Source organism: Pongo pygmaeus, chromosome 19, assembly GCF_028885625.2.
Source record: "Pongo pygmaeus isolate AG05252 chromosome 19, NHGRI_mPonPyg2-v2.0_pri, whole genome shotgun sequence".
In the NCBI taxonomy this organism is placed as follows: domain Eukaryota; kingdom Metazoa; phylum Chordata; class Mammalia; order Primates; family Hominidae; genus Pongo; species Pongo pygmaeus.
In genome coordinates, this window is record NC_072392.2 from 93,212,778 (window position 1) to 93,347,683 (window position 134,906).

The 134,906-nt window shown below is 50.8% G+C and overlaps 5 protein-coding genes, 1 long non-coding RNA gene and 3 other non-coding genes across 28 annotated transcripts; 7 read left to right on the forward strand and 2 right to left on the reverse strand.

Moving 5' to 3' along the window:
- Positions 1–13,839: 13,839 nt before the first annotated feature.
- Positions 13,840–31,897, forward strand: CDR2L (cerebellar degeneration related protein 2 like). The gene is made up of 5 exons (XM_054456324.2): positions 13,840–14,348; positions 25,637–25,749; positions 27,480–27,628; positions 28,202–28,366; positions 29,306–31,897. The coding sequence occupies exons 1-5, from the start codon at positions 14,270–14,272 to the stop codon at positions 30,195–30,197; spliced, it is 1,398 nt and encodes a 465-aa protein (XP_054312299.2). The 5' UTR covers positions 13,840–14,269; the 3' UTR covers positions 30,198–31,897.
- A 5,852-nt stretch (positions 31,898–37,749) lies between these two features.
- Positions 37,750–49,204, forward strand: MRPL58 (mitochondrial ribosomal protein L58). Its single transcript, XM_054456325.2, has 6 exons — positions 37,750–38,932; positions 43,166–43,202; positions 47,647–47,706; positions 48,256–48,338; positions 48,431–48,600; positions 48,864–49,204. The coding sequence occupies exons 1-6, from the start codon at positions 38,747–38,749 to the stop codon at positions 48,946–48,948; spliced, it is 621 nt and encodes a 206-aa protein (XP_054312300.2). The 5' UTR covers positions 37,750–38,746; the 3' UTR covers positions 48,949–49,204.
- An 11,581-nt stretch (positions 49,205–60,785) lies between these two features.
- LOC129016709 (uncharacterized) lies at positions 60,786–63,553 on the forward strand. Its single transcript, XR_008494938.2, has 3 exons — positions 60,786–61,005; positions 61,944–62,028; positions 62,449–63,553. It is a non-coding gene; the product is annotated as an uncharacterized LOC129016709 (long non-coding RNA).
- On the forward strand, positions 61,817–61,889 carry TRNAR-CCU (transfer RNA arginine (anticodon CCU)). Its single transcript has one exon. It is a non-coding gene; the product is annotated as a tRNA-Arg (tRNA).
- On the reverse strand, positions 62,341–62,413 carry TRNAR-CCU (transfer RNA arginine (anticodon CCU)). The gene has a single exon. It is a non-coding gene; the product is annotated as a tRNA-Arg (tRNA).
- TRNAR-UCG (transfer RNA arginine (anticodon UCG)) lies at positions 63,023–63,095 on the forward strand. The gene has a single exon. It is a non-coding gene; the product is annotated as a tRNA-Arg (tRNA).
- Positions 63,554–67,093: 3,540 nt separating the features above from the next.
- ATP5PD (ATP synthase peripheral stalk subunit d) lies at positions 67,094–73,854 on the reverse strand. Its single transcript, XM_054456327.2, has 6 exons — positions 73,725–73,854; positions 70,744–70,875; positions 70,398–70,494; positions 68,327–68,398; positions 67,443–67,505; positions 67,094–67,297 (listed from the first exon to the last, which is right to left on the reverse strand). The coding sequence occupies exons 2-6, from the start codon at positions 70,863–70,865 to the stop codon at positions 67,166–67,168; spliced, it is 486 nt and encodes a 161-aa protein (XP_054312302.1). The 5' UTR covers positions 70,866–70,875; positions 73,725–73,854; the 3' UTR covers positions 67,094–67,165.
- On the forward strand, positions 73,851–92,272 carry KCTD2 (potassium channel tetramerization domain containing 2). Of its 2 annotated transcripts, XM_063655943.1 has the most exons (7): positions 73,851–74,099; positions 74,219–74,389; positions 76,034–76,142; positions 79,822–79,913; positions 86,425–86,520; positions 88,513–88,638; positions 89,407–92,272. In XM_063655943.1, exons 1-7 carry the CDS (start codon positions 73,851–73,853, stop codon positions 89,434–89,436), a joined length of 873 nt encoding a protein of 290 aa, XP_063512013.1. In that variant the 3' UTR covers positions 89,437–92,272. The 2 variants fall into 2 exon arrangements, with proteins under 2 accessions (XP_063512013.1, XP_054312301.1); XM_054456326.2 differs by having other exon boundaries at positions 73,968–74,389.
- A 21,670-nt stretch (positions 92,273–113,942) lies between these two features.
- On the forward strand, positions 113,943–132,330 carry SLC16A5 (solute carrier family 16 member 5). Of its 19 annotated transcripts, XM_063655956.1 has the most exons (7): positions 113,988–114,311; positions 115,417–115,565; positions 119,851–120,097; positions 124,308–124,451; positions 126,244–127,053; positions 130,194–130,404; positions 131,168–132,330. In XM_063655956.1, the coding sequence occupies exons 3-7, from the start codon at positions 119,899–119,901 to the stop codon at positions 131,175–131,177; spliced, it is 1,374 nt and encodes a 457-aa protein (XP_063512026.1). In that variant the 5' UTR covers positions 113,988–114,311; positions 115,417–115,565; positions 119,851–119,898; the 3' UTR covers positions 131,178–132,330. The 19 variants fall into 19 exon arrangements, with proteins under 19 accessions (XP_063512018.1, XP_063512022.1, XP_063512020.1 ...); XM_063655948.1 differs by having other exon boundaries at positions 113,943–114,311; positions 115,380–115,565; positions 130,194–132,330; XM_063655952.1 differs by having other exon boundaries at positions 113,943–114,311; positions 130,194–132,330.
- Positions 132,331–134,906: the final 2,576 nt, after the last annotated feature.

A 134,906-nucleotide genomic window follows, 5' to 3' on the forward strand; every position in this document is an offset into this window, starting at 1 on the left:
CCCTCCCGCCTGGGCCTCCCAAAGTGTTGGGATTACAAGCAGGAGCCACCGTGCTCAGCCTTCAAAAAGAAGAAAAAATAATAAAGGCAAGTGAAGGTATGAAGAAGGAGAAGGAGGAGAAGAAAAGAATTGAGAACTCTTGCTAACCAGCCACTCCAGGTAAAATTTTGACCCCTTTGGTCTTGCCCATCACTCAGAGCCATTTCTGTGATTTGCAACCAGGAACTCCAAGTGACATGGAAATATTACTGGATTTAATTGAGTCCACCCTCACCTAGCCTCAGGGGGTCTTCTACCACTCAGATGGGCATTCTCCTCCATAGATTATCTTTTTTTTTTTTTTTTTTTTTTTTTCGAGATGGAGTCTCGCTCTGTCACCCAGCCTGGAGTGCAATGGCGCAACCTCGGCTCACTGCAACCTCCACCACCCAGGTTCAAGCAATTCTCCTGCCTCAGCTTCCCAAGTGGCTGGGACTACAGGCACATGCCACCACGCCCGGCTAATTTTTTTGTATTTTTAGTAGAGACGGAGTTTCACCATGTTAGCCAGGATGGTCTCGATCTCCTGACCTTGTGATCCACCCCGCTCAGCCTCCCAAAGTGCTGGGATTACAGGCGTGAGCCACCACGCCCGGCCCTTAGATCATCTTAATGCCAGGAAATCTTACAAGGTCTCTGTGCATTCACCCCACCATGGCATGGAAAAATACATAACACCGTCCTGAGGAACTTGACCACTAACATACCTAAGTGGAAAAATACCCATTCATCCCTGACCATTGTTTACATTCTCTAAGTTAAGCTTAACATCCTCCCTAGTTCCACCAGTAATCATGTTTTTAAAATGCTGTCAGTTGTTTTCCAGTGATGCATATTGACATCTGTAGTGACTGGGCATTTGCTTTTAAATCTACTGCAGCAAAGAAAAACAATTCATTCCACCATTCTGTTTACTTTTGTGTGTGTGTGAAAACTTTTATAGTAAACATTTTAAGAAATAAGTCTGGATGTATGAAGAAAGAATATTCTCGGCCAGGCGCGGTGGCTCACGCCTGTAATCCCAGCACTTCGGGAGGCCGAGGCGGGTGGATCACGAGGTCAGGAGATCAAGACCATCCTGGCTAACACGGTGAAACCCCGTCTCTACTAAAAAATAAAAAATAAAAAAAAATTAGCTGGGCATGGTGGTGGGTGCCTGTAGTCCCAGCTACTCGGGGAGGCTGAGGCAGGAGAACGGCATGAACCCAGGAGGCAGAGTTTGCAGTGAGCTGAGATCGCACCACTGGGCCCCAGCCTGGGCGACAGAGTGAGACTCTGTCTCCAAAAAAAAAAAAAAAAAAAATATATATATATATATATATATATATATTTACTAAATAAAATAAAACAGAGCTTTAAAAAAAATTTTTTTAATTACGTATCCCTAAATCAATTTGAGGGTTCCCTGGTAGGTTCTTCGCTGTGATGTCTCCATATAGAAACCATGTCCTGTTCTCCTTTATGCCCACCATAAAAGGAAGACTCGCAGGTCTGTGGCTGTCATGGCCCTCCCTGGCACCCTTTTCCTGAGTTCAACCATCAATCGTCCAACAAACATTTACTGAGGCCAGGCGCAGTGGCTCACGTCTGTAATCCCAGCATTTTGGGAGGCTGAGGCAGGTGGATCACCTGAGGTCCCGAGTTTGAGACCAGCCTGGCCAACATGGTGAAACCCTGTCTCTACTAAAAATACAAAAGGTTAGCTGGGCATGGTGGTGGGCACCTGTAATCCTAGCTACTTGGGAGGCTGAGGCAGGAGAATCACTTGAACCCGGGAGGTGGAGGTTACAGCGATCCAAGATCACACCATTGCATTCCAGCCTGGGCAACAAGAGCAAAGCTCCATCTCAAAAAAAAAAAAAAAAAAAAATTTACTGAGCATCTGCTAGTACCAGGTACCATTCAAGGGGCTAGTGCCTCAGCTATAAAGGCAAGTTTCTACTGTGGAGAGAGGGAGACACTGAGGGCAACAATACAGGCCATAGAGACTCACGGGCTTGAGAGAGGAAGTCTGTCTAGGGCCCTGGTGGAAACAGAGAAGGAAAGACTCGACAGAATTGAGGAAGCCAGGCTGAGGGTGGAGGATGACAGAGGGTATCAGCCAAGGTCTCAATAGAAACACATGGAACAATGGAACATTCATACGGAGTAACCAAAGAGAGTTCATCAAGGGGCAATTTACAAAAAGAAGGGACGACAGAAAGGTCCATGGAGCACTCTGGGGCTGGAAGCAGTGGGGAAATTTGCCTTGACAGGGTCAGGGATGCAATGGTTGTCAGAACCCGGAGAAAGGCTGCTGCAGAAGAGGCCCAGCAGGAGATGAGGCCTCCCAGGGTCTGGAAGGGACGGAGCTGTGGAATACCCCACCATTACTCCGCTGCCCTCAAAATTCCTGCTGGCGCTGCCCATCAGATAAACCCACAGAAAACAAGAGAGCAAGGGACCCCACAGAAGCTCACCTGCCGGGGCATGGAGCAGAGTGTAAAAGATGGAAAGAGGTCTGAAGGGCAAAGAAAAAATTTCCAGGCCAGGCACAGTGGCTCCCAAAATCCCAGGACTTTGGGAGGCTGAGGCCGCCGAATCACTAGAGGTCAGGAGTTCGAGACCAACCTAGCCAACATGGTGAAAGCCTATCTCTACTAAAAATACAAAAAAAAAAGATTAGCTGGGCATGGTGGCATGTGCCTGCAGTCTATGCTACTTGGGAGGCTGAAGCAGGAGAATCACTTAAACCCAGGAGGAGGAGGTTGCAGTGAGATGAGATCATGCCACTACAATCCAGCCTGGGAGACAGAGCGAGACTCTGTCTGAAAAAAAAAAAAAAGAAAAAAAATTTCCAGAATCCGGTTATTAGGGGGAGCAAGCAGAAAGAAGGCCCAGAAGTGAAGAGAGCCTGGCTCATCCGGAGAACAGAAACACCTGGTTGAGCCGGGCATGGTGGCACGCACCTATAATCCCAGCTACTCAGAGGCTGCAGTGAGAGGATCGTTTGAGCCCAGGAATTCAAGGCCAGCCTGGGCAATATAGTGAGATCTTGTCTCTACGAAAAATAAAATAAAATAATTAACCAGGCAAGGTGGCATGCACCTGCAGGCCCAGCTACTCAGGAGGCTGAGGTCGGGGATGGTTTGAGTCCAGGTGTTCAAGGCTGCGGGGATCCATGATCATGCTACTACGCTCTAGCCTGGGCCACAGAGTGAGACCCTGTCTCTAAATAAATACATAAATAAATAAGACCAGGTACAGTGGCTCATGCCTGTAATCCCAGAATTTTGGGAGGCCGAGGTGAGAGGATTGCTTGAGGCCAGGAGGTTGAGACCAGCCAGGGCAACATAGTGAGACCCTGTCTCTATTATAATATTTTTATTTTATTTATTTATTTATTTTTTTATTTTGAGACAGAGTCTCTCTCTGTCGCCCAGGCTGGAGTGCAGTGGCGTGATCTTGGCCCACTGCAACCTCCGCCTCCCAGGTTCAAGTGATTCTCCAGCCTCAACCTCCTGAGTAGGTGGGATTACAGACACGCGCCACCACACCAGGCTAATTTTTGTATTTTTAGTAGAGATGGGGTTTCACCTTGTTGGCCAGGCTGGTCTCCAACTCCTGACCTCAGGTGGTCCACCCACCTTGGCCTCCCAAAGAGGTGGGATTATAGGCATGAGCCACCACCCCCGGCCTCTATTATATTTTTTTTTTTTTTTTTTTTTTGTGAGACAGAGTCTCTCTCTGTCACCCAGGCTGGAGTGCAGTGGCGCTGTCCCGGCTCACTGCAAGCTCTGCCTCCCGAGTTCACGCCATTCTTCTGCCTCAGCCTCTGGAGTAGCTGGGACTACAGGCGCCCGCCACCACGCCCGGCTAAGTTTTTGTATTTTGTTTAGTAGAAACGGGGTTTCACCATGTTAGCCAGGATGGTCTCGATCTCCTGACCTCGTGATCCACCTGCCTCGGCCTCCCAAAGTGCTGAGATTACAGGCGTAAGCCACCGCGCCCGGCCTATTATAATATTTTTAAAAATCAAAAAAAGAGAGAGGAGGGAGGGAGGAAGACAGACACCTGATTTGAGTGAAATGTAGAGACAAGAGATATGCTTGAAGTGGACCAGGAGCAGACCATAAAGGGCTGCATACATCCTGATAAGAGGCATTAATCTTATTCCATGAGCAACAAAGAGCCTGAGAAGCAGGGGAGCGATATCATGAGATGTCATTAGATCTTAATGAAGCCATCCTGGCTGCAGCAGGAGAGAGAAATGACCTGAACATGGGGAATCCAGCTGGGAGGTGAGAGCTGATGAGGGCTGAACCAAAGCAGTCACAGATAGATGGAGAGGAAGCAAGCAGGTGGTATTGACGAGGTGGAGTCTTGGAACTTGGTTTTCTATCTCATATGTGTTCTAGGTACCATTGCTGCATAACAACCTTTCCACCAAACCTGGTGTAAAACTATAACCATTTTATTATGTTCACAAATTCCATGGGTCAGGAATTCAGACAGGACTCAGCTGCGGTGGCTGGTCTGTGCTTCACAATGTCTGTGGTCTCAGCTGCGAGGAACAGAATGGCTGGTGCTGGGGTTAACTTGGAACAGCTCGGGGGCTGAAATCACCAGGTGGCTTTACTAATACATCTGATGCCTGAGCTGGCAGGACCCAAAGGCTGGGTTCAGCTGGGGCTGAAGACAGACACACCAACGTGTGACCTCTCCATGTGGCTTGGGCCTCTCTCAGCAAGGACACTGGGCTCTGTGAGGGAACACCCAAAAGATGCATATGAAAATAGGAGGGGGACACAGTGGCTCATACCTGTGATCCCAGCACTTTAGAAGGCCAAGTCCGGAGGATCGCTTGAGCCCAGGAGTTTCAGACCAGACCGGGCAACATAACAAGACTCCATTTCTATAAAAAAAATAAGAAAAAAATACTATCCAGGTGTGGTGGCAAGTACCTGTAGTCTCAGCTACTCAGAAAGCTGAGGCAGGAGGATCACTTGAGCCTGAGAGGTTGAGAATGCAATGAGCTATGATCTCACCACTGCACTCAGCCTGGGTGACAAAGCGAGACCCTGTCTCAAGAAAAAAAAAAGACAGAGAGAGAAAGAAAAAGAAAGAGGGTGTTCAAGAGAACAAGGGGGAAGTTGCATATCTGTTCAGCATCCAGTCTGGGAGGGAAGTAACATAGAAAGTCACTTTCACCACACTCTATTGGTAAAAATAGTCACAAGGTCACCAGATTCCAAGGGAGAGGACCTCTATCCCACCTCTCCATGGAAGGAGTGTCAGAGAATTTGGTACCATATTTTATTTTATTTTTATTTTATTTATTTTTTGAGATGGAGTTCTGCTCTTGTCACCCAAGCTGGAGCGCAGCGGCGCAATCTCAGCTCACTGCAACCTCCGCCTCCTGGGTTCAAGTGATTCTCCTGCTTCAGCCTCCCGAATAGCTCGGACTACAGGTGTGCACCGCCACACCCCGCTAATTTTTGTATTTTTAGCAAAGACGGGGTTTCGCCATGTTGGCCAGGCTGGTCTCGAACTACTGACCTCAAGTGATCTGCCGCATGCCTCGGCCTCCCAAAGTTCTGGTATTACAGGCATGAGCCACCACGCCTGGCCCCATGTCACCCTTGATGCCTCTCTTCCTGCTACCACCCCCCCACCAACCCCAACCAATTCATCACCAAGTCCTATGGTGTTATCCATCAAACGTATATATTGTATCTTCCTACGGCCCTTCATCTCCCCCGCCCTCACCTTTGCCAGGGTCCCATCACCTCCCACCTGTAGCAGCCTCCACTCATCCCCTCTCCCACCTACTCTCTGCAGAACAGCCCAAGTAATTTGAACATGCAGCTCACAACACTCCCCCATGAAGACTCCTCTGAGCACTGCGTCAGGAGCAACCTCCAAGGCCCCGCAAGGTCTGAGCCTGCTTCTCCTCCCTTCAGTCCCTGGGTTCCACCCACGTGGGTCTTCCTTCATTTTTCTCAACCACTCTAAGTCTTTCTGCCCAGGATCTTTGTATAAGTTGTTCCTTCTGCCTGGGACATCCCTCTTCCCACTCTTCATGTGACTGTCCCCTTTCCGTCCTCCAGGGTCTTATCTTAAAAGTCTCTTTCCAGCAGGGCGCAGTGGCCCACACCTGTAATCCCAGCACTTTGGGAGCCCGAAGGGGGTGGGGGTTGGATCACGAGGTCAGGAGTTCAAGACCAGCCTGGCCAAGATGGTGAAACCCATATCAACTAAAAATACAAAAATTAGCCGGTCGCAGTGGCAGGTGCCTGTAATCCCAGCTACTGGGGTTGGGGCAAGATCATTCAGCTACTTAGGAGGCTGAGGCAGGAGAATCACTTGAACCTGGGATGCGGAGGTTGCAGTGAGCCAAGATCGTGCCACAGCACTCCAGCCTTGGTGACAGAGTGAGACTCTGCCTCAAAAAAAAAAAAAAAAGCCTCTTTCCCTGAGAGATTTCCCAGCTCCACCATTGTTACTTCAGTCCCCCGTGTTCTTAACACTATTGTAAATATTTTTGCTTTTTTTTTTTTCAGATAGAGTCTCACTCTGTCACCCAGGCTGGAGTCCAGTGGCACCATCTCAGCTCACTGCAAGCTTTGCCTCCCGGGTTCACACCATTCTCCTGCCTCAGCCTCCCGAGTAGCTGGGACTACAGGCGCCCGCCACCACGCCCGGCTAATTTTTTGTATTTTTAGTAGAGACGGGGTTTCACGGTGTTAGCCAGGATGGTCTGGATCTCCTGACCTTGTGACCCGCCCACCTCGGCCTCCCAAAGTGCTGGGATTACAGGCGTGAGCCACCGCGCCCGGCCTATTTTTGTCTTTTTAATTGTTTGATGTCTGTCTCTTCTACTGAAATTCAAGCTTCCTGTGAGCAAGGACTGAGTCCCTCTTGTTCTCTGTATCCTCAGCACTCAGCACCGTGTCTAACACATCATAAATATTTATTGGATAAATGAATACAGTAACTCCTGGGCTTCCAGCTTGGGTGATTACAGGACAAGGAGCCAGCTGATTGCCCACTTTAGTCAATAGGAATGACACATTTTGGCCAAATGTTTCTCAGATTCATCTTTTTTTTTTTTTTTTTTGAGATGGAGTCTGTCGCCCAGGCTGGAGTGCAATGGCACAATCTCGGCTCACTGCAACCTCCACTTCCCGGGTTCAAGCGATTCTCCTGCCTCAACCTCCCAGGTAGGTGGGATTACAAGCGCTCGCCACCATGCCCAGCTAATTTTTGTATTTTTACTAGAGATGGGATTTCACCATGTTGGCCCGGCTGATCTCGAACTTCTGACCTTGTGATCCACCCTCCTCAGCCTCTCCAAGTGCTGGGAATACAGGCGTGAGCCACCGCGCCTGGCACATTCATCTTTGAGTAGTTTTAGGAGTTTTTCAGGCAGGGCAGGTGGATCTGACCTGGGGCAAAGGGATAAGGAACGCTGTGAATTGTGGAGTTAGGGGGTCATTTGGAAGAAGGACGAAGAAGGAAGGCCAAGAAAAATGGCTTAGAACATTTCTTCATTCATTGGGAGACCTGCCATGTGCCAGCCAGAGTCCCTGCCCTCAAGGAGTTCTCAGTTTGCCGGGAAGCAGAAAGGTCCCACGCAGAGGGCCTCCATGCTGTGACGCGGCTGTGCTAGAGGCGGGGGAGCCCAGGCAGCCCTCAGCGGGCAAATGCACCTGGGGCTTCTCCCCAGGTCTCTTCTCCCAAGGCTGAGCCTTGACTGCAGGCTGTACCTGCCTCCCCAGCCCTCTTCTCCCAAGGTTGAGCCTTGACTGCAGGCTCTACCTGCCTCCCCAGCCAGAAAGGTAAAGTCCCTGCACTGGCATCCCCAGCCTGCCTTAGGAGCCTGGCCAGAGACGGGGTAGTGAGCAGCAAGGACTAGTTCCTCCAGGTGAAAACCGATAATAAGACCCTAATAGTCACAGACTAGCGCTCGGCAGACCCCAGCGCTGATCTAAGGCCTGGGCGTGCATGAACTCATCGTACCCTCCCAACCAGCCCAGGAGGTATCAGAGGAGTAAGGTTGGATATCATCAGCACAAGTCTCCTAAAGGTCACCCCACTGATGACAGGCCTGGAGGGTTCACACTGCAGAGATTTGAGGTAGACATATGGAGGCACTTCCCGACCACAAGAACCGAGAGAATCTGAAATCATGTACCCTTCAGAGCACACGATTGTCTGGAACAAACTCAGACGGTGCATGGGGGAGAGGGGGATGGGCAGCAGATGACCTCACTCACTCCAATGTCCTGAGCGCCTTACCCCGCCAGGCGCTGACCTCAGACTGGTGGAGGGGACAGATGGGGCGAGATCATTCAGTACAGTGTGCGCCCAGCGCTGGAGCGAACGTGTCCGGGGACAGGGAGGGAGGCGCCGCTTGCAGGGGTGTGGGGACTCGAGGAAGGTTTCCAGGTGTCGCCCCATCCTTTAACCTCAACCCGAGATGCGCAGCGCGCGAGGTCGGTCAACGCCCTTCGCCTCCCGCAACGCCGCTGTGCGGTTGGGGGCGGTGCGGTCCCTCCGCCGCCAGCGCAGCCCACGCGCCGTCACTTCCTGTGGGCTGGGCCGAGCCGGGCTGCGCGCGGAGGTGGGAGATGCAGGCTGGGGGTGAGCAGCAGCGACAGTGCCATCGGCTGTCGCATCGGCGTCCCCAGCCCCGCCCCGCGCCTAAGCGGCGCTCGCTGGGAGGGCCTGGCCATCTTCGTGCGGTGGCCGGGAGCTCCCGGGGTCCCCTGCCTGTGCCCCGTTCCCCCATCCAGGACCTGGGCTGGAGGTGCTAGGGAGCTCTGGGAGCCTGGGGTGCACGCAGGGAAGTGCTCTCGGCCGCCGGCGTCACAAGACTCCATGGCTTCACAGTGCCCAAGGCTTGGGGGGCATCGAGCCCACTGGGGGCTCTTTGCCATCAGCGCCGCGTTTTAATGCCCTCGGCAAGGAACACCACGAAATAGGTTTCCTGACACTCAGGTGAGGTGCCAGGTCCTGGGTTACCAAGGTCAGGTCAGGTAGTCTGTACTTGCCACCCCTGGGTCGGCTCTCTACCATGCTTGACCACATCACAGGAAAAGGCTTGAAATGGATCCGGGGCTTGTTGACCTGTAGCTCATGGAGGCTGAAGAATTTCCTCCTTGAAGGCAGACCTGATTTTCCTCCTCATGGAAGAGTTTAGGCCAGCCATAGGATGTTTTTCTTCTAATTATTTTATTTTATATGTTATGTTATGTTATGTTATGTTATGTTATGTTATGTTATGTTATGTTATGTTATTTTTGAGACAGAGTCTCACTCTGTTGTCCAGGCTGGAGTGCAGTGGGGCCATCTCAGCTCACTGCAACCTCTGCCTCCCAGGTTCAGATGATTCTCCTGCCTCAGCCTCCTATGTAGGTGGGATTACAGGCGAGCACTACCATGCCCGTCTAATTTTTGTATTTTTGGTAGAGATGGGGTTTCGCCATGTTGGCCAGGCTGGTCTAGAACTCCTGAGCTCAAGTGATCCACCCGCCTCAGCCTCCCAAAGTGCTGGGATTACAGGCGTGACCCACTGTGCCTGGTTTCTTCTTCTTTAGTAAATAGACTGTTTTATCAAAGTATAATATATCTTCAGAATAGTGTACACATCTTAAGTGTACAGGTGGGTGAATTTTCACAAAGTGAACACACCTGTGTAAGCAGCACCCAGCTCAGGAGATAGAATTCTCCCGAATGGGAGTTAGTGTTTAATGGTACAGAGTTTCAGTTTTACAAGATGAAAATAGCTATGGAGATGGATAGTGGTGATAGTTGTATGTTATAAATGTATTGAATACCACTAAACTGTACACTCAAAAATGTTAAATGGTAAATCTTATGTGTATTTCACCACAATTAAAAAAAAAAAATCAGCTGGGTGTGGTGGCACAAGCCTGCAGTCCCAGCCATTTAGGAGGCTAAAGCAGGAGGATCACTTGAGCCCAAGACTTTGAGGTTACAGTGAACTATGATTATGACACTGCACCCCAGCCTGGGACCCCATCTCAAAAATAAGTTTAAAAAATTTTAGAAAAAGATTCCCAGCTGCTTAGAATTCTCTACATGCCTTCCCAAAGCCAAACACTATCTTGATTCATTTTGCCAGTTTTTAACTTTATTATTATTTATATTTTATAGAGACAGAGGGTGGCAGTGATGCCCAGGCTCGTCTCGAACTCCTGGCCTCTAGTGATCCTCTTGCCTCACCCTTCCGAGTAGCTGGGATTGCAGACACATGAACTTTATTTTTTATTTTATTTTTTTTTTTGAGACAGAGTCTCTCACTCTGTCGCCCAGACTGGAGTGCAGTGGTGCAATCTCGGCTCACTGCAAGCTCCACCTACCGGGTTCACGCCATTCGCCTGCCTCAGCCTCCTGAGTAGCTGGGACTACAGTTGCCTGCCACCACGCCCGGTTAATTTATTTTTTATTTTTTTAGTAGAGACGGGGTTTCACCGTGCTAGCCAGGATGGTCTCGATCTCCTGACCTCGTGATCTGCCTGCCTTGGCCTCCCAAAGTGCTGGGATTACAGGCGTGAGCCACCGCGCCCGGCCATGAACTTTATATAAAATGGAATCATGCAGTGCTATGATAGAATCATAACCACCAAAGATATCCACATCCTAACCCCCAGAATATCTGAATACGTTACCTTGCCCAACATAAGAGACTTTGCAGATGTGATTTAGTTAAGGACATTGAGACAGGGAGGTTATCCTGGATTATTCAGTGTGCCCAGTTTAATCAGAAGAGTCCTTTATGAGAGGAAGGTGGAAAAGGTAAGAGTGATGGGATGTGAAAAAGACTCCACCTTCTGTTGCTAATTTTGAAGATGGACAAAGAGGCCATGAGCCAAGGACTATGGGGTGGCCTCTAGAAGGTGCAAAAGACAAGGAAACAGATACTCCCCTGGAACCTCCAGAAGGAACACAGCTTCTACCAGTGCTTTGACTTTAGCCAGTGATCCTTGTCAGACTTCTATAGAATTATAAAATAATAAATTTGTGTTGTTTCAAGCCATTAAATTTGGGGTCATTTGTTACAGAAGCAATAAGAGACAAATACAGGTATTTTCTCTTTTGTGTCTGGTATCTTTCACTCAACTTTTTTTTTTTTTTTAACCCAAGTCTATGACAGTAGATCATTGTATTTGTACTATATAACATTCCGTTACATGAACATGCCACATATTCTTCATCAACTGTTGATGGACATTTGTGTTGTTTCCAGTGTGGGCCCCTATGAATACTGTGGCTATGAACATTCTTGTACATGTCTTTGGGATAAGGTATGTACATATTTCTCTTGCACATATATAGGAATAGAATTGCTGGGTTATAGGGTATGCATGTATAGTGGCTGCTGTGATACATCCCCAAGTCTTTCAGAAAGAAAGGACCTATTCCCTTAGCTGCTGGGAGGACCCCTGGCTGGCAATCCCAGCTGCCAGGCCTCTGTGCAAACTGGTCTAAGCTGAAAAGAACTTATTTGGCCAAGGTCACACATGCCTCTTAGGAACAACCTGCATCATTCAATGACTGGTTGATATGTAAGGGTGGGGGATATAAAGGCCCCCTCCCCCACTGATACTTGGAATTGCTTTGAAGGGTCACCTCAGATTGAAAGATCTTCAGGGATCAGAGGAGGCTTTTGCAGAGGCTACAGCCCGACCCAGCTTCTCCCCCACCACCCCTGCTTCCCTCCCTTTCCTGCAGGTGTTGATCGTGAGCGCACTCCCTAGTCAACATCATTTTTTTTCCCTCTAATCCAATATGATTGATATCCCTAATCAACTTCCTGCATGCTAATCTCCATCTCAGGATCAGCTGCCCGGGAACACAACCTACAACAGCTTACATTATTCAGCTTTCATGGTTATCAGGCGGTCTTTTTTTTTCTTTTTTCCAAGACGGAGTCTTGCTCTATCACCCAGGCTGGGTGCAGTGGCGCAATCTCAGCTCACTGCAACTTCTGCCTCCCAGGTTCAAGCAATTCTCCTGCCTCAACCTCCCGAGTAGGTAGGACTACAGGCATGTGCCACCATGCCCAGCTAATTTTGTATTTTTAGTAGAGACGGGGTTTCACCATGTTTCCCAGGCTGGTCTTGAACTCCTGACCTCAAGCGATCCACCCACCTTGGCCTCCCAAAATGTTGGGATTACAGGCATGAGCCACCATGCCCGGGCAGTTTTCTAAAGTGGTTGTCGTCCTATGTATTCCCTCCAGCAGGGTGAGAGAATTCCAGTTGCTCAACATTCTTGCCAACACTAGGTATTTTTTGTCTTTTTTTTTTTTTTTTTTTTTTTTGAGATAGGGTCTTGCTCTGTCACCCAGGCTGGAGTGCAGTGGCGTGACCACAGCTCCCTGCAGCCTCAACCTCCTAGACTCAAGCAATTCTCCCACTTCAGCTTCCCAAAGCATCTGGGACTACAGGCGTGTGTCACCATGCCCACCTAATTTTTATTTTTAAATTTTTTTTGTAGAGATAGGATCTTGATATGTTGCCCGGGCTGGTCTTGAACTCCAGGCTCAAGTGATCCTCCCAACCTCGGCCTCCCCAAAGTGCTGGGATTATAGGCATGAACCACCACGCCTGGCTTGTCTTTTTTTTTTTTTTTTCTAAAGCCACTCTGGTGATTGGGTAGTGATACCTCATTGTGGTTTTCATTTGCATTTTTCTGATGGCTAAAGAAGTTCAGTACCTTGTTGCATATTTATTCAGTTATTTGTGTATCCTTTTTTGTGAATTGCCTGGTCAAATCTTTTACCCACTTTTCTACTGGGTTGCATGCCTTTTTCTTATGACTATGCAGATGTTGTTTCTATATTCTGGATACAAGTCATTCGTTGGATATATCACAACATTATTCAGAGATTCTCAACGGCACCAGCACATTAGGGTCCCAATAAAAATGAGTTACATGAACGCTTGGGTCCGAAAACTCCTCTAAGGAAAGAATGCTTGGACAGATGCAAGTGTGTATAGTTTTAATGGGTATAATTGGATACAGGATATGGGTCCCAAGGAAAGGAAAACAGAACCTTGAATGCAGGCAACACACCCTCAAACTTTGCCACTTTCAACCTGTGGTTTCTAGCCACAGGCACTTAAACACGCAGTTCCCAAAGGCAACTGTAAATTAGTATTCATTCATTCAAAGAATGTCGATGGAAGGTATCAATGACCAGCATGTTGTTTGTTTTTTGTTTGTTTGTTTGTTTTTTGAGGCAGAGTCTCCCTCTGTCGCACAGGCTGGAGTGCAGTGGCGCTATCTTGGCTCACTGCAACCTCTGCCTCCAGGGTTCAAGCGATTCTCCTGCCTCAGCCTCCCGAGTAGGCATGGGCCACCATGCCCGGCTAATTTTTGTATTTTTAATGGAGACGGGGTTTCGCCATGTTGGCCAGGCTGGTCTCGAAAACCCTAACCTCAGGCGATCTGCCCGCCTTGGCCTCCCAAGGTGCTGGGATTACAGGAGTCAGGCAGCGCGCCCGACTGGTGAGCAGCCTGTTCTAGGAGGTGAAGTAGCCAGCTGTGAGAGACAATACTCTTGCTTCCAGATCTAGGAGAGACGACAACTTCTAAAATAACATAATTTTAGACATGAGACATAAACTGAATAGGTCGTGGGGGGAAGTAGGACGAAAGGGTTGATCGAGCAATTCCCAGACCAAGACACCAGGAGGGTCCCGCCCTCGGCCCCGCCTCCTGCTTTGCATACACCTCCTGATTGGTCGGCGGCGGCCGGCCCCACCCCGCGGAGCCGGGCTCCGCAAGCTGCAGGCGGGCTCCGCCAAGATGCAGCGGCGGCTCCGGGTGTCGCCGGGCGGGCCAGGGGCAGCGCGGACCCAAGCCGGGCAGGGGGCGCCCGCCACGGCACCCGCGCGCTCCTAGCGCCCCAGACCCGCCTGCGGGCCCGGATCCTCCTTGCCACTGTCCCACCCGCCGTCCCCGCCCCTCCACCCTTTGTGTCGCCGCCGCCCGGCGCCCCCGGCTCTGCGGGACCCCGGCCGGGCCGGACCCTGGCAAAGCGCCAGGCCCCGCGTGGGCTCCCGGCGAGCGGCTGATGGCGAGGGGGCGCGGCGCGGGCTCTGTAGCCCGTGTTCCCGACGCTGGAGGCCTGGCCCGCCTCCGCCGCATTGTCCCGGGCCGCGCGCCCCGGCCCTGAGCTGCGCCGCCGCAGCACCCGCCCGCCGCCCGCGGGGCCATGCGGAGAGCCGCCGGGATGGAGGACTTCTCCGCGGAAGAAGAGGAGTCCTGGTACGACCAGCAGGACCTGGAGCAGGGTGAGCGCGGGGGCGACGGGAGTAGGAAGGCGGGGAGCGCCCGGTGACCCCTGTCCGCTTCTCCATTGTTGGGCGCTATCACCCCGGGAGGGGCTGGGCTGGACCGGGCGCGCCAGACTCGGAGGAGCGACGCGTCTGGAGAACCGGGACGTGGAGAGAGGGGGCGCTGCCGGAGAAGACGCGGACCGGACGGGTGGAGACCTGCAAAAGTGGGGGGCGGGGGGCGGTCTTCCTATTTTCCCAGACGACAGGGCATCGTCATCCAGCTCGCCCACCCCGTCCTGGAGGCAGCAACTGCTCGGCCGCCCCTGGTATTGTTACGGGGCCTGAGCGCTGGCTAGGAGTCTTCTGAGGCCGGGAGGCGGCTCCTTCGTCATGTTTTGCTGAGAGGGTGGCGTGTGTGTAGAGGGAAGTTATCTCACGCCAAATCCAGCAGCACCCGTCCCTGCCAGGATTTATGAGCTCTAAGACTCCTAGAAAGTTTCCCTAACTCGCTTCCTACTCAGGGAGAAGTGGTACCGGGTTTTTGCTGGTGAAGAAGCAGAAAGTCGAGTCTCCCATCTGCCTTCGAGAGTCAGGAGTCGCTTAGCCCTCCCCTGCCCGGTCCCCTTGCAAATGGCTCATGGTTTGGAGGGGGTCAGGTTCGGGAATCCCGGCCAATGTGCCAGACGAGAGACTGAATAAAGAGAGATACACCTCCGCTGCCCCCAGTTGCCATCTGATGGCAGAAAGGGCGACTGGAAGGGGGTTAGAAGCTGGTGATGAGGTGGCCGAAGTGACATCACTGGGAGTGGGGGATGGGGCTGTTGGGACAGGAAGGAGGAGGAGGCCTGCTGGAGTGGAGTCAGTTCTATCCTCTCCTCCCCTAAGATGCCTCCTTGGATGGTGAGAGCTGGAAGGGGCGAGGAAACATGTCCAGGGAGAAGTGACCTTCCCATGGCCTCCAGCAAGCTGGGGGGTGTGGACACAAGTCTGCTGCAGTTTGTGCCATCGTGGCCTGCTTTGGTGTGCCCACACCCTGGTCTCCATCCACAAGGCTCCAGAGGGCTGGCTTTGCCCTGATGTGCAGCAGCTACCCGGATCCTGAAGCCCCTGACCTACTTCCCCACATGGCCAAGATTAGCTGGCAGATGAGGCTCTGTCCTTGGGCTGAGGACAAGGGTTAATCATAGCCTCAGGGGGACCAGGGTGGGACTGGGGATGCTGGACTAGGCCCTGCCATGGTCTGTGCCCTGGACTCTAGCCTCAGCCTCGTTGCCTGGAATGAGATACAGCTCCCCTCAAACACACATACACACACACACACACACACACACACACACACATCCACACATTGTGACAACCCCCTCTCCCATCCTGAGCAGTAAATTTTTCCATGAACACCTATTAGGCTCCCCTTAAGTACCAGACACCATCCTGGGAGCTGGGAATAGTCACAGCCATGACCCTGAAGGTATACCCTGGCAGGTGAAGGAGGCAGGCTTGTAACTAAGTGTAGGTGGCACAGTATTTTTTTTCTTTTTTCTTTTTATTTATTTATTTATTTATTTATTTATTTATTTAGAGACAGAGTCTCCCTCTGTCACCCAGGTTGGAGTGTAATGGTGCGATCTCAGTTCATTGCAACCTCCATCTCCCGAGTTCAAGTGATTCTCCTGCCTCAGCCTCCTGAGTAGCTGAGACCACACCCGGCTAATTTTTGTATTTTTAGTAGAGACAAGAGTTTCACCATGTTGGCCAGGCTGGTCTCAAACTCCTGACCTCAAATGATCCACCCGCCTTGGCCTCCCAAAGTGCTGGGATTACAGGCGTGAGCCACCGCGCCCAGCTGGTGGCACAGTATTATGGGCAGTGGAGGGGGCTTCCTGGAAGAGCCAGGCTTAGAAAGAAATATTGGAAACTGAGTTCTTGAGAAGATGGTTTTCAGGGAGGCCGATGCTAATATTGTTGCTGTGTCACTTAATTCCTGCACCCCTAATGAAGGCTTTGGCACTGTTCCTGGCCCAGAAATGGGAAAGGAGCCAGGGCGTAGAGGTAGGAGATGCGCAGCGATGTGCAGCTTCTTGAGAGAGAGAAGGATCTGAGACTCCAGCTGCGCTGGGTGGCCGTGCCCTGGGCTGCCGGGAGGGATGGGCCCTGCAGGCCTCTGCTTCTCTGGCCCTGCTGGTCTGCAGCTGTCGGCCTGGCCTGGCAGCTCCAATGGTAGCCAAAGGCCAGGAACCAGGAGGGAAAGCAGAAATGAGACAGAATAAACTGGAGCTTCCCGCCAAAAGCTGGATGTCTGCTTACTGTGGGCCAGGTACTGTGCTGAGCCTGAGGACATAGTCTCTGCCCTCAGAGGACTCCACATTACGTTAGAGAAGACAGAAATAGGACCAAACTCACAATGGCGTCAGAGTGAGGGGTTGTGCAGCTGTAGGCCCAGCAACGGGGACAGCAGAGACTTAGAAAGGTTTATGCCAAGGCCCTTTTGAGCTGGAGGCTCCCCAGGAGATGGAGGGAAGAAGGCATTCCAGGGGGAAGAGACGCTTGTACCAAGTCATGGAGCGACATGAGATGGCTGGAAAGTAGGGAGGGAGGGGCTGAAGGAAACATCAGACATGGGTCCTGTGGGGCATTCCCGTGGGCCCAGCCTGCTCTGTGCCCCAGGGGCCAGGCATGGAGAGCTGGATGGTGGGACGGAGCAGGGGCCAAAGGCCAGCCATATTGGGTGTCGGAGGCCTGTTGCATCTCCCAACCCACAATTCTCTTCCACCCAGCTGCTCCCTGGTTGCCTGTGAGTGGCCCAGAAATGGTTTTCTCAGCCAGCCACCTGGTCTCCCCTCCCGTATGTTTCCTCCTGCCCCAAGGGCAGGCCCTGATTCCACTTTCCAGAAGCTTGACTGTAGAGATCCTGTTTGACTTTGATGCTCTGTCCTGGTGGAAAGCAGCCGTGGGACAAGTGAGGTCCTAGATTCTCGCTGTGTTCCCTCTGCCCACTGCCACGAGCATTTATAAAAATAGAAAAAGCCAGCTGGGCACAGCAGCTCACACCTGTAATCCCAGCACTTTGGGAGGCTGAGGCAGGCAGATCACCTGAGGTTGGGAGTTCGAGACCAGTCTGACCAACATGGAGAAACCCCGTCTCTACTAAAAATACAAAATTAGCCAGGCGTGGTGGCACATGCCTGTAGTCCCAGCTACTCAGGAGGCTGAACCAGGAGAATCTCTTGAACCCAGGAGGCAGAGGTTGCAGTGAGCTGAGATAGCACCATTGCACTCCAGCCTGGGCAACAAGAGCAAAACTCTGTCTTAAAAAAAAAAAAACGCTGAAAAAGAGCCGGGCGTGGTGGCTCACGCCTGTAATCCCAGCACTTTGGGAGGCCGAGGTGAGTGGATCACGAGGTCAGGAGATCAAGACCATCCTGGCTAACACAGTGAAACCCCATCTCTACTAAAAATGCAAAAAATTAGCCGGGCGCGGTGGCCGGCGCCTGCAGTCGCAGTTACTCGGGAGACTGAGGCAGGAGAATGGTGTGAACCCGGGAGGCGGAGCTTGCAGTGAGCCAAGATCGCGCCACTGCACTCCAGCCTGGGCGACAGAGCGAGACTCTGTCTCAAAAAAAGAAAAAAAGAAAGAAAGAAAAAGCCATTAATTATTAAGCACTGGCACTCCCTCTTTCGGCCCACCTTCCTCCTCCACCTTGGACCAGGCATGGCAGGCCCTGTGAGTTCCTCTTTCCAGGCTGAGAGGCAGCTGCTGAGTCACAGATTTGAAGTCCTTGGTACCCGTGCTGTCCCCGCCTGCCTAGCTGACCTTGAGTCCTCAGCCTCAGGAGAGCTCTGACCTGGCAATGGGAGGGAGGTCCTGCCTCCACCCTGGTTACCCCAAAGCTGACCTGACCCTGATTCTGTGGACCCAGAGTGGCTGATAGTCGTGCCCTGGAGCTGAGAACAGGACCCCACAGCCCTGCCAGGTGGTACTTGTGTCCACAACCTGGAGCCCCCACCCTTACCTTTGTCCTCCCTGAAAATGTCCCCTCTCCCTTTGCGGCATCTCTGCTCTGGAATCTGTGGTGCCCGAGCCAGTGAGGGACAGTGGGATTTCTAAGTTTCTTTTCAAAGACAGGTCCTGGGCTCCCCAGACATTCCTTCTCAGGCCTCTGGGGCATTGCTTCACGTAAAACCACTAAAACCTCCTGAAGGAGACCCCAGAAAACCCTGGGGTCCAAGCAGGGGAGGTGCCAACCCAGACTTAATGTTTTTTTTTTTTTCTTTTGACCTGCACAGTTCAAACCCATAGCCCAGACTTAGTACCTTCCCCAGCTTGGTCCGGTGTGTCCCATTCATCCAGCTGTGACAGGTTGTTACTCCACTTTCACTTCCTGCCTAGCCAGCTTCCCCATTCTCCCGTTCCCAGGCCTCTCTCCTCTGAGCCTGGAGCTGTCACCAGCCCTCTGCTAGCTGGTGTCCTCTCCCTAGCACTTGGCTCCACTCAGTTCCCTGCTCTGCAACTTCTAGACTATTACCTGATCCCTCCTGGCAGCTTTGACCAGCTTAGCTTGCACTGTGATCCAGTTTCCCTAAAATGATCTGAGACCTGCCTCTCTGCCCCCAAAGAGCTTCTATTGTGTTTCTCTTTCTACCTGTCCCTGAATCACTAGGTGGCCCAAGTCGATTCACTGCCTTCAAAGGGCAACCTTTGATGTCTCTGGTGTATAGGGTGATATACCACCCTGGCCTGCCAGCATTAGAAATCTACACACAGCCCAGACACTAACCTGGAAGTGGGGGGTATGATGTTCCACTGCACTTGGCCTTTCTTCACTCACCTCTAATGCAGTGGCTTTGCACTCTAGTTAAGCTGCAGGGGCTCCATGAAGGCCACTTGCATGGAGCATGTCCTCCGACACCCACGGCAGGAGGTAGAATCAGTAGCAATGGCCTCTTTGCAGACCATGTAACAGTTTCCAAGGGGGGAAACACTTAGGAGGGTAGCCTTCTGACCTCTTTCATGTATATCTGAACTACTGGATACTGTTCAGGATGAGCTAAATTTGAGTCCCACTATGGAAAACAGGAAGATAGCATGGCTGTCTCATCACAAACTGAAGGTGATCTTGCCCGGCTCCTGAGTCCTGAGTTACTGCCATGCACACAACATAGCACAGGGCTGTAGTTCAATCTTTTTTTTTTTTTTTTTTTTTGAGACAGAGTCTCATTCCATCGCCCAGGCTGGAGTTCAGTGGCACAATCTCGGCTCACTGCAACCTCCGCCTCCTGGGTTCAGGCAATTCTCCCGCCTCAGCCTTCTGAGTAGCTGAGATTACAGGTGTACGCCAGCATGCCCAGCTAATTAATTTTTTTGTAGAGACGGGTCTCACTATGTTGCCCAGTTCAATGATCTTTACATCAAACTTTACAATTTGTAGATACCTCCAGACTTTTGCCCAACTGACAGTTAATAAATTCATACAGCATATATCCTCATTCCCTTACTAGGTTTATGTTACGTAACTAATTTTTCTTGGCATCCTCATCAGAAAGTTAATTGCTCAAGGCTAAAGGTTCTTATCTATGATTTACATGATTTGGTTTCTTTGTTGTTGTTGTTGTTGTTTTCAATGGCTGAGGTAGATGTTTGGGAAAGCTGCCTTTGGTTTTCCAGGCTAAGTTACTGCAGCCTTGCTCTAGGATAGCAGCTTTGCACTCCTTCTCCAGATGACACAGGGCCCTCCTTTGGCTAAAACCCAGCCCTGGAGGCTCCACTGTGGCTGTTTCAAAACCTCACCTCTGTGCACAGGAGCGGACTCCAGATTGGTTCCTGTGAGGCAGTTCAGCCTTTATGTCCAGGACGGGTGGCTGGTCTGGCCCCTCTGCCTCTCACAAGGCAATGTCAGTTCTGCCCCCAGCTTGGCTGAAGGCCCAAGGCTCTGCCCTCAGCTGCCCACGAAGAGTCACTCCTTGCCCGGGCTCATCCCATAGGAAAACTTCCACCCCAGGTCTAGGTTTCTTTTCAAAGACATCCCTTGGGCTCCCCAGCTATTCCTTCTCAGGCCTCTGTCCAATGCATAGCAAGGGCTCAGCCGAAACAACCGTATCTAGGAAACTTTCCGTCCGGGAGTATAGAGCCCATCCGTCCTCCAGAGACCCTAGAACTATCACTATGTCTAAAAAGGGAAAGCAGTAGAGAACTGGATCCCTGAACCACATCATATTGGCCCCAGTAGAGTTGCCTTTATGCATCTTGATCTGATTTACATCGTCAGCCTAGATTGAGAGCTGTTTTAAGAAGCAGCCTCATAAAATGAAACAGACCAGTGCTTTCCTGGACAGTCTTTTGACAGAATGCCTCAAGAAGGCCTACCTTTTGTGCCAGGAATTCTATTTCTAGGAATTCTGTATCTACTCCTACCTTTTGTTCCAGGTACCTAGGCCTACCCTTTGTTCAAGGAATTCTGTGTCCTAAGGAATTGGGCGGTGATTTGCACAAAACGTTTTGTACAACAAAGTTAATTAGTTTCATTCTTTTTTTTTTTTTTTCAGAGATAAGGTCTTGCTTTGTCTCACTGGAATGCAGTATTGCAATCATAGATTACTCTAATCTGAAACTTCTGGACTCAAGCAATCCTCCCACATCAACTTCTCTAGTAGCTGCAACCACAGACAGGCACCACCATGCCCAGCTAATTTTACAATTTTTTTGTAGAGATAGGGTCTCGGGTAGGGCGCGATCTCAACACTTTGGGAGGCCGAAGCGGGCGGATCACAAGGTCAAGAGATGGAGACCATCCTGGCCAACATGGTGAAACCCCGTCTCTACTAAAAATACAAAAATTAGCTGGGCGTGGTAGCACGCGCCTGTAGTCCCAGCTACTCAGGAGGCTGAGACAGGAGAATTGCTTGAACTTGGGAGGCAGAGGTTGCAGTGAGCCAAGATTGCACCACTGCACTCCAGCCTGGCGACACAGTGAGACTCAGTCTCAAAAAAAAAAAAAAAAAAAAAAAGAGATGGGGTCTCACTGTGTTTCCCAGACTAGTCTCTAACTTTTGGCCTCAAGCTGTCCTCTCACCTCAGCCTTCCAAAGCACTGGGATTACAGGCTTGAACCACTGTGCCCAGTCTACACTTTTTTTTTTTTTCTTTTTGACAGACAATGTCTCACTCTGTCACCCAAGCTGGAGTCCAGTGGCACAATCACAGCTCACCAAGTAGCTGGGACTACAGGTGTATGCCACCACACCCCACTAATGTTCTTATTTTTTGTAAAGACAGGGTCTCATTATATTGCCCAGGCTGGTCTTGAACTCCTTTACTAAAGCAATCTTCCCACCTTGGCCTCCCAAAGTGCTAGGATTACAAGCGTGAGCCACCATACCTGGCCTGGCCTCTAATTTTTAAATCACCAGTTTGTTGTTGTTGTTTGTTTGTTTGTTTTATTTTTTTGAGACGGTCTCTCTCTGTCACCCAGGCTGGAGTGCAGTGGCACAATCTCGGCTCACTGCAACCTGCTTCCCAGGTTCAAGTGATCCTCCTGCCTCAACTTCCCAAGTAGCTGGGACCACAGGTACACGCCACCACACCTGGCTAATTTTTGTTTTTAGTAGAGATAGGGTTTTACCATGTTAGCCAGGCTGGTCTCAAACTCCTGACTTCAAGTGATCCACCCTCCTCGGTCTCCCAAAGTGCTGGGATTATAGGCATGAGCCACCGCACCCGGCCTAAATCACCAGTTTTTAACCTTTCTGTACTGTTTGATTTTTTTACACCAATCATGCCTTATGAAAAACATTAAAGCTATTTTAAAAAGAAAACAGCCTTGTGAAACTCAGCCTGAGCCTGCTCTAATGACCTCTTTGAGGACCTGCTCTCTCCCACCCTTCTCCGTCTCTGGATTAAGCTGCCTAAATCTTTTTTTTTTTAACAGATTTATTGAGATTTAATTAACCCACAATACAATTCACTCATTTAAAGTGTGCAATTCAACGGTTCTTATTATATTCACAAAGTTATGCAATCATCACCACAATCAATTTTAGAATATTTTTATCACCCTGCCTCTTTTTAGAAACAAAAAACAGGCCAGGCACAGTGGCTCACACCTGTAATTCCAGCACTTTGGGAAGCCGAGGTGGGTGGATTGTTTGAGGTCAGGAGTTTGAGACCAGCCTGACCAACATGGTGAAACCCCATCTCTATTAAAAATATAAAAATTAGCTGGATGTGGTTGTAGGCGACTGTAATCCCAGCTACTTGGGAGGCTGAGGCAGGAAAATGGCTTGAACCCGGGAGGCGGAGGTTGCAGTGAGCCAAGATTGCCCCACTGCTCTCCAGCCTGGGAGACAAAGCGAGACTCCATCTCAAAAAAAAAAAAAAATAATAATAATAATAAATATATTTAATATACATATGTGTGTTGTTAGGAGGATTGTATTCACTCCAAATGTCTCGGTATCATCACACAACTCAGACCAACGAAGAGAATTTTTAGGGATTTTAGTACCTGCCGTTTCCTTCTAACTCCTTCTCTCTACCCACCCATCCCCCACGAAATCCCCCTAAAAACAGACGGATTCCCTCCTAGCCCATCTGATGGGTCCTCATTTCCCTTGGACTGGGGTCAGGGAGGGAAGGTTCCAGTCCTACAGGGTACAAGCACCAGGGCTGCTGGGGGAAGAGGATGGTTCTGCTGCTCAGGGAAAGAAGGTTTGAGAGCGGGGCACATGTCACTAGGGTCAAATGGTACCCAACCAGGAGCCCGATACCTGAATTCTCCCCCAAGAATGGACATAAACCAGCTGAGTGACCATGGGCAAGTCACTCTGCTGTCCTGCTCATTATCCATAAAATCAAGAAGTTGGGCCAAAAAGTTCTGAATCCTCTTCCAGTTTTTTTTTGTTTGTTTTTGTTTTTGTTTTGAGACGGAGGCTGGAGTGCAGTGGCGCGATCTCGGCTCACTGCAAGCTCCGCCTCCCGGGTTCACGCCATTCTCCTGCCTCAGCCTCCCAAGTAGCTGGGATTACAGGTTTGCGCCACCACACCCAGCTAATTTTTATATTTTTAGTAGAGATAGAATTTCACCATGTTGGCCTGACTGGTCTCGAACTCCTGACCTCAAGTGATCTTCCCACTTTGGCCTCCCAAAGTGCTGGGATTACAGGCGTGAGCCACCGCACCCAGCCTCCTATCCACCCTTCAAAGTCCAACTCGAAAGCTGCCCATTTGCCTGAGCCTCCCAGGGAGAGCCTTGCCCATCACCTCACAGCACCTTGCCCCTATGTCCGTCCATGCTCTTATCACTCACTTAATCTTCCAAAAAGACAAATTATGCACTGATTCTGTGCTAGATACTGTCCTAGGTCCTGGGGATATTCATGAGCAAAACAGATAAAAATCCCTGTCCTGCCAGGTGCGGTGGCTCACGCCTGTAATACCAGCATTTTGAGAGGCCAAGGTAGGAGGGTCGCTTGAGGCCAGGAGTTCGATACTAGCCTGAGCAATATAACAAGAGCCTGTCTCTACAAAAAAATTTTAAGAATTTTAGCCCAGGTGTGGTGGCTTATGCCTGTAATCCTAGCACTTTGGGAGGTCTGAGATCAGGAGTTCAAGACCAGCCTGGCCAACATGGTGAGACCCCGTCTCTACTAAAAATACAAAAAATTAGCCGGGCGTGGTAGTGGGTGCCTGTAATCCCGGCATAAAAAAGATTTTAGAAGTTAAAAAAAAAAAAAAAAAGGGTTGGGCACGGTGGCTCACGCCTGTAATCCCAGCACTTTGAGAGGCCGAGGCGGGCGGATCACAAGGTCAGGAGATCGAGACCATCCTGGCTAACACAGTGAAACCCCGTCTCTACTAAAAATAAAAAAAATTAGCCAGGCATGGTGGCGGGCGCCTGTAGTGCCAGCTACTCGGGAGGCTGAGGCAGGAGAATGGTTAGCGTGAACCTGGGAGGCGGAGGTTGCAGTGAGCCAATATCGCGCCATTGCACTCCAGCCTGAGCAAAAAGAGCAAAACTCCATCTCAAAAAAAAAAAAATTGTACTACTCCTGTAGTCCCAGCAACCGGTATTATAGTCCCACGCCTATTCACAGGCGTGATCATATACACTGTAGCCTTGAGTTCCTGGGCTCAAGGGATCCTATCCCAGGCAGCCGTATTGCACCACCTTTTTTTTTTTTTTTTAATAGAGATGAGGTCTCACTGTGTTGCCCTGGGAGGCTGAGGGAGGAAGATCGCTTGAGCCCAGGAGCTCAAGGCTGCAGCACATAGGATCACACCTGTGAATACTCACTGCACCCCAGCCTGGGCCCCATCCCTTAAAAGAAAAAAAACTGCCCCATGAGCTCACAGTTAGTTGGGGGAGTGAAAAAGATAAAGGAGTAACTTGCTTGGGAAATTAGATGGTGCTAAGTGCTAAGGAGAAAGATGAAGCGGGGGGAGAGACTGCAGGACAGGGAACAGTGTGACTTTGAATCAAGTGATTGGGGAAAGATCTAGAGAAGGTGACAGGCACAGACTTGAAGAAGAAGAGGGAGCAAGTCCTGGAAGTATCAGGAAAGAACATTCCATGTGTGAGGCTGGCTTCTGGGTTGTCCACACCACTCTCTGCTGTGTTGACTTCCTGTTGTCTTCATCAAAGCTTTTTTCCGTGGTATTCTAAAATTAGGCCAGCAGTGGGGGCTGGGAGGGCATCTGTGTTAGTCCCTTCCTGGCTGTGACCCGCTACACTCACTGTCAGTATTAAGGCCCAGAAGCCTGTTGATAAGCTACCCTGTCTCACCACGCGCTGGTGTGGAAACAGGGCCCAGCCAGCACGCCTCAAGGTAGATGGAATCCCCACTGGTCAGAGAAGAAGCCATGCGGACACTCCAGCTTGGCCTGGGTCACAGCACTGACTCCTCACCCGCTAGTCTGGCTGTTAAGAGGAGAAGGTGCACTGCCTTCCAGCCTGGGAGGAGGACAGCATTTTGTATTTGTTCCACTGATGCAGCTTAGAACCACACCCCTGAGAATCGTGGCAAACCTTTCACAACCTGGAAAATGTTGAAAGCAACCATTCCTATTTTTGTTTGTTTTTTATTAAATCTTGCACACACACACACACACACACACACACACCAAAAAAAAAAAAAAAAAGAACATTCAAGGCAGAAATAACAGTGCAAAGGCTTAGCTCCTGGCTTACCTCTCCTCCCAGGCCTGGAGGCTCCCAGTGTCTTGGTTACATTGGGGTTACCTAGAGTAGATGCTCAGAACATGAATGGGCATCCTCTGCCTTTGTTCTTATGCTCGTATTTCTCCTATCCTAGACTTGCACCTAGCTGCAGAGTTGGGGAAGACTCTGCTGGAGAGGAACAAGGAGCTGGAGGGGTCCCTGCAGCAGATGTACTCCACCAATGAGGAACAGGTGCAGGAGATCGAGGTGAGGGCCCTGCATGTGCTTGCCCACACCCCTCGAGGGCCCCTTGGCCTGTGTGTGCCTTTATGCAACTTAGAATAAGGTGCCAGCTTATCGGACACAGCCTTAGCCCAATAGCCTGGTACAGTTGACAACTGTGCTATGCTGTACAAGGATAGCACATCTATCTCAGGCAGCCCTATTGCACAACCAGATTTGTTTGTTTGTTTTAAATAGACACCAAGTCTCACCATGTTGCCCAGGCTGGTCTGTAACTCCTGAGCTCAAGTGATCCTCCCACCTCAGCCTCCTAAAGTGCTAGGATTACAGGCATGAGCCACCATGCCCAGCCTGAACCACCATTTTTAAGCCCCACTCAGCTGAAGACAAATACATCAAAGCAAACTTGTCCTTAGAAGGGGAGAAGGGGCCGGTGGCTCATGCTTGTAATCCCAGCACTTTGGGAGGCCAAGGTGGCCGAAATACTTGAGCCCAGGCAACATGGCGAAACCTTGTCTCTACAAAAAATACAAAAATTAGCTGGCTATGGTGGCATAAGCCTGTGGTCCCAGCTACTCAAGAGGATGAGGTGAGAGGATTGCTTGAGCCTGGAGGTTGAGGCTGCAGTGAGCCGTGATTGTGCCACTGCACTCCAGCCTAGGCAACAGAGCGAGACCCTGTCTTAAAAATAAATAAATAAAATAAAAAAGATTTATTTTTTTTTTGAAATGTAGTCTCACTCTGTCGCCCAGGCTGGAGTGCAGTGGCGCGATCTGGGTTCACTGCAAGCTCTGCCTCCCGGGTTTACGCCATTCTCCTGCCTCAGCCTCCTGAGTAGCTGGGACTACAGGCGCCCGCCACCACGCCCGGCTAATTTTTTTTGTATTTTTAATAGAGACAGGGTTTCACTGTGTTAGCCAGGATGGTGTCTATCTCCTGACCTCGTGACCTGCCCGCCTCAGCCTCCCAAAGTGCTGAGATTACAGGCGTGAGCCATTGCACCAGGCATAAAAAAGATTTTAGAAGTTAAAAAAAAAAAAAAAAAGGGCCGGGCACGGTGGCTCACACCTGTAATCCTAGCACTTTGGGAGGCCAAGGTGGGCGGATCACGAGGTCAGGAGATCGAGACCATCCTGGCTAACATGGTGAAACCCCATCTCTACTAAAAATGCAAAAAATTAGCCAGGCGTGGTGGTGGGCGCCTGTAGTCCCAGCTACTCAGGAGGCTGAGGCAGGAGAATGGTTGGCATGAACCCAAGAGGTGGAGCTTGCAGTGAGCCGATGTCGCGCCACTGCACTCCAGCCTGGGCGAGAGAGCGAGACTCCGTCTCAAAAAAAATTAATTAATTAATTATTTTAAAAAAAAGAGTCTGGCGTGCTGGTGCACGCCTATAATCCCAGCCCTTTGGGAGGCAGAGGTAGAAAGATCACTTGAGGTCAGGAGTTCAAGACCAACCTGGCCAATATAGTGAAACCCTGTCTCTACTAAAAATGCCAAAATTAGCCAGGCGTGGTGGCGGGCACCTATAGTTCCAGCTACTCAGGAGGCTGAAGCATGAAAATCACTTGAACCCGGGAGGCAGAGGTTGCAGTAAGCTGAAATCATGCCACTGCACTTCAGCCCGGGCAACACAGTGAGACTCTGTCTCAAAAGAAAAGAAAAAAGACAAAAAAAGAAGTAGGAGGAGGGTCTAGGCAGAGACATTCACCCCTACCCAATTCTAAAAAGTTACTCAATGTCCTTCTACCCCCAGTACCTAACCAAGCAGCTGGACATGCTGCGGCACGTGAACGAGCAGCACGCCAAAGTCTATGAGCAGCTGGACCTGACAGCCCGGGACCTGGAGCTGACCAACCACAGGCTGGTGCTGGAGAGTAAGGCCGCCCAGCAGAAGATCCATGGGTGAGGGCCCAGCTGAGGGCTGGGGGGGCGGGCGAGGGAGAGCCCCAGGGCTGAGTGTACACAGGGGCCCATGGACTGATGGGTGTGACTTGTGCGCGTCTCCCTAGGAACCGGGGATGGGAGTGAACTTGTCCTTCTCAATTTTGTGTGGTTTAACATTCAGGCTGCAACCTTGCTTTAAGCACCAACTATGCACCAGGCTCTTCTTTAGACACTAGGGATGCAACGATGGGGAAACAAAGACATTGTCCTGCCCTATAAGACCTCACAGCCTGGAAGAGAAGGCAGGCATGTAAATATTTTATGGCAGTGCAGGACAATAAGTGATAGAAGAGTGACAAGGAACTGAGGTGGCACAGAGGAGAAGTGATCAGCTCGCCTGAGGTACAAAAGAAGGGTGGGTCCTTGGGCATGCATAGAATTCCCCATCCTACCTCAGGACCAGACAGCGGCTCAAGGGTACCTGTCTGCCTCCTACCCAACGTCCCTCCATCTTCAGGGAGCCAGGGCTGCCCTGAGGCAAACTGGCCCCATCCCCTTAAAGTCCCTGTGTGTCCACCGCCCCACCCCCAGGCTGACAGAGACCATTGAGCGCCTCCAGGCTCAGGTGGAGGAGCTGCAGGCTCAGGTGGAGCAACTGAGAGGCCTGGAACAGCTGCGAGTGCTCCGGGAGAAGCGGGAACGCAGGCGTACCATCCACACCTTCCCCTGCCTCAAGGAGCTGTGCACCAGTCCCCGGTAGGTGAGAGCGCTGCTTGGTGTCTCTGGGATCACCAGCCACGGGAGGAAGGAGAGGCAGCAGGCAGCAGGGTGCGGTTGGTGCATCATCCAGGCCATCAGAGAGACTGGTCCTGTTGCTAATGACAGTCATAGCAGCTGGCGTTTACTGAGCCCTGGCTGTGTGCTGCCACTATGCTGATATAATTCTTATTGCAACACTTTTGGGGGTGTTTTATTATGCCTGCTCTCCAGATGATAAAATTGAAGCTCAGAGGTTGTGTGTCTCATCCAAGGTCACCTGTTTAGTAAGAGGCTCAGCCAGCATGCTAACCCAGGAGGGGTAACCCACTGTGCTTTTCAGTTCCCATTAAATCTAAGACCAGACAACCACTTAATAATGGAAAAATACATGTGTCATATGTAGTGGGTGTTTCAATAAGGGTCCTGGCAGGAAACAGTCTCTTACACAGAGTAATGGAGAAGTTAAATGAAGAAGAGGTGTGGGCAGGGGGTAGGGAAACCACAGGGACACTATAGTGCCCCAGGGTTGCAGCAGAGAGGAGCTGCCACCAGCCCTAGGCCTCAAAGAGCAAGGGGGAAGGGAGGTTACCGGCACCTAGAAGGTATGGAGAAGGCTGCCTGGTCACCATTAACCAGGGAGAGCCCAAAGAAGACACACCCCACGGCCTCTGCTCCTCCCTCGGACCTCTAGCCAGTGCCTCCCATGGGCCAAGCTCAGGAGAGAATCAGGCAACCTGGCAGAGGTGGGCCGTGGTGGTCAGCCTCCGGGGGCAGAGAGCAGGGGGAGAAGCGGGGAGGAGGGTGGACAGCCAACGGAGAGGGGCAAACAATTTCAGCCCAGAGAACAAGAGAGATGTAAGCGCCCTGGCTGGGCTTACACGTGACCACTGCCCTCTCCTCCGCCCCCACCCCGCTGCGACTTCCACTCCCCGCCAGGTGCAAGGATGCTTTCCGCCTACATAGTTCCTCCCTGGAGCTGGGCCCGCGGCCCCTGGAGCAGGAGAACGAGCGGCTGCAGACCCTGGTGGGGGCGCTGCGCTCCCAGGTGAGCCAGGAGCGGCAGCGCAAGGAGCGGGCGGAGCGCGAGTACACCGCGGTGCTGCAGGAGTACTCGGAGCTGGAGCGCCAGCTGTGCGAGATGGAGGCCTGTCGCCTGCGTGTGCAGGAGCTGGAGGCCGAGTTGCTGGAGCTGCAGCAGATGAAGCAGGCCAAGACCTACCTACTGGGCCCGGACGACCACCTGGCCGAGGCCCTGCTCGCACCCCTCACGCAAGCCCCTGAGGCCGACGATCCCCAGCCCGGCCGCGGGGACGACTCGGGCGCCCAGGACGGCGTCTCCTCACCTGCCGCCTCTCCAGGCCACGTGGTGCGCAAGAGCTGCAGCGACACTGCGCTCAACGCCATCATGGCCAAAGACCCAGCCAGCCGGCACGCGGGCAACCTCACACTGCACGCCAACAGCGTGCGCAAGCGGGGCATGTCTATCCTGCGGGAGGTGGACGAGCAGTACCACGCGCTGCTCGAGAAGTACGAGGAGCTGCTGAGCAAGTGCCGGCAGCACGGGGCTGGAGTGCGGCACGCCGGCGTGCAGACCTCGCGCCCCATCTCCCGGGACAGCTCGTGGAGGGACCTGCGCGGGGGTGAGGAGGGCCAGGGGGAGGCCAAGGCAGGTGAGAAGAGCCTGAGCCAGCACGTGGAGGCCGTGGACAAGCGGCTGGAGCAGAGCCAGCCCGAGTACAAGGCGCTCTTCAAAGAGATCTTCTCCAGGATCCAGAAGACCAAGGCTGACATCAATGCCACCAAAGTCAAGACGCACAGCAGCAAGTGACCCTTGCCCGGCCTGCAGCCTCCCCCAGGGTGGAGGCCGTGGGGTTCCTCAGGCCTGGGCGGTGCAGCTTCCAGAGAGCAAGCGCCCTTTAGCCGCCTGCCACCACAGCACGCGGCCTCCTGATCCGGAAGCACGCAGCATGTTCCCTGCTGAGCGGAGGCAGCCCACCTGTCCTGCCTCCCAGGAGCCCTTGGCCACCTCGCGCCAGCCCAAAGGCGCAGCTCAGAGTTCAAAGCCAAATGTCCCCACTACCCCAGGGATTCCCCCAGCTCCCCCAGCCCCCAGCTTCACCCTCAGACTGGTGACCAGGCTTCTGAAAGCCATTCTGGATCAGTTGGCTTTTTTTTTTTTGGTTAAGTTTGTTTTTTCTAAGAGATTTGCAATGCAAGGTCTCCTTGACCCCTTGCCACAACTGGAAACACTTGAAAGGGGACCCCAGGGCCAGCTGTTTCAGGGGTTTCCTGGACCACCCACTGCTTCTCCCCAGCCCTGATGCGCTGACATTCGCTTAGCACCAGCTGTCCCACCCCCAGGGTCCTGACCAGGTCAGAGATGTCCCCTGCCATGCAGAGCGGGAAGCCTCAGCTGGGCCTGCAGTGTCCCTGCGCCAGCCCTGCCAAGGACAGGTTTCTCCCTGGATACTCTTGGCCCACCACAGATCTGTAGCCAGTCAGAGGAGGAGGAGAAGGAGCCCCTCAGCAGAGTGGTGCAGTTTCGCTCAGAGCCGGCCTCCTCGGCTTCCAACCCCGGAAATCCCTGCTGGGCCTTAAGCTTTCCAGGGGCCGGGGCAGTGGGGAGCCCCCATCCCTTCACACCACCACCAACTAACCAAGCTTGGCCTCTGACTCCCCTCTCTGTGCTTGCCCCCATCTCAGGGACCATGATGTCTCAGTCACTCCACGCTCCCCACAGGCCAACCCTGGCACAGGTCATGTTTGCAGCCCCCAGAATGTTCTGGACATGTACCACCAGCCGGTGGTCCCAATGTCCACCCCTGCCTCCCCTTCACTGGGGACTGGGGTTTTCACCCCATGCTGCATCGTGTTGAATTGGGATGGGGCTGAGGAACATGCTCCCTCCCTCCCTTCCATAAAATGCCTGCTCTTCACCTCCCACCTTTGTGGGGGGCTTTTAGGACCCAGCTGGGTCAGGGGTTTTGCTTCAAGATGTCAGAAAGTCAAGGTTCAGCTAAGAGACACCCAGGTCCCCAGCTTGCCCTGAGCAGCCCTTCAGGGCTTCTGGTTCCTTCTGCCGCCTTTCCTGAGACCCTAGAAACCAGAGGAGCCATACAGTCAGTGGAAGGCAGGGGCCCTGGCCTCTGCACCGGGAGCCCAGTGGGAACCTTCATGCCTTATTTATTTATAATGGGTTTTTCTTACCAAGCATCCCTGACCTCCTGGAGACACCACCTGCTTTCCGGGCGGCACTGTGATGGGAGCTGGTGGCAACTGAGTCCTTCTGTACATGCAACTGGGAAACTTTTGTCCTTTGAGGCTAGGCAGCTCCCTGCCCTCCGTGTGTCTCTGTTATCTGGGGGAGAGGAGTGTGGAAGGGTGGGGGGAAGAGCTCCAGCCTGTTTGATCCCCAGCTCTGTAGTGGCAGACCAGCGTCACCTTTGAAGTATACGTGAGAGAAATATATTTACAAATGCTTTATTCTCTTCTTTAATAAAAAATGCACCAGTATTCTAAAAGCAGAAATGGCCCGTCTCTGTGCATCTCACACACCTGCCTCACATCACGCCCAGCCATGGGAGAGGGTAGCATCCTGGGTCCCACTTCCCTGAGACTGAACAGCTCCAAATAGCAGGCTCTGGCAGAAGTTTCTATATTTCTTGAGGGCCAGCTAGGGATACATGGTGAACAAGCCAGCAGGGCCCCTCTTCCCTTGGAGTTTATATTCTGGTGTGGGGAGATCCACTCAAAATAAACAAAAAAAGATATAGCATGATGGAAAAATCGGGGCAAGAGGGTAGTGCTACCTCAGCTAGAGCACGTGGGCTCAACAGGGTGAACCAAGTTAAAAAAAAATCGGCATGGCACAGTGGCTCATGCCTGTAATCCCAGCCCTTTGGGAGGCCAAAGTGGATCGCTAGAGCCCAGAAGTTTGAGACCAGCCTGGGCAACATAGCAAGACCCCCTCTCTACAAAACATTTTTTGAAAATTAGCAGAGCATGGTGGTGTGCATTTGTAGTCCCAGCTACTCAGGAGGCTGAGGTGGGAGGATCACGAGCCAGGAGGTCAAAGCTGAAGTGAACTATGATCATACCACTGCACTCCAGCCTGGGCAATAGAGCGAGACCCTGTCCCAAAAAAAAAATCATATCTAGATATATAAATACAGCACATGAAGAGATATACAGTGTTACTAAAATTCCTGGGGGAGCAACTGGGAGAAAATGTCTAAATAGGCTCTTTGAGGTAGGAAGGGGAAGCGATCATGGAAAAAAAAGATTGAGAAATGCTAAGCGAGGGTGGTCGGGGCACCTCTGGAGAGGTGATGATGAAGCTAAAACCAGAAGGCTGGGGAGGAACCAACGGGAAAATCAGTGGAGGCATAGGGAGCAGCTGGGGCAGTGGGGGGCAGCCGGGACAGAAGGTGAAAGCCAGGCTCCCAAGAGCCCGGAAGGTTCGGGGGACCTCAGGCCTCCTAAGTGCAATGAGATGCCACGGCAGGATGTCCAGGGCCAGACTGATGCCCTGAAGGACCATGAGGGATGGGGAAGCTGACCTGCCCTTGGTGAGCCACCCAATAGACACAGGACAGTCACAGGAATGACAAGAGGGCCATCTCCTGGTGTTTTTCAAGCTGATAAACCCCACATCTCTCTTCCATATACACGAAAAACCTCACCACTCCCATTCCTCCTCAGATATCTGTCTCCTCCCCATGTTATACAGAGGACGGTACATAGAGGGGTTCATCTTCTGGAGGGGTCCCCATCACCAAGATTACACCAGCCTCCCTCTTGTTCTGGAAGTGCCGTCAATCTGTTGGGTTTTCTGTTTTCCTCAATGCAAAATGATAGGCTGGGCGAGTTGGCTCACGCCTGTAATCCCAGCACTGGGGGGCTAAGGTGGGCAGATCATGTGACATCAACAGTTCGAGACCAGCCTGGCCAACATGGTAAAACCCCATCTCTACTAAAAATACAAAAATCCTAGCTACTTAGGAGGTTGAGGTGGGAGGATCACTTGAACCGGGAAAAGGAGGTTGCAGTGAGCCGAGATCGCACCACTGCCCTCCAACCTGGGTGACAGAGCAAGACTCCATCAAAAAAAAAAAAGCAAAATGATAGTGCTTTTTCAAACTTCCCTTGCTCCACCCAGCCGTCTCCAGATTTAGTAATGTCCATCCTGAACTTAAGAATTGCTGTCCAAGAAAAAATTAGCCGGGCACGGCGGTGGGCACCTTTAGTCCCAGCTACTCGGGAGGCTGAAGCAGGAGAATGGTGTGAACCTGGGAGGTGGAGCTTGCAGTGAGCCTAGATCGCGCCACTGCACTCCAGTCTGGGCAACAGAGCGAGACTCCGTCTCAAAAAAAAAAAAGCAAAAAAAAAAAAAGAATTGCTGTCCAAGCTCAGATATTGGAAGCCTAGAAACAGGACTGTGGATCCTGATCAAAGGGGGCACCTCTAGGGTATCTTCCTTCGCCTCACACTGCCAACGCCACCACTCCTTCTCGCCCCAGCAGCCTGGGTGGACCTTTCCAATGAGGGACTTCCAAAATCAGAGAGGAAAATGCTCCTGAATCTTTGAGGGGTTTCTTGCTAGCTTCACTCTCCCGTCTCCAGACAAAAAAAGGCAGCTCTGTGGACTCCAATTCCACCAGCCCACACGACCTGAGTCTGTGGAAGAACTTCCAAAGTCTTCTCAGCGAGGTAGACTCAGGGGCCAGCTGGAGCTGGGGGAGAAATGCAGGCTTCCCCCTAAAACTCCTTCCCCCAATGTCCTGATGGGGAACAACTTCCCTTGAACTCAGGAGGGGAGGAAAGTGTGGTGTGGGGCTGGGCACGGTGGCTCATGCCTGTAATCCCAGCACTTTGGGAGGCGGAGGCAGGAGGATCACTTGAGCCCAGGAGTTGGAGACCAGCCTGGCCAACATGGCGAAACCCCATCTCTACTAAAAACACAAAAATTAGCCAGGCATGATGGTGCGCACCTGTAATCCCAGCTACTCCGGAGGCTGAGGTACAAGAGTTGCTTGAACTCAGGAGGCTGAGGTTACAGTGAGCCTAGACCACACCACTGCACTCCAGCCTGGTGACAGAGTGAGACTCAGTCTCAAAAAAAAAAAAAAAAAAAAAGTGTGGTGTGGCAAGCCCAGGGCTGGGCCCCAAACTGCTGTGCTTAGTATATCAACTGAACAGCATGGGGGGTTCACAAGGGCAGCATGCAAGTGGCTGTTGGGTTTTCCCATCCTGTTGTCACCTGTCATCACCAGGATGGGGAGCAGGTGGTGGTGACCACATGGAGCAGTCACACCTGAGAGACGAAGGAAGCCGTGGCGTGAATCCAGCCATCCTTCTCTCCCTCAGCCCTTTTTTTTTTTTTAAGACAGGGTCTTGCTCTGTTGCCCAGGTTGGAGTGCAGTGGCACAACTGTAGCTTACTCGGCCTCCAGCTCCTGGGCTGAAGTGATCCTCTCCCTTCAGCCTCTCCAGTAGCTGGGACTATGCTGGCTAATTTTTTTTTTTTAATTTTTTGTAGAGACCAGGTCTTGCCATATTGTCCAGGCTGGTCTTGAACTCCTGGGCTCAAATGATCCTCCCACCTTGGCCTCCCAAAGTGCTGGGATTACAGGAGTGAGCCACCATGCCTGGCCTCCCTCAGCTTTCTAAACTGCCCTCTGGATGCATTTCTTTCCCTTCTTCCCTCCTGATCACCACTTTGTCCTTGCTCTGTGGACAGATACTCCCTGCTGCCTCCCCAGGGGCTCCTCCCCACCCCCCGGCCCCCGCCCTGTTCTTTCCTCCCCTGAACTGGCACCCTTCTCCTCTCCCAGGGCCAAACCCACCGCCCCACTTGGGGAGGGGAGCTAGCCAAACAGACCTGCCTCTGCCCTCCCTGGGGATCCTGAGCTGAGAGCTGGGGGGTGGCCTCAGTTTTGGGGGACCAGGCAGATAAGGGTAGCAATGAAGGAAGTACCTTCCAGGGAGAGGGGGGCAGCTCTGTGCTGCCCATCCCCTCAGGGAAGAAGGAAAGAAGGTTGGAATACGGTTCATCGAACTGGATTTCCCACTCCAGGGCTACAGAGGAAAAAAGACAATAGTAATCAGGTGTCTGAAAGAAAAGTTTCCCCTAAGGAACCTGCATGCACATAGCATCCCTTAGTAGCAGCTAATTTTTCTTGCCTGCTGACTTCATGCCAAGCACTGTGTTAAGTGTTTTATATGTGTTTACTATCCTCAGGAACTTTATGAGATGACTAGAAAATCTCCATTTTACTGATGAGGATACAAAAACTTAGAGGTCAGGTTAGTAATTCAAGGTCACATAGAAATATTCAAACTTGGCTGGGCATAGTGGCTCACGCTTATTATCCCAGCATTTTGGGAGGCCAAGGTAAGTGGATTGCTTGAGCCCAGGAGTTCAAGACCAGCCTAGGCTGGTAGAGACAAGAAATCTTGTCTCTACAAAAAATACACAAATTAGCCAGCACATGCCAGTAATCCCAGCTACTTCGGAGGCTGAGGTGGGAGGATAGTTTGAGCCGAGGAGGCCGAGGCTGCAGTGAGCCATGATCATAGCAGCACTCCAGCCTGAGTGACAGAGCGAGACCTTGTCTCAAAAAATAATAATAATACAATTTAAAAATAAAGTAGTAGTCACAGTTACCAGCAGTTAAGACATGGACACATTTTATATTTTTTTAATAAAAAAATAAATATTTAAACTTAGTCCTGACCATGCCTCATTGCACCATGAGTCCACCATGCCTCATTGCACATTCCCTATCTACACATAACGATGAGTTTTGTTTTGTTTTGTTTTGTTTTTTTGACGGAGTCCTGCTCTGTCACCCAGGCTGGAGTGCAGTGGCGCAATCTCAGCTCACTGCAACCTCCGCTTCCTGGGTTCAAGCGATTCTCCAGCCTCAGTCTCCCAAGTAGCTGGGATTACAGGTGTGTGCCACCATGCCCAGCTAATTTTTGCATTTTTTTAGTAGACACGAGGTTTTGCCTTGTTAGCCAGGCTGGCTTGAACCCCTGACCTCAGGTGATCCACCCACTCTGGCCTCCCAGAGTGCTGAGATTACAGGTGAGAGCCACCACACCTGGTCAATGATGAGTTTTAAGAGGCCATCTGGCCGGGCATGGTGGCTCATGCCTGTAATCCCAGCACTTTGGGAGGCCGAGTGAGCCAGGCGGATCACGAGGTCAGGAGCTCGAGACCAGCCTGGCCAGCATGGTGAAATCCCATCTCTACTAAAAATACAAAAATTAGTCAGGCATGGTGGTGCGCGCCTGTAGTCCCAGCTACTTGGGATGCTGAAGCAGGAGAATTGCTTGAACCCAGGAGGCAGAGGTTGCAGTGAGCTGAGATCGTGCCACTGCACTCCAGCCTCGGCAACAGAGCGAGACTCAATCTCAAAAAAAAAAAAAAAGGAGGCCTCCTGACCGAGGGCAGTACAGAGAAGAAGAAAGGGGAATCATGTGGACTCCCTACATAGGAATAGTACCCCAACTCATAGGCCCTATAGAAGGGCTGGTGTCTGCAAGCTCCTCAGCTGCCAGGAATGACCTCTTTCCTCTCTTCTCCCGTGAATGCCCCTCCCTGAAGCACATCTCAGCCTACAGAAAACCAAGGAGGAGGAAGGGAAGACTGGCCTCAGCCTTTAGTGCCCATGTTTTTGGGAGAACAGGTGGCCCCTTTCTGGCCTTTCTCCCAGGGCCCCCATTCTGGATAGTTCATGGCAGCAGCAGGTAAGAGGAGCTTGCCAGCTGCTCCTCTCTCCACCCCAGGGCAGCTTGTCTCATTCGCTCCTCTACCCACCTCCTCTCCCAGAATCCAGGCCACCAGATGGCCCGAGCAGGCTGTGTTTATTTGGGGCCATGGAAACCTGCAGCTTCCTTTTCCTATTGCCTTGGGTCAGGTGCAGAGCTGGAGCCCAGCCTCAGAGCAATGATGTCATGGAAAGGTTCTGACTTTATTACTCATAACCCCTTAGCCCCCGACCTGAGTGAATGCCTGGTTTTGCCCCCCTGAGCAGCTTATTCCAGTTGCCATGGAGATGCCTCTATTCCCTTTGAGGTCTTGGGACTAACTCAGACAGGGCGGGACCCAGGAGACTCTCCTCCCAACCTAGAGCCCGAGATATGTCAATTGTCACCCCTTTCTAGTCTGAGCTTATAAAGCCAGTGCTTGGAGAGTGGTTTATTCCTTCTTAAAGATTTGCTGTAGCCATAATGCTGAGATGGTAAAACCTTGGTTTGATGGCAATCTCCTTGTTTCAATCAGCCAGCATCCCCGGGGGCACATTTTTCTAGATAATTATGCTTGTTCCTAAAAATAGAACTCTTCATTAAGAAACAATCGCTAGCATTACTAATAATTATGAACATTTATTTAGCTTTGTTTCCATTTACCACATTGCCTCTCAACACAGTAACTTAACTAAGGTTTAGCTGTTTTCAAACACTGCTTGCTCTACTTTGAACCTTTTTCGGAATTGGAACTTGTCTGTAGTTCATCCCTTACCAGCGCTATGAAAGGGTTCTAGTTAGCCGGCAGTTCTCTGAATTCTCTCCCTACCTCCCCAGGGACCCCCTCTCTCCTGGCTGGAAGAAAGCATCATCTTGCTCCATAAAGCTGAAGGGCGGGGGACGATGTTCCAGGTTTTGCAAACATTTCTTTCGGTGACCTGCCTCCTCCTCCCATCTGGTATTTGTCCTGCAGAGCTGCTGGGTATAAGCCAGTACACACACGTGCTCAGCGGGGAATTTTCTCATAGGCTGCCTTGTAAAAAGAGCCTGGCGTTCCTAAAACTCAGCTCTACCAGAACCCAACTTTCAAAAATACATTCCTACAGAATTCATTTTATCAGTACTCATGGGGTGCCCACGATGTGCCATGTTCTGGGTGCTGGGGATACAGCAGTGAGCCGGTGCCCTCCTGGAGCTCACACTCCGGCTAGGAGACAGCAATTAGACAATTAGGACTGAGTGATTTTTGTAAAGGAAGAGAAAAAAGATAAATTAGGGCAGAATAAAGGGGCTGGGAAGCGCGGGGCGGGAGATGCCCCAGGCTGGCCGGGCAGGCCTCGCTGATGTTTGAATTGGGCAGTGGGCGGTCCAGGCGGAGGGCACGGACTCTGAAAGGAGAGAAGTGGTGTTTCTGGGGGACACAAGATCGGGGCACTCTTCCGGTAGCAGCTCGCTGTCTGGCCACCGTCTTCCCCAGCCAACCAGGCCTCCCGGGCCGGGACTCCAGCTTGCTGCCTCCCCTCGGCGGGCCCTAGAAACTGCGCGGAACCAAAGCTTGACGACGGCTCGAGTTTGCGGACCGCGAGGAGGAAGCGCCCGCCGGAAGCAGTCGCAAGACCTGAGCATGGCGGCCACCAGGTGCCTGCGCTGGGGCCTGAGCCGAGCCGGAGTCTGGCTGCTCCCACCCCCCGCACGGTGCCCACGCCGGGCGCTGCACAAGCAGAAAGACGGCACTCAGTTCAAGAGCAGCTACAGCCTGGACAAGCTGTACCCCGAATCTCAGGGCTCGGACACCGCCTGGAGGGTCCCGGTGAGCCAGAAAGGACTGGACGGAAAGGCCGTTTTGTCAGGCTATTGGGTCACGTTAGGAACCCCGGGCCCCATTGGCGGGATGTGGAGCTACGTCGGGGGGGCTACGTGACGGTCGCCGCGGGAGGGGGCTGGCTGTTCGCGCTAACCTGGCCGGGAGTGGGGTGCTCTCTGTAGCGCGAGATGTGCAGGAGCCGGGAAGGCCGGCTAGGTATGCTTCTTTCGAGGCTGCCAGCTTTTCCACGTTCGTGTCCTTGGCCCTCAAGACCAAATTCCAGTCCCAAGGGGAAATATGGGCATTCTGGCCCTCCAAGGCGGACAATAAAGGCAAGAGGCTGCCAAGTTGTTTGCTACCCTTTGGGACGTTACACTGTCCATTGCTTCTAGTAACCCCAGGACGCGCGAATAAAACAGCTTCTCGATCGTTCCTTCAGGATGCATTTATTTAGCCCGCTATGTGCAGGCATTGAATCAAGCCCCGGAGCAAGAGAGATAAGACCCACCCAAACCCATTGAGCTTCCACTTACAGGACTGGAAAAGAATATCCATTCATTTGTTCGTTAATTCACTCACTCACTCAACAAAAGCTGTGCTAGGCTAGGGGATGGAGTAGCAAACAAAATTGAAATTCTAAAGCTTGTGGAGCTTATGTTCTAGTGGAGGGAGACAGGCAATAAGTAAATGACTAATATAGAATGTGTGAGGTAGTACTTTGCAGAAAATAAAGCCAAGAAGGAAGAAGTAGTGCCAGAGGTAGGGAGTAGGGTTGCAATTTTAAGTAGGATTGTCTAGGAACGCCGTCAATGAGGTGACATTTGAATAACCACCTGGAAGAAGCCAGACAGCAAGTCATGAGAATAGGGGGCAGATGAGCATCCTAGGCAGAGGGAAGAGAAAGTGCAATAACCTGAAGGCAGTAGCAATCACCAGGTGTGGCTCAGCAGGGGAGTCAGGAGAGAAAGCCAAAGAGAGGGATGGCTGGGGAAAGGCCTGTTTCTAGGACTTACTGGCCTCCAGCCTTTCCTCTGAACGCAAGGGAGACCTATTGGAGAGCTTGAAGCAGGAGAATGGAATTATGTTAGTTTTACAAGGATCACTCAGAGATCCTTATAGAGAACGGATAGAGGATGCCAAGATCAGGGAGACAAGTAAGGAAATTGCAATATAGGACAAGAGATGATAAGCAGGGTGGAAGCAGTAGGAGTCATGAGAATTGGTCAGATCCTAGACATATTTTGGAAAGAAAGCCTGCAGGATTTGCTGATTGGATGTGAGAAGTGAGAATAAAAGAGGAATTGAAGTCTGGGGCCTTTTTTTTTTTTTTTTTTTTTTTTTTGAGTCTCACTCTGTCGCCCAGGCTGGAGTGCAGTGACGCGATCTCTGCTCACTGCAAGCTCCGCCTCCCGGGTTCGTGCTATTCTCCTGCCTCAGCCTCCTGAGTAGCTGGGACTACAGGCGCCTACCACCACAACCGGCTAATTTTTTTTTTTTTTTTAACTAGAGACGGGGTTTCACCATATTAGCCAGGATGGTCTTGATCTCCTGACCTTGTGATCTGCCCGCCTCGGCCTCCCAAAGTGCTGGGATTACGGGTATGAGCAACCGTGCCAGGCCTTTTTTTTTTTTTTTTTTTTGAGACAGGGTCTTACTCTGTCATCCAGGCTGGAGTGCGGTGGCGTGATCTCAGCTCACTGCAACCTCCGCCTCCTGGGTTCAAGTGATTCTTGTGCCTCAGCCTCCCGAGTGACTGGTATTACAGGTGTGCACCACCATGCCCGGCTCATATTTTTGCATTTTTAGTAGAGACAGGGTTTTCACCATGTTGGGCAGGCCAGTCTCAAACTCCTGACCTCAAATGATCTGCTCACCTCAGCCTCCCAAAGTGCTGGGATTACAGGCGTGAGCCACCATGCCTAGCCAGGTCTGGGGCCTTGAGCAATGAAAGGACTGAGTTGCTGTTAACTGAGATGAGAGAGTGGCAATAGCATTCATTTGTTTGTTCATTCATTCAATAAAATGTTTATTGTATACCTACTGTGTCAGGCACTACTTGAGTCTAGCATATACAGCCATGATAAACAAAATAGGATCTCTCTCCTTCGTGGAGCTTAATTCTAGTGGAAGGAGCAGACAGTAAACAAATAGGGAAAATATCAGGTAGTGAGAAGTAATGTAATGAATAGGCCAGGGTGCTGCAACAGAGTGCTGAGGCTACCTCAGATTATTAGTAAGGGAAGTCCTGTGAGGAGGCTTAAGGTTTGAGTCCATTAGACATCTGAGAAGAGACGCTGAGTAGCAGTTGGGTATATGGGTGTGGAGCTGAGGAGAAAGGTTTGAGTTTGAGCCAGAAAGTTGGGTGTCAAAAACAGGCTATTTTCTGGCCAGGCGCAGTGACTCATGCCTGTAATCCCAGCACTTTCAGAGGCCAAGGGTAGATCACTTGAGGTCAGGAGTTCAAGACCAGCCTGGCCAATGTGGTAAAACCCCGTCTCTACTAAAAATACAAAAATTAGTCGGGCGTGGTGGCACACACGTGTAGTCCCAGCTACTCAGGAGGCTGAGGCAGGAGAATCGCTTGAACCCAGGAGGCAGAGGTTGCAGTGAGCCAACATTGCACCACTGCACTCCAACCTGGGCAACAGAGTGAGACTCTGTCTCAAAACAAAAACAAAAAACAGGCTTTTTTCATCAGCATAGATGAAGTATTCTAGGGAAGGAAAGAGGAGAGAGAGAGAACTATTTCAAGGGCATGTCAGTGTTTAAAAGTTGCAAAGAGCTAGCAAAGGAGAGTGAGAAGAGTCCTAGGAAGGTAAGAGGAAAATTACAGAAGGAACATGCTTCAGGAAGGAGGGTGTGGCCCATGATCTTCAGTGCTGCAGACAGGTGGAGTAGGATAAGGGTTTTTACCCCCTATAATTCTTTTTCTTTTTCTTTTTTTTTTCCGAGACAGAGTCTCGTTCTGTCACCCGGGCTGGAGTGCAGTGTCCCAAGCAGAGTGCAGTGTCCTGATCTCAGCTCACTACAACCTCCATCTCCTGGGTTCGAGCAATCCTGCCTCAGCCTACCCCAGTAGCTAGGATTACAGGTGTGTGCCACCATGCCTAGTTAATTTTGTGTTTTTAGTAGAAGGGAGGTTTCACCATGTTGGCCAGGCTGGTCTCAAACTCCTGACTTCAAGTGATCCACCCGTCTTGGCCTCCCAAATTGCTGGGATTACAGGGGTGAGCCACTGCACCTGGCCCACTCCCAAATAATTCTAAGATGAAAGAAATGAAGACAGGCTGGGCGTGGTAGCTCACGCCTGTAATCTTAGCACTTTGGGAGGCCAAGGCGGGCGGATCACTTGAGGTCAGGAGCTCGAAACCATCCTGGCCAACATAGTGAAACCCCATCTCTACTAAAAATACAAAAAAAAAAAAAAAAATAGCTGTGCATGGTGGCATGCACCTGTAATCCCAGCTACTCAGGAAGCTGAGGCAGGAGAATCACTTGAACCCAAGAGGTGGAGGTTGCAGTGAGCTGAGATCACACTATTGCACTCCAGCCTGGGCTACAGAGCGAGACTCCATCTCAAAAAGAAATGAAGGTAGTCAGGGGGAGTGCACCTGTGGATACTGATGCTTTGAGCCTGGAGGGCCAGAAAAGCCTCAGAGTGGGTGTGTTTGCACTGGGCCTTGTGGATACAAAGCTTTAAGGCTGAAGGGCATTGCTGCTTGAGGAACAGCAAGAAAGAGAGAGAGACATGGAGGTGAGAAGTCCTGGAGTGAGTAGTTAGTTTGACAGAAACCCTCAGGGTGCAATTACAGTCACTGTCCAAGGTGGACTGCCTTGTGTGGGAGTCTCCTGTGGCCCCGGAAAGAACAGGGTGGCCCACCAGGCTTGTTGCTCCAGGTTGACAGAGGGTGTTGCTTTTGGAGGCTCCCTGATGCATGTGCACTGTGGCTCCCCCTCCCGCTGGAGCCAGGCCTCTGATGGTGCCTGACACTAGCTAAGGCTGGGGCAGGGAAGGCTGGAGACATCAGATCCATTTTCCTAGAGGAGTGTTTCTGAGGTGGTACCTCTGGAGTCTGAGGATGCTTTTTCTGTCATCGTGATACGATTTTGCAGGGGACCTGAAAATACTAACGTATAATGTTTGTGTCGTGGCTTTACACCATTTCTTTGTTGCCTTGAACCAGTTAGGAGTCACCCAGCAGGTAATATTTATTTGACACTGTGTACATGACATTACAGGATGGTGCAAAGCAAGCCGACAGTGACATCCCTCTAGGTAAGTAATTTTGTTTTCTTAAAAATCAGTTGGCTGCGTGGTGGCATGTGCCTGTAATCCCAGTTACTTGGGAGGCTGCGGCAGGAGAATCGCTTGAACCCAGGAGGTGGAGGTTGCAGTGAGCCGAGATCGTGCCATTGCACTCCAGCCTGGGCAACAAGAGCAAAACTATCTGGAAAAAATAAAAAATTAAAAAAAAAAATCATGCCTGTTGGCTGGGCATGGTGGCTCATACCTGTAATCCCAACAATTTGGGAGCCCAAGGTGGGTAGATCACTTGAGGCCAGGAGTTTGAGACCAGCATGACCAACATGGTGAAACCCCATCTCTACTAAGAATATAAAAATTAGGCCAGGCGCAGTGGTTCACGCCTATAATTCCAACACTTTGGGAGGCCAAGGCAGGTGGATCATCTGAGGTCAGGAGTTCAAGACTAGCCTGGCCAACATGGCGAAGCCCCATCTCTACTAAAAATACAAAATTAGCCCGGTGTGGTGGCGAGCGCCTATAATCCCAGCTACTCAGGAAGCTGAGGCAGGAGAATTGCTTGAACCCGGAAGGCAGAGGTTGCAGTGAGCTGAGATCCTGCCATTGCACTCCAGTCTGGGCAATGGAGTGAGACTCTGTCTCAAAAATAAATAAATAAAATTAAAAAAAAATACAAAAATTAGCCGGGTGTGGTGGTGGGCGCCTGTGATCCCAGCTACTTGGGAGGCTGAGGCACAAAGAATCACTTGAGCTTGGGAAGCAGAGGTTGTGGTGAGTTGAGATTGCACCACTGCACTCCAGCCTGGGCGACACAGCGAAACTCTGTCTCAGAGGAAAAAAAAAAAAAAAAATCAGTCATTTCTCTCATCCCTCACACATTCCTTCCAGATCTCTCCAGCCCAATTAAAGTAAAGAGACTATCTCTGGGTGTGGGTGTGCAGAACTAGAATCTTTGCAGCATTATTTAGAATAGCAAATAAATGATAGTGTGACCAGTCGCATCGTACTGTGCCGTGTGCCACGTGAGTGTAGAGCTCTTAACATTCTCATGACGTAGAGCACTCTTTACAATAGATGAATTGAAAGAGGAAGACGCAGGAGAGTTTATAAGCTACTACTTGTGTTTTACATATCTATATCTCTGAAATATCTTTTTTTTTTTTTTTTTTTTTTTGAGACGGAGTCTCTCTCTGTCACCCAGACTGGAGTGCAGTGGCGCGATCTCAGCTCACTGCAAGCTCCGCCTCCCAGGTTCACACCATTCTCCTGCCTCAGCCTCCCGAGTAGCTGGGACTACAGGTTCCCGCCACCATGCCCGGCTAATTTTTTGTATTTTTTAGTAGAGACAGGGTTTCACCATGTTAGCCAGGATGGTCTCGATCTCCTGACCTCATGATCTGCACACCTCAGCCTCCCAAAGTGCTGGGATTACAGGCATGAGCCACCGCGCCCAGCCTGAAATATCTATTTCTGTATATCTGTATCTATATTTATATCCATATCTGTGTAGAGAGATACCTGTATCTGAAAGGAACACCCTGGATACAGTGACTGCCTGGAGGAATAGGGAGATAAGACAAACTTTGTGCCTGGGAGACAAGAGTGAGAGACATTTCCATGTAAATAAACCATTTGCATAACTGTAAAATTTTGTACCTGTCAAGTATAAGCAAGGCCTAACAGTTACAGCCTGCAAAGAAACAATGAGCCTTTTTTAGATTCAGAGAGAGTATGACTTCCATAGGCAGTGCGAGGAAGAACAGCCAAAGGTGCTGGCTCCCTGCGGCCCTTGCTCAAGATGACTCTGAAACAGAGGCCAGATGACCGCAACCCAAGGGACAGGACACGCTATGGCTGAGGAGCCAATACCATGCTGCAGTGAGGCAGTTTTGTAGCTTGAGGCTGTGCCCGCCTGTAGTCTCAGCTACTTGAGAGGCTGAGGCGGAAGGATCCCTTGAGCCCGGGATGTTCGCTTGAGCCTGGGATGTTGAGGCTGCAGTGAGCCGTCATTGTGCCACTGGACTCCAGCCTGGGTGCCAGAGTGAGACCCTGTCTCAAAAAAAAAAAAAAATGAAGCTGTGCCCTAAGGGGTGCATGTGTGTAGGGGAGGAGGCAGAAAGCCTCCTAGCTCATCAGAACTGGAGGCGAAGAGAAGTGTCTCGTGACAGCCTCCTAAGGGGACACAGGCAGGCAAGTGGGCAGTAGCCTGGTAGTAGCTCCTCACCAGCCTCCCACACTCTCAGGGATCCCGAAGCGTTCCATTCCTATGAAGACTTTGGTCAGCTGCAGCTCAAGCTTTGCCCGTGTGCAAGGTTGCCAGCGATCACCATGGCAGAACTGTTCCCCTGCAGTGGCACATGTACTTGTTACCTAGTCAGAAAGTGGATTTAATTTGGTTTTTCCAAAGGAGGAAATCCTCTTAAAAGCAGTCCCAAGATGAGTCACTACTGCTCACTGAGGCCAGCTCTCTGCCACCGTGGTGCCACAGTTCCTTGCCACCCAAATTTCTTGCAGTTTTTGAAATTTTCCCAATATAATGCCTTCCCTACATTCCTCAGACACGACAAGACTGCTTTTCATTAATTATAAAAAGGGAAGGATTAAACCTCATTTTAGAGATTAAAAACAAACAAAAATTAGACCCAGAAAAACAGTGAGACTTTGCCAAGATCATGGTCACTTTGTGATCGAGCCAGTGTTTGAAGCTAGAGCTCCCAGCTCCTCGTATATCCAAGAGATGTTTTAACACTAACTGTGAGCTAGGCCCAGGGAACACCCATGAACACACCATGAATTAGACACAGTCCTGCCCTCTTGGAGCTTATAGTCTGTTGAGATTCCACATCCACCACATCTTGGATGAAACTAACTCTGTGCCTTAGTTTGAACTTTTGAAATAATCCTTGCTTGAAAACAAGCAGCAAAAATTGAGGGCAGCAGATACAGGTGGAATGTACAGGAGTAGAAGCAGACAGCCAAGTCCTGGTTTTACTTTCTTTTTTTTTTTTAGACGGAGTCTCACACTGTTGCCCTGGCTAGAGTGCAATGGCACAATCTTGGCTCACTGCAACCTCCGCCTCCCGGGTTCACGCCATTCTCCTGCCTCAGCCTCCCAAGTAGCTGGGACTACAGGCGCCCGCCACCACGCCCGGCTAATTTTTGGTATTTTTAGTAGAGACAGGGTTTCACCGTGTTAGCCAGGATGGTCTCGATCTCCTGACCTCGTGATCTGCCCGCCTCGGCCTCCCAAAGTGCTGGGATTACAGGCGTGAGCCACCGCGCCCGGCCCTGATTTTACTTTCTTTGCTGTCTGTGTGACTTTGAGAAAGTTACTTGCTCTAATTTCAGTTTTGACATCTGTGAATAATCTCCAGCTTCACTGATCTGAATGTTACATTTATATATATAGTTGGCCCTCTGTATCTGTGAGTTCCACATCCATGGAATCAACCGTGGATCAAAAATATTTGAAAAAAAGTCTGGGCACGGTGGCTCACACCTGTAACCCCAACACTTTGGGAGGATCACTTTAGCCCAGAAGTTTGAGACTAGCCTGGGCAACATAACAAGACCCCATAACTACAAGAAATAAAAAAAAAAAATTCAGCGGGGTAAGGTGGTACATGCCTGTAGTCCTAGCTACTTGGGAGGCTGAGGCAGGAGGATCACTTGAGCTCAGGAGTTTGAGGCTGCAGTGAGCTATGATCGCTGCAGTGAGCTTTGATTGCATCACTGCACTCCATCCTGGGTGACAGAGTGAGACTCTGTCTGTAAAAAAAAAAAAAATTGAAAAAGAACAAAAAAGGATGGTTGCAGCTTATGGAGAATTTTTTTCTTCTCATTATTTCCTAAACAATACAGTATAACAACTATTTACATAGCATTTATACTGTTTATATTGTATTAGGTGTTATAAGTGATCTAGAGATGGTTGTAAGTATGCAGGAGGATGTGTGCAGGTTATTTACAAATATACCATTTTATATCAGGGACTGTGCATTCGCAGATTTTGGTATCCACAGGAGTCCTAGAGCCAATCCCCCACAGCTACTAAGGGATGACTGTATATAAAACTCATTGATTGGGAGGCGGAGGCGGGTGGATCATGAGGTCAGGAGTTTGAGACCAGCCTGACCAACATGGTGAAACCCCGTCTCTACTAAAAATACAAAAATTAGCCGGGTGTGGTGGCACACGCCTATAATCTCAGCTACTCAGGAGGCTGAGTCAGGAGAATTGCTTGAATCTGGGAGGCGGAGGTTGCAGTGAGCCGAGATTGCACCACAGCACTCCAGCCTGGGCGACAGAGCAAGACTCTGTCTCAAAAAAAAAAAAAAAAAAGTCATTGAAAGAGAAAGATATGTAATAGCGATAGCTGTGTTGATAGTTAATTAGCAGTTTGCACATTTGCCATGAGGTAATCAGTTTTGCGTGTGTACTTTCTTCTGTTTTACAGATCGCGTGACAATATCTTATTGTCGGAGTAGTGGTCCTGGGGGGCAGAATGTGAACAAAGGTACGGGGTGCCTTGTTGCTTTCTTTTGCTTTAAAATGTAGCTGAGAGATGGGCTTCAGGAGCTCTGTGTTTGTGTTCATATGAAATAAAGGGATTTTTCAGCAGAAGCTTTAATACTGCCAGCTTATAATAATCCTCTTTATTCTTTTGAATGTGGTCTGATTCTCAGACATTCAGCTGTGGGTTGCTAGGACTAGGATCGGCTTGTGAGTCTAAACAAAGAGAAATCGCAGTGTGAGGTGGCAGCCAGCTCCAAGAACAGGTTTCCTTCGTTCTGATGCAACCTATTCCCTCCATTTTTTTTTTTTTTTTTTAATTCAGTAAAACTGTAAGAGAAGCACTGGGTGCTTAGTCACTGGAAGTCTATTTTTGCCCAAAAATGCCTCACTGTCTTTGCAGGCTTGTTCATAGCCAACTTGGACATAGGCTAGAATGTATATGGTTAGGTGTCTGGCCTCCCTTTGTTTCAGAATGGTCACTGGTCACCCAGGGGTTGATCCTTCCTGGAAGTCTCAGGCACTCATGCTCCCTTCTCCCTTTCATCCACAGTGAATTCCAAGGCGGAAGTCAGGTTCCATTTGGCAACTGCCGACTGGATCGCAGAGCCCGTGCGGCAGAAGATAGCCATCATGGTAACCACCATCCCTTTCTTTCCCTAGAAATCCGTCAGCGGCTTTTAAACCTTTACTCTGTAGGACTCCAGTTTTTCATTTGTTCTCTGCAGCATAAAAACAAGATCAACAGGTTAGGAGAGTTGATCCTCACCTCTGAGAGTAGCCGCTATCAGTTCCGGAATCTGGCAGATTGCCTGCAGAAAATTCGAGACATGATCGCTGAGGCCAGCCAGACACCCAAGGAGCCAACAAAAGAAGATGTTAAACTTCAGAGAATCAGGTACCAGGAAATGCCCTAAGCTGCTATAAACTGATTTGTGTGGACGAGAGTCTACACAGGTAAGGAAGGGGCAGGGGAAAGTCCAAGGCCGGCCTTGGGAGAAACTCTAGGAAGAGGAGAGGATGCTGACCTGGGACCGAGGCCTGCGGGCTAGTGCCTGCTGGTGTAACTGCTCGGCTTCCCCTTCAGCTTCCAACTCCTCTCACCACTTTGAAAAGCACTGATTGGGCATCTGGGCCTAATTGCAGTCTTTTTGTTTTCAGGATAGAAAACATGAATCGGGAAAGGCTGAGACAAAAGAGAATTCATTCTGCTGTAAAGACAAGCAGGAGGGTTGACATGGACTGAAATCACCCTCTGCAGCTGGGAAGGCTCTTCTGGGCATCCGGGCAGCTGCAGCTGGGAGGACTTTCACACCATAAGGAGATTTCTGTTTTTCTTTTTGGCTGTTAATGCTTGTCTATAACATTGGCGCCATCACAAGAATGTTCATTTGGAATGAAGGCTGCAGGCACTGGTTGCAAAAGTCTTTATAGGCAGTCACCATGTTGTCAAACCTTAATAATGCATCTAATGTATTAGCCACAATAAAATTCAAAACTCATTAGGCTTCCCTTCTCATTCAGAATGCTTCAGAAAACAATTCCTACCTTTTCTCTCAGTTAAATCAGCCGCACAGTTATCGACACAGCACTGAGGAACAGGAAAGGGTTCTGGTATCTGCTGTGAAAGAACACACAGGCCAGGCGTGGTGGCTCACGCCTGTAATCTAAACACTGTGGAAGCCAAGGCAGGAGGATCACATGAGGTCAGGAGGTCAAAACCAGCCTGAGCAACATAGCAAGATCTCATCTCTACAAGAACTACAAAAATTAGCCAGGCGTGGTGACACATGTCCATAGTCCCAGCAACTCAGGAGGCTGAGGCAGGAGGATCACTTGAGCCCCCAGGAGTTCAAGGTTGCAGTGAACCATAATCGCACCACTGCACTTCAGCCTGAGCGACAGAGCAAGACCGTGTCTCAAAAAAAAACCACTGGGCGTTGTGGCTCACGCCTGTAATCCCAGCACTTTGGGAGGCTGAGGTGACCAGCCTGGCCAACATGATGAAACCCTGTCTCTACTAAAATAGGTGGGGGCACCTGTAATCCCAGCTACTCGGGGGCCGAGGCAGGAGAATTGCTTGAACCCAGGAGGCAGAGGTTGCAGTGAGCCAAGATCACGCCACTGCACCCCAGCCTGGGTGACAGAGCCAGACTCCGTCTCAAAAACAAAACAAAAAGAAACTACACACACAACCAGGTAGGAGGGCTGAGACAGGTAAGTGGGCATTTGAGCCAGGCTATGGAAAAGGCATGGGACTTTCATCAGTAGAGGGGAGGAGGACATGCCATTTGAAGGGAACAATGAACACAGGAGACAAAAGAAGCTGAGGTGGAGGGGGTGACAAAGAAGGCAAAGGCACTGAATGGTGGATTCATGCCAGGCGGTCCACCATTGCAGTGGGAGGTGAATCTGGAGAGAGACCAGCTTGATGTGGAGAGCCTTGAATTCAAGTTAAGGAGTTTAGGTTCTTTTATTTTTGAGATGGAGTCTCGCTCTGTCACCCAGGCTGGAGTGCAATAGCGTGATCTTGGCTCACTGCAACCTCCTTCGCCCAGGTTAAAGCGATTCTCCTGCCTCACCCTCCCCAGTAGCTGGAGTTACAGGTGCACGCCACCATGCACAGCTAATTTTTGTATTTTTGTAGAGATGGGGTTTCACCATGTTGGCTGGGCTGCTCTTGAACTCCTGACCTCAGGTGATCTGCCCACTTCGGCCTCCCAAAGTGCTGGGATCACAGGCGTGAGCCACTGCGCCCGGCCAAGGGGTTTAGGTTTTAAGAGACGTGGGTAACAGAAAGCTGTTGGGAGAAACGCTGAGTGTTGGGAGAGAAGCTGAGGCAGGGCTTGCATGTCGGCTAGACTTGCTGGCTCCTTGCTTCTAGCACTCCCATTCTCTCAAGCAGCCATATGTTTCTCGTTCACTTGATACACTGTTTCCTTTCAATCCCCACATCCTCACCACCTGTTTCTTTGTTTGAGCACCAATAAATACCATGGGCTCCCAAAGCTGGGGTCTTCACAGCCTCCACACTGGCGATGGCCCCCCTGGTCCTACTTTCTCTCTCAAACTGTCTTTTTCTAATTCCTTTGACTCCGCCGGACTTTGTTGCCCCCACAACCTGGTGTTGGGTCTGATCACCCCAACATTCCTGGCTGCCCAACGTGGGGTGACAAAGACCCTGGTGAAGGAACGCTAGAGCGTGTGAAAGCAGAGGACGCATCGTCAAAGGACACCCAAAGGCGTCTAGAAGCTCAGCAGGAAAGCTGAGCGCCCGGAAGAACCAGGGTAACAATGGGATAAAGTGAAAGCAGACATTCTGCTTATTTAAATTTATTTATTTATTTATTTATTTATTTTGAGACGGAGTCTCGCTCTGTCGCCCAGGCTGGAGTGCAGTGGCGCAATCTCGACTCACTGCAAGCTCCGCCTCCCGGGTTCAGGCCATTCTGCCTCAGCCTCCCGAGTAGCTGGGACTACAGGCGCCCGCAGCCACACCTGGCTAATTTTTTGTATTTTTTTTTTTTTTAGTAGAGACAAGGTTTCACTGTGTTAGCCAGGACGGTCTCGATCTCCTGACCTTATGATCCGCCTGCCTCGGCCTCCGAAAGTGCTGGGATTACAGGCGTGAGCCACCGCGCCCAGCCTTATTTAAATTTCTTAAGGCATTTATTACGAAGAGGGGGAGTGAAAGTTAATACTCAGAATTTGTTATCACTCTTTAGTACAGTAAAGCAATTTTGCCCATGGTTTCCGGAACAAGGGACTATGGAGTTGGATGAATGGGAGAGAATCGGCAGAGATTTAAAAAAGGCGTATAAAGAGGGAGCAGATATTCCAGTTTCTGTTTGGTCATGTGGGCTCTAATAAAGGCAGCTCTTGAGCCATTTCAAACAGATGATGAGGAAGAGGAGGATGAGTGTAAAAAACTAACTTCAGATTCTGAGTGTGAGGAACAGCTACCGGAGGAGATTAAAGAAAGGAAAACTAAAAAAGTATGTTTTACTAGCCCGTCAGCTCCACCTGCTAAATTAAGTGAATGGCCACCTCCTCTCTCTCCTCTTAATGGGTGAGAAGATGAATTAGCTGAAAAACTTACTGCTCCTATAGTTGCAATATTAAAACCTGGAGCAATTGGTGATGCTATATAAAATTCTATTCAAAAAGCTAGAGCTGAGGGAGACCTTGAAGCATGGCAATTTCCTGTTACTATCATCCAGCAGAGAGGACAGAATACAGCTAACTGACCACTTTTCCTTTTAAGTTATAAAGGAATTTAAGCAAGCCATTAGTCAATACGGACCAAACTCTCCTTTTGTGCAAACTCTATTTAAAAATATGGCTCTTGATAATAGATTAATAGCATGTGGCTGGGATATTTTGACAAAATCTGTTCTCACCCTATCTCAGTATGTGCAGTTTAAAACCGGTGAGCTGATGAAGCTCAAACTCAGGCAAGGGAAAACATACAAGCACAGCCACCTGTGCCTGTTTCCTTTGAAGAGTTAATGGGAATTGGCCCTAATTGGGGTCGATTAGAGAATCAAGCAGTAATGGAGGATGTTGCCATTGTTCAGCTGTGCTTTGTGTGCTTACTGGCATAGGAAAGGATAAACGTTACGGGCAAAAAATATCCTTCTGTCAGTTCTGTCTGACAAGGACCTAAAGAACCATATATTGATTTTATTGCTCTGCTCCAAGAGGCTGTGTATAAAGCCATAACTGATAAAATGGCTCAGGATGTTGTAATACAGCTTCTTGCATACGATAATGCTAATGTAGAGTGTCAAACTGCTATTAGACCCCTGAGAGGGACGGCTCATTTAGCTAAATATATTAAGGCTTGCGATGGCATTGGAGGTAACTTACATAAGGCTACTCCTTTAGCTCAGGCTATGGCTGGATTAAGAGTAGGAAAGAATATACCCCATTTTTCAGGCCCTTGCTTTAATTGTGGTCAATTTGGACACCCAAGAAAGGAATGTAGGAAAGGAAATCGAAAGGCAAACATTACTACCATTAGTCAACAGAAAAATCCCGGTATATGTCTCCAGTGTAAGAAAGGCAAACACTGGGCAAGTCAGTGTCATTCTAAATTTAGCAAGGATGGACAACCTCTTTCGGAAAATGGGAAGAGGGGCCCGCCTCGAGCCCCTCAACAAACCGAGGCACAGCTAGTGCCCTTACAAATGTGCAACAATTGTCCCCTGCTTCAGCAGGCAGTGCTGCCGTAGACCTCTACAGCACAATTCCCATCTCCTTATGAGAGGTGAAGCCAGCTGGGCTTCTGGGTCGGGTGGGGACTTGGGGAACTTTTCTGTCTGGCTAAGGATTGTAAACACATCAATCAGCACTCTGTGTCTAGCTAAAGGTTTGTAAACGCACCAATCAGCACTGTGTAAAAACGGACCAATCACCTCTCTGTAAAATGGACCAATCAGCAGGATGTGGGTGGGGCCAAATAAGGGAATAAAAGCTGGCCACCGGAGCCAGCAGCTGGCAACCTGCTGGGGTGCCCTTTCATGCTGTGGAAGCTTTGTTCTTCTGCTCTTCACAATAAATCTTGCTGCTGCTCCCTCTGGGTCTGCACTACCTTTATGAGCTGTAACACTCACGGCCAGGGTCTGCGGCTTTATTCCTGAAGTCAGCAAGACCACGAACCCACCAGGAGGAACAAACAACTTCAGACGTGCCACCTTTAAGAGCTGTAACACTGCGAAGGTCTGTGGCTTCACTCCTGAAGTCAAGCAAGACCACAAGCCCACCAGAAGGAAGAAACTCCAGACACATCTGAACATCTGAAGGAACAAACTCTGGACACACCATCTTTAAGAGCTATAACACTTACCGTGAGGGTCTGTGGCTTCATTCTTGAAGTCAGCAAGACCAAGAACCCACCAGAAGGAACCAGTTCTGGACACACTTACTTCCTGGGGAGCCACCAAAGAAGGTCCCCATGGGAGTTAGGAGACCCTTATCCTCAGGAACAGTCGGTCTATTACTTGGAAGTTCTAGTCTAAATTTAAAAGGTGTGCCGGGCATGGTAGCTCACTCCTGTAATCTCAGCACTTTAGGAGGCTAAGGCAGGCAGATCAGGAGGTCAGGAGATTGAGACCATCCTGGCTAATATGGTGAAACCCTGTCTCTACTAAAAAATAAATAAAAAATAGCCAGGCGTTGTGGTGGGCACCTGTAGTCCCAGCTACTCGGGAGGTTGAGGCAAGAGAATGGCGTGAACCCAGGAGGCGGAGCTTGCAGTGAGCCAAGATTGTGCCACTGCACTCCAGCCTGGGTGACAGAGTGAGACTCCATCTCAAAAAAAAAAAAAAAAAAGGTGTTACTCTACATACGGGAATAATTGACTCTGATTATACTGGAGAAATTCAGTTTGTTATTAGTTCCTTGACTCCATGGTCTGCCTCCACAGGAGAAAGAATTGCTCAGTTGTTGCTGTTACCTTACATAAAACTAGGAAGCAAAACAGTGAAAAGAACAGGAGGCTTTGGTAATACTAATCCAGCAGGAAAAGCTGTATATTGGGTTAATCAAGTGTCTGACAAAAGACCTGTTTGCACAGTAACTATTCAGGGAAAAGATTTTGAAGGACTAGTAGATACTGGAGCTGATGTCTCTATTATTGCTATAAAGCAATGGCCCCCGCACTGGCCTAAACAAAAGGCAACCATTGGTATTGCTGGAGTAGGAGCTGCCTCGGAAGTTTTTCAGAGTTCTTTGATTTTTACCATCTCAAGGGCCTGATGGTCAGGAAGGGACAATTCAGCCTATCATTACACCTATTCCTGTCAATTTATGGGGTAGAGACTTATTGCAATAATGGGATGCTGAAATATCTATTCCTATGGATCAATATAGTATTAATAGTAGACAAGTAATGAAAAACATAGGATATCACCCAGGAAAAGAACTAGGAAAAAATAAAAATGGCCAATCAGAACCTTTAGAAGGGCAAACAGATCGGACCAGATTGGGGTGTCATTTTTAGGAGCAGCCATTGTTGAGCCTCCAATTCCCATTCTTCTTGTTTGGCTAATGGCCAAACCAGTTTGGGTGGAGCAATGGCTGCTGAAACAGGAAAAACGGGAGGTTTTGAAAGAACTGGTGCAGGAACAATTGCAAAAGGGACATATAGAGCCTACTTTCTCCCTTTAGAATTATCCTGTATTTGTCATTAAGAAAAAATCAGGAAAATGGAGAATGTTAACAGATTTAAAAGCTGTTAATGCTGTGATTCAACCCATGGGTGCACTACAATCAGGGCTGACCTCCCCAACAATGATCCCAAAATACTGGCCTCTCATAGTGATAGATCTAAAGGATTGCTTTTTTACCATTCCTTTAGCTGTCCAACATTATGAAAAATTTGCTTTTACTGTTCCTGCCATAAATAATAAAAAAAAAACCCAGCAGATGATCTGGTTGAATGGCTTTTTCTACCTCACAATACAACCAAAACACTCACTCTGTACTTAGATCAAATTGCTGTGCTAGTAGGGCAAGCGAGGCTGCGCACAACAAATCTAATGGGATATGATCCAAATCAGATTATAGTTCCATTAACTAAACAACAAATTCAACAAGCCTGTATTAATTCCCAAGAATGGCAGGTTAATTTGGCCAGTTTTGTTGGCATTCTTGATAATCATTACCCTAAGTCTAAAATCTTCCAGTTTCTGAAATTAACATCCTGGATATTGCCTTCTATTACTCAAAAAGCCCCTGTTGAAGGAGCCATTTCTGTTTTTATTGATGGATCTAGTAATGGAAAAACCTCATTTGCAAGACCTCAACAGCAAGTTTTTCAAACAGACTGCTTCTTTCTGCTCAAAGGGCTGAACTTATGGCTGTGATAATAGTGTTAAAAACTTTTAAACAGCCAGTAAACATTGTTTCTGATTCAGCCTATGTAGTGCAAACCACACAAAATATTGAATGTGCCTTAATTCGAAATGTGACTCATGAATAACTTAATCTTTTATTTCATTCTTTACAGAAAGCAGTGCAATGAAGGCATTCCCCTTTCTATACCACTCATATGAGAGCACATACTAACCTCCCTGGCCCTTTAACTAAACTTAATCAAAGGGCGGATGCATTGGTGTCTGCAGCATTTGCTGATGCACAAACATTTCATTCTTTAACCCATCTTAATGCCTCAGGCCTTAGAAAAAGCTATGGTCTATCATGGAAACAAGCTAAAGAAATTGTGCAACACTGTTCTGTCTGCCAAGTCCTGCATCTGCCAAATCAAGGAACAGGAGTTAACCCTAGAAGTTTATCTCCAAACTCCACCTGGCAGATGGACGTAACACGTATTCCTGCTTTTAGAAAATTGTCCTTTCGGGGCCGGGCGCGGTGGCTCACGCCTGTAATCCCAGAACTTTGGGAGGCCGAGGCGAGCGGATCACGAGGTCAGGAGATCGAGACCATCCTGGCTAACATGGTGAAACCCCGTCTCTACTAAAAATATAAAAAATTAGCCGGGCGTGGTGGCGGGCGCCTGTAATCCCAGCTACTCGGGAGGCTGAGGCAGGAGAATGGCATGAACCCGGGAGGTGGAGGTTGCAGTGAGCCGAGATCGTGCCACTGCACTCCAGCCTGGGCAACAGAGCGAGACTTTGTCTCAAAAAAAAAAAAAAAAAAGAAAGAAAATTGTCCTTTGTTCATGTTTCAGTAGATACCTACTCACATTTTATTTGGGCCACATGTCAAACAGGGGAAGCTACAGCTCATGTTAAAAGACATCTTTTATCTTCCTTTTCAGTTATGGGAATCCCAGAAAAAAATCAAAGTTGGATACGGCCCAGGATACTGTAGTAAAGCCACGGCTACATTTTTTCAACAATGGAATATTACCCATACTACAGGTATTACATATAACTCACAAGGACAAGCATTAGTGGAAAGAGCTAACCGTACTTTAGAAACTCAAATACAAAAGCAAAAGGGAGGGGACCAGGAATATAAGACACCACATATGCAATTGCATTTAGCTTTATTAACGTTAAATTTTTTTAATTTACAAAAAGATCAACCCATGACTGCAGCTGAACAACACCTGACAGGACAAAAGGAAAATAAAAAGGCTGGACAATATATATGGCGGAAGGATGCATATACAAAGAGCTGGGAAAAAGGAAAGATAATTTTATGGGGAAGAGGATTTGCTTGTGTCTCTCCAGGTGACAATCAGGTGCCTGTGTGGGTGCCCACCAAACGTCTGAAGATCTATCATCAACCACAGCATCTAGTGGACCCACCTGTACCATGAAAATTGAAGGTTTAAGGATTGCTTTTATTTATTTATTTTGAGATGGAGTTTCACTCTTGATGCCCAGGCTGGAGTGCAATGGCACAATCTTGGCTCACGGCAACCTCTGCCTCCCGGGTTCAAGCTATTCTACTGCCTCAGCCTCCCAAGTAGCTGGGATTACAGGCATGCACCACCACACCTGGCTAATTTTTTTTTTTTTTTTTTGTATTTTTAGTAGAGATGGGGTTTCTCCATGTTGGTCAGGCTGGTCTCGAACTCCCAACCTCAGGTGATCCTCCCACCTCGGCCTCCCAAAGCGCTGGGATTACAGGCATGAGCTACTGCGCCCGGCCAATGGATTGCTTTTAAGCCTCAATTTGCTTTCTCTGTGCCTTCTGTTAGAAGGGGCCTGCTTCTCATTATCAACAGTAAGTTTTACCCCATGGTAATTAACCAAAGAGGCGGAAGCTGAGTTACAAATGCTTCAGCAATGGCCTGCCTCCCAGCTACAGCCACAAAAGTTTTTGCTTCTGTTTCAGTAGATTTACTAACATGGGAGTGAGAGTATGCTTGTGTTTTTGCAGGAGATGAGCAAACCGTGTAGGTGCCCTTAAGATGTGTATGACCATGTAACAGGAGACTGGAAGGAGCCATGGATCCCAATCATGGACCGGGTTCCCCCAGTATGGGCCATGCTGAGAAACTGCTGGAACACCAGGATTTTACCTATAGATGCTTAACGGACCAATGCTTTCTGACTGAACTCCTCTCTGCCCTGAATACAAGAGACCCTAATAGGTAGGCAGGAATATCATCACCCCTATTCAGCATGAGGAAGTTACAGAAAACGGACCTTCATCCTTCTGCAACCCCTACGATTAACGGTCCTCTTATAAAAGGGAAAGGGGAGAAATGTGGGAAGCATTCAAACCAGAGCGATTCCATTTTGAATAAGGCCTAAGAAAAATGAAGCTGGATCACCAACCAGCAATTAAGAGCTGCACAGCCTGAAATTGCCTTGCTCAATTAATTTAAAAAAGAGGCCACCTTATGCTAGTAACAATGATAGCTGTGGCGGTTTTACAAAAAAGAGAAGGGGGGCACGTTGGGAGAAAAGCTGAGTGTTGGGAGAGACGCTCAGGCAGGGCTTGCATGTCCGCTAGACTTGCTGGCTCCTTGCTTCTAGCGCTTCCATTCTCTCAAGCAGTCATATGTTTCTTATTCACTTGATACACTGTTTCCTTTCAACCCCCACATCCTCACCACCTGTTTCTTTGTTTGAGCACCAGTAAATAGCGTGGGCTCCCAGTGCTCGGGACCTTCATAGCCTCCACACTGGCAATGGCCCCCTGGTCCCACTTTCTCTCTCAAACTATCTTTTTCTCATTCCTTTGACTCCGCCAGACTTTGTCGCCCCCATGACCTAGTGTTGGGTCTGATGATGCCAACAAAACCACTGGGTATCTTGAGTGAGAGAAAGTATTGTGTTAGGTGCTGCATTAGGCAGTGGATTTTAGAGGCACAAAGAGTAAGTTGGAACTGGAAGGAGATTTTTGCCATCCTTTCAGGCTAGCGTTGCAGTAGTAGATTGCTCTGGCATGTATAAATTTCTTAAACTGTTCTATATGATTTTGATCTAGTTTATGTGAGTACATGAGTCTAAACAAGGGGAAAATTCATTTATAAATGACTTACAAACTACAAAAATTTGCTCACTTCAGCAGCATGCATACTAAAACTGGAATGCCAGGCACAATGGCTCATGCCTGTAATCCCAGCACCTTGGGAGGCTGAGGCAGGCAGATCACGTGGTCAGGAGATTGAGACCATCCTGGCTAACACGGTGAAACCCCATCTCTACTAAAAATACAAAAATAAAATTAGCCAGGAGTGGTGGCGGGCACCTGTAGTCCCAGCTACTTGGGAGGCTGAGGTGGGAGAATGGTGTGAACCCAGGATGCAGAGCTTGCAGTGAGCCGAGATCGCACCACTGCACTCCAGCCAGCCTGGGTGACACAGTGATACTCGGTCTCAAAAATAAAATAAAATAAAATTGGAATGATACAGAGAAGATTAGCATGGCTCCTTTAAAGTAAAGACATGGTCCCTGTCCTCAAGGGACTCAAAGCCTAGAAGGGGGCTGAGGCTCATATGCAGGATGTACAAAATTTCCTAGTTCATTCAGTAATTCAGCAAATGCTAAGTGAATGCCAGGCACCCACAGCGTGGGATGGGGAGGAGTCAGAAGTGAACAAAGCAAAATTCTTCCAGAGAATTGACATTTGATCAGGTGATAATAAAAGCTGAGAGGAAAAATTGATTCCTCTTACAGTAGCAGGACCTGAAGCACGATGGATGACGTAAGAAAGGTCTCAGTAGATTGTTGGAGGCAGAGGAGTGACTAGTTCTAGCTGAAGGGTTGGAGAAGATGTGCTTGAGATGGGCCTGAAGGGAGGGGAGGAACTGGCAGGGTAAGAGCATGTCACTTGGAGGCGCCAGTGGTGGCCAACAGCAAAGGCTAGGAAAATGGCAACTCCAAGGCCTGCCTGCGGCTGGACGGGAAACTTGTGATTGAGAGAATGGGCTCTGAAGCAAACTGCTCAGGGTCAACTCCCATCCGTCCACCTCCCCCAGCTGCTATCTAAACTCTCTGAACCTTAGTTTCCCCACCTATAAACTAAGAGCGTCTTTTTGTTTTGTTTGTTTGTTTTTTTGAGACAGAGTCTCACTCTACAACCCAGGCTGGAGTGCAATGGCGCAATCTCGGGTCACTGCAACCTCCGCCTCCTGGGTTCAAGCGATTCTCCTGCCTCAGCCTCCCAAGTAGCTGGGAACTCAGGCGCCCGCCACACCCAGCTAATTTTTGTATTTTTAGTAGAGATGGGGTTTCACTATGTTGGCCAAGCTGATCTCAAAACTCCTGACCTCAAGTGATCAGCCTGCCTCAGCCTCACAGAGTGCTGGGATTACAGGTGTAAGCCACTGCGCTCAGCCTAAACCAGAGGTTATGTTATTAGCGCCTTCCTCATAGGGTTATTGTGGGATTTCAATGAATAAATATGTGGTTAGTGGCACTGAGCTAGTACTTGGGGAATGTCAGCCATGATTTGTAGCCCAGTTTGGCTGGAACCCAGAGGGCGAGGAGCTGTGAAAGATGAGTCTGCCACATTGACTGGGATCCTTAAGAAAGGACTTATAAGTGACAGCTAAGACATTTAGTCTTTCCCCTACGAGGCTGTGGCAGGAAGACTGCTCTGCCCATGACAGAACGAGGAGACTAGGAAAGTGTGCATGGCTGGCAACTGACCCCCTGTGAGCAGTCAGGGACACGTTCTGGAACTAGGGCGGCGGCAGCAGGGATGGGGAGGAAATACCGGATGCTGGAGGGTTATGAGGACAGAAAATTGGCCTGGGTGGTGTGGGAGTGGGGGTGTGACATGGATGATGCTGTGCACTCACACAGGAACGTCATGAAGGGGAGTGGCCTTGGGAGGACAGCTGGATCAGTGTGGTTTTGCCTTCGAGGAGGGGTGCCCAGCGGTGATGCCCAGGAGAGGAAATGGAAACCTGGAGCTGGGAGTGAGGTTGGAGCTGGGAGATCCAAGACTCAGGGAGACAAGAGGACTCCTGGGGACGAATAGGAACAGCTGAGCAAGGCAAGGCTGAGCCCCGGGCGGGCGGGTTGGGGGAACATGCCTGGCTAGAGGATGGCATCAGGAAAGCAGAGAAGGCATCTCTGCAGGTTGGCCCTGGGGCAGAGTGCTGGATCCCAGCAACGGACAAGTTAGTTAACTTAAAGGGGGGGCATCCTCAAGGCAGTAAACTGGAGCCAAGTGGGTTAAATCCTTCTTGCTGCTATTAAGGGGAGGAGACAGATTTCTGCAGACTCTACATTTTGGAGAGAAACAGAAAAGAATGTCCCCAAGTCTCCTTTGCCCTGCGATGCTGGGGCGATTGGCAAGGTCCCAAGAGAAGCACAACGGTAACCGACAACCGACGCTGCCCTCGGCTGAACTGTTAAATCCTTCGGATGTGAGTAGACTTTTATTTAATAATTTTTTTTCTTTTTTTTTTTTGTTCAAATGAGACTGCGTCTCGCTATGTTGCCCAGGCTGGTTTTGAACTCCTGGGCTGAAGCAATCCCCCCACCTCACCCTCCCAAAGTGCTGGGATGCTGGGATTACAGGCGTGAGCCACCGCACCCGGCCTGCAGCCTTTAATAATGGATTTTAAATGTGTGTAACATTTTAAAATGTGCTTATTCTTTGTTAGAATTAGGGTGAAATATCTACTTGGCTGATTTTCCTTTCTATCTACTCTATACTTGTAGTATCTAGTATATATGTATTTCTACTATTACAACTGGAAGGACTTGTTCCCCCTGGTTGTGCATTCCCTCATGATAAGCAAGATTTTCAGTGTTTATGTTTCAATATTCATGATTAATACTTGTCTGTTCTCCTTCACTTCCTACGCTACTTTTTCCTAAAATTCCTGGATTTTTTAATCAGTTCTGTAGAGGCGGACAGCAAGGCTCAGGGCGGTAGGAAGGAAACTCCTCCAAACCTCAGTCTTCATACCCCATGGTCCGGGTGTCCAGGCAACCTCCAAGCGGACCCTCGGGGCTCCATGGAGCGTCCCAGTGCCGGGGGCTGGGGGCTGGTGCTCGCTAAGTAACGGTGGGGGCAGGTCCCCGCGCACCGCGGTATCTTCCCGCCCGCTCACCAAAAGTGCGCGCGGCAGGGACGGACCCACTCCGTGGATCGCGCCTCTCTCAGGCCTTCTCTAGGAAAAGGGGCCACCCGCTTATGAGGGGAAGGGATGGCACAACCACGTGCCACAAGCCCCAGTGGCCTAATGGATAAGGCACTGGCCTCCTAAGCCAGGGATTGTGGGTTCGAGTCCCACCTGGGGTAGAGATGAGAACTCTCGTTACGGGATTTTTTATTTCTTTTCTCTTCCCTTCTCAGGGATGCTGGAATCGACCTTGGTCTCTAGTTCGACTCCCGTGCAACGTGTTGAGGAGGAGCCACCTCCTCCAAGCACCTAAAGCCGGTAAGCTCGGGTCTTGCCAAGCCCTTGAATAAATAGCTTCCGTCCGGGTAGGGCCCCACAATTTCGAAGCTGGGGAAACTCGTAAGAATAAAGTTGCCCAAACGGTTCCCAGGACACCCCAGCTCCACCTGGCGGGGCAGCCCCGGAGAACCAGGGGTAAATGACCACCGCGACTGCAAACAGAGGGTCCTGCAAGAGAAGGCGAGGGGCGCAAACAGGGCAGAGGCAAGCAGGTAGTGGGCAGGTGGTGGTGGATTCTGAAGTCTTTGGCTGCCGGCACCAAAAGTAACCTTGAGAGCACAGCCCTCGCGACACCCCAGGTGGGACTCGAACCCACAATCCCTGGCTTAGGAGGCCAGTGCCTTATCCATTAGGCCACTGGGGCGCGGTAAGACGCTGAACCCACGTGCTCCTTGATAGGTGTCCAACCATACGTGCCCAACACGGCCCTGCTGTGGATCACCGCGCTCCAAGCCTGAGAAGCCATCGGGACGACAGGATGAACCGCTGGCTGGGCGCGGCGTCCCCACCAGGCTACGCAAGAGCTCCATGCGGTGACGACGCGCGGGGACCAGGAGCCTGCGGTGCCCTGTAACCCCGAGAAGAAGTGCTCGGCGAGCGCAGAGCCCGGTGGAGCATAGCTGGGAGGAATGGGGATGGACGAGGGCGGAGGGAAGAACAAACACTCAAACTATGCTGGGATTCGAGCACGGGCTTCTCGCTCAAAAAGAGCCCGACCACAGAGGAACCCTCAATCTTATGATCTGACGTCAGACGCCTCATCCCTTAGGCCACGCGGTCACAATGCCCAGGGAGGCTCAGAGACTAGTCCAGGTGCTGCTCCGCTCGGGGGTGACCAGGCGGGCGGCTGGGGCCAGAGGAAGGGTGAGCGCTTCGCTCAATAGGTGGCCAGGGTGCGAGCAGCGAAGCTGCGCCACGCCGGAGCGTTTAATGGCCATCAAATTGGTCTCTCCAGGAAAGGATTACAGCAGGAGACCGCGTGGCCTAATGGATAAGGCGTCTGACTTCGGATCAGAAGATTGAGGGTTCGAGTCCCTTCGTGGTCGGAACGTTTTAATCCCTGCAACTATAATCTCCGTCTCTTTACTGGTTTTAGACCCAGAAACGCCTCCCAATCCCTCCACGCCGCGGCTCCCGGGATCCGAAGCTGGGTAGCTGCTTCTGTCCAATCAGGGCTTCGCATCCCGGGACGCTTCCGGTTATGGCGTCATTACGCAGCCTGTGGCGTCTCAGTTTAAGAGACATGATCGGGCGCTTTCTGCGGGAACCCCCCAGTTGCCTAATGGATAAGGCATTGGCCTCCTTAAGGCTTGGACTTTGGGTTTCAGTCATATTTGCGGTGGCGTGGCCTAGCTGCTGGGAGCCGTATTTTTGAGATCCATTTTAATAAAAGTAATTTTTTAAAAAAATGTATAACGTAAACAAAAACCAACTGGCACATTTTGTCTTTTTAATAACATTTCCCTTTATTTTGTGCTTGTGTCTATTTCAATTAATTTTCCTTTTCTTCTAGATGAAGCCTGACTACTTTGAAAGGCAAACCCATGTGAGGGTAAGTAGGGCCCCATTTCTTATTGTCTCTGTTGAGCTGGTACCTGGAACGAGTTCAACATCCAAACATTCGCCTCGTAAACGTGCTCTACAAGCTACAAACCCACAAGCAAATGACACGGAGCGGGTTATGTTTGTCTATCGTTATGAAGTTAAACAGCAGACAAAACTCCAGTCTCTGGCCGGGCCCAATGGCTCACGCCTGTAATCCCAGCACTTTGGGAGGCTGAGGCGGGCGGATCACGAGGTCAAAGTTCGAGACCCGCCTAACCAACATGGCGAAACCCCGTCTCTACTAAAAATAAAAAAATACAAAAATTAGCTGGGCAACCGTGGTGGCACACGCCTGTAAACCCAGCTACTCCGGAGGCGAAGGCGGCAGGAGAATCGCTTGAATCTAGGAGGCTGAGGTCGCAGTGAGCCGTGATCGCGCCACTGCACTCCAGCCTGGGCAACAGAGCGAAAGCCCGCCTTAAAACAAACAAACAAACAAAAAACTCCACTCTCTAGCCTCAAGGGCAGTGGGGGTGCTGCCCAACTCTGTGGCCTCAGTCCTGCTAGTGGGCTCTGTCCACACTCAGACGGCACCCACCACCCCACTACCCTGTGCTTGGAGGAAGAGGGTGTCAGGATGCATGTGTGTGCCAGTGTACTTGGACATAGGGGAGAATAAATGCAATTTTTTTTTCTTTCTTCTTTCTTGAGACGGAGTCTCGCTCTGTCACCCAGGCTGGAGTGCAGTAGCGTGATCTCGGCTCACTTCAAGCTCCACCTCCTGGGTTCACGCCATTCTCCTGCCTCATCCTCCCAAAGTGTTGAGATTACAGGCGTGAGCCATTGGGCCTGGCCAGGGACTGGAGTTTTGTCTGCTGTTTAACAGCAGACAAACAAGCTGGAACTACAGGCGCCGGCCACCATACCGGCTAATTTTTGGTATCTTTAGTATAGACGGGGTTTCACCGTGTTAGCCAGGATGGTCTCGATTTCCTGACCTAGTGATCCGCTCACCTCGGCCTCCCAAAGTGTTGTGATTACAGGCGTGAGCCACCGCGCCCTGCCCAATTACCTTTTTAATGTAAAATTAATGCATGTACAACGCAGAAATGCTGAACAATCCAAGAGGGCATAAAAAATAAAAGTACCCCCTTCCCACCCACGTGCCTTTAGCTGAGCCTGTTCCCAGTTGTTTGTTCACTGTTGTTTAGCACAGGGAATCTCCCAAAGGGCTCCCCCTAATGCTGGGGGTGCCCCCTTCACATCCCAACACCTTCACGGGGCTCAGCGGTGCTCTCCTTGAACAGCGCGAGCTCTAACTATGCTCCAAGTAAACTGCATTTTTTCTCAAATCCCTGCGCTTTCACTTGGCTGTCGTCTGCATCCTCAGATCCTCAGCGGGATGGCTGAGTGCCAGTTCAGTGACTGCAGTCTCTCAGGGGAAGGGTGTGGTACTTCTGTTACGCACATTAAAGGCCTTGCACAGCTACCGCTCCTCATCTCTGCCCAGTCTTATTGTTGACTCAAGCAGTTTTGGGGGGAGTAGACTCCGCCCCTCCGCTGCCTTCCATCTTCAACCCGGCCTTACTCCTACCAATCAGGAGCCACGCACCCAGCCTCTCCTCTGCTTACGTTCTTTTAAGACTACACTGATTTCTCGAGGGTTGTCAGGCCTTGTTGCTCTTCTCCAATATACTCCGCCTGCAGAAATGGTCCGGGCACGGTGGCTTACGCCTGTAACCCCAGCACTTTGGGAGGCCAAGGCGGGCAGATCACGAGGTCAGGAGATCGAGACCATCCTGGCTAACACGATGAAACCCCGTCTCTACTAAAAATACAAAAAATTAGCCGGGCGTGGTGGCGGGCGCCTGTAGTCCCAGCTACTCGGGAGGCTGAGGCAGGAGAATAGTGTGAACCCGAGAGGAAAAGGTTGCAATGAACAGAAATCGTGCCACTGCACTCCAGCCTGGGCGACAGAGCAAGATTCCGTCTCAGGAAAACAAAATAATAAAAATAAATGGCAGAAATGTCACGTCTCCCCTGCGTAGACCATGCAGACTTTTCCTACAGGATTTAAGCCACATCAAGTCAGCATTTGCTTACTTTCTTACCTAGAAACTTCCCAGGTTATCTCATTTAATTCTCATTACAATCCTGATATTTGTAAATGAGAAAATTAAAGTCTCAAGACAGTAAACAATCTAAAATCAGCAATTAGGTTGTAGGCATAACAGGTCCTCTGACTTTAAGGACAATTCTACCACCATACTTTTTTTTTTTTTTTTTAATACTTGCGTTCCTCAATGATCTACTACCTAGCTTTAAACCATCTCTATTTCCTGATGTTGCTCAGGTCTGCTAACCATAGTAAATACTGGGGATTTTAAAACTTAATTAAGTTAAAATAATTCTCCATGTTCAGGCTGGACGCGGTGGCCCACGCCTGTAATCCCAGCACTTTGGGAGGCCGAGGCGGGCGGATCACGAGGTCAGGAGATCGAGACCATCTTGGCTAACACGATGAAACCCCGTCTCTACTAAAAATAAAAAAATTAGCCGGGCGTGATGGCAGGCGCCTGTAATCCGAGCTACTCAGGAGGGTAAGGCAGGAGAATGGCGTGAACCCATGAGGTGGAGGTTGCAGTGAGCCGAGATCGTGCCACTGCACTCCAGCCTGGGTGACAGAGTGAGACTCCATCTTAAAAAATAATAATAAAATAATTTTCCATGTTCAAATGCAAAAAGCTGTAAGTTAACTCTGCAACATAAGTTTCCCTTTTTTTTTAGAGGCAGTCTTGCTCTGTCACTCAGGTTGGAGTGCAATGGCACGATCTCGGCTCACTGCAACCTCTGCCTCCCAGGTTCAATCAAGCCTCAAGCTGAGGCCAAGATGCCTCAGCCTCCCAAGTAGCTGGGATTACAGGCGCCCCCCCACCACGCCTGGCTAATTTTTGCATTTTTAGTAGAGATGGGCTTTCCCCATCTTGGCCAGGCTGGTCTCAAACTTGTGACCTCAGGTGATCCACCCACCTGGGCCTCCCGAAATGCTGGGATTACAGGCGTGAGCCACCATGCCCAGCCCAAAGTTTCCTTTTTTAATACCACTTTTGTGCTCAAAAGCTGAAGCACAGAAAAGTAAATCCCTGCTGTTGCACCTAGCCATTTGGACCAGCTGTTCTTGTGATTTACTAATGGACAAGCAGGAGCACTCCCTTGGAACCAGGGGTTTGAAACCAAAGAGGAAGTTGAAGAGAATCAGCAGATAACAGTTATTTACCACATCACAGTGAAATACACTGCCATAGCCCCTAGTGTTATTTGTTGCCATTTCAGCAGTCCTAGGGCCTCAGTAAGTGCCGCCTACATAGCCTGTCAGACAACCAGCCCAACAAACCTGTCTAGGCTCACCTTTCCATTTAAACAAAAACCCTGCTGCCAGTGAGGCCACCTCAGAAGAGAGGCTTAATTATCTCAACCACAGAGAAGAAGACACACCCAGAACTGTATAATTATTATTTTTAATGTCCAGAATGTGTAATACAAAGGCCAGAGCTTCCTCCTGGACTCAATTTTATAAATTCTCAATTGGTTGGTGAGGCCAATAGGGATACTTTTTCTTGTCTAATTTGGTTTCTGGGAAAGCTTCATTCAAGTCCTCAATGGTCATCTGATCAAATGGAATTAAGTTCTTCATCTTCTCCATCTGGAAAGAGGGGGAATGTGTTTAGTTAATGTAAACAGAGACGGGAAGCAGAATATCCAAGGCAGGTTCCTGCCACCAGGTGAAAGATGTGTGGCCATGAAAGAGAGAAACGACATTATAGGCAACAGCTACCCATCATCCTTACCTCTTTCTCATATTCTACAATCCTGGCCTTTGAGAGAGACACCCACTCAGCACAAGATTTCACCTTTAAGAAGAAAGAGAAATTCAGTTCTGAAACCAGGCTGCATTCTACCCCAGCAGCTGCTAAGGTAGGAGTCGTCCCAGCCCACTCTGGCTGTCCTATTGCTCTATAGAGAAACCGTGGTTACCCTGACCACTTGGAGGCGCTCACTCTGAGAGGCAAACCACAGCTTTTCCTAACACTCACAGAGAAGCCCATATGGAAGACCAGCTTAGGATGGCAGCACCCAGCTGCTTCTGCGAGTTCCTCATCCGAAGACCTACAGAATGCCTGTTTTCACAGGGCTCAGCCACTGAATGGTCAGGACACGCCACCTGAGCACCTAGCCAGACTTCTCTTTGGTGGAGCCACTGAGTTCCAAAGTTTGGCCTACAGTGCTTTCAAGCAAATAATTAGGTATTTGAATACTACTTAGATAATTTTTCTAATTCCAACTCCTTGTTTTTAATAGCTTTGTTGAGGTATATCTGAAATATGATAAAATGCACATATTTAAAGAACACTATTTGATAAGTTTTGATATTTGTATCCACCTGTGAAACTAGCAGTCCCCTCTCAACCATCCCCAGGCAGCCACTGTAGACAAACTACATTTTCTAGAGTCTTACAAAGATAGAATCATATGCTATACGCTTCTAGTTGGCTTCTTTCACTCAGCATAATTATTTTGAAATTCGTCCATATTGTTGCATTTATTGACAAGACATTCCTTTATATGGCTGTTAACTCTTTTCCATTTAATTCACTCTACCTTAACTTAGCTATAATAGAGAGCTGTCAAGATCAAGAGAATTTTAGAATAAGCAAGAGCCTCAACTACTTACATCTTCTTTTTCTTCGGCATCCACCTGGGCAGTATATTTATCCTCTGGCACGGGAATCTTCAGGGCATTAAACTACAAACACAAGGACAGTGAGTCGTCGCCAATACACCCAGGAGCTCAAAGGGCTGGAAGCTACGAATCCTTAAAGGTCATACTGAAAGACATTCTGTGTCCCAAGCGGAAACCAATACGCATCTCAGTATTGGAGTAGAAAGAATATTAGACTGGGAACAGGAGCTCAAAGGTCTTCTCAGCCCTATCACTAACTGGGAACCCTGGACAATTCTTTATTATGATGAGCTTCATTTTCTTCATCTGAAAAGGACAGCTGGACTTGATGACCAAAAAAATGGCCTCTTAGCATCTTGAATTGTAAAGAAATTCTGATTTCTCTTCTGCATGGAACCCTAGAGAGCTGACTGGTGGAAGTAGCACTGCATAATGAATGGTCTCCTTAGAAGACTGCTTAGTGTTAGCCGGTCGCGGTGGCTCACGCCTGTAATCCCAGCACTTTGGGAGGCTGAGGCGGGCAGATCACCTAAGGTCGGGAGTTCAAGACCAGCCTGACCAACATGGTGAAACCCCGTCTCTACTAAAAATACAAAAATTAGCTGTGCAAGGTGGCCGGCACCTGTAGTCCCAGCTACATGGGAAGCTGAGGCAAGAGAACTGCTTGAACCTGGGAGGCGGAGATTGCAGTGAGTTGAGGTGGCCCCATTGCACTCCAGCCTGGGTGACAGAGCAAGACTCTGTCTCAAAAAAAAAAGACTGCTTAGTGTTACGGCTCCAGCACTTAACACTACCTGGCACAGAGTAGGCCCTCCATAAGCATCTATGAATGAATAAGCAAATGAACTCTGGATATTGAGATTTGTGTAAATATCAGAGGAGGACAGATGGATGAGAAGTTACAGCTACAAGGGACAGTTAAAAAGAGCAGAGGCTGGCCATGGTGGCTCATACCTGTACTCCCAGCACTTTGGGAGGCCAAGGAGGGTGGATCACCTGAGCTTAGGAGTTCAAGACCAGTCTGGGCAACATGGCGAAACCCTGTCTCTACCAAAAATACAAAAAATTAGCCAGGCATGGTGGTGCTGTGGTCCCAGTTACTCGGGGGGATGAGGTGGGAGGAAGGCTTGAGCCCGGGAGAAAGAGGTTGCAGTGAGCTGAGATGGCGCCACTGCACTCCAACCTGAGTGACAGAGTGAGACTCCAACTCAAAAAAAAAAAAAAAAAAAAGAAGAGCAGAGAGGTGGATTGCCTGAGCCCAGGAGTTTGAGACCAGCCTCCAGCCTGAGCAATATGACAAAAACCTGTCTCTACCAAAAAAAAAAAAAAAAAAAGAAAATTAATCAGGTGTGGTGGTGGCATGCGCCTGTAGTCCCAGCTACTCAGGAGGCTAAGACAGAAGGATGGCTTGAGCTTGGGAGGCAGAGGCTGCAGTAAGCTGAGATCGCCCACTGCACTCCACCCTGGGTGACAGAGCAAAACTCCATCTCAAAAGAAAAAGGACAGGAAAAGAGTAGAAAAAAACGTCAGTTTGTTCCAAAGGGAGACAGGAAGGAAGCTAAAAGGAACCCAGGAGGTGGGCAAACATTTAACTTGAAAGCCCTCTGGCGCATGGTGGTGCATGCCTGTAGTCCCAGCTACTCGGGAGGCTGAGGCAGGTGGATTGCTTGAGCCCAAGAGTTCTGGGCTGTAGTGCGTTATGCCGATCAGGTGTCTTCACCAAGTTCAGCATCAATATGGTGACCTCCCAGGAGCAGGGGACTACCAGGTTGCCTAAGAAGGGGTGAACCGGCCCAGGTCAGAAACAGAGCAGGTCAAAACTGTGCTGATCAGAAAGCTCTCTGGCTCCCAGATTAAGGCTACACTGTACTGCTGAATGAACAGAGCCTAAATTCCTGCACCTATTTACAGTTCAATCGACCACAAGGCCTTTGGCCATACACATCTTTCCTAAGCTTCCTTAGGGATCTGGCTGTCATGCTGTGTATGTAATTATCCCTGTTCCTGCTCTCTACCCACAGGCATGTTACAAGCTCAGTGCTTTAGAGGTGTGAAGTCTCACCTTCTTCTCAAAGTCATCCACCAAGCCGGCCTTGGCCACTTTGGCCTTGTAGTAAGCCCAGTCGATAGCTGGTGGATTCTCAGGTAAAGAAGCCAACCTGCCCACAAGGAAAGGCAAAAGTTAGGATTGTTCATAAGCAGCAGAAAATTCACATGGTAATTTTCCTACCCCTTCTTCCTATGGCCTGGAGGGTCACCACTTTCCTCTCCTAGGATCATCATGAAAATGCAAGGATTTCTTTATATGTTGTCATAAGGGCATCAAGAATTCATATGTAATTCCTTAATACTGTTTTGTTTCTAGATTCAGTGGCAAGTATGGGGTTCCCTCTCAGAAACATACTGACCTGGAGGTGAGGGTCTCATTCCAGGATTTCAGGGAACTAGCAATTGCCTTTTGGTTCTGGGGTATGATCTCTGCAAAAGCTGCCCAGTCAATGGTTTTTAGAGCAAGTTTTCGCCCAGCCATCTTGGGGATCCTGAAAAATAAGTCAAATAAAAACAAGGCTTTTTTATGAGGTGAATTTTCAGTTGGGAAAAATGATAAATAACAAAATAAGAGCTCTTAGAGAGAATCCTTTAAATCTTAGAAACATGCAAGTCTTCATAAGAATCACTTGAACCCAGGAGGTGGAGGCTGCAGTGAGCCGAGATCGCATCACTACACTCCAGCCTGGGAGACACAGCAAGACTCCCAACTCAAAAAAAAAAAAGACAGTGTAACTTTTCAAATTCAAGGTAATTCAAGGTGCTGTAATCCCAGCACTTTGGGAGGCCTAAACGGTTGGATCACCTGAGGTCAGGAGTTCAAGACCAGCATGGCCAACATGGCAAAACCCCATCTCTATTAAAAATACAATAATTAGCCAGCCGTGGTGGCCCGCGCCTGTAATCCCAGCTACTCCAGAGGCTGAGGCACAAGAATCACTTGAACCCAGGAGGCAGAGGTTGTAGTGAGCTGAGATCACATCAGTGCACCCCAGCCTGGGCGACACAGCAAGACTCTGTCTCGAAAAGGAAAGGACAGTGTAGCTTTTCAAATTCAAAGTGTGCAACGTGGCATACAAATACATTCTCTCCCAACTCCTATTTAGCCTTAAAAGCCCAGCTCTCTAGGCTGGGCGCAGTGGCTCATTTCTGTAATCCCAGCACTTTGGGAGGCTGAGGCGGGCAGATCACTGGAGGTCAGGAGTTCAAGACCAGCCTGAGCAATAGGGTGAAACCCTGTCTCTACTAAAAATACAAAAATTAGCCAGGCGTGATGGCATGCACCTGTAGTCCCAGGGACTCAGGAGGCTTAGACAGGACAATCGCTTCAACCTGGGCGGCGGAGGTTGCAGTGAGCTGAGATAGCGCCATTGCACTCCAGCCTGGACGACAGAGTGAGACTCTGTCTCAAAAAAAAAAAAAAAAAAACCCAGCTCTCTTTATCCCCTCCATGTGCCTCTGGAAGTATTACTAAAAATAACACTCTTGTTGCATAAAAGTTAATAAAGAAATTTCCACCCAGATTGTGTTTTATTCACTGATTCTCCAGTAGACAGAAACTGACACATACCTAAGTTTCAACAAGCCTTAAATAGAGCACTCTCTAGGCTAAAATTTACTTATGTGTAAAATGGGCATTATCAGTCCTGCTTGCCCCAGAGGGCTGCTAAGAGTATCACATGAAATTGTGCACATCAACTTGCTCCATAGTTTTACAAACTTAAAAGGGCTATCCCCTTCCAACTAAATTGGTAATACACCTGCACCTTCTTATTCACATCGGATTATACCCTAGCAGCACCAGCACATGTTCTGCACTTTTTTTTTTTTTTGAGATGGAGTTTCACTCTGTCCCCCAGGCTGGAATGCAGTGGCATCATCTTGGCTCACTGCAACCTTCATCTCCCAGGCTCAAGCGATTCTCCTGCCTCAGCCTCCGGAGTAGCTGGGATTACAGGCACCCACCACCACACCCAGCTAATTTTTGTATTTTTAGTAGAGACAGGGTTTCTCCATGTTGGCCAGGCTGGTCTGAAACTCCTGATCTCAGGTGATCCACCCGCCTCGGCCTTGCAAAGTGCTGGAATTACAGGCATGAGCCACTGCGCCCGGCCTGCATTTTAAGAGGTATTCAACACATGTGAAAATGTGAGAAAAATACGGAAAACGACTACAGCCACTTAAAAAAAAGGCAGAATATAGGAAAATAGTCCTCTTTAAGTAAGACCAGGGTCAGATATTAAAAGACTGCAAAGTCAAAGATCTCTATAAGCTTGGAGTGGAATACAAGGGAGGCGGAAGCAATCTTTCTCAAGATCTTCAAGAAAGTTGTCAAACACCTGTCCCGTCCCTCCTTTCTTTCTCAGGACAGCTTGTCTCCTGTTGTGGAGGGGAGGTGTTAAGGCAATTGGCATGTGATTTTAAAGTTACCAGGGAACCAAGCACCCTTACAGACTTTCCCAAACATCAGTGGAAAGTAGAAGTCACAAATAATTTTGTGTGTGTGTGAGTGAGACGGAGTCTCGCACTGTCGCCTGGGCTGGAGTGTAGTGGCGTGGTCTCGGCTCACTGCAACCTCCGCCTCCCGGGTTCAAAGCGATTCTCCTGCCTCAGCCTCCCGAGTAGCTGAGATTACAGGCGCCTTCCACCACGCCCAGCTAATTTTTTGTATTTTTAGTAGAGGCAAGGTTTCACCATATTGGCCAGGCTGGTCTCGAACTCCTGACCTCGCGATTCGCCCACCTTGGCCTCCTAAAGTGCTGGGATTACAGGCGTGAGCCACCGCGCCCGACGAAATTTTTTTTAATTCTTAAAAATCTATTGCTTAATCCCCAGCGCCTAGAACAGATCATGCGCATAAGAGGTGCTCAATGAATCTTTCTTGAATGAGTAACCGAACTCTGCACCTGAGGAGCCCTGAACGCTCTATACGTTCGAATCCTGGAAGCTGCCGGAGGGAGGGGAAGGGCGCAGCTCCGCAGCCAGCTGAGCGTCCCTCGGCAAGTTAACATTGTCTGTGTAACGTTTCCCCAGTCCCCCCACCAAACTATTGAAGTCTGCCGCGCTGGGAGCGGACTGCACGAGACGCGGCTTGTGGCAGCGCCTAAATCAGCGGCGCCCGGGACACAGCCGGGCCCCCGTGACCCCGCGCGCCAAGGAGGGCTGAGGAAGGGATCGCGGGACGAGGAGCGGCAGCTACACAAGGGCCAGTCTGCCAGCGGGGCAAGCCGAGGGCCCGGCGTCCTTGATGGGGGCGTGACAAGGGTCGGCGTGAGGTTTGGAGAGGGCAGAGCAGAGGAGCCCTCCAGGGATCGGATCCAATGCCCCAGTCCCCACTCACCTTCACCGACCCCAGCTGCCCACGGTCCTCCGCAGCAAGTAACGGAAGTGGGTCACCGGAAGATGTTTCCTCAGCCAACCCCAAAGCCAAGGGGGTGGGCCTTGCTTCTCAGATCAGCCAATAGAGATGAGGGCTGGTTCCGGAAGTATCTCCCCGGGGGCGGGCACAGCGCCTCCGCCGCGCGGGTCCCCGGGCGCTGGTTGGGGGCGCTCCCGTCCCTCTCCCCTCTGCCCCACCCCCGCCGATGGGCCGGCCCGGCTCTCCCTGCCGAGAAATGGGCCGGCCCGGCTGCGCGCGGGCAGCAGCGGCGGCGGCGGCGGCCCAAGATGGCGGAACTGCAGCTGGACCCCGCGATGGCGGGGCTGGGAGGGGGCGGCGGGAGCGGGGTGGGCGACGGGAGTGGCCCAGTCCGCGCGCCCCCCAGCCCACGCCCGGCTGGCCCCACGCCCCGCGGGCATGGCCGCCCGGCTGCTGCCGTCGCGCAGCCGCTGGAGCCGGGTCCCGGACCACCCGAGCGGACAGGGGGCGGCGGCGCGGCCCGCTGGGTCAGACTGAACGTGGGAGGCACCTACTTCGTGACCACCAGACAGACCTTAGGCCGGGAGCCCAAGTCATTCCTCTGCCGCCTCTGCTGCCAGGAGGACCCGGAGCTGGACTCAGACAAGGTGTGCCCCGCCCTCGGGCGCGCCCCCGGGCCTTCGGACCCCCTGGTTTCTCCTAGATCGGTCCCCAGAGTCCTGAGACACGCTCCTCACAGGCAGCCCCCTCAGGCCGGGACCCCATCCTCCCCCTGCCTCCCACACTACTCGCAGGGGCCTCAGAGGGACCTCCCACTCCCCTTCTGCCATGCTGAGGCATACTCCGGCTTTTTCCCTGACCCCGCCCTTCGTTCTCCGAGACTCCTTCCCACACTGCGCCCACCTGCACCCACGAGAACGCACTCCACACCCCTTCTCCATATTCTCTGCCCCTGACATCCCACTGAGATCTGCATGAGTTTTCCCTGGCTCCACTTCAGCCCCCCCACTGCCGGTGCCAGATGCATCCAGAACTGGGTCAGGGTGAGCTCAGGCATCCTTGTGGCTTTCTCAGACTCCCTCTCGGACCCCTCTGCCAAGTTGGGCTTCGACAGCTGCAGGAAGTGCTCCTTGTGATATCACACTGCTTTCTTATAGTCCTGGTCGCAGAACTTTTATGTGTTTAGTCACTGGTTTAGGTCCATATTTAGATCAAATGCGTTTTTTTGGAAAGAGGTTACCGTTTGCCGCTGCAAATCTAGGCTAAGACAGAAGGAAAATGAAAATTTTCCCGGGAAAATTTTGGGTAGGATGCGTGGCTGCTAACCAAAGGGTTGAGAGGTGACAAGACACTTAAACCATTTCTAGTTTGAACTGTGTCAATTTCTTTTTAACTTTACGTGTTCACCTTTAAGTTCTCAACTTAAAGGCACTGACCATAACTCACACCATCTTATATCCCATATAGCACTCAGCTGGTCACCTCAAAATAGAGCTGGAATTTGTTGTTACAAATGTTGTAAACATTTGTTGTTTTCGTTTATTCCTCTTCTCTAAGAAATCTCAGATTGATGGAAACCTATCCTGCCCTAACTTTAAAGAGATTTCAAAACCCTTGCTTATAAAGGAATTATTTTTATCTACCCTGTATCCTCCTTGTGGTAATAGAAGCCAATTTCTTCTTGTTCCTTTTACTGTAAAGATGAGTAGGATTAAAGCTGCTCAGAGCCAAGTCCTGGCAGTATCAAGCTTCCTCTGGGCACAGAGCTGGGGTGTGTGAGATTACAGCTGGCAGTGCAAACTCCCACTGATGTTGGCCTTGAGCTCAGGAGCATTGCCAACTACACAGAGGTTTTCTTGGAATTAGGAATGCAGTTCAGAGGCAGTGGAAAAGTCAGAATGCCCATCTCAAGCAAATATTTCAATTACACAGCTATGGCATTTTCTCCCTTTCTTAATAACAAACACCCTACAGAAGAATGTTTGTCACTGTAATTATTGTCCGGGCAAAGATTTCGAATTCCAGCCAGTAAGTAAATGCCTAAATGAGTATGACTGTCTGTAACACCCTACCTAAGATGATATTAATGTACAAGATACATAAAGCTATAGCTTTCTTACCAATAGTTTGTGATAAACAAATGTGTAACAAAATTTGCCATCACTAAAGTCTGTTTTAGCTGATGGAATGAATTGTCTTGGGGCGCTGACAAAGATGGTGAAACCCTGCCCTGCCTTTGTTTAAAATACTCCTCAAAGCTCCACAATGATACCCTTGTGTTTGGTTGGCAGGATGAGACAGGAGCCTATCTGATTGACAGGGACCCCACCTACTTTGGTCCTATCCTAAACTACCTCCGCCATGGGAAACTCATCATCACTAAGGAGTTGGCAGAAGAAGGTAAGAGCACTGTTTGCATTGGGGATTTTCAAAATGCAAGTAGAATCTTTAAAGTTGTTTTACAGATTTCAATTTTGTTTGACATTTTCATCAAGCTCATGTGCAGGTATAGTTTCAGGTTTATGAAACAGAGCAGAAACTACCAGTCTTGTCTGAGGGAGTCATGATTAAGGAAGCCTCCTTAGGCTTTGTTCAGCTTCCTGGGTGAGAAGGAAGATAGGTATCTCAGCTTTGCAGATAACTTCAGGAGTTCTTTCCGAATCTCCAGAATTGTCACAATCCTTTTTTTACATTTATTTGTGTGCTAGCAGTGAGTGTCTGTAGTCTGAAGAAGCAAGACATCTCTGACATTCAGTTATTTATAGTTTTAATTTTGGTTTGAACTCGCAGTTGTACAAAAATAATAAAGGCTTGGCCTCATTTCTTTTAAGACTCTGGCCTCATGCTTCCCTATAAATGTTTGCAGCTGACCTAATTCATTCTCTAGTTCATTGTCAGGTGTATCATCACTTGCTGTATCTTTGTGGTTTGTAGGGCATTGGGACTGTAAGTGGGTCTAGTCCACTTTCTACAAGGCTTGGCGTGGTCCCACTGAAGGCATTCAGTTGTAAAGGGAACTGTCCCTAAATCCAGGGCACCCTGATCTGGGAGCTTTGGCTCTGAGTAAGAAAGCTTGTAATGGCTGTACTAGTTAATGAAGTGACAGCGAAACAACTCTGTTTCAGCCAGTAGAAAGAGGAATTGCTCTCTTTTTTTAAATGTCCCTTTTTAAACAATATTTCAAATGCACAGAGAAGTAGTGGGAATAGTACAGTGAATTCCATGCATCCACTACCCAGCTTCAACAATTACCAACTCATGGGTGATCTTAATCTTATTTCTTTTTCTTTTTTAATTTTTGTGAGTACCTAGTAGGTGTATATATTTATGGGGTACATGAGATTTTTCTTTTTTTTTTTTTTTTCTTTCCTTCGCTCAGGCTGCAGTGCACTGGCACGATCTCGGCTCACTGCAACCTCAGCCTCCTGGGTTCAAGCGATTCTCCTGCCTCAGCCTCCCAAGTAGCTGGGATTACAGGCGTGCGCCATCATGCTTGACTAATTTTTTATATTTTTAGTAGAGACAGGGTTTCACCATGTTGGCCAAGCTGGTCTTGAACTCCTAACCTCAAGTGATCCACCTGCCTCAGCCTCCCAGAGTGCTGGGATTACAGGCCTGAGCCTCTGCACCTGACCTGAGATGTTTGGATACAGGCATGCAGTGTGAAATCAGCACATCATGGCGAATGGGGTATCCATCCCCTCAAGCATCTATCCTTTGTGATACAAACAATTCAATTACCCTCTTTTAGTTAAGTATCTTTTCTAATGCCTTTAATTTAAAAAACTTTATTTTGAAGTAATTTAAACTTAGAGAAAAGAGCAAGAATAACACAGAGAACTCCCTATATCCCAGATTAACCAATTTTCAATGTTATTTTTGTCATATTCGGGATTTGGGGAGATCTTTTTGTTTGTTTTTTAAGAGTCAGAGTCTCACTATCTTATCTTGCCCAGGCTGGTCTCAAACTTCTAGCCTCACATGCTCCTCCTGCCTCAGCCTCCTGAGTAGCTGGGATTATAGGCACGAGCCATCATGCCCAGCTTTTTTTTTTTTTTTTTTTTTTTTTTTGAGACGGAGTCTTGCTCTGTTGCCCAGGCTGGAGTGCAGTGGCGCAATCTCGGCTCACTGCAAGCTCCACCTCCCAGGTTCACGCCATTCTCCTGCCTCAGCCTCCCGAGTAGCTGGGACTATAGGTGCCTGCCACCACACCCAGCTAATTTTTTGTATTTTTAATAGAGACAGGGTTTCACTGTATTAGCCAGGATGTTCTTGATCTCCTGACCTTGTGATCTGCCTGCCTCAGCCTCCCAAAGTATTGGGATGACAGGCGTGAGCCACCACGCCTGGGCTTTTTTTTTTTTTTGGCGACAGAGTCTCCCTCTGTCGCCCAGGCTGGAGTAAAATGGCACGATCACAGCTCACTGCAACATCCACCTCCCGGGTTCAAGCGATTTTCCTGCCTCAGCCTCCTAAGTACCTGGGATTACAGGTGCATGCCACCATGCCTGGCTAATTTTTTTATTTTTAGTAGAAATGGGGTTTCACCATGTTGGTCAGGCTGGTCTTGAACTCCTGACCTCGTGATCCACCCGCCTTGGCCTCCCAAAGTGCTGGGATTACAGGCGTGAGCCACCATGCCCGACATTTTTTTTTTTAAATCATATTTGCATTGTCCTTCATTCTCTCTTCCCCACTCCCTACCCCCATCCTCTTGCCTCTCCCACCACGGTTATTTCTGAACTATTTGAGAGTAGATTGCAGATTTCACCCCTTAATATTTGTATATATTTCCCAAGAACAAGGATATTCTCTTATGTAACCACAGACAGTACAGTTATCAAACCCAGGAAATTTAATACTGATGCTTTTATCTACAGTTTATATTGCAGTTTTGTCAGTTGTCCTAATAATGGCCTCTATAGCAAATTTGTTCCTGTAGGATCACACATCTCATAGTTGCCCAAAGGCCTTTGAGTTCATTTAGCATGCAAGTCTTTAAATGGTTGCCTTTTATATTGTTCAGATGATGAGCATCCTATTAAGTTTGGCCCACATACATTTGTACACACACCTCCACCCCCACCCCCAGTCCTTTTGAGGGCAGATTGGACAAAAATATCAAGTTCAGGAGGTGTCCAGCATGACTAGTTCCAGGAACTAAGTGACATATGGGAAAAGTGTCCTGCAGCTAATGGGCAGGTGCCAGGGAGGGAAAGGAGGGTTGAAATGGAGTGAGCAGAACATACCCTGGTGTTTGACTAATTTATGTTGGAGAAAAGGTCATGGGTTTACCGAAAATAGCAAAGAGATATTTCCTAGCAGAAGGAGAGAGATTGGATTTGCATTTAAATAATGCAGTTTTTAGGCCAGGAGCTGTGGCTTATGCCTGTAATCCCAACACTTGGAAGGCCAAGGTGGGCGGATCACTTGAGGTTAGGAGTTTGAGACCAGCCTGGCCAACATGGCACAACCCCATCTCTGCGAAAAATACAAAAATTGGCCGGGCACGGTGGCTTACGCCTGTAATCCCAGAACTTTGGGAGGCCGAGGCAGATGGATCACCTGAGGTCAGGAGTTCAAGACCAGCCTGACCAACATGATGAAACCCTGTCTCTACTAAAAATACAAAAAATTAGCTGGGCATGGTGGCAAGCACCTGTAATCCCAGCTACTTGGGAGGCTGAGGCAGCAGAATCTCTTGAACCCAGCAGGCGGAGGTTGCAACGAGCCAAGATCATGCCATTGCACTCCAACTTGGGCAACAAGAATGAAACTTTGTCTCGGGCTGGGGGAAAAAAATACAAACATTAGCCGGGTGTGGTGGTGTGTGCCTGTAGTCCCAGCTACTTGGGAGACTGAGGCAAGAGAATCATTTGAACCCAGGAGGCGGAGGTTGCCGTGAGCCAAGATCGCACCACTGGACTCCAGCCTGGGCGACAGAGTAAGACTCCATCTCAAAAAATAAGTAAATAAATAAATAAGCAGTTTTTAGCAAGCATGTAACCTTCAGCCTCTCCTTGGTGTTTTTCTGGCAAAGTCTCCCACCTATCTGACTGCAGTTTTGTCCTTGTTCCAGGTGTGCTGGAGGAAGCGGAGTTTTACAACATCGCGTCCCTTGTGCGGCTGGTTAAGGAAAGGATACGGGACAATGAGAACAGAACTTCACAAGTAATGTATTTGGAACTGTTAAGGAGGGATGTCTCAGGTGGGCTTCTGTTGGTCGGTCTGTGATTTGAAGAGGATGCCTTTACCCTTAGAGCTGGAGGTGTGTGTGGAACACCGTTTGCAGTGCAGGGAATGCACACCCAGCCAAACTGCACAGGAGAAGAGAAGAAACCACAAAGAAAACAGAATAGGCCTATGTCCCAATAGAATGAGAAGATTGTCGCTGCTCACCAGATGGCAGGAGGAGGCGCCCAGGGCACTTTAGGTCCAAAACCTGTTCTCTGCCCGAGTATGTCTCCCTCCTAAAGACCATAGAAGTCTTGGTTCCACCTGTTGGCCACTCTTTTTTTTTTTTTTTTTTTTTTATGAGATGGAGTCTCACTCTGTCGCCCAGGCCGGAGTGCAGTGGTGCAATCTCGGCTCACTGCAACCTCTGCCTCCCAGGTTCAAGCAATTCTCCTGCCTCAGCCTCCCGTGTAGCTGGGACTACAGGTGTGTGCCACCACGCCTGACTAATTTTTGTATTTTTTTAGTAGAGATGGGGTTTCACCATGTTGGTCAGGCTGGTCTCAAACTCCCGACCTCAGGTGATCTGCCCGCCTCAGCCTCCCAAAGTGCTGGGATTACAGGCGTGAGCCACTGCACCCAGCTTGGCCGCTCTTTATGGAGATGAGCCTTTAGCATGTGATGGAGTCACATACGGCTCCTGTGAGCCACTTGAAACCAGTCTCATGGGGTAGGCTTTAGCAGCTGCTTGTGAACCATGCTTTTTTTTGAGACAGAGTCTTACTCTGTCCCCCAGGCTGGCCTCCCAAAGTGCTAGGATTACAGGAGTGAGCCACCGCGCCCAGCCTGAACCGTGCTTCTAAGAACATAATATCAAGCTGCTCTTTATGATGGTGTCTTGATTTTGTCGGGGAGAGGGAGGACAAGGTCTCACTCCCGTTTCCCAGGTTGGAGTGCAGTGGCATGATCACAGCTCACTGCAGCCTTGACTTCCCAGGCTCAGGTGATTTTCCTACCTCAGCCTCCCGAGTAGCTGGGACTACAGTTGCAAGCCACCACACCTGGCTAATTTTTTGTATTTTGGGTAGAAACGAGCCTTATTGGCCAGGCTGGTCTCAAACTCCTGAACTCAAGCAACCCACCCACCTCATCCTCCCAAAGTTCTGGAATTACAGGTGTGAGCTACTGCACCTGGCCTTGATTTTCATATTAACTCAGATACAGTAACAAGAGTGAAAGGGAATTTGCCCACCTAGTTAGAGGAAAGAAAGATGTTAGGGCACATCTATTTCACATCCTGCCATTCGTCGTATGTTTGTCATGTGTTTGAATGGCCATAATAGCTTCTCTTTGGCCCTTGGGATTCTGTAAGTAATTGAAAGTCCTTGCCCTCAAGAAGCTTGAAGTTGGCCGGATGCGGTGGCTTACGCCTATAATCCCAGCACTTTGGGAGGCCGAGACGGGCGGATCATGAGGTCAGGAGACCGAGACCATCCTGGCTAACACGGTGAAACTCCATCTCTACTAAAAATACAAAAAAATTAGCCGGGCATGGTGGTGGGTGCCTGTAGTCCCAGCTACTCGGGAGGCTGAGGCAGGAGAATGGTGTGAACCCAGGAGGCGGAGCTTGTAGTGAGCCAAGATAGCACCACTGCACCACTCCAGCCTGGGCGACAGAGGGAGACTCCATCTCAAAAAAAAAAAAAAAAAAAAAAAAAAAAAGAAGCTTGAAGTATAGCCAGGAAAATAGACCCTCTCTTTCATGCAATTAGACTGTTTTAAGAAACTGCAACTACAGAGTTAACAGTAAGAAGGCAAAGTCGTGCTCCACCATGACTACCTGTCTTGTAGCATAATTGCCTCTTTTTCCATCAGATACTGGTGGCAGATGCTTTAGGTATAATCTATTGCAGCACAGAATTGTCCTGCCATTAAGAAGGCAGGAATATTATTCTTTTTTCTTCTTTTTCTTTCTTTCTTTTTTTTTTTTTGAGACAGTTTTGCTCTGTCACCCAGGCAAGAGTGCAGTGGCATGATCTTGGCTCACTGCAACCTCTGCCTCCCAGGTTCAAGCGATTCTCATGTCTCAGCCACCTGAGTAGCTGTGATTACAGGTGTGTGCCACAACGCCTGGCTAATTTTTATATTTTTAGTAGAGATGGTGTTTTGCCATATTGACCAGGCTGGTCTTGAACTTCAGGCCTCAAGTGATCCACTTGTCTCAGCCTCCCAAAGTGCTGGGATTACAGGCATGAGCCACCACGCCTGGCATAAGTTTACTTTTAAAAGTAAAAAATAATGCCTTGCTCTTTCTGTGTTAGACTTCATATATCAAAGTTTTCTGGCTCTAGGCCAGGTATGGTGGCTCACGCCTGTAATCCCAGCACTCTGGGAGGCTGAGGAGGGCGGATCACTTGAGGTCAGGAGTTCAAGACCAGCCTGACCAACATGGTGAAACCCTATCTACTGGCCGGGTGTGGTGGCTCATGCCTGTAATCCCAGCATTTTGGGAGGGCGAGGCGGGTGGATCACCTGAGGTTGGGAGTTCAAGACCAGCCTGACCAACATGGAGAAACCCCGTCTCTACTAAAAATACAAAAGTAGCCAGGGTGGTAGCACATGCCTGTAATCCCAGCTACTTGGGAGGCTGAGGCAGGAGAATGGCTTGAACCCAGGAGGAGGAGGTTGTGGTGAGCCAAGATCACTCCATTGCACTCCAGCCTGGGCAACAAGAGCGAAACTCCCTCTAAAAAAAAAAAAAGATAGAAACCCTGTCTACTAAAAATACGAAAATTGTCTGAGTGTGGTAGCGGGCGCCTGTAATCCCAGCTACTTGGGAGGCAGGAGAATCGCTTGAACTGAGATAGGAGAGGTTGCAGTGAGCTGAGATGGCACCACTGCACCCCAGCCTGGGCAACAGAGTGAGACTCCATCTCAAAAAAAAAAAAAAAAAATTTTCTGGCTCTAATGGAATATTTGGATGAATTACTGACACTAATGATGAAAAATTAACTCTTTTATCCACTTTATCTCTAGCAGTTTGCAAAAGTGAAGAGAAGGGCTTATTCATTTCGTTTTCTTCCATCTAGCCGACAGCTGAAAGGCTCCTTTTTGATGTTCAAAGGTGGCTTTGTAGTTGGTTTGCAGATTACCACTTGGAATGTGATCCAGTGTCACCAGTCTCTTTGCTATCTTACCTTTACGTGGTATCTTTCACTATTGTAGATATTTAATAGTTTAGACATTTTGGTAATCTAGCCTTATCCTCAATTTCCCACATTCTAAAAAAAATTGTTTACTATTGATTTTGATGGTACCATGAATTATGTAATTTGAAGTGATTCAAGTCATGGTACCTGAACATTCTCCCTTCTTCGTCATTAGCTAATTCCTGGAGAGCATGATAAGATTTCTGTTTGATGACCGCAATTAAATTAATTAGTCTTCTAGATTCTGAAGGCTCGTGGATTTATACCGCTTTGGAAACTTTTTTGTTCTAGGAACGTCAAGACCTTTTTGATGTTAACTATCTTTCCATCTGTCCTTTTTATGTAGTGAAACTGAAAAATGGATTTGATGTTATTCAAAGACACCCTCTTTTGTACTTGTTGTATGTGGCTCTAAGATGAAGTTGGCTGTGTGTGGATTTTCGTTTTGTTTCATTTTGTATTTTTCTTTATTTTTTTGTGTGTGGATTTTCAAACATGTTATCTCCTTGAACTTACTTGTAGCCCCTCACACATGCAGGATTCAAGTTAAGCCCAAGATGTGGGCCTCAACCCTACCTTCGGTTTCATGACCTCTTAGCTCTTAGTGGCTGCCACCACCTAACTACTTTCTTCTTTCTGTTTCTTTTTTTTTTTTGGAGACAGAGTCTCGCTGTGTTGACCAGGCTGGAGTGCAGTGGTGCGATCTCAGCTCACTGCAACCTCTGCCTCCTGGGTTCCAGCGATTCTCCTTCCTCAGCCTCCCGAGTAGCTAGATTACAGGCATACACCACCACGCCCGGCTAATTTTTGTATTTTTAGTAGAGACAGGGTTTCCTCATGTTGGCCACGCTGGCCTCAAACTCCTGATCTTAGGTGAGCCACCCACCTCAGCCTCCCAAAGTGCTGGGATTACAGGCATGAGCAACCATACCCAGACTCCTATTTCTTATAATAGTATTTTTTGTAGGTGGTTGATCTTGGTGCATTTCAGAGCACAAGTGGTTTACTTTGGAAGGGAGAAAAAAGAGGCAGTATAATGGCATCTTAAATACCTGGGATTTTGACAGCTGTGGCCAACATCACAGATCTTTTGTGATACTCTGAATTTTGTACTTTATACATTTGGTTTCCAAAATATGTGGTTAGAACCAATTAAAATCTTCAGAGGATTTGTACTATATGTAATATGGAAGGAAATCTTTGAAATCCTTAGTACTTTGGTTAATGATAGTTATACCTCTTTTTTTTTTTTTTTTTGAGACAGAGTCTTACTCTGTCACCCAGGCTGGGGTGCAATGGTGCGATCTCAGCTCACTGCAACCTCTGCCTCCCGGGTTCAAGCATTCTGCCGCCTCAGCCTCCCAAGTAGCTGGGATTACAGGCACGCACCACCTCACCCAGCTAATTTTTTGTGTTTTTAGTAGAGATGGGGTTTCACCATGTTGGCCAGGCTGGTCTTGAACTCCCAACCTCAGATGATCCGCCCACCTCGGTCTCCCAAAGTGCTGGGATTATAGGCGTGAGTCACTGCACCCGGCGATCATTATACCTCTTTTGGGAGAAAACAGAAGAAAAAATACAGCATTGTTGGCCGGACGCAGTGGCTCACGCCTGTAATCCCAACACTTTGGGAGGCCGAGGTGGGCGGATTGCCTCAGGTCAAGACCAGCCTGGCCAACATGGCGAAATCCTGTCTCCACTAAAAATACAAAAAAATTGGCTGGGCACAGTGGCTCATGCCTGTAATCCCAACACTTTGGGATGCCGAGGTGGGCGGATTGCCTCAGGTCAAGACCAGCCTGGCCAACATGGTGAAATCCTGTCTCCACTAAAAATACAAAAAAATTGGCTGGGCACGGTGGCTCATGCCTGTAATCCCAGCACTTTGGGGGACCAAGGCGGGCGGATCACCTGAGGTCAGGGGTTCGAGACCAGCCTGGCCAACATGGTGAAACCTCGTCTCTACCAAAAATACAAAAATTAACCAAGCATGGTGGTGGGCGCCTGTAATCCCAACTATTCAAGAGGCTGCTGAAGCAGAAGAATCGCTTGAACCCAGAAGGTGGAGATTGCAGTGAGCTGAGATGGCGCCACTGCACTCCAGCCTGGGCGACAGAGCAAGACTCTGTCTCAAAAAAGGAAAAAAAATAAAACAAAAATTAGCTGGGCATAGTGGCACATGCCTGTAATCCCAGCTACTCAGGAGGCTGAGGCAGGAGAATCGCTTGAACCGGGGAGGTGGAGGTTGCAGTGAGCCAAGATCGCCCCACTGCACTCCAGACTGGGCAACAGAGCGAGACTCCATCTCAAAAATAATAATAAGGCCGGGTGCGGTGGCTCATGCCTGTAATCCCAGCACTTTGGGAGGCCAAGGCAGGTGGATCATGAGGTCAGGAGTTGAAGACCAGCCTGGCCAACATGGTGAATCCCGGTCTCTACTAAAAATACAAAAATTAGCCAGGCGTAGTGGCAGGTGCCTGTAATCCCAGCTATTCGGGAGGCTGAGGCAGGAGAATCGCTTGAACCCGGGAGGCAGAGTTGCAGTGAGCTGAGATTGCACCGCTGTACTCCAGCCTGGGTGACAGAGTGAGACTGTGTCTTAAAAAATAATAATAAATAGGCTGGGCGTGGTGGCTCACGCCTGTAATCCCAGCACTTTGGGAGGCCGAGGTGGGTGGATCACGAGGTCAGGAGATTGAGACCATCCTGGCTAACACGGTGAAACCCCGTCTCTACTAAAAAATACAAAAAAATTAGCCGGGCGTGGTGGCAGGCGCCTGTAGTCCCAGCTACTTGGGAGGCTGAGGCAGGAGAATGGCATGAAGCTGGGAGGCGGAGCCTGCAGTGAGCCAAGATTGCGCCACTGCACTCCAGCCTGGGCGACAGAGCAAGACTCCGTCTCAAAAAAATAAATAATAATAATAAAAAATAATAATTTACCTTATTTTTGACTTGGGGAAATGGATTAAATCTAAGTTTGTTGGCATAGTTGCTCAATCATTCATCCCTCTGAAGTTCAGAATTATTTTACCTTTTTTTTCTTTAATTCCTTGGATACGTTTTTATTGAAAAGCCACAGTATGCTGGCTTGTGGTCATTTAAAAAAAAAAAATTTTTAAGAGAAGGGAAAAAAAGAAACGCCACAGTACTATTTGTAAAAGGGGATAGTGGGTGGCTGCCAAGAAAAGATTTCCAAGCAAACTCCTTTTCAGTGTTTATTCATTTGAAGAGCCTCCTTGGGGCAGCTGCAAACTGTGGTATCCTTGGTGCTGTTCTCAGTCTGCGCCTGGTCATTGCAGGGCCCCGTGAAGCACGTGTACAGAGTCCTGCAGTGTCAGGAAGAAGAGCTCACGCAAATGGTGTCCACGATGTCCGACGGCTGGAAATTCGAACAGGTACATGTCTTACAGAGCAGCAATCCCAGGCCCCGTTCAAGGGGTCTGCAGCTCTTCAAACAATCAGTGTGGATGGCCAATTAATAACCATGGGAGATGGGTACAGCCAGGTGGGATCCTATTCCAAAACATGGGCAAAGAGCCATTTGGTGGGCACTGCTGTCCTAGTGGTACGTGAGGAGTTGGGGAAACAGAGGAGCATCATGTCTTAGCTTCACACCCAGAAGCCAACAAGCGGTTTAGGCTTGAAGTGCCTCAAAGCCTTTGGTTTTTGTTCCTTCACAGGGATTGTAGAATGAGTCCCTAAAGGAGACTGGGATTTGACAACAATCCTTCCATTTTTTTTCCCAGGGTCAGAACTTTTTGGTTCTGAATGTCTTATGTAATCCACCACGAAGAGCTCGGTGAACAGCTGTGCTAGGAAGGATCAGGCGCCCTGGGAAGTGTGGTGCGGCCGTTTGTTTACCCCACTTCTCTCCGCCTCGTGCTTACGATTGAGCTATCAAAACAAAGCTATGACAGTTGGAGCTTCACTGTTTTCCTCCATTAGATGGCAGACTTGTTAAATTGTCTGTTGCCTTCAAAACATAGGAAGGCCAGAGCGAATAGAGTAAATATGATTTTAAACGGATTATGCCTACTTATGTGTAGAGTTTTAAGAGGTCAACAGCTGTCTCACCAGACGCTTACCTTCTAAAAGAAAACTCACACTTTGCATTAATGCTGTTATCTCACAGATCAAGTGCAAAGCTGTCTCTGCCTTCAGAGCCGGCGGTGATTATTCCTCACACTTAGCTTCCACCACGGAATCCGCTCTGCCTGTGTCTGTCAGCCTGGTTCTTACTGGGCATGGGTTGTAAAACGTTGCCAAGGGTTTAATGCCCTCCACTCCAGAAGTATTTTTCCTAATATGAGCTCTTAAGCAAAGGATTTTTTTAATGTATTCTTTGTGAAACTAAAATGAATAATTTCTTGTTAATTTTTCATCTTATTACTGTCCTGTGGGAAGACGGAGGGTGTTCTCATTGCCTGCCTTCTGGATGAGGAAGTTAGTTTCAGGCAGGTGGAGGCACCCCCAGACCCGTCCTACCGCAGTCAGCCATGCGGCCCACGTGAGGCCTCGCCTGCTCACTGGGATGCCCTCACCCTCAGCCTGAGCTGCTCCCCTGCGTGTGTGTTTCCTCTTTAGAATTAAATTCTGAATTCTATTATCCAAAAAGGTTAAAAGTACCAGCATGCTGGGCACGGTGGTTCACACCTGTAATCTCGGCACTTTGGGAGGCCATGGTGGGAGGATTGCTTGAGTCCTGGAGTTCAGAGACCAGCCTGGGCAACATAGTGAGACCCCCCTTCTCTATCAAAAATAAAAGAATTAGCCAGGCATGGTGGCACACACCTGTAGTCCCAGCTACTCAGGAGGCTGATGTGGGAGGATCACTTGAGCCCAGGAGGTGGAGGCTACAGTGAGCTGTGATTGCACCACTGCACTCCAGCTTGGGTGACAGAGCTGGACCCTGTCTGGAAGTAAAAAGTACCAGCAGCATATGACTTCCAGTAGCTGATCAGTGATTGGCTTGGTGCTTTCCAGAGCCTCCTGTCTCCAGTCTAGGGCTTCTGCTGATAGAGGAGCCAGCTGTATGTGTGACTGAAGCAAGTGTCCATTTTGTTGGCAGATGCGTTCTGTCTTCCCTTGGTGTGCTCGAGGGGGCGTGGGCATGTTAATCCTGCCGCTGACTGTGAGGGGACTTTAGAGCTTGGGTGAGGGGACAGTGGAGCTCATACTTTTCCTCCTGGGGAGGCCTCACCAGTGATGCCCTGATGAAGGACAGGCCCATTTCTCCCCGGGGGCTTTGGTAGTCACAGAGAACTCATATAAAGAGTTAAACCTTTGAGAACTCAAACAAAAGTTCAGTCGGAAGAGGGGTGATTTGTGTAGCACTTTCGTATGTTAAGGTGGCCATGTGAATGTTCACCGTATTCTTGGTTCATCAGCTCATCAGCATCGGATCTTCCTATAACTACGGCAATGAGGATCAGGCAGAATTCCTCTGTGTTGTCTCCAGAGAACTAAATAATTCTACCAACGGCATCGTCATAGAGCCGAGCGAAAAGGCGAAGGTAAGGAGCCCCTCCCCCGGGCAGTTGCCTCTGGCTTGCTTGTTTGCACCCCCTCCGTGGGCTTTTCCTGAACTCTTGCTCCTCACTTCTTCCCTGGCCCTCTGGAGCCAGTGTTGCATTTTCCCCTCGTTTTGTTCTTTTTGACTGTTGTAATTTAAATTGGGAGTTACGGAGCACTGACAGGTGTTTTTAGTTAGGAAATATGAACCTAAAAAGGGTAGACTTTGTCCATCCTCTGCCAAATCAATGAAAAAGAAAAGCTGGTTGCTACTAATTACTACAGGGTAGGATTTCTGAATTCAGACTTGGAAAGTATTTTGCATTTATTCTTTAAAACTGTTCTTTTTTCACTGCCTCAGGAGAAAAGGGTGTTTTCTTACCTTCGTGACCTTTACCTCCCTTAAGTTCCTGGAAAATTGTTTGGCACTGTTTCTTTTCCCTCCACTGTGCACCCCCCTCACCCCCAACACACACACACACACACACACACACACAGAGCTTCTAAATCGTGGATACCAGGTAAGCTGGAACCACTTCCTTTCAGTTGGCAAAGCTTTGGTCCAACAGCACATAAGCTTTAGACCCAGCTGTGTCCAGCAAGAGAGTGTTTCGCACCAGAAGCACTGCGGGTGAGGCTGCGGCTGCACCCCTGCTTGCTTCCTGGGATGACAGGACCGTCATGCCACTCATCGGGTCCAGTGGAAAGCATCCCCCGACATCTCTGTCTCCCTCAGCAGCCTCAGCCTCTCCCCAATCTCCAACTTTCAGATTCTTCAGGAGAGAGGATCGCGGATGTAAACTAAGACCCCGAAAACTCCAGACCTTCAGGAGAGCAGTCAGCAGAGCCCCTCTGTGAAGTGAAACCTCGCTCCTGTCCAGTGACCGAGCCACTGCAAAGCACAGCTGAGCCTGGCCCCCTGTGAAGAAGTGTTCTGGTCAAAACTAAAGGAACTCGCTCCCCACCTGCAGGACTCCGAAGACAGATGCGACTTCCGGCTGCAGAATACCTTTTCAGAAACCTGCTTTCATTTGCTTAGCCAGTGTTAGATCTTTACAACAGCAGCTGGGCTGGGTTCCCAGTCGGAGCCTTTTGGGGATCTGGGGGATGAGGGCGGAAGGCCTGGCTCCTTGGAAATGGCCTGTACTTTAAGGAAGCTGAAGCAAAGAGGATTGTTCCTGTGCCGTGCCATGGTTTCACCCTATGTGTGCCACATTGGACGTTAGCAGCTGCTTCGGAACACCGTCCCTCCTATGCACCCTCCAAGACCTGCAGCAGATGCAAAGGGTTCTAGCTGCAGTTTGTCGACTTGAGGTTTTAGGTAAAGCATAGAGTTGCCAGAGTACCCCGCATTCCCATGAATAGGGCCTCCAAGGAAAGGGAGGATGGGGTGTCCTTTGTTGTGATTGGAGGTTGGTGATCATTGCTCTGGATTTGGGGCTCCCGGCTGCCACCACATGCAGCTTTGCCTCAGCTTTCTCCAGCAGCCGGGACCCTCTGGAGAGCTTGTTTTCCCTCTAAGAGGAGGTTTGAGACAGGCGGCGTCCTGCACTGAGTCAGACAGACAAGTGGGAGCTGTAGGAACTGTACCTGCGGCCTCTTCTTACTCCCCATTGACCCTGTCTTCCTTCCCTGGCTTTTTCAACTGGACCAAAGATGAAGGCACTTATGGACCCGTTGATGGCTTGGAGTGGGGAAGGCTGTTTCTTTGAAAGTTGCCAAATGTGTTATGTTGTTGTGTCTCAAAGAGAGTTATTTCCATGACTGTCTCTTGGAAATGCCTTGACTGAATGTGCAATATTTGTGTCTCTTGGTTTCTAACCTTGGTGGACCTGCTCCCCTCTGTACTGTCCCCAGTGGTGTGTATGTATGTGCTGGGCAGCCTGGGGACCCCCTGTGTCTCTGACCACCCCTCCCACCCCCGCCATTACTTTCTTTTCTGGAGTGCCATGCTGGCGAGGATCCAGATGCGGCAGCACCCTCTTTCGGGCTGCATCCACAGAGTTTGTGTCCACACTTTCTCTCCAAGTATGTGGGTCTCGCTGAGCAGTCATGGAATGCGGTGGAGCCAGGGGACCCTGTCCGCCCCCAATAACTTTCAGTAGTATGGCAGATGGCACAGAGAAAGGGAAGGGGCTCTGGGGACTGCTCCTTCTATGAAAGCCTCCTCGAGCCACGTGCTTCTGGGCACCTGCAGAAGTGATGTCCTCTGTGCTCCACAGCTCCCCTGCTTGCCAAGGTACGTCTGGGTAGTAGTTTCTGGAAATGACTGCAGACTGTGCCAAATGTCTTTTGAGCTTCTGACCTGACGATGCCCAGATGGCTTAACTTTTCCCTAGGACCCTCACTCTCCTTTTGTTTCTCTGTATCTGTAGCATAGCATAGAACCCAGTATACAGGGGTTTCTGCTGACACATCAACGTCTACACACCTATGCGCCACATTTTACAGCTGTAAAGTGTTAGATGAACTGCCATCCTCAGTAAAAGCAGCCACCCCTTCAAGAGTCACAGGCATCCATCCAGTCATATCTTCCAGAGAAAAAAAAAAGTTAGATGTAGCCAAGGAAAGTAGTGATCACGGGAAGGACTGCTCTGAGCCGGGTAGGATGGAGGACTTTGGAAGAGGCGCTCCTTGGCCAGGTCCAATGAGTAACATCAGACTGACAGAGGAAAAGCAGCTTGGTTTGCAGCCTTGTGCCCAGTCTCATTGAGGCACTTGTCTCTGTCTGCTTTCCTGGGGAATGCCTGATCAGCGTGGGCTGGGGCTCCTAGACCAACCCCAGCTTTCTCACCAGGTTCAGCAAGGAGGCCTCGGGGGCAGACACCAATGTTGAGCACCTTCTGAGGGCGCCGTTTCCTTCATTCCTCTTAGATTCCATAGTTGCCGCCATGAAAAGACTGCTCTTGAGCCCCAAGGCACAGGCACGTGCTCCGGGAAATAGACAGGAGTGGTATTTCTGCCCTCTTGGAGGGCTGGTGTTCACCAAGTTTCCCTCCTCGCTGCAACGCAATGACACCTGTATTGTTCCAGCGCTCCAGGACCCTGGTTTCTTAAGATTTCTGGGAGCGTTGTTCACCCACCCCCTTTAGGAACCAGGCTGGTGTTCTTGCTTGAAAGCCTTGTGCCCTCCGAGTGTCTGGCTGATCACATCAGAGAGGTCTGCGTGGCAGTTTGGGGCTGTCACGTGACCAGTGACCCACACTCTGCTGCCCAGTACTTCCAAGTAGGGAGGGTCCTGCCTTTTTCTCTGCCCTAGGTCTGGGACGCAGGTGATGCCAGCCAGGCCCAGGAGTGCCCAGCATCCCCCAACTGATGACACAGTAGCACTGATTCTGTCTTTTCCTCAGAATCTGGCCTTTTTCCATGGCAATGAGGTGGGGCCCAGCCTCCTCTAAAGTGGCTTTGTTTCTGCACAGTTGTAACTGCTCTTGGGGGTGTCAGTGAGGCTGGGAGCAGGGAGCCACGGGATGCTGAGAGAGGAGGCCCGAGAGGACACCCCACCCTCCAGCGTGGCCTTTGATCCGGACCTTAGGGACGAGGCTGTCACTGGTGGGCATCCTCTGTTCCTCTTTGTGTGTTTGAATAGTCTGAAATGCTGTGAGTTTTTTTTTGTGAATAAAGATATGAAACAAACTTCTGAATCTCAAGAACTCTGGTGTGTTTTCCATTACTGCAGTCTCCCAGTTCCCCCGTCACTTCCTGTCGATGGTTCTCACATGGGTTTCAGGAGATGACTTAACTACCTTTCCTACCAGGACAGCTGACCAAGTCCTTTTCTCCTGCTACTGAAACCACCAAAGGGGGTGTTGGGCCTTCTCCCTCCTCCCTTTCATTTTACTGAATCTGAAAAGACCCAGAGAATGCAGAGAAACAGAAGGTGGGACAGATGGGCTGCCCACCAGAGAGCTGGAAAGAGACAAGGGGAGGAGTGTGAGGTTTTTTTTGTTTTTTTTTTTTTCCGAGATGGAGTCTCGCTCTGTCGCCCAGGTTAGAGTGCAGTGGTGCAATCTCGGCTCACTGCAACCTCTGCCTCCCATGTTCAAGCAATTCTCCCTCGGCTTCCTGAGTAGCTGGGATTACAGGCGCCTGCCTGCGCGCCTGGCTAATTTTTGTATTTTTAGTAGAGACAGTATTTTGCCGTGTTGGCCAGGCTGGTCTCGAACTCCTGACCTCAGGTGATCCTCCCGCCTCGGCCCCCCAAAGTGCTGGGGTTACAGGCATGAGCCACCATCCCCGGCCATGAGATGGTTTTTAAGGGACAAGTCTTTCTGGAAGAGAGTGAGTGACTAGGTATAAGGAAGAGGATGAGTGAGAAACGTTTGGTGACAAGTAACCAACAAACAAGTATTGATCACTTCAGCATCAGGCGGGGCGTGGGATCCTCAGAAGGTGTTAGTCCCTTCCGGACAGCACTTTCAGTAGGGAGACAAAACGGACTCACACAGCTTAGTGAACAGGATGTGTGGGTGCATCCGTCAGGGTCCAATTGAGAGACCACAGCAGTTGTTAACTGGTAGTGGAGAAAGGAAAGGGCAGGAGTGGACACTGAGGCATCACAATGTAGGGATTGCAGGGTGCAGTCCTCACTCCTGGGACCTGAGAACAGTGGGAAGACATTGGGATTATTAAAGTGGAGATTTGGCCGGGTGCAGTGGCTCACACCTGTAATCTCAACACTTTGGGAGGCCGAGGCAGGCGGATCACCTGAGGTCGGGAGTTCGAAACCAGCCTGACTAACGTGGAGAAACCCCATCTCTACTAAAAAATACAAAATTAGCCGGACCAGCTACTCGGGAGGCTGAGGCAGGAGAATCACTTGAACCTGAGAGGTGGAGGTTGTGAGCCGAGATCGCGCCATTGCACTCCAGCCTGGGCAACAAGAGCAAAACTCCGCCTCAAAAAAATAAAAGGGCTGGGCGCAGTGGCTCACGCCTGTAATTCCAGCACTTTGGGAGACCGAGGCGAGCGGATCACGAGGTCAGGAGATCGAGACTATCCTGGCCAACACGGTGAAACCCCATCTCTACTAAAAATATAAAAATTAACTGGGCATGGTGGCGGGTGCCTGTAATCCCAGCTACTCTACTCGGGAGGCTGAGGCAGGAGAATGGCTTGAACCCAGGAGGCAGAGGTTGCAATGAGCAGAGATCACGCCACTGCACTCCAGCCTGGTGACAGAGCAAGACACAGTCTCAAAAAAAAAAAAAAAAAAAGGAGATTCACCTGCACTTTGGGAGGCCAAGCTGGGAGGATTGCTTGAGCCCAGGAGTGTGAGATCAGCCTGGGCATCGTGGTGAGACTCTGTCTCTATGTAAAATTAAATCTAAAAATAAAATAAGCCCAGGTGTGGTGGCTCACACCTGTAATCCCAGCACTTTGGGAGGCCGAGGCAGGCGGATCACTTGAGGTCAGATGTTTGAGACCAGCCTGGCCAACATGGTGAAACCCTGTTTCTACTAAAAATACAAAAATTAGCCAGGCATGGTGGCGCATGCTTGTAATCCCAGCTACTTGGGTGGCTGAGGCACGAGAATTGCTTGAACCCAGGAGGTGGAGGTTGCAGTGGGCCGAGATCACACCACTGCACTCCAGCCTGGGTGACAGAGATTGTGTCTCAAAATAAAATGGAGACTCAAAAGGAGGGGACCGATGGAGAAGGACGTGCTGGCCAGTGGCAGCTGCTGCCTCTCAGAGGGTAGAGAAACCACCAAGAAACCAGCGCCACTCCTGGAATCAGCTATGCCAGCACACAGCAGTGTTCTGTGGTTTGGCTGACAACAGGAAATACATCGTCCCTCCTTTTTCTCTCGTCTTGCAGTCTCCCTCAGCCTGTCCTACCAGGTTGAGCTAGGTGGGGGAAAATGTGGCTCGGAGCAGAGTTCAGAGGGTGGGTTTGGGGCTGAGAGATGACAATGTGGTGACTGGCTCAGTCCACCTCTTTGGTTCCCCTCACATGTACATGCTTCTGCACATACTTGAACTTGCATAGGATGGTGAAAAACGCTGGGTGTGGTGGCTCACGCCTATAATCCCAGCACTTTGGGAGGCCAAGGCAGGTGGATCACCTGAGGTCAGGAGTTTGAGACCAGCCTGGCCAACATGATGAAACCCCGTCTCTACTAAAAATACAAAGAATTAGGCTGGGCGCGGTGGCTCACGCCTGTAATCCCAGCACTTTGGGAGGCCGAGGCGGGTGGATCACGAGGTCAGGAGATCGAGACCATCCTGGCTAACACGGTGAAACCCCGTCTCTAATAAAAATAAAAAAAAATTAGCTGGGCGTGGTGGTTGGCGCCTGTAGTCCCAGCTACTCGGGAGGCTGAGGCAGGGGAATGGCGTGAACCCGGGAGGTGGAGCTTGCAGTGAGCCGAGATCACGCCACTGCACTCCAGCCTGGGCGACAGAGCAAGACTCCGTCTCAAAAAAAAAAAAAAAAAAAAAATTAGCCAGGCGTGGTGGCGGGTGCCTGTAATCCCAGCTACTCTGGAGGCTGAGGCAGGAAAATCACTTTAACTCAGGAAACAGAGGTTGCAGTAAGCCGAGATCACGCCATTGTGCTCCATCCTGGGCAACAAGAGCGAAACTCCGACTCGGAAAAAAAGAAAAAAAAAAAGGATGGTGAGAAAACAACTTCATGCCTCCACGGAACAAGATACAACTACCCTTCTACAAGCAAAAATAATCTCTCCTTCCCTCCAAAATAAACACGAAGTGCCAAGTCATTGTATCCCTGTCTCAGAGACAGTCACTATTTCTGGGCTATGTTAATTGCTCCTAATTGCCAGGCTCACACCTGGAATCCCAGTACTTTAGGAGGCTGAAGTGGGAAGACTGCTTGAGGCCAGGAGTTCAAGACCAGGATGGGCAACATAGGCCCCATCTATACAATTTTTTTTTTTAATTAGCCTGGTGTGGTGGCACGTCCCTGTAGTTCCAGCTACTCAGGAGGCTGAGGTGGGAGGATCACTTGAGCCAAGGATTTCAAAGCTGCAGTGAGCTGTGCTCTCTAGCCTGAGAGACAGAGTGAGACACTGTCTCTTTTTTTTTTTTTTTTTTTTGAGACGGAGTTTCTCTCTTGTTGCCTAGGCTGGAGTGCAATGGCATCATCTAGGCTCACTGCAACCTCCACCTCCCAGGTTCAAGCGATTCTCCTGCCTCAGCCTCCTGAGTAGCTGGGATTACAGGTGTGTGCCACCACACCCAGCTAATTTTTGTATTTTTAGTACAGACAATGTTTTACCATGTTGGCCAGGATGGTTTCATCTCCTGACCTCGTGATCCACCCGGCTCGGCCTCCCAAAGTACTGGGATTACAGGCGTGAGCCACTATGCCCAGCCAGACCCTGTCTCTTAAAAAAAAAAAAAAAAATTGGCCAGGTACCATGGCCCACACCTGTAATCCCAGCACTTTGGGAGGCTGAGGCGAGAGGATTGCTTGAGGCCAGGAGTTCAAGACCATCTTGGGCAACATAGCAAGATCTGTCTCTACAAAAGAAAAAAATTTTTGTTAATTACTCGTAATTGGGTTGGTGTAATACACAACACCTAGTTGGTGACGGGCAGCTCAGGCCACAGGATCACTTGATGTCCCATGAACTAGGTGTTCCATCTCTGCCAGGGCCCAGTAAAATAGTTACTTGCAAAAGAGGACATGGATCTGCCCAAAACCCTGGAGTTCTGCATGGCCACAGTCCAGCTGGGGCTTGCAGAAGGCTCTGATACAGCATCTGTACTGGCAGGAGATAATTTCAGTATCACTGGATCTCCTCAGCCATAAAGCCCAGGTGGCAGCACAGAGCTAAATTTTTAATAAGAGTCATACCACACAGAAAGATTTTCATCAGTAAAGCTTTCCCCTGGAGTAAACTGTTACTCCATGAAGCCAGATTAATTCCTTGATCAGTTTTCTATACAGGGCAATTAAATTGCTTCTAAGTTTTCTATTTTCATTTTAATTTTTACTTAAAAAATACTTTCATTAAGATCATGGTTTTCCTAGAATCTTTCTGAACTTACTCTGATTCAGAGGACTGCCCAATTTTAAAAAAAAAAAGATTGGGCACGGGCGTGGTGGCTCACGCCTGTAATCCCAGCACTTTGGGAAGCCAAGGTGGGCAGATCACCTGAGGTCAGGAGTTCGAGACCAGCCCAGCCAATATGGTGAAACCCCGTCTCTACTAAAATACAAACATGAGCTGGGCATGGTGGCGTGTGCCTGTAATTCCAGCTACTCAGGAGGCAGAGGCAAGAGAATCACTTGAACTCCGGAGGTGGAGGTTGTAGTGAGCCAAGATCACGCCACTTCACTCCAACCTGGGCAACAGAGTGAGACTCTGTCTCAAAAATAAATAAATAAATAAAAATAAAATATTGGCCAGGTGTGGTAGCTCATTCGTGTAATCCCAGCACTTTGGGAGGCCAGGGCAGGTGGATCGTATTCGAGACTGCAGGGAGCTATGATTGTGCCACTGTACTCCAGCCTGGGCAACAGAGCGAGAAACCCTGTCTCAAAAAAAGAAAAAATATATATGCTTGGCCAGGAGCGGTGGCTCATACCTATAGACCCCACCTTCCTTCCTTCCTTCCTTCCTTTCTTTCTTTCTTTTGAGGCTGAGGTAAAAGGATTGCTTGAGCCTGGGAGGTCAAGGCCTTCCTTCTTTCTTTCTCTCTCTTTCTTTCTTTTCTTCTCTCTCTCTCTTTTTTTTTTTGATGGAGTCTTGCTCTGTTGCCCAGGCTGGAGTGCAGTGGCACCATCTTGGCCCATTGCAACCTCCGCCTCCCAGGTTCAAGCAATTCCCCTGCCTCAGCCTCCCAAGGTAGCTGGGATTACAGGCGCCCGCCACCACACCCGGATAATTTTTGTATTTTTAGTAGAGACTGGTTTTTGCCATGTGGGCCAGGCTGGTCTCGAACTCCTGACCTCAGGTGATCCACCTGCCTCGGCTTCCCAAAGTGCTGGGATTACAGGCCTGAGCCACTGTGCCCAGCCGTGTGATGGTATTTTCAACCGTCTGTCTGTCAGCTGTTAGGACACATTCCCAGAAGAATGGAAAGACAGTTTATGTAGAAATACATGTGAAGTGTCATTAGTGGAAAAAAATATTTTTTAAACAAAGTATGTAACCATATTTAGCTGTATAAGAGAAATTTATTTGTGCACACAGTATAAAGTTAATTTTTCTTTTTTTTTTTTTTTTGAGACAGAGTTTCACACTTGCTGCCCAGGCTGGAGTACAATGGCACTATCTCGGCTCACTGCACCCTCCATATCCTGGGTTCAAGTGATTCTCCTGCCTCAGCCTCCCGAGTACCTTGGATACAGGCATGTTGCCACCATGCCTGCCTAATTTTGTATTTTTAGTAGAGACAGGGTTTTACCATGTTGGTCAGGCTGGTCTCGAACTCCTGACCTCATGCGATCCGCCCGCCTTGGCCTCCCAACGTGCTGGGATTACAGGCCTGAGCCACCGCACCCGGCCTAAAGTTAATTTTTTCAAGGATTTAAATACATCTTTTGTAAGGTTTTTAAAATAAAGGCAGATTGAGTCAAGTTTATTGAAACTTTACATGGAGGGAAAGAATATGCTAATTTGACATTTTAGAGAAGTTTAAATGCAAGCGTTTGTTGTCCCAGCTTAGAGATTGGTGGGTGAGGTCTGTGTGTGTCATTTTCATGTTCCAAAACGGTGAGCTTTATCTTATGTTATTTTTGGTGGATGTTGACTTAGTTCATGAATGTTGTCACTTCTAAATGTGGACAGTTGGGCTGGAAGATAACACAGCCTCTTCCAGAGCCTAGTAATCCCTGCCAAGCCCCCATCAGTCATATTTCTAAATGAAGACATTATTTTGTTCACATTTCCTTGGAAGAAAATTAAGCAGCTATTAAAGTCATGGTCACCCGGGTCATGTTGTGACATAAAAAGTACTAGTGAGTTAAATAAGGATTCAGAATTGTATGTATGAAACCTATATCAACATATCAAAACACAAGCGCATCACTTTAGGTTGTGTGAATCTCCCCCTTTCCTCCATTTTCCTTTCTTTTTTTTTTTGAGATGGAGTTTCTCTCTTGTCACTCAGTCTGGAGTGTAATGGCACAATCTCGACTCATTGCAACCTCTGCCTCCTGGGTTCAAGCAATTCTCCTGCCTCAACTTCCCAAGTAGCTGGGATTACAGGCATCTGCCAATTCGCCCAGCTAATTTTTGTATTTTTTGTAGAGACGGGGTTTCACCATGTTAGCCAGGCTAATCTTGAACTCCTGACCTCAGGTGATCTGCCCGCCTCAGCCTCCCAAAGTGCTGGGATTACAGGCGTGAGCACTGGCGCCAGGCGGCCTCCATTTTCAAATTGTGTTTAAGGCTGGGAGCGGTGATTCACACCCGTAATCCCAGCACTTTGGGAGGCCGAGGCAGGCAGATCATTCGAGGCCAGGAGTTCAAGACGAGTCTGGCCAACATGGTGAAACCCCGTCTCTACTAAAATATACCAAAAAAAAAAAAATTAGCCAGACATGGTGGCACACGCTTGTAATCACAGCTACTCAAGTAGCTGAGGCATGAGAATCAAGAATCGCTTGATCTGGGAGGCAGAGGTTGAAGTGAGCCAAGACTGCACCACTGCACTCCAGCCTGGGCAACAGAGTGAGACTCTGTCCCAAAAAAAAACAAATTGTTTTAATATATTGTATTATATATATATATATTTATTTATTTATTTACTTATTTTGAGACAGAGTCTCGCCCTGTTGCCCAGGCTGGAGGGCAGTAATTCAGTCTCAGCTCACTGTAACCTCCACCTCTCAGGTTCAAGCAATCCTCCTGCCTCAGCCTCCCAAGTAGCTGGGATTACAAGCATGCACCACCACGCCCGGCCTCTCTCTCTCTATATATATATATTTTTTTTTGAGATGGAGTCTTGCTCTGTTGCCCAGGCTGGTGTGCAATGGGGCGATCTCGGCTCACTGCAACCTCTGCCTCCCAGGTTCAAGCTATTCTCCTGCCTCAGCCTCCTGAGTAGCTGGGATTACAGGCGCGTGCCACCACACCCAGCTAATTTTTGTATTTTTAGTAGAGACAGGGTTTCACCGTGTTGGCCAGGATGGTCTCGATCTCCTGACCTCAAGTGATCTGCCCCCCTGGGCCTCTCAAAGTGCTGGGATTACAGGCGTGAGCCACCACGCCCGGCTGACACTTTTTTCATTGTAAGATTTTGTAGCCTCAGCTGCTCAGGAGGCTGAGGTGGGAAGATGGCTTAAGTTGGGAATATGGCTTGAGCCAGGGAGGCAGACAGAGGTTGCAGTGAGCTGAGATTGTGCCACTGTGCTCCACCCTGGGGGACAAAGCGAGACACCGCCTAAAAAAAAAAAAAAAAAAAGGCTTTGTCAAGTGAAGGAAGGACTACATTGATTTACAACCTGGCATGAGCTTCTTATGTTGCTAAGAGCCAGCAGTGGTTCATGGACAGCACTTGGAATCGCACTGTTGTGTAATATAACAATGAAAATCCCCGTTGCGGGGATAGGTGGAGACTAAAGGCTTATGTGGGACTTGGGCCTGGCAGCACTGCCCCAGGGCGCCCACATGGCTGTATACCTGCTATGCCCCTCCTGGCCCTGCCGCCTCGCCAGCTCTCCAAGGCCCCTTCCTGTGGCCTGAAACCCTATGATCATCACTGTTAGGAGCAAATAACCTGATTCCTTCGAATAGAGACAGGCTCTCAGGGAGTGGGAGCAGCCCTCCAAGCAGAGGGTTAGGCCATGGGCCATCCAGCACTGGACTCTCATTCTCATTAAGCTGAGCAGATGAATGAATGAGGGGTGTCTCTTCTGGGCTCGGACATGGGCCTGTTTGCAGAAGGGCTTCTCTGAGGCCACCTCTCTGAATCAGGGGCCCCTCCTCCTCTCCCCCAACACCTTACCCCAGGTCGAGGTTCCAAAGGTCCAGGACACTGTGGGGAACCAGATGCTGATCATCGCTGCTGACAGCCAAAAGCACCAGGGCCGGGTGGCCTTTATCTCAGTAAGGTTGGCCCACCCCACCCCAGGCCCAGGCTTCCCCAGTGCCCTGCATCAGGCTGCAGGACCTCCCAGGACTTTCAGTGGATGGCATGGGACCAGGCAGTCAGGGACAGGATGCCTAGGTGGGCTCCGGGCTATGACAGTGGGGGTGCTGGAGTGGAGCTCACGGACGCCTCTCTACACACCCCACAACCTCCAGAAACTGATCCAGACAATGCAAGGTGAGGTGAACACCCACTTCTCGGAGATCATCAGGAGGTCAAACAGCTGCAGATGCAGATCTTGGATTTCGTGGAGAAAGAGGAAGCAGCCGCCCTGGGGATGCTGAGTAGCTCCATCCAGCAGAGCCACAACTGGCTCCTGAAGCTGGAGGGAGACAGCATCTGGCTCCACACCCTGCTCATCAACCAGAGTGACCAGCAATTTCTGCAGGCAAGGTCCCACCCCTCTGCCTCTGGCTCAGGCCCCATCACAGCTTCCACCCTCCCTCTACCCACAAACACATCAGATCTCGGTCAGGCGTGGTGGCTCATGCCTGTAATCCCGGCATTTTGAGAGGCCGAGGCAGGCGGATCACCTGAGGTCAGGAGTTGGAGACCAGCCTGACCAACATGGTGAAATCCCATCTCTACTAAAAATACAAAAATTAGCCAGGCTTGGTGGTAGGCACCTGTAATCCCATCTAGTCGGGAGGCTGAGGCAGGAGAATCGCTTGAACCCGAGAGACGGAGGTTGCAGTGAGCTGAGATCATGCCATTGCACTCCAGCCTGGGCAACAAGAGCGCAACTCCGTCTCAAAACACACACACACACACACACACACACATAGCTGGGCGCAGTGGCTCACGCCTATAATCCCAGCACTTTGGGAGGCCGAGGCGGGCAGATCACCTGAGGTTGGGAGTTTGAGACCACCCTGACCAACATGGAGAAACCCTGTCTCTACTAAAAATACAAAAATTAGCTGGGTGTGGTGGCACATGCCTGTAATCCCAGCTGCTCGGGAGGCTGAGGCAGGAGAATTGCTTAAACCCAGGAGGCGGAGGTTGCGGTGAGCCGGAGATCGCGCCACTGCACTCCAGCCTAGGCAACAAGAGCGAAACTCTGTCTCAAACACACACACACACACACACACACACACAAACACACACTAGATCAGCCTTTAGTGTGCATCACTGTGTTCATTCCCCCGCCTCAGGGAGCCTCCCCATTCCAGGTCTGCTGTCTTGAGCTTGCACAAACACCCTTGGCTTTCTCCACTTCAGAGCTCAGCCTTACCCTAACTTTCCTGCCTTGGCTTTCCTGGAACACATGGGATTCCAGGCATCTAACACAGTCTAAGTTTCTCCAGACTTCCCTGGATCATGGCTGAGAGTGAGACCAGAACAATCTACATAGCCTGGATTGAAATCCCTTTTCCAGCCCAGGAGGTGGAGGTTGCACTGACCCAAGACTGCACCATTGCACTCCAGCCTGGGCAACAAACTAAGACTCTGTCTCAAAAAAAGAAAAAAAAAAAAGAATCGTGAAATCCCTTTTCCTTCCCCAATCCTGGCCTGGCCCTGAAGCCTGGACTGATGCTGCTGTAAGTAGCGGGTGGGGCCAAGCAGCAGCCTTTTCTGGACGGTGCCTGGAGTTGCCCAAACCCTGTGCTTGGGAACTCCAGCTTCCTTTAAGCTGCCATCACACCCTGGGCAGACATCTAGGGCAACTGCTCACCTTGTCCCCCGTGCACAATGGGAAGCATTTGGCACTGGCTTTTACTAAGCAGTTCAAGGCGCAATAAAAATCCTCCCATCATTTTCTGAAAATCCCCTTTGCCTAATGCACCCTAGGCCACAGTGGCCAAGCCCGTGGCAAAGCCCTGACCTCTGATGTCCAAACAGCTAGGAGGAGGGAAAGGAGATGCCCAGGTTTGGAAAGGGGAAGCTTCTGCTCCACCAGCCCATGGTTCTGGAGGCCTCTGGGCCTGTAGCATCAGCCTAGGTCCTGGCTAACAGGTGGTACCTCTGACCCCTCCCTGCATCCAGGGGGATTCCTTCGACTGAAGCAGTTCTCAGCCTGCATGGAACCCCTGATGGGCATCAACTGTGAGGAAACGCAGAGCTTCCCCCAGCTGCCAGAGACCCTGGCTGAGCTCCGGATGCGGCTGCTGGACATGGGCCTCAGCTTCTTCAACCAGCTCTCAAAGTGCTGGGATTACGGGATTACAGGCGTGAGCCACCGTGCCTGGCCTTTTTTTTTTTTGAGACAGAGTCTTGCTCTGTCTCCCAGGCTGGAGTGCAATGGCACCATCTCGGCTCACTGCAACCTCCACCTCCTGGGTACAAGTGATTCTCCTGCCTCAGTCTCCCGAGTAGCTGGGACTACAGGTGCCCGCCACCATGTCTTGCCAATTGTTTTGTATTTTTATTAGAGATGGAGTTTCACCATGTTGGTCAGGCTGGTCTCAAACTCATGACCTCAAGTGACCCGTCCGCCTTGGCCTCCCAAAGTGCTGGGATTACAGGCGTGAGCCACCTCGCTGGGCCCCCACTCAGTCTTGTGTGCCTGAACAAATACAAAGGGAGATGATGTTAGGGTCTGACGGCAGGGGGAGGAGGGCGACCTTGGGCAGCACCCACTTACCCTCCAGGCTGTGTCTGAGCAGCACACTTACCCTCCAGGCTGTGTCTGAGCAGCGGGCTGAGTTTGGGGACAGGGGCGTGGGTGGAAGCATCCCCTGACTTGTATGCAAATGCCCAGCTTCCCCACCTCCACCCGCCAGGTTACTGCAACCTGAACTTTGACCCCACCACAGCCGTCGACGAGCTGTTCCAAAGCTCTAGGAGACCCGCTCGGTGCTGAACCTGGGGATCCTCCTGGAGCCCCTGACAGGGGGCGGCCACTTCCCGGGCTTCAAGCAGTGACCGCAGATGCTGTGCTCCTGCGGCCTGTCCTAGGGCCACCACTAGGACGGGAGGTGGAGGCGTCCAACTCGTGGGTGTGCCTGGGCGTCACCTACCACCGCAGCTCCCCGCTCTGCGGCCGCCCGAGCTGTAGCGTGGTCTACCTGCGGGGCCGTAACCCCTACTCGTGGTGCCTGGAGTGGGACTCGCTCAAGTTCTCGGTGTGGCACCACAACGCGCAGACCGTGCTGCACGGCGCCTACCACCGCACGCTGGGCGTGGCGCTCGACTGCGGCGCCGTTGGCTTGTCCTTCTACGGCCTGGCGGGTGGCGCCAGCCTCTTCTACCGCTTCCTGGCAGCCTTCCTCGAGCCGCTCTACCCCGCGGTCATGGTCAGCAGCGGCGCCTCGGCCACGCTCAAGCGGCGCCCGGAGCCCGCGCCGCCCGTGGCAGCACCCCATAAATAAACCTGGACTTATCTAAGCGCTGGCTGGCGCGCCAGGAGGGTTCCCGGCCCTGCGCCATCCCACCTCCCAAAACGCAGGCCACCCTTTCTCGCCACAGCCACAGGAGGGCTCTAATCCAGCTAGAGCTCCCCCAGGCACGGAGGACAGTCCCGTGGCCTTGTGGGTGGGGGATTCCTGACTGCAGTGCACAGCCCACTCCCAAACCCCATCCCAGCAGCGTCCCCTGGCCTTGGTTCTCCAGGCTGGTCTTGGCCGCTTGGCGCTGGGGCCTGTCCCAAAGGCCTTGTCGTCTGAGAGTGGGCAAGGTTTGGGCCAGGTGGTCAGACTGAGAGGTGGCGCCAGATGGATTGGGGTACGGATGGGCTGTCTGAGTGGCTTCATTGTCGCCTGAGAGGTTAAACTGGAGGAGCCCAGGCCTACCTCAGATCCAAAAATGTTGGGCTGGGGACCCAAGCCCAGGCAGCGGTGGGGCTGCTGCCCAGAGCAGAGCTGCTCACTCAGCTGGTGTTTTACAGCCCAGAGGGAGTGTGACGCTGTCGTGGGTGGGTAAACCTTAAACCCCCTCCACCCTGCTGAATGCTGCTGAAAGCTGCTCCCCCATCCCCAGCCATCACCAACCCACTCAGCTCCCAGAAGGTAGCACTGCTCACAGCAGAGGGGCTACGTCCATATCCAGGCCTCTGCCATCTGACCAGAGGCTGAATCCAGGCCGAGACCCTGCCAGGGGACCCTGGCCAGGCCATGACTGAGAACTCAGCTCCTCTGTCTGGGGAAGCCGAAGATTTGGGTGCACCATGGAGCCACCTCCACATTTCCAGCCTCAACCAGCCACTTGTTCCTGTTGCCTCTCAAGCAAGGGTTCTCAGTGAGGTTAATGATTGGCTCTGAAGAGGAACTGATACAAATCACAGAAGAAAAAAATCCCAAGGGCAACACATTCCAGAACCAGCCCACACGGTGCCCCAGGGGTGTTCCTGAATTCCGTCTCCACCTGGCCTGTTCCGGGAAAAATTAGTGACCCGGTTTTTCCTTCAAGGTGGTCATTTTGGAGCCAGGAGGGCACAGGGGGAGCAGAGTGTTCTCTGAAGGTTGGTGGGGGCGGGGGGGCTCCTCTGAGGAAGCCCTGGCTACAGCCTCGTGATGGCCTTTCTCCCTGGAGCCTTCGCTCAGCTCTGATCCCAATGACTCATTCCCCACAGGCTGCTGCCCCTGTGAAGTAAGGAATGAGCTTGAATTCTTTGCCCCTTATTGAAAGACCTTTTACCCAAAACCCACATCTTGCCTCCCCACCGCACAGTCTTCCTCCTGGCACCAGTGGCCACAGGCTTCTGCAAGGAGGGCTCAGGTCAGGAAATGCTGAAAAGGTGAATGCATGACCCAAGTGGGTAACAGCAGCTGCATACATCTCAGAGTCTTCCCACATCACGGGGCTGGCAAGGACGGGGTCTTCCTTGCCAAGTCCTCCCAGCTCTGAAAGACACTTGGTGGCAGGATGGTGCATGACACCCTCAGGCACACATCCAAATGTCCCGGGGATGATACTTGCTCTCAAACAGCTGTTCCTTATTTGGGGGAGTCCTGGGCCCCCATAGGTCCACAATGGTGTTCCTGAGGGTCCTGAAACTCTTTTCAGTATTTCCACGAGCCAGATGGCAAGCAGGCCCGCGCTTTCAAGGAGGCAGGTTAGCAAACCGAATGTCAGGGTGTCTGGTCTCTGCCTGGCCTGTTCCTGGAGAAATTAGTGACCCAGGTTTCAGCCTGTGCTTCATGGGAGAAAACATCACAGGGGGGCCAGGCGTGGTGGCGCATGCCTCTAATCTCAGCATTTTGGGAAGCTGAAGCAAGAGGATCACTTGAGCCTAGAAGTTCCAGATCAGCCTGGGCAATTAGCTGGGTGTCGTCACACATCTGTGACCAGGCCAGGCTGGTCTTGAACTCCTGACCTCGTGATCCACCCGCCTTGGCCTCCCAAAGTGCTGGGATTACAGGCGTGAGCCACTGCGCCCGGCCGGAAACGTTTTTCAAATAATCCTTGGAGGCAGACTTGTTTACAGCCTGTTTGGATTTAGCCTGAGTGCTAAAGCAGGACCGGAAGAGTGAGTGGGTGGCATTCAGGGACAGTCCCTGCCCTGGGCCCCACAGTGGGGGAAAAGGGAGGGGCAGGGTCCACTGATGTGGGTTATTCATGAGCACTGGCTGAACTTGCTGCCCCCAAAGAGCCCCTCTGTGATTTTTTTTTTTTTTTAAGCAGGCTCTCCCTCTGTCACCCAGGCTGGAGTGCAGTGGCATGATTACAGCTCACTGCAGCCTCAACCTCTTGGGCTCAAGCGATCCTCCCGCCTCAGCCTCCTGAGTAGCTAGGACCACAGGTGCAGGTCACCATGCCAGGCTAATTTTTCATTTGTTGTAAAGATGGGGTATCACTATGTTACCCAGGCTGGTCTGCATTTTCTGACTATAAAAGTAATTTTGCATTTATGTAATGTACTTCCATAGTGCCTACAATGTACCCGCCACCGTTCATAGCAAATAGAATGTTAATAAGTATGAACTTGCCAGGCAAGGTGGTTCATGCCTATAATCCCAGCACTTTGGGAGGCCAAGGTGGGCAGATCACCTGAGGTCAGGAGTTCGAGACCACCCTGGCCAACATGGTGAAACCATATCCCTACTAAAAATACAAAAATTACCCGGACGTGGTGGCATGCGCCTGTAATCCCAGCTACTCGGGAGGCTGAGATAGGAGAATCGCTTGAACCCGGGAGGTGGAGGTTGCAGTGAACTGAGATCACACCACTGCACTCCAGCCTGGGGACAGAGGGAGACTCCAGCTCAAAAAAAAAAAAAAAAAGTAGGAACTCATTCAATTCTCATAACCTTACGAATATGTATCATTAATTATCCCCATTTGTATGGATGAGGAAACTGAGAGATGAGAGGAGAAAGGACTTGCCCGACGTCATGAAGGTATGCAAGTTATAGGAAGCCAGGATTCAAACCCAGGCAGTCTGCTTTTTTAATCACTGTACTACACCACTTCTCTTATAATGCATACATTGTAGAAAATCTACACAACATAGAAACACATAAAATAAAACCTGCTGGGCATGGTGGCTCATGCCTGTAACCCCAGCACTTTGGGAGGCCGAGGCAAGTGGATCACTTGAGGCCAGGAGTTGAAGACCATCCTGGCCAACATGGCGAAACCCCGTCTCTATTAAAAATACAAAAAATTAGCTGGATGTGGTGGCGTGTGCCTGTAGTCCCAGCTACTCAGGAGGCTGAGGCAGGAGAATGGCGTCAACCCGGAAGGCACAGGTTGCAGTGAGCAGAGATTACACCACTGCACTCCAGCTTGGGCAACAGAGTGAGACTCCCGTCTCAAAAAAGAAAAAAAAAACACCCATAATCCTACCCCCAAAAGATAGCCTCTCCTGCAGTATTTCCTTCCAGTCTATAACAGACAGAGCAATGTATCAGCTGAAAATGTAGGAAGCTAGAAGACAGAGTAACAGATCATATGGTACTTTTTTTTTTTTTTTAAAGAGATGAAGTCTCACTATGTTGCCCAGGCTGGTCTCAAACTCCTGAGCTCAAGTGATCCACCTCAGTTTCCCTAAGTACTAGGATTACAGGCATGAGCCACCATACCCAGCCTGAGCTGCCACACCCAGCCACATGGTACATTTTCACCAGTATCCATACTGTGCATATTTTCCCAAATTACTGTCAAAATAGAAAAAGGGCTTGTTTATTTTACTCATGAGACAAAAACAGCTTGTTCACTGGCAGCATATTATTAATACATCCTACAAATCTGTCCAATAGCTTTGTTTTGTCCTTAATCTCTTCCCTGGGTCCCACTACAAGTGGGTGACAAGAGGCAACCCAGTCAAAGCCATATATGTTGCTTCTGGATGTTACTCCAAGTTTGACCCAGACTCGGGAGGGTCCAAGTAGAGCCAAAGAACATGGAGGCATCCCATCACTCCATTTTCACAGGTGGGAGGAAGCAGGGAGCAAGACCAGGTGGCAGGAGACTGGGGAAGGAGCCTTTAACCCTTCCCTCCCCACAAGGGCAGTGTGCTCAGGGCTGGGCCGGAAGGGAGAGGTTGTCTGTGGGAACCTCAACAGAGGCCCTGCCTGGTATACCATGGGTACCCGATGACTGTCAGGAGCATCTTTCCCACGAGAACATAAGCTTACCTCTGCACTTTTCCTGCGAGGGAAGGCAGCTGGTGGCAACCCGGACCAGGCTCCACCAGCTAAGGAGAGGTGGGCCATCTTCAGCCCGCCCTGCCAGCCCAGTCCTTCCCCCATTTCTTTCCAGCCCCTGCCATGAACACCTGTCTCCATAGCTCTCATTGTCTTCATCACCAGCCCCCTTCATCCCCACTCTTACCCCACTCCAGTCCACCCCCAAAGCATCCCACCTCCTGGCCTTTTTGCTCATGCCGTCCTCTCTGCCTGAAGCACCCTTCACACCCACACCCTGCTTGTATTATTCCCACTCATTCCCTAAGACTCAGCTAAGTGTTCCAGGAAGCCTCAGTCTCCACTCTCCAAGCCAGGCGGGTTTCCCTCCCATCTGCTCTATAATACCCTTTGCACATGTGCCCCCTGCCACCCAAGTTGTCGTGTTTCATGTGTGAATTCACCATCAGACTCAGGGGTCAGCTGGGTATGTCATGTCTATGACTCTAATGCTTCATGCGTGCCTGACACACAGCAGATGCTTAATAGTAGTGGACCCGAGAACTAAGGAACCCTTCCAGAGGTTGGAGGTTGGGTACCACTGCAGATCCCTTCCTGGGCCAGGCTGGGTGTGGATGGCCCAGGCGTGCTTGTTTCCCTCCTTCCTTGCCCTCCCGTGCCATCCCCTTCGTCCCTTCTGAAGCTGAGTCCATGTACCCACTGCATCTAGGCAGGACAAAGAAACTGCCTGTTTCCTTCTGTGTCCATTTTGACCTCCCTGTAGCCTGAAGATTCTTGAGCCTGAGGACCCTCCTGAGCAGGTGGGTCAGGGCAGAGACACATGCCTCTCTCAGCCTGTTTCCTATTGTGTAAAATGGCATGGATAGGGATGCCATTCATATTGACTGAGGCTTATATGACTCCCAGGGCTTCTCAGATGACCAGGGGGTTGGGAAACACAGGGCGTTGTGAGCGGGGCAGTGACCAGAGTGAGGGAAGTGAGACAGTCACCTGGAGTGCAACATTTAAGGGAAGGCATCAAAAACTTAGCAATCAAGATAAATTAAATAATATTGGCCAGGCGTGGTGGCTCATGCCTGTAATCCCAGAACTTTGGGAGGCCGAGGCAGGCAGATCTCCTGAGGTTAGGACTTTGAGACCAGCCTGGCCAACATGGTGAAACCCTGTCTCTACTAAAAACACAAAAATTAGGGAGGCTGAGACAGGAGACTCACTTGAACCCGGGAGGCGGAGGTTGCAGTGAGCCAAGATCACATCATTGCACTCCAGCCTGGGCAACAGGAGTGAAACTCTGTTTAAAAAAAAAAAAGAAAAGAAAATTAGCCAGATGTGGTGGCGCATGCCTGTAATTCCAGCTACTGGGGAGGTTGAGATAGGAGAATAGCTTGAATCCAGGAGGCGGAGGTTGCAGTGAGCGAAGATCGTGCCACTTTACTCCAGCCTGGGCGACAAAGCAAAACTCGGTCTCAAAAACATAAATAAATAAATAAATAAATAAAATAAAATAAGAACAGATCGCCAGGCGCAGTGGCTTATGCCTGTAATCCCAGCACTTTGGGAGGCCAAGGCGGGTGGATCATGAGGTCAGGAGATCGAGACCATCCTGGCTAACACAGTGAAACCCCGTTTCTACTAAAACATACAAAAAGTTAGCCGGGCATGGTGGTAGGCACCTGTAGTCCCAGCTACTCAGGAGGCTGAGGCAGGAGAATGGCGTGAACCCGGGAGGCAGAGCTTGCAGTGAGCAGAGATTGCGCCACTGCACTGCAGCCTGGGCGACAGAGCAAGACTCTGTCTCAAAAAAAAAAAAAAAAAGAACAGATCTGACCTGACCTGACACTTGCACTCCCTGCCAGACTCCTCTCACAGGAATTCTCTCGCTGGTTCCAATGAAATTTTATTCACAAAGCCAGGTAACTGCCCCAAGGCCCGTGGATTGCTGATGGGATTTTCTAACAATATTGCATTAACTTTTTGTCTTAATTACTGAGCTTTTTTGGTGTCCCCTAATATTCTGAGCCGGAGGTGAGTGGCTTAGTCACCTCATCCTAGCGGGGGATGACACAGACAAGGAGGGGGTGTCAGGGATGCCAAATGTTCTGCAATGCTCAAGTCCTGCCCCCAACACAGATAGCGCCCCTGTTGTTGGTAATGTGTAGGCATAGCAACACTGCGTGAAAAGTGTTGAAAAGTGAAATAACATTCCTGGAGCCAGTCGCTCACTCTTGCCAAAGTAAATTAGAATCAAAGCGTTAGAAGTCAGTGTCAGGGGCACTGGTTAAAAGGTTTTGGGTCCTTGCCAAGGGTTTCTGGAAGCTGCATCTTTCTCGTTGACATTTCCTGTCTGGAGGTCAAAGGCCTTGTTGCCTTTGTGTTTCACACAGTGAACCACACAGCTGGAGATGGTTCAATTTCTGCCCGATTTGCTTCAGTGCTCCATAAGTGTCCCATGAGTGGCTCCTGTGGGCCAGGCACAAGGCTCCGCAGGGTGGGTGCAGTGGGGAGCAACGTAGATCCAGTCCCTGCCCCCACCACAGCTCAGCGGTTTGGGGGAACAGACCCTAAGGTTAGTCACAGTGGTGCCCACACTAAGCTACACACTGAGATAAAGGCTTTTCAGGGCTGGGCGTGGTGGCTCACACCTGCAACCTCAGCACTTTGGGAGGCCGAGGCAGGCGGATCACTTGAGGCCAGGAGTTCGAGACCAGACTGACCAACATGGTGAAACCCTGTCTCTACTAAAAATACAAAAATTAGCCAGGTGTGGAGGCGGGCACCTGTAATTCCAGCTACTTGGGAGGCTAAGGCAGGAGAATTGCTTGAACCTGGGAGGTAGAGGTTGCAGGGAGCTGAGATCGTGTGGTTCCACTCCAGCCTGGGCGACTGACCGAGACTCCGTCTCAAAAAAAAAAAAAAAAAAATCTTTCCAACCTTAAAGTAAACAAAGATAGGACACAAAAAGAACGAACTGTAGGAAAAAATATATAAACTGGACTTCATCAAAACTAAAAACTTTTGCTCTTCAAAAGATACTGTTAAGAAAATTGTGCTGGTGTGGTGACTGACACCTGTAATCCCAGCACTCTGGGAGGCCGAGGCAGGCGGATCATGAGGTCAAGAGATCGAGACCATCCTGGCCAACGTGGTGAAACCCTGTCTCTACTAAAAATACAAAAATTAGCTGGGCATGGTGGCACACACCTGTAGTCCCAGCTACTCAGCAGGCTGAGGTAGGAGAATCGCTTGAACCTTGGAGGCAGAGGTTGCAGTGAGCCGAGATTGTGCCACTGCACTCCAGCCTGGTGATGGAGCAAGACTCCATCTCAAAAAAAAAAAAAAAAAAAAAAATTGGTTGGGCGCGGTGGCTCACACCTGTAATCCCAGCACTTTGGGAGGCTGAGGTGGGTGGATCACTTGAAGTCAGGAGTTCAAGATCAGCCTAGCCAATACGGTGAAAACCTGTCTCTACTAAAAATACAAAAATTAGCGGGGCGTGGTGGCATGAGCCTGTAATCCCAGCTACTCAGGAGGCTGAGGCAGAAGAATCGCTTGAACCTGGGACACGAAGGTTGCAGTGAGCTGAGATTGTGCCACTGCACTCCAGCCTGGGTGACAGAGTGAGATTTTGTCTCCAAAAAAAAAAAGAAAGAAAGAAAGAAATTGCGGATTAGGGGTCATGCAGCCCCTGGCTGCAGGAGTCTGAATCTTCCCAGATTGCTCCTGGGGATAACATCACTATTGCAAAATCTAAGATCAGTGCTTGAGATATTTTGTAGACTCTGAACTCCATGGATTAGCTCACACCACCCAGACTGGTAATCTGGCTCAGCCACTTCTGCCATCCAACCCAGGAACAGAGGACAGCAAGAAAACCTCACTTCAACCCCTTATGATTCCATCTCCAACCTGACCAATCAGCACTCCCCACTTCCCCAGCCCCTACCCACCAAATTATCTTTAAAAACTCTGATCCCCAAATACTCAGGGAGACTGATTTGAGTAGTAATAAAACTCCGGTCTTCCACGCAGCCAGCTCTGCGTGGATTAGTCTTTCTCTATTGCAATCCCCCAGTTTTGATAAATCGGGTCTGTCTAGGCAGCGGGCAAGGTGAACCCACTGGGTGGTTACAGTGGCTGAGGTCAGTGAGTGAGGGGGAATGATTTGAGGCCAGAAAGGTGGGTAAGTAAGCGCCAGGCTTGGAAGGGCCCTGTAGCCACCCCAGGGGCTCACCTTCATCTCCAAGGCCTGCAGGGTTTCAGTTTTTTTTTTTTTTTTGAGACCAAGTTTCGCTCTCGTCACCCATGCTGGAGTGCAATGGCTCGATCTCAGCTCACTACAACCTCCACCTCCTGGGTTCAAGCGATTCGCTTGCCTCAGCCTCCCGAGTAGCTGGGATTACAGGCATGCGCCACCACGCCCAACTAATTTTTGTATTTTTGGTAGAGACTGGGTTTCACCATGTTAGCCAGGCTGGTCTCGAACTTCTGACCTCAGGTGCTCCTCCTGCCTCAGCCTCCCAAAGTGCTGGGATTACAGGCATGAGCCACCGCACCTGGCCAAGGCCTGCAGGGTTTTAAGCAGGGTTGGCAGTAGGGCAAGATCAGACTTAATGGATCCGAAAGATCAGTCACCTACAGTGTTGAAAAGGAATCTGAGGTCTGAGCTGGACAACAGGTGGCAGTGGATGGTGCAGGGATGGAGATGAGGGTAAATGGTCAGGTTTGAGAAACAGTAAGAGGGTAAAGTGAGTGGGACTTGGTTGTGGATTGGTTGTGAAAGAGGCGAAGGTCAAAGAGACTCACGGGATTTGGCTCAGGCACCTAAGTAGATGTGGTGCTGTAATTTGCTCAAGCATGGAGCACATAAGGTATCCCAGATTTAGCAGGAGGCGGCAGAGGACAGTGTCAATGGCGAGTTCTGGTCAGTGTTGAGTTTTAAGGGTCTTTGAGGCACACAAGGATAGGTTCCAGGTTGAATATCTGGACTGGACATGAAAGGCACCGGATGGTGAGGATACGGGGTGTCGCTGGAGTCACCATGTGGAGTGAAAAGAGGGAGGGTGTAGGTCAGAGGCTGTGAAACTCCACCGTCCACAGATAAAAAATAAACAACAAGGCTGGGTGCGGTGCTCATGCCTGTAATCCCAGCACTTTGAGAAGCCGAGGCGGGTGGATCACCTGAGGTCAGGAGTTGAAGACCAGCCTGGCCAACATGGTGAAACCCCATCTCTACTAAAAATAAAAATTAACCGGGTGCCGTGGCGTGCACCTGCAATCCTAGCTACTCAGGAGGCTGAGGCAGGAGAATTGCTTGAACCCAGAAGGCGGAGGTTGCAGTGAGCTGAGATCGCGCCGCTGCACTCCAGCCTAGGCAACAGAGCGAGACTCCCGGCCAACTGAGTACATTTTAACTAATGCACATCAAAGGCTACCCAGGTAGGGGAAGAGGGAAAAACCTGAAAAGGGCCTGTAGTTCTGAGGGCCACATGCAGAAGTGGTGGGTGTCCTCTCACCTGCTCCCAGGGCTGAGGGGTCTGCCTGCTCCCCTACAAGGGACTGCCTGGACTCCCACCGGCAGGCGCAGCCCTCAAAGCTCGAGGCTTTCATTGGAAGGGCTCCTGGGCAGGAAAAGCGCAGAAAGAAGGGATCCTCAACCTCGGGCTCTGCGCCTTCCCCACCCCACTTCCTGGGAGGTGTGGTCTCTTTATGGCATGTTATCTCCGCCCCAAGCCCGGGGCCCTAGACCCTGAGCCGGGAAAACCAGAAGCTAGAAAGAGGGCATCCGGGTTGAGCAAATTTCAGACACACGGATATCCCGCGGCGCCTGCGTCCGGAGCCCGGCCCTGCTGCTGGACTGTCCCCGGCCACGCCCGCCGCCCCTCCCGCGTCCTGGCCCCTTCCCCACCCGACGGAATCCCGGGGAGGCTGGAAGGTGGGTCCCCGCCCACGCCGCCCTGGGCCCGCCCTGCCTGGCCGCGGCGCTTGGCCCAGTCCCGCGGTCCTCGTCGCGACCGGCCCGGGCCGCAGGACGCCGCGCTCGGGGGAGCTGAGCCACCTCTCCGCCAGGCCCGTGAGAGCGGGTGAGCGGGCTCCCCGGGCCCCACTGCCTCGGACGCGTCCCCTCCTCGCCCAGTCTCCTCTAGCGCTGTCGCAGACCTCCTGCCAGGGCCCCAGGTCTCTTCCCGCCTGGGCGGGCTCAGTGGCGGTGAGGATCTAGAAGAGTCTTCCTGTCTTGGTTCTGGGCTGCCCCGGGGCCTGGGGTGATGACCCGCAAGCCCGAGGGCGCTCGGACTCCTGGCCCGAAATTCCAGGGCGGACACAGCCCGGGATCCCAGCAGCCCCACTCGGAGGAGCTCTGCCCTGGGGAGGGAGGGACAGCGGAGTGGAAATCAGATTCCGGGGCAGGACTGCGGGGATGGGCAGGGCGAGAGTACGGCATGAGGTCCCAGTTGCCTGTCCCAAACGCTTGCTGGTTCTGCAGTGAATATGGGGGGACAAGAGGAAGGGAGAGAATGATTTGCCCCAGCCACCCCACCTCTGGGGCTGCCTCCCTCCTCCCTAGGCCAACCACAGGGTTGAGGGTTCCTCAGCCCCAAGCTCAAGCCTGCCCTTGCTGCTCTCTGCTGGGCCCTAGCCCTTCTGCTGCCTGCCTGGGTCCCAGGCCCCAGCCCAGGAGCCTACTTGATATGGGAAGGAGGGAGGGGTCCCCAGGGCCTGCCTCATTTCCAGCCCGGGGCTCTCCTACCGTGGGAGGAGAGCTGGGAAGAAGAAGAGGAGGCCCCCTCGACTCTGGACACCAGGTCCCTAACCTGAGACCCCTGGATGAGAGCATCCGCTCTCCCGTGACCAGGTGTTCGAGCTCCAGGGGCAGGGAAAGGATTCCCAGGGCCTAGTGAGGCCCCTGTTATCAGATGAGGCACCCTGAAAACATAGGCGGGGCTTGTGTGAGATGGGAGAAAGACAAGAAGTATCATCTAAACTTCTGCCTGCCCACACATCCAGCTTCATGGCACTGGGCTCTGAAGCTGGTCTCACTGGGCCTAGGGGTCTTTGAGAGCTGAGCTTGGCAGCCCCTGGGGCCCAACCTCACCCCTAGTCCCAGCAAGTGAGAGCGAAGCATCTTTCCCTGTCTACCTCCTTGCCCAAAGCACACACCAGGCAGTGACCATGACTCATGGTTCCCAGTACAAAGACCACTTCCCTGCTGGGGCAGAGGCCAAGCCAGAGCCCTGGCCCCATCACCTCTCTGCCCTGCTTGAGTCCGGAATGGACCTCCCTGCCTGGAAGCTGCATTGCCCTTGGTCCTGGGCCTGCCTGCCCCCTGGGGAACACAGGTGGGTCACATTCATCTCCTCTTTTGTGCTCAGCCAGAGGCTGGGTAGGGGTTCATGAACAGGTTCTTGCTCATAGTGTGGAAGGGGGTAGCAGGGTGGGGGTGACAATAAAGAAGGGGGTGTTCTTGGTCATAGTGTGGAAGGGGGTAGCAGGGTGGGGGTGACAATAAAGAAGGGGGTGATCCACTCCAGTGTGGTGTGAAGACCACTATTAAGGTGAGAAAACAGGCCGGGTGCTGTGTCTCACATCTGTAATCCCAGCACTTTGGGAGGCTGAGGCAGGCGGATCACTTGAGGTCAGGAGTTTGAGACCACCTGGCTGACATGGTGAAACCCCGTCTCTACTAAAAATACAAAAATTAGCCAGGCACAGTGGCGTGTGCCTGTAATCCCAGCTACTTCGGAGGCTGAGGCAGGAGAATTGCTTGAACCCGGGAGGTGGAGGTTGTAATGAGCCGAGATCGTACCACTGCACTCCAGCCTGGGAGACAGAGAGAGACTCTGTCTCAGAAAAAAAAAAAAAAAAAAAAAGGCGAGAAAACAGGAAGGAGGTGCAGCCCAGCCTGGGGTGGGAGTCAGGTTAGCTCCCAGGGATGCTGCTAGGGCTGAATCTTCTTTTAAGACTACTCAGGAGCGGTAGTAAGAAGGAGGGAAAGACTAGAACAAGGAGTTCGATCTGTACCTGCCTGTGAACAATTAACTGAAATTACTCACTACCTTTGCACCAGCCTAAGGGCTGAATTTTTTCTTTTTTTTTTTGAGACAGAGTCTCACCGTCACCCAGGCTGGAGTGCAGTGACGTGATCTCAGCTCAGTGCAAACTCCGCCTCCTGGATTCAAGTGATTCTTCTGCCTCAGCCTAGTTTTTTATTTGTAGTAAAGACAGGGTTTCACCATGTTGGCCAGGCTAGTCTCGAACTCCTGACCCCAGGTGAGCCGCCTGCCTCGGCCTCCCAAAATGCTGGGATTACAGGTGTGAGCCACCGTGCCTGGTAGGGCTGAATTTTGAAAGACCAGTTGACTGGAGAAACCGCTCAATAGGCGGGGAGGCTGGAGAGCCGACTGGGCATCCACACCATGTATGTCACCTGGGACTTGCTGGGAGTGGGAGAGGAGACAGGGAAGGCCACGTCCGCAGTGGGGGCCCCAGAGAGGCGGGGGAAGGGGGTCCTCAGACCTTGGTGGCAGGGTTTTTTTTTTTTTTTTTTTTTTTTGAGACGGGATCTCACTCTGTTGCCCAGGCTGGAGTGCAGTGACGCGATCTCGGCTTACCACAACGTCCACCTCCCGGGTTCAAGTGGTTCTCCTGCCTCAGCCTCCTGAGTAACTGCGACTACAGGCAAGCCCCACCATGCCTGGCTAATTATTGTATTTTTAGTAGCGATGGGGTTTCACTATGTTGGCCAGGCTGGTCTTGAACTCCTGACCTCGTGATCCGCCTGCCTCAGTCTCCCAAAGTGCTGGGATTACAGGTGTGATCCACCGCACCCAGCCTGGCAGCAGGGCTTCTAGTGTGCAAAGGTGCGTAAGGGTTCCTGGGCTCGGATTGGCCTGGGGCCTGGAGAGAGGAGATGCTCAGGAACAGCCAGATCCACTGAAAGGTTCCGGAGGGAAGGTGGGATCCAGATGAAGGTCACAGGAGCCTGGGCAAAGTCCCCAAAAACACTGCCCCAAAAAGTGGATGCTGAGAAGAGCTCTTCTCATAGAAAGAGACTTCTCCATAGACTTCTTCCTGGCAGAGCAAGAAGGGACCAGAGCCAGGCAGTGGGGAGAGGGAGCGGGGCTGGGGTCCAGCCTCCAGGCCTCCCAAATGCCACCAGGGCCTCGGGGCCTGGGAGTGCCAGGGCTGGGTGGCAGGGAACAGGGAAAGGCAGGAGGAAGCCAGGAAGGCTGTGGCCTTTCCGGGAGGAAGAGGTGAGAGTGGTGAGAGGGAGAGCGGAAGAGCTGGGGAGGAGAGGCGAGCTATGGAGCAGGGCTGGAACCTTGACATCGGGGCCACACAGAGGATCAGGTGGCGCCTGTGGCCTTTCTGTTTGCTGAGGGAACAGAAATCCTGGGAGAGGCGAGGGCTAGTTTGCTGGAGAAGCCCCATCTGCGACATTGCCTGGCTTAGAGTTGGGCCAGGAGGAGGGCCAGGCTGGGAGGATCTCTAGCCAGAGGTCGCATGCAGAGGGCAGGAGGGCAGGCAGTGCTCCGCCCTGCACATGGGTCACACACGCTCACACCCTGAGGCTGTGATGAATGGGACGGTCACCTTGGTGGGGCTCCCAGGGTCCTCTGGGAGGGCGGAGGATTGGAGACAGCAAAGGAGGCAGTTCAGGGTGGAGCTGGCTTAGGTGCTGCTTTAAAAAACTCCTAGGCCTGGGGGGAAGCAGTGGGGTGCTGGGCTTGGCAGGAAGAGGGGGTTTCATATTTCTGGTAGTTTTCTGAGTTTCCCCAGAGCTTCCCAGGACCTGGGGTGAAAGGGAGGGAGGCTGTGGGAACAGCAGCTCCGGGATGCGTGGGCTTCACTGAGGTGGAGGCTGCTCCCTCGCGGTGCCTGCTGCAGCCTAGAGCCCCCAGGCGGTGAGGTCTGAGGGGGTTGGGGGGCCAGGGCGCAGGAGGCAGGACAGGAGGGGGTTGAAAAAGGGGTCCAAACTTGGGGAGGGGACCTTGGGACTTTGGAGGCCTGGTTATGGCAGCTTCTGTGATGAGGGGAGTGGCCTGGGTGGTGTTGAACTAAGACAGGACTGGCTGCACCTTGCTAAGCCAAAGATGTGAGGTGTGTGTGTGTGTGTGTGCACGCACACGTGCATGTCTGCACTGTTTGTGTGTGTCCGTATGTTTGTGTAGCATGTGTAACTCTGGGCATGTATGCATGCGTGTACATATATGCGTGTGTCTCTCTGTGTTTGTAACTGTGTGTGTCTGCTAGTGTGTCTTGTGTCCCTGCTTGTATGCCTCTGTGTGTGTTTGTATGTTTGCATTGTGTGTGACGGTACATATCTCTGTGTTTGTGTGTCTATGCATCTGTGTAGTATGTGTCTGTCAGTGTCTCTTCGTGTCTCTAGACTTTTTTGAGTGTTTAAGTGTGTGTCTTTTTTTTTTTTTTGAGACGGAGTCTTGCTATGTCACTAGGCTGGAGAGCAGTGACGCGATCTCGGCTCACTGCAACCTCCACCTCCTGGGTTCAAGCGATTCTCCTGCCTCAGCCTCCCGAGTAGCTGGGATTTTTGTATGTTTAGTAGAGACGGGGTTTCACCACGTTGGCCAGGATGGTCTCGATCTTCTGACCTCGTGACCTGCCTGCCTCGGCCTCCCAAAGTGCTGGGATTACAGGCATGAGCCATCGTGCCCGGCCAAGTGTGTGTCTTTATATGAGTTTGTGTGCCTGTGTGGTCTTTGTGTGGGTCAGTGGATCTCTGTGTGTGTGACTATCCAAGTGTGTGTCTCTGTGTGTGCGTGTGTCTGTATGTTTCTGTGCTTGTCTGTGTGAGTGTGCGCTGTGACTGTGTTCGTGTGTGACTGGGTATGTGTCTGTGTCTGTGTGCCACTGCGTGTGTGTGTGTGTGTGTGTGTTTATTATTCAGTGTGATTGCGGAACTTGAGTCTTGGCCTTGAGCTCTGTTTGAAAGGAGTGTTGCAGGGTGACTGCAAAGGGGCCGATGGGAAAGGCCTGGGGGTGTGAGGGTGGATGAGGCCCATGCTTTCTCCAAAGCTGCTGGTTGGGTGCTTGTTAAACTCTTTTGTGTATGCTCCGTGGCTGCGCCTAGCACCAGCCTGCTCACTCGGGCCTTCACAACAGCACCAATAGTAACTTCGCTGCTTCTGAGGCATTGCGAAAGTCTGTGTTCATATGCAGGAACCCTGGGCAGGAGCGTCTGAAATGTATCCTTGTGTGCATTTTGGGGGGCGTTGGGACCACACTGACCCCAGAGGTCTGCTGCATTCTACAAGCAGTGACTGAGTGGGCTAGGAGGTTCCCCTGCTGACTTCTAAGTGATGTAACAATTAGAAACAATTGTACCCCATTGCCTGGTGCCACCTGCCCTGCCCCGTCCTGTCCCTCCTATCCCTCCTGTCCTTCCTGCCACCTCCTGCCAGGCTGGCTCTGGGAAGTGGGTGAAAGGAGATGCCAAGGCCAACGCGTGGGCCTCTGGCCACCTCCCAGGGGCGGTGCCCCTCTGTGACACCTGGTACTTGGGTGTGAGGAAGGGACAGCTTAGTTGCCCAGAGAAGGTGGCAGGTGGGCCAGGAGAGACGGACAGCCTGCTGACCACCAGGCTCCATTCTGTCCCCTCCCCAGGCAGCAGCCACATTGGCAGTGAGGCTGTGGCAGCGTCGGCAGCAGAGGATGCCCCAGGCCCTGGAGCATGCAGATGGCAGCTGGGCCTGGGTGGTGCTGCTGGCTACCATGGTGACCCAGGGCCTCACCCTGGGCTTCCCGACATGTATCGGCATCTTCTTCACTGAACTGCAATGGGAGTTCCAGGCCAGCAACAGCGAGACCTCTTGGTTCCCCTCCATCCTCACGGCTGTGCTCCACATGGCAGGTGAGCGGCCTAGGGAGGGGCCGATGAGAAAGGCCTGGGGCTTGCGGGGAAGCCACAACCTCCCTGGCCTTCTGATTCTCTCTCTCTGAGGCCACAGGCTTTGCCTCCTGGGTGAATTCCTAAGGTTTCACCAGATTTCACCAGGGGCCCCTGGCTGGAATCCAGCTGGACTGGGCTGGAGCCGGGGAGAGAGTGGGGAGGTGCCTAGGTTGCAAAGCCAGGCGGAGCCTTGTGTCCTTTCTGTGGGATCCATTCAGACACAGGCGTAGGTGTGCTGGGGCGCTCAGTGCCAGGCTGGGAAGAGGGCTAGGGCCAGCCCACCAAGACTCTCCTGCTTTCCAGCTGGCCGGTCTCTCTGAACCTCGGTTACTTCCTCTGCAATCTGAGGGTGATGCCCGGCATCCTGCCCAGCTCCCACATGGAATAGCAGGGAGGACCACTGTCTTCCCTGGAGGTGCTGGGAGCTGGGAAATGTATGCGGCTGTGAATTATTAATATTTTGGAGACCCTCACTAGGGCAGGGAGTGGCTTCAGGATGGGAAAGGGGATGAAAGGAAGACACCAGGAATGGCCGGGTGCGAAGGCTCACCCCTGTAATCCCAGCACTTTGGGAGGCCGAGGCGGGCAGATCACCTGAGGTCGGGAGTTTGAGACCAGCCTGACCAACATGGAGAAACCCTGTCTTTACTAAAAATACAAAATTAGCCGGGCGTGGTGGCGGGTGCCTGTAATCCCAGCTACTTGGGAGGCTGAGGCAGGAGAATCACTTGAACCCGGGAGGCAGAGGTTGCGGCGAGCCAAGATGGTGCCATTGCACTCCAACCTGGGCAACAAGAGTGAAGCTGTCTCAAAAAAAAAAAAAAAAAAAAAGAAGACACCAGGAACAAGATGGGGACAAGGCAGGAGCCCCAGCTCTCCCAGGACTCCCTGCAGAGAGGAGGTTGCTAAGTTGGGGTGAGGGAGGAAGGCAGCCCCTGTCTGCCCCTTCTCCTGGCTCTGTCACCGTAGGCCTCAGAGGCCCTGTTCCTGGCTGGCTTTTCCAGGAGTGTGACTGCCTCACCCTGACCCCAGCGTTGGGAGCAGGGCAGAGGGAGGGTTCTCCGCAGTAGCCCTGGACACAGGGACCTGCCCTCGGCTCCTGGGAGCTCTCCAGGGAGACTGCATAGACCCCGGCCTCGGAGGGGCCCGGTGGACAGGAGCCCAAGCTGATGGCCCACAGGCCTCTGCAAGCGTGTATCTGTTGGCCGCAGCTGCCCATCTCCCCGGCTACCTCGTGGCTACTCCCTCCACTTGCCACCAGCAGCCTGCCTATTATTCCAGGTCCTGCCCTCAAACTGGGAAGGAGATCAGGCTCGGAGAAAGCACCACCCTCCTGGGTGAGCTCTGAATCTGCCACATGGCCTCTGGCCTGCAGGGTTGGGGCAGGGAGTGGGAATCCCAGAGGGCTTCTCACACAGGCAGAGCAGCGTTCCTGGGCCAGGGGCTAGGAACCAGGCACCCGGTGGGGAACCTACTCCCCAGCCGACTTGGGGCTCACCACCCCCAGCAGGCATCTCAGCATCTCCATCAGCATGGGATTCCTGGCTGGCCGTCTCTCTCACGTACACACACACATGTATGAGCCCGTGCTCATTCAGAGTACTGTAGACATTTTATTTTATTTATGTTTATTTATTTATTTGCTTATTTTTGAGACAGAGTCTCACTCTGTCACCTGGGCTGGAGCGCAGTGGCATGATCACAGCCTATTGCAGCCTTGACCTCTCAAGCTCAAGCGATCCTCCCACCTCAGCCTCCTGAGTAGCTGGGACCACAGGTGTGCACCACCACACCCAGCTAATTTTTTTTTTTTGAGATGGAGTCTCGCTCTGTTGCCCAGGCTGGAGTGCAGTGGCGCAATCTCGGCTCACTGCAACCTCTGCCTCCCAGGTTCAAGCGATTCTCCTGCCTCAGCCTCCTGAGTAGCTAGGACTACAGGTGTGCACCACCACGCCTGGCTAATTTTTTGTATTTTTAGTAGAGATGGGGTTTCACCGTGTTAGCCAGGATGGTCTCGATCTCCTGACCTCATGATCTGCCAGCCTTGGCCTCCCAAAGTGCTGGGATTACAGGTGTGAGCCACCGTGCCCAGCCCGTACCCAACTAATTTTTTTACTTTTTGTAGAGACGGAGTCTCACATGTTGCTCAGGCTGGTCTCAAACTCCTGGGCTCAAGTGATCTACCTGCCTGGGCCTCTCAAAGTGCTAGGATTACAGACATGAGCCACGGCACCTGACCACTGTATTGCAGAAATTTTTAAATACGATGAATCATGGATACTTTCACTGATCCTTTCAAGTACCCCTGCCCCTACCTACGCCTTTTAGAGGTAAGGAAAGCAAGCAGGCACAGAACACAAGACCTGCCCAAGGCTGAAGAGTGAGTTCATGGCAGAGGAAACACCCTACGTCCCTCCCGGCCACACCACCCTCAGCTATGCAGCTCTGGCCTACAGCCCAGTCCCCACCCCCAACCCTGTGACTCAGGGCTTTCCCCAATGTCACCTTCCCTAAGTCAGGCCAGAGTCTCTGGCGTGAGGAAGATCTGTGGGTCAGTCCTCTCCAGAGCCACCTCCCCCTCTACAGGGGCAGAGACGCCGGGCCACCAGCCTCTGCTTGATTATGTCTGCGGACGGGCTGCTCACTTAGTCTGTCACTTTCTTTTTTCTTTTTTTTTTTTTTTCGGAGACAGATCCTCCCTCTCTCACCCAGGCTGGAGTGTAGTGGCACAATCTCAGCTCACTGTAACCTCCACCTCCTGGGTTCAAGAGATTCTCCTGCCTCGGTCCCCCTAGTAGCTGGGAATTACAGGCATGCGCCACCACACCCGGCTAATTTTTGTATTTTTAGTAGAGACGGGGTTTCACCATGTTAGCCAGGCTGGTCTCGAACTCCTGACTTCAGGCGATCCACCTGCCTCAGCCTCCCAAAGTGCTGGGATTACAGGCGTGAGCCACCACACATGGCCACTCTATCACTTTTTTTTTTTGGGATGTAGTTTCACTCTGTCGCCCAGGATAGAGCGCACCGGGTTCTGCCTCCCAGGTTCAAGCAATTCTCCTGCCTCAGCCTCCCAAGTAGCTGAGATTACAGGCACGCACCACCATGCCTGGCTAATTTTTGTATTTTTAGTAGAGATGGGGTTTCACTATGTTGGCCAGGCTGGTCTCGAACTCCTGACCTTAAGTGATCCACCCACCTTGGCCGCCTAAAGTACTGGATTACAGGCGTGAGCCACCACTTCCGGCCTACTCTGTCACTTTTATACTCACACGGGCTCACACCACACATCCCCCCTCCACCGCAGACACACACAAGCACCTCATGTGCACACATTTCCCTGTCCCTTTGGTTGCACTCTCGGAGAGTAAGTTAGAGAAGCTCCACATGTGCTTGGGTGAATGGGGCCCCTGTGAGGTGCCAAGGAGCAGTCTGCAGCTCTTTTCTATTTTTTGGGGTGTGGATTGGTGAGAAAGCAGCTGGGAGCCAGGCAAGGAACAGGCCCCTCTCCACATTGAGCCAAACCTCTAGGTGCAGACTTTGGTGGTGCTGGAGGTGGTGTGGGAGGGGAGAACCTACCCTGCCTGATTTTCTGCAGAACACTCTAGAGGCCAGTGCAAGGAGGCGCAGAGGGGCCCAGGGTTCCCCTCAGCTATAGGGCTGGGAAGGTGGTGGGAGGGTGGGAGGGATCTAGCCAGTCTTCCTGAGGATGTTGGGGGTGGGGGTGGGGCAGGTAAAACAGGATCTGAAGGTGCACACTGTAGTCTAGATGTCCTGGAACACTGCCCCGACTCCTCCCACCAACAGACCCCCAGCGAAGTGAGGGAGGTAAACTCAGGAACCAATCCTGTTTCACCCGGATAGAATGAGCAGCCTCAGGTCTGTGCAGTGCAGGGTCTTGCTCCACCTTTCTGGGAATCCTCATCAGGGTCAAACATCGCCCAGTCTGAATCCTCACTTTGTAGGGGAAAAAATTGAGGCACGGAGAGGGATCAGGCTTTGCTCAGGCCACATGGCCAGTCCGTGGCAGGTGGGTATCAGAATCCAGGCCTGCTCGTGCCCTTGAAACCACCTGGCTAGTTCCAGCTGGAACTGCCCTCTCCCAGCCACTCTCCTCCTCTCCTGCCACCTCCTCATTCAGCTGCTACCTGCTGGCTGTCTTCTCCCACAGGGCCCCTGTGCAGCATCCTGGTGGGACGCTTCGGCTGCCGACTGACCGTGATGCTGGGGGGCGTGCTGGCCAGCCTGGGCATGGTAGCCAGCTCCTTCTCTCGCAACCTCAGCCAGCTCTACTTCACAGCAGGATTCATCACAGGTGACTATCACTTCATCTCCAGAATTTATAGGCACCTGCTAGACAGCGCCAGGCACACGTGGACAGGGCAGGCAGGCCTCTTAATCTTCTGGAACTGCTGGCTGGGTGCGGTGGCTCACACCTGTTATCCCAGCACTTTGGGAGGCTGAGGTGGGCAGATCACCTGAGGTCAGGGGTTCAAGACCAGCCCGGCCAATGTGGTGAAACCCTGTCTCTACTAAAAAAAATACAAAAATTAGCCAGGCTTGGTGGCAGGCTCCTGTAGTCCCAGCTACTCAAGGCTGAGGCAGGAGAATGGCTTGAACCCGGGAAGTGGAGGTTGCAGTGAGCCAAGATCGCACCACTGTACTCCAGCCTGGGCAATAGAGCAAGACCCCATCTCAAAAACACAAAAAAGCAAAGTGCTGGGATTACAGGTGTGAGCCCACCACGTCCAGCCCTTCCACGGCATTTTGTTTCAAGGGGACTGGAGGAACAGACTATGAGGTCAAGAGAGGTTTTTTTTTTGGTTTTTTTTGTTTTTTTAATGGGAGAAATAACGAAGGAGAATGATCTAGGAAAGAAGAGAAAAAAGATGACGCAGGAGACGGGGGACTAGCTAGAGGGGTGCCTCTAAGTAGAGAGGATGCAGGGCAGAAGGGAGGGACAGCCACTGGGGCAATGGGCAAGCCATTGTCACCGGCTGGCAGGCATGTGGGCAGCTGAGCATGAGGATGGGGAGGAGGTGTTGGGGTGCACAGAGGAAGAGACCCGGTAGTCACCTAGCAGGGCAGGCAAGGCATGATTGAGGGAGCTGTAGTGGCGTCACAGGCAGCCTGAGGGCCCGCCTGAGACCATGGTCACACATGATTGAGAACTTTCTCTCCAGCATGCTCAGGTGTGCAGGTGCAGACACTGAGTGGGTGGGGAGCTGGGAAGGCCCCTCTGGAGAGGTGGCGTCTGAACTGAGAGGAGAGTGGAAAGTCTGGAGGAAGCAGATTCCAAGCAGAAGGAACAGCAGCTACAAATAACCTGAGGTAGGGGCAGCTTCATGTCCAGAGGCAGAGAAAGAAGCTCCTGTGGCTTGATCCTAGTGAGTGACGGGGAGTGGCCTGAGATGGCATCTGAGAGGTGGGCTGGAGCCAGACCACAGAGAGCCTTCCAGGGCATTGTGGAGACTGTGGATTTTTTGTCAAGTGTGATGGGAAGTCTTTGGAAGGTGTTGAGCCAAGAGAGACTTAATCCAATTTGGGGTTTGTCTGTTTTTGAGACAGAGTCTCACTCTGTTGCCCAGGCTGGAGTGCAGTGGCACAATGTCAGCTCACTGCAGCCTCCACTTCCCAGGTTCAAGTGATTGTCCTGACTCAGCCTCCTAAGTAGCTATTACAGACTACAGGCGCCTACCACTAAGCCTGGCTAATTTTTTGTATTTTTAGTAGAGATGGGGTTTCACCATGTTGGTCTCGAACTCCTGACCTCAAGTGATCCGCCAACCTTGGCCTCCCAAAGTGCTGGGATTACAGGCGTGAGCCACCGCGCCCGGCCCAATTTGGGTTCTTAAAAGATAACTCTCGTGCTACACCTAGGGGAACAGGGATGCCCTGGCAGCCTTGGGAGGGCAGATCTGGGGTGGGGTGCCTACAGGGAGGTGGCGAGGCCAGCTGATTCCATTGTCAGTCCCTGGGGACTTGGAGCTGGGTGTGGACTAGAACCAGAGGAGAGCAGGTGTGTGAAATGACCCCTGACCCCACCCCCAGGTGCAGGTGGAAGGCCCCACTGCGCCTCCAGGCTGGTTTCCCCTCTTGCCCCGCAGGCCTGGGCATGTGCTTCAGCTTCCAGTCAAGCATCACGGTGCTGGGCTTCTACTTTGTCCGCCGGCGGGTGCTGGCCAACGCGCTGGCCTCTATGGGCGTCTCCCTGGGCATCACGCTCTGGCCGCTGCTCTCCCGCTACCTTCTGGAGAAACTGGGCTGGAGGGGTACCTTCCTTGTCTTCGGCGGGGTCTTTCTCCACTGCTGCATCTGCGGGGCCATCATGAGGCCTGTGGCCACCAGTGTGGCCCTTGAGACCAAAGAATGTCCTCTGCCACCTCCCGAGACAGCTGCACTTGGCTGCCTGGCCGCATGCGGCCGGACCATCCAGCGCCACCTGGCCTTCGACATCCTGCGGCACAACACAGGCTACTGCGTGTACGTACTGGGTGTGATGTGGTCTGTCCTGGGCTTCCCACTGCCACAAGTCTTCCTGGTGCCATATGCCATGTGGCACAGTGTGAACGAGCAGCAGGCAGCCCTCCTCATCTCCATCATCGGCTTCAGCAACATCTTCCTGAGGCCCCTAGCCGGGCTGATGGCAGGACGGCCGGCCTTTGCTAGACACCGCAAGTACCTGTTCAGCCTGGCACTCCTGCTCAATGGGCTCACTAACCTGGTGTGTGCGGCATCAGGTGACTTCTGGGTGCTCGTGGGCTACTGCCTGGCGTACAGCGTGTCCATGAGTGGCATCGGCGCCCTCATCTTCCAGGTTCTCATGGACATCGTCCCCATGGATCAGTTCCCCAGAGCTCTGGGACTCTTCACTGTCCTGGACGGCCTTGCTTTCCTCATCTCCCCGCCACTGGCCGGTGAGGAGCTGGGAGGGAGGGCAGCCAGATAGTGTGGTAAAAAAGGAACAGTTTAGACAGATCTGGGCCCAGTCCAGCATCTCCAGAGGTTTGTGCTACAGCTGGTTTCCAACCTGGCACTCAGAGTATGAACAATTAAAAGCATGGGTTTGGCCGGGTGCGGTGGCTCATGCCTGTAATCCCAGCACTTTGGGAGGCCGGGGCGGGCAGATCACGAGGTCAGGAGATCGAGACCATCCTGGCCAACATGGTGAAACCCCGTCTCTACTAAAAAGACAAAAAAATTAGTTGGGCGTGGTGGCGGGCGCCTGTAGTCCCAGCTACTCGGAAGGCTGAGGCAGGAGAATGGCATGAACACAGGAGGCAGAGCTTGCAGTGAGCTGAGATTGCGCCACTGCACTCCAGGCTGGGCGACAAAGCGAGACTCTGCCTCAAAAAAAAAAAAAAAACATGGGTTTGTGACCGGGTGCGGTGGCTCACGCCTGTAATCCCAGCACTTTGGGAGGCTGAGGCGGGTGGATCACAAGGTCAGGATACCGAGACGAACACGGCTAATGTGGTGAAACCCCATCTCTACTAAAAATACAAAAAAAATTAGCTGGGTGTGGTGGCAGGCACCTGTAAGTCCCAGTTACTCGGGAGGCTGACACCAGAGAATCGTTTGAACCCAGTAGGCAGAGGTTGCAGTGAGTTGAGATCACGCCACTGCACTCCAGCCTGGGCGACAGAGTGAGGCTCCATCTGAAAAAAAAAAAGCATGGGTTTGTGTACCAAACCTCAGTCCTCCATCATCCTCCCTGTACCTCCTTTTTCCTTTTTGTTGAGACAAGGTCTTGCTCTGTCACCCAGGCTGGAGTGCAGTGGTGCAGTCACAGCTCACTGCAGCCTCAACCTGCCAGACTCAAGCGATCTTCCCACCTCAGCCCCCCAAGCAGCTGGGACTGCAGGCACATGCCACCACACCCAGCTAATTTTTATATTTTTTATAGAAATGGGGTCTCACCGTGTTGCTCAGGCTGGTCTCAAACTCCTAGGCTCAAGTGATCTGCCTCCCTCAGCCTCCCAAAGTGCTGGGATTACAGGTGTGAGCCATTGTGCCTGGCCACCTCATTTTTCCTATCAATAAAGTGGGGATAAATAGAATCTACCTCCAAGGAAAGAGCTTAGGAGAGAGTCTGGTGTGCAGTCAGCATCCTGCAGAGTTTCCTGTAATGATCATCCCGGTTCTCCTGCTTCCTGCCTGTGGGACCCGGGCAAGTCTTTTTCCTTTTTTGAGCCACAGTGCCATCTGCAAAATGCGGAAGAGAACACCTGCCCTAACCATTTATTCACCTCTGCCAGCCTCTGGGTGTGCATGGGGATCAAAAGGTCTCCATTCCCAGCCTGACCAACATGGTGAAACCCCATCTCTACTAAAAATACAAAAAATTAGCCGGGCATGGTGGTGTGCGTCTATAATCCCAGTTACTTGGGAGGCTGAGGCAGGAGAATTGTTTAAACCCGGGAGGTGGAGGTTACAGTGAGCCAAGATCACACCACTGCACTCCAGCCCGGGCGACAGAGTGAAACTCCAACTCAAAAAAAAAAAAAGGTCCCCATCCTCTGGGGGATTACCTTCTAGGGCAGGAGTCAGGAGTGAAAACAAAGAGACACATCCGAAACCATAGTGGTGATTTATGATGCGAGGGAAACTGAATAGGGAAGTAGAGGTGCACGTGAGAGGCAGCTGAGAGTGTGAGATTCTGAGCAAATGAGGGCAGGTTTGTAAAGCCCTTGGTACTGGGGAGCAGTCAGACAACACAAGGCGGCAGTTATTAGAGTAGATCCAGGAGGTTGAGTTCAGCCCAATGGGGACTCTGTCCAAGTGTGGCGTTGGAAGGCCCAGTTTCCAAGGGAATTCTTTTTTCTTTTTTTTGAGGCAGACTCTCACTCTGTCATCCAGGCTGGAGTGCAATGGTGTGATCTCAGCTCACTACAACCTCTGCCTCCCAGGTTCAAGCAATTTTCCTGCCTCCGCCTCCCTAGTAGCTGGGATTACAGGCATGTGCCACCACGCCCGGCTAATTTTTTTTTTTTGAGACAGAGTCTCGCTCTGTTGCCAGGCTGGAGTGCAGTGGCGTGATCTCAGCTCACTGCAACCTCTACCTCCTGGGTTCAAGCAATCCTCCTGCCTCAGCCTCCCGAGTAGCTGGGACTACAGGTGTGTGCCACCACACTCGGCTAATTTTTGTATTTTTAGTAGAGATGGGGTTTCACTGTATTGGCCAGGCTGGTCTCGAACTCCTGACCTTGTGATCTGCTGCCCTCAGCCTCCCAGAGTGCTGGGATTACAGGTGTGAGCCACTGCTCCCTGCCTTAGTTTTTGTATTTTTAGTGGAGACAGGGTTTCACCATGTTGGCCAGGCTGGTCTCGAACTCCTGACCTCGTGATCCACCTGCCTCAAACTCCCAAAGTGCTGGGATTACAGGCGTGAGCCACTGTGCCCATCCAAGGGAATTCTTTTTTTTTTTTTTTTTAAATGGAGTCTCACTCTGTTGCCCAGACTGGAGTGCAGTGGTACCATCTTGGTTCACTGCAACCTCTGCTGTCCAGGTTCAAGTGATTCTCCTGCCTCAGCCTCTCAAGTAGCTGGGATTACAGGCACCTGCCCCTGCGCCTGGCTAATTTTTGTAGTTTTGGTAGGAACAGGGTTTCACCATCTTGGCCAGGCTGGTCTTGAACTCCTGACCTCGTGATCTACCCACCTCAGGCTCCCAAAGTGCTGGGATTACAGGCATGAGCCACCGTGTCAGGCCCCAAGGGAATTCTTTAAGCAAACAAGTCGGGAGAGCTCTTCAGAAGGAGGCATAGGTGAGACCTGGAGGGTGGGTGAGCAAATATCCCAGACTCCACTAGTTCCCTGCCACCACATGCCCCTAAGTTCTCTTGCAGCCTGAGGACTCTTCCTGCCCAGGCCAGAGGAGGTTTAGTGTTTCTTCCCTTCCTTTCATTCAACAAGTATCTGTTGAGTGTCTACTGGGTGTCAGCCACAATTCCTAGTACAGCAGAGACAAAAATAAAATACCTGCTGTCAGGGAACACACAGTTGAGTTGTGGGGAGGCCTGGTAGCACTGGCCTAACTTGATCTCTGTTCCCCAGGGTTGCTCCTGGACGCCACCAACAACTTTAGCTATGTTTTCTACATGTCCAGCTTCTTCCTCATCTCAGCTGCCCTCTTCATGGGTGGCAGCTTCTACGCCCTGCAGAAGAAGGAGCAAGGCAAGCAGGCTGTCGTGGCGGATGCCCTGCAGCGGGATCTTTTCTTGGAAGCCAAAGACGGTTCTGGGAAGCAACGGTCCCCTGAGATCATGTATGTAACCAGTGTCTAAGACCCAGGGGTCCCCTGTGTGAACAGTGTCTGAGTCCTGGGATCACTGAGTGAACACTGTCTCAGCCCAGCCCAGGAGGGGGACCTCCAGCTCCTTCACCAGGGGCTTGGGTGAAGAGCAGCCCAGGAAGCCCGGGCTGTCCAGGCTCTGCAAGCTGGGACTCTGCCAGGAGCTGGGACTTTGGAGGCTGGCCTCTGAAGATGCCCTGAGAAACTTTTTTTTTTTTTTTGAGGCAGAGTTTTGCTCTTGTTGCCCAGGCTGGAGTGCAGTGACACCATCTCGGCTCACTGCAACCTCTGCCTCCCGAGTTCAAGCAATTCTCCTACCTCTGCCCCCAAGTAGCTGGGATAACAGGCATGCGCCACCACGCCCGGCTAATTTTGTCTTTTAGTAGAGACGGGGTTTCTCCATGTTGGTCAGGCTGGTCTCGAACTTCCGACCTCAGGTGATCCACCCACCTCGGCCTTCCAAAGTGCTGGGATTACAGGCGTGAGCCACCGCGCCCAGCCAGAGGAACCCTTTTCTAACAACTGGCGGAATCCAGGAGCAGGCCCTCCGGACTTTTTTCCTTGGGTACCAGGGTACTCGGGGCCCAGGAAGCTGGGTCTGAGCCCTGCTCAGGTTTGTCCTAGCCGGCTCAGCGCAGCTGGCTGTGTGTTGCTGCTCCTATAGCTCAATGCACTGGACCTTCTCGTCCAGCCTGGATGCCTCCATCATTTCTCTTTGTCTTTCTCTGGCCTCCAGACAGTTCTGAAGAGCTCACCTTCCTCCAGGTTCCTCCTGCCCTGCTCTTCCCAAGTGACCCAGCCCTCACCTGTAGGGCAGCCAAGGCTGGTGGTGCAGCTGCCCCCAACGAAGGTCACTGGGCCTCGCACTGGGCAGTGCAGAGGTCCAGGCTGAGGAGTTGAGTGGCGCGCCCATCCTGGCGCCTGTGCAGAGAACGGGAGGGGGGCCCCTGGCTTGGATCCTAGAATCGGTGAAGTCTGAGGGCCCCCCTGCAGTCTCAGCAGGACCTGCTCTATCTAGGGGCTTCCTCCTTCCTTTCCCCACCCTGTCTCCTTGGCGGGGAGGATTAGTGCCGGATGGGGGAAGCCAGACATTTGACTAACGGGAGAGGAAGGCTTGCCAGGCAGCCCGAAGACTGTTGTGAAAATGGGGCTGCTTTTGCAAGAGAAGCTCTTTTACTCCCCATTCCTGTCCTCCGGAGGCCCCCCTTTTCCCTGCTGTGTTATTGGTGTCGACCCTGGAGTAAGTGGCTGGCTGGACTCACCCCTGCTCCCCGTACACCTGTGCCTGTGACCTGGAGGTCCGAGCTCCCCCCACACACATTTTGCTGGTGACTTTCCCTGAAGTCACCACCCAGGGGCTGGCTGTCATCAGCCCATTCTTGTCCCAGCAGGGTACCGAGGGAATGAGAAAACAGAATGTGTTTGAATTACACACAAAAATGTTCCCTGCAGCAGGTCATAAACTCTGTGAACTAATGAAGCTGAAAAACAGAGCTGGAGTACGTTTCCCCTCACCCTTCCTTTCCTCCCAGCTCAGCAAGGGGTGCTCAGGTTCAGGATGTTGTTTGTTGATTCAGGCTCAGCCAGGCTCCGGCAAGAAAACCTTATCAGGAGATTTTATTTTCATGAACGGGTGCCAGTCTTCCCGCCGCTGGCGTCAATAAGCATCTTTGGGGATGTCCTGCCTCCTCCAGGACCAGCCATGAGTGCCTCTCATGGCCAAAGGCGGTACTGCAGGCCAAGCCTCTGGGCTGGAATAGCCCTACCTGAGTGCCTGTTTGACTCCGCCACTATCTGCCATATGAGTTTGGGCAAAATGTTGACCACCTCTGAGCCTTGAAAAAGTAGGACGTTACTTTGTTAGAGCAAAATAATAAAATTTAATTTTAAAAAATAAAACGTAGGAGGTTCGTTTGGATGAGCTAGTCTCTTCCGGTTGAAAAGTGACTCGGTGAGCATCCTGACGACCCCATTTCCTTCTGGCTCCCCACCGGGTCTTACACTTGGCTGCCGTCAATAGCACATGCTCTGAAGGGATAGTGCTTGCATGTACTTTGCCAAATCCTGTCTGCTCCATCTCAGTTGAATGGAAAAGGAGGGAGGTGGGGCTGGTAGATAGGTGCTTTTGGTGCTAGTATCCACCAGGTTTTGTGTGCATCCCGTAATGAGCCCACTTCCTGAAAACATTTAAAGAAAAAAGATATCAGCTGGAGATGGTAGTGCGCACATGTAATCCCAGCTACTCGGGAGGTTGAGGTGGGAGGATCACTTGAACCTGGGAGTTTGAGGCCAGCCTGGGCAACACAGCAAGACCCTGTCTCTTTAAAAAAAAAAAAAAAAAAAAAAAAAAAAAAAAGGCTGGGCATGGTGGCTCACGCCTGTAATCCCAGCACTTTGAGAGGCCAAGACGGGTGGGTCACTAGAGGTCAGGAGTTCAAGACCAGCCTGGCAAACATGGCAAAAGCCCATCTCTACTAAAAATACAAAAAATTAGCCAGGCGTGGTAGCAGGCGTCTGTAATCCCAGCTACTTGGGAGGCTGAGGCAGGAAATTTGCTTGAACTGGAGAGGAAGAGGTTGTGGTGAGCTGGGATCACGCCACTGCACTCCAGCCTGGGTGATGGAATGAGACTCTGTCTCCAAAAAAAAACCAAAAAAACAAAACACTTTGGGAGGTCAGAGCAGGAGGATCACTTGAGACCAGGACTTCAAGACCAGCCTGGGCAACATAGAGACCCCGTCTCTATAGAAAAATTAAGGAAAGGGAAAAAAAAAAAAAGCCAAGTGTGGTGGATCATGCCTGTAATCCCAACACTTTGGAAGGCCAAGATGGGAGAATCACTTGAGAGGCCACCCTGGGCCACATAAGGAGACCTCCATCTCTGCAAAAAATTTCAAAGTTAGCTGGACATGGTGGAACAGGCCTGTAGTCCAAGCCACTCAGGAGGCAGAGGTGTGAGGATCCCTTGAACCAAGAAGTTCAAGGTTGCAGTGAGCTGTGATCACACCACTGCACTCCAGCCTGGGTGACAGAGACCTTGTCCCCCCCTACCAAAAAAAAAAAAAGGTATCAATGAATGTTCTGCATAGGAAACTTTCATCTCACCTGCTCCTAGGCAAGAATAGCAATCATCTCTGGGCAGAATTCCTTCAATAAATATTTACTGAGTATCTACTGTGTGCCAGAGACTGGGTAGAGGTAAGACCTACCAAGGGCTGAGAATTCCGCCCCAAGGAGGGCACCTCCCTGAGGCCTTAAGAAGAGAGAAGACTGGCCGGGCGCGGTGGCTCATGCCTGTAATCCCAGCACTTTGGGAGGCTGAGACAGACGGATCACAAGGTCAAGATATCCAGACCATCCTGGCCAACATGGTGAAACCCCGTCTCTGCTAAAAATACAAAAATTAGATTGGGAGCGGTGGCTCATGCCTGTAATCCCAGCACTTTGGGAGGCCAAGGCGGGTGGATCACGAGGTCAGGAGATTGAGACCATCCTGGCTAACACAGTGAAACCTCGTCTCTATTAAAAATACAAAACATTAGCCGGGTGTCGTGGCGGGCGCCTGTAGTCCCAGCTATTCAGGAGGCTGAGGCAGGAGAAGGGCGTGAACCTGGGAGACGGAGCTTTCAGTGAGCCCAGATCGCACCACTGCACTCCAACCTGGGTGACAAAGTTAGACACTGTCTCAGAAAAAAAAAAAAAAAAAAAATTAGCTGGGTGCAGTGGCGCGTGCCTGTAATCCCAGCTACTCGGGAGGCTGAGGCAGGAGAATCACTTGAATCTGGGAGGCGGAGGTTGTAGTGAGCCAAGATAGCACCACTGTACTCCAGCCTGGCGACACAGCGAGACTCCATCTCAAAAAAAAAAGAAAAAGAAAAAAAGGGAGAAGACCAATGAGGGAAGATGGGGTGGCCCATCTGATTCTGCAATCCCCATCTAGCTGATTGCCTGCAAACCTCTAGAGGTCTGGGGCAGTTCCTGGGCAGGGAGGGATGGAGCTTACTTCCATCCTCCGTTTCTGGGCTCCTATTTGCTGCTCTGTCCAGCAAGAGGCAGAGAAACCCCTTGGGCACCTCGGGGTAAGATGCACTTCCCAGGCTGCAGAGGCTCCCAACAGAAGCCAAAGGGCTTTGGTGAGGGTCCTGGGGCCTAGGCACCCAGACTAAGTTAGAAACTCCTGCGTCAGAGGGTGTACATAAGGCAGGGGCTGACCACAAGGACCTGAAACCTCAGAGGTGAGGCCTGCTTCTTCCAATAGGGCTGCAGCTGGCTGGAGTGTGACGGCCACTCTGCCTTCACCCAGGCCCAGGGCTTAAGATAATGGTCCTTGCCTTTGTCAACCTAAATAACAGAGAGGCTCTCTCAAAGAAAATGATATCTATTTGGGCACAGGGCATTGCAATGGTAGTATCCATGCCATAGTAAACTATATGGGTATTCAAGGAGGTAAAAGAAGATAGGCTTTAAGGGAAAAA

Excerpts from the sequence above, each read along its gene's own strand:
- ATP5PD (XM_054456327.2), bottom strand. The coding sequence starts at position 70,865 with ATGGCTGGGCGAAAACTTGCTCTAAAAACCATTGACTGGGCAGCTTTT. Across the intron at positions 70,495-70,743 it reads AATGAGACCCTCACCTCCAG|GTTGGCTTCTTTACCTGAGA; the intron begins GTCAGTATGTTT and ends CCTTGTGGGCAG. Across the intron at positions 67,506-68,326 it reads ATGCCGAAGAAAAAGAAGAT|GTGAAATCTTGTGCTGAGTG; the intron begins GTAAGTAGTTGA and ends TTCTTCTTAAAG.
- KCTD2 (XM_063655943.1), top strand. The coding sequence starts at position 73,851 with ATGAGGGCTGGTTCCGGAAGTATCTCCCCGGGGGCGGGCACAGCGCCT. Across the intron at positions 74,390-76,033 it reads CGGAGCTGGACTCAGACAAG|GATGAGACAGGAGCCTATCT; the intron begins GTGTGCCCCGCC and ends TTTGGTTGGCAG. Across the intron at positions 76,143-79,821 it reads TAAGGAGTTGGCAGAAGAAG|GTGTGCTGGAGGAAGCGGAG; the intron begins GTAAGAGCACTG and ends TCCTTGTTCCAG.
- CDR2L (XM_054456324.2), top strand. The coding sequence starts at position 14,270 with ATGCGGAGAGCCGCCGGGATGGAGGACTTCTCCGCGGAAGAAGAGGAG. Across the intron at positions 14,349-25,636 it reads CCAGCAGGACCTGGAGCAGG|ACTTGCACCTAGCTGCAGAG; the intron begins GTGAGCGCGGGG and ends CTCCTATCCTAG. Across the intron at positions 28,367-29,305 it reads GAGCTGTGCACCAGTCCCCG|GTGCAAGGATGCTTTCCGCC; the intron begins GTAGGTGAGAGC and ends ACTCCCCGCCAG.
- MRPL58 (XM_054456325.2), top strand. The coding sequence starts at position 38,747 with ATGGCGGCCACCAGGTGCCTGCGCTGGGGCCTGAGCCGAGCCGGAGTC. Across the intron at positions 43,203-47,646 it reads CGACAGTGACATCCCTCTAG|ATCGCGTGACAATATCTTAT; the intron begins GTAAGTAATTTT and ends TCTGTTTTACAG. Across the intron at positions 48,601-48,863 it reads GTTAAACTTCAGAGAATCAG|GATAGAAAACATGAATCGGG; the intron begins GTACCAGGAAAT and ends TTTTGTTTTCAG.
- SLC16A5 (XM_063655948.1), top strand. The coding sequence starts at position 119,899 with ATGCCCCAGGCCCTGGAGCATGCAGATGGCAGCTGGGCCTGGGTGGTG. Across the intron at positions 120,098-124,307 it reads GGCTGTGCTCCACATGGCAG|GGCCCCTGTGCAGCATCCTG; the intron begins GTGAGCGGCCTA and ends CTTCTCCCACAG. Across the intron at positions 127,054-130,193 it reads CATCTCCCCGCCACTGGCCG|GGTTGCTCCTGGACGCCACC; the intron begins GTGAGGAGCTGG and ends TCTGTTCCCCAG.